Below are 116,459 nucleotides of genomic sequence, written 5' to 3'. Positions count from 1 at the left end.
GCTTACATTACAACATATTTTCAACATAGCGAAATTGCTTTACAAAAATAACAAAACGCTTTGAAGAAAATAATTTTAAAATGCTTGATTTATTATTATAATTAGTTTTAAACTGTAATGTTTGATTGTTTCAATTAAACAACCATTTATAAACTATTTTTTAAACAACTATTGTTAGCTTGTAACATTATACCAAGTTGTCAAAAGAATCCTTAATCAAAGGTTTAGATAAAAAAATAATTTTGTCAAGTCTAATATTTTACTAAAGAATAGTAATTATTCTTTTTGCTTAAAATTTTTTTTTTGTAAGGTTGAAAAAACACCGAATTCTACTATTACCGAAGGGAGTAAAATGTGTGTGTGTGTGTATGTGTGTGTGATTGTGTGTGTGTTTGTGTGTGTGTTTGTGTGTGTGTTTATACCTGTAAAAACCCTTTCGTTAACACCCTGCCCCAATATTATTTTCTCTGTAGGACCTTAGTTTTATTTCATGTCTCGATAGATAAACACCCCAGAATATTTAGTTTAGTTAAAGTATCATTATAAAGCTATTAAATGAAGAAAAAATATTTATTTAAGAAAAAAAAGTTATAATGCATAATTTTTTTTTCAATAAATAATTTATAGATTCTACTTTTAAAAAATAATATCAAGAATGAAAAAATGTTAAAAAAATCAATGGCTTTTCTTCTATTATATATTACGAGCGGCTAAGCCCCTTACATCTAGGGGCTCTATATTTGAAGGAAATTGAAAGGCATAAAAATAGCCTAGAACCATACCCAGACTTATTTATAAAAATATAATTGCCTAAAACTATCTTAGGACCTATATGAAGCTTTACTGCTAAAGAGAACCATATCGGTTCAGCGGTTAGCTAGATCCTTTGCTACAGACAAAAAAAGCTGTCTACTTTATATAATAGGATATTACATTACTCTAAGTATTAAGCTACCAAAGGCAAAAATAGATACTTAAGTACAATAATATAAATCCTTATTTAAAAAACCTATTGATGCTAGACCATTTTATCACAAAATAGTTTAATAGGATGTTTAGGATTAAAAAAATTAAAATCTTAGAAATTTTAAAATTTGGAAAATCTTATAAAGACAGTACTGTAAATCATACTTATCACTAAAGTTTCATAATTTACTCTTCATTCGTTGGCTTAAAAACTTTTTATCAAATCTTGATAAGCTTGTACAATCAAGCAGTGTCCAAACTTTTCCACAAATAATTTTAATCTACAATTTGGGGGTCTCTACATCATAGTCGTATCCTCTGAGATACCTGAAAAATATATAAAAAAGAAAATATTTTCTTTAAAACCTAAAATTTGATTTCCAAAGAAATTGAAACGGATGTCAAATAAAAATTTATTATAGAATATTCGTATTTTTGATTATTAGGTCTCTAATATTGAATTTCCTCTGTAAATTTCAATATTAAAGAAGTGGAATAAAGAACGATAAGATCTCTCTAACCACTCTTAGAGTAGATTCATTGATTATTTTAGATCTTAAGATGGTTTTAAGCTAATAAATTTTTAAATTAAAGTCTAAAGATGGTTTTAGCCTATCTAACCCCCTTAGATCCGCAGTATATATTCTTATATAAAAGTAAAGCTTCAATATTAAAAAGACAAATTATGGATATTGGTACATTAAAAAATGATGAAAAATATGGTATAATGTTATTTGGAATTCGATCGATTTCTCATTAACAAAATTTTATAAGAAAATAGTTTTTAATGTTTGGTGGGTTAAATTAGTTTATTGAGCTTGACTGTTTATAAATTCAAATGCTTTGTTTATATCAAACTGTCTTTAATTGTGACTCCGGTAAATTTTAAAATAATCACTAAATATTAATAATCGTTGTGAGATCATTCTCACATGAAATGAACAGGATGTCTTTTTTTGTGTGTGTGCCTGTATCTCAGTATCTCTTAAAAATTATCTTCCCAACCCCCTCCAAAAAAAAATTTCCTTTTCATTTAAAAACTATAATTGAAAGTGAAGGGTACACTTTAAATCCTCGCCCTTTGATCCCCAAGTGCCCCTAGAGGCCTTAAGAGGCTTATCCGCATAAAGTATAGTATAACATAAAGAATATTTTGTCTAACGTACATAAATACATTGTTTATAGAGTAGCTGTCTTAAATTTTTTTCAAATTTAACAAAAGACGAATTTAATGTTATTGTTAGAATTTTGTATTTATTTAAAGAAAAACTTTTGTGAGCCGCCTGGCAGGGTTAAAAAGGATGAATTACTGCGAGTAAAAGTTAAATCAACAAAAGGATGTTTATAGAAAAATCCGTTAAATCTCACGTAGACCTTCCTTAAATCTTGCTAAACATAAAAAATCAACAAAAATATATTTTTAACAGGGATGACAGCAGGCAACCGTAAAGCGAAGCTTAACCAATCAGACTGCAAATGTGAAAACAGTAAAAGTGTCTGACTATGACGTCAGAAAAAATTCACAATTAACCAATGAGAAGCCAGTATTCACAATGGTAAAATATATAGCGGCCTCTCATTGGTTAATTGTTAATTTTTTCTAACGTCATAGTAAGACACTTTTACTGTTTTTGCAAATGTACGTTGAAACAAAATCTATAAATGCTTAGAAATACAGGCTGCAAAAAAAACGAACATAATTATATTTTGTGACTTAATTAAAGAGATACTTTGCTTATAACATTGCGCTAAATCGTCCTAGGAATCACAAATACCTAAATCGTAATGCCTAAATTAATAATAATGGCTATAGGTCACCTACGTACTGGCCTAAGAAATTATAGAATATCTTCGCCCTAAAGGATATTTTGAAATGACAGGGTGAATACTTTATGTTCTACTTAAAAAATAAAGGTTTCTACCATATACATATTTAGAATGCAGGTCTTAACTAAATGTTTATTTTTCTTTTGATTCTATCCATCTCAGGGATATTAAGGGATAAGACAATGAATGATGATAATATGATATTGGTTTTGACTCTGCTAGCTTAAACCAACCAATATAACTACCCCAATTGAGAGAGCAGTTCAATAAAACAATAGGGTACCTGTATAATTTTTTACTCCTATGTCTTCTCCCTCCTGATCTGTAAAAAAATTAACAAACAATGTCTTTCATATCAAACAATCTTTAATAAGGATCCTTGTTAAATTAGAAGCTTTATTTTGACCAATGTTTTTCATTTACTAAGTATATTTGCGATTACTTTTATTTAATGAAATCTTACAATTTTTAACATGTACAAAACGGCCTGCTTAATTGCTTCAAGATCCATGTCAGATCTATATAGGAAATAAATGTCTATAAACGAGCTCAAGTTTTCCAAGGAATATATGATTAAAACTCATAGTGCTCCAATAATCCATAATAAACTCTCATTGCCCAGAACGATAAGACCCATTATTTTACTTTATTAAAAATAAATTCATTTTTTTCATTTCATGTTGCTATTTACCTTATATTGATGTATTTAATTTCTAATCATAAAAAAGAAAATTAAAATTTATAATATGATAAATTTAAAAAAACTATGTTTTAAAAGAATTCGATTGTGGCGACATTTTGTGTGTTCAAATATTAAACTAAAATTGTAATCATCATCATTAACCCTTTGGTGATGGTAATGTAAAGAAAAAAATATAATTAAAAAAAATCTTTTAAAAATCATTTAAATTATTAAATATTTACTTTCTTTTAGATAGTAATGCCGGGTGAGGAAAATAGATTTATTTAGAAATAGATATGCATATAGAAAACTAGCCAATAGGGAGATAATTATATCGAGCCAACTCTAGTAGTTTATATCGCAAATATGCTATATTAAGGAGGGTTAGAACATTGGGCTTTTTTAGTCTGTCAGTCTGTCCGTAACACTATGGGAGGAATTATATTTACTCAGCTGCTTATAAAACTAGTCCTCTGATTTTTTTTTATCAACTTACCATCATCCAGAAACACATTTACGGAACCTAGTAATAGTGTCTGACTGATTATGACGTAAGAAAAAAAATTAGCCAATGAGAGGTCACTATAAATTTTACCATCGGTCAATAATGACCACTCATTGGCTAATTTTTTTTTCTTACGTCATAATCAGTCAGACACTATTACTAGGTTCCATTTACGTATATAACATCAGAGAGAGAGAGAGAGGGGACAATGGGCTGTTTAATAAACTAGTCCCCAAAGTTTAATAAAGACATTTTCTTATTGGTTGACATAACAACTTTGGGGATAGGTTGCCTCATTAAGTTGAGTTTTCAAACGTTTCAACCACTATTTTAATCTACATAAGGGGTAATTTTGTGTATTATCATTGCAGGAACAAAGATTTTAAGCATGTTTTATCACACGAAATAAAAGAGTTGCATTGGTTCTAATACTTAAAAATCAAGATAACCATAACTAAAATAATGAATATCAGATCAATTGACCCACCCCCATATTCCTGGATTTTCCAAAATCAATAAAGAATATACCTAATTGAATAACATGCAGTTGGAATTAAGCAAAGCTTTTGATATTATAAGATTTTAAAATTTATATGTATCTATCTGCCAACAAAACAAGGATTAATTTAGAATTGTTTATTTCGAAAATAAATTGGATTCGATGCAATACTGGAACGAATATTTTATTTATTTTATTTTTTTCCCTCAATATTTCTTCCAGGTTTTTAAAGCGAAGCTTTTCTATATATAATTTCGGTCTTTTTGTTATTCAATCAGGTTAGATTGTCCTATCAATTTCAAACATATCATGATGATTAACATAACAATTAGGTACGATTTAGAAAGCGTAGCATCTATGTAAATGTTACCAGAAAATGCCTACGTCAATTTAAAATGTTCTGATTTAGCGAGAAATCTCTCAATCAAGTCCTAAAACATTTCTCTGTATTTACTAAGTTTTACAACAAATTTACTTCCAATTTTGTTTAGACCAATGCATTAATATTCTGATCATTCAGTTATGACACTCGACAAGAGTTAATGTTTGTGTGTCCTTCTGTTTCAGAGCTTCACTTTTATGGATGTTTATGACATCCTTGTTTTTGTAATATTAGATCAAAGATTTTTAGATACCTTTCATATTATGTAGGCTACAATATATTACTTTAGATTTTGAACTTTCTTCAATTTCTATGTTTTCAAAAATGTATTTGATTGCTAAACATTTCTACATTTTGGCATCTCTATGTCGGATTATTTGATCTTACTTAACCCTATTCCGGCTTTCTAAGAAATTAATTTTAAGAAATTTTAATGATTTATGTTGTTATTAACAAGACTTTTTGTCCATTTGTTCAATTTCTTTAGGTGGCCCTAAAGAATGCTGTCATACTTGATTAAAATATAATGGCCACGCCTCATTTAAGTTGTATTTTAAACAATTTAGCAAAAAAAACAGTCTCGGTTTAAAAAGTTTAATAATCTAATAAATAGCAGAAATAAGGTATAACCTACAAGAAAAATAAATCTAAATATTTTGGGGGCAGATGTAGAGGTTGTCAATTCTACGGTGTTTTTACCCCCAAAGACATCTGAAATTATATAGCTATAGGTTTGTGATTTTTTCGAATTAATTATATTGTTGGTATGAGCTGAATAAATATGTAAACCTTTCAGAAAAATGTTACTGAATATTTGTTAAAATAAAAAAAATAATAAAAATGGCAGGAATTATACAAAATGTATTTACAAAGGTTAGTAAGATAAGAATCTTTATCACATTTAAAATAATTATTTAAGTTAACTAGGTAGAGGGACAAATTGACTAAAAAATCAGCCATGTGACGCCGTAAAAGAGGGAGATGAGAGGAGAAGTGAGAAAGAAAATCCCTAAAAAAGGGATGGATAATCAATAACTTTTATGACGTCACATGGTTGATTTTTGAGTCATTCTGTCCCTTTATATTAACTATTGTAGATAAAAAGACATTTCCATATAAACAACCCCTTAAATAGTGGATGTAAATATTCATTTATTTCCCTGGTATCTCATTTATATCCCTGGTATGATTTTAGAAGATTTTTAATTTTTTTGGAAGATTTTATGATTTTTATTAATTACTAAAAGAGAGAAAAATTATACCATGGAAATAAATGAAATTTAAAAACCAAAATTAAATTACATTTTACTAGCATAAAAATGAGTTTTTGTTTAAATGAGAATGATATTCCTGTCCAGTTTTTTGTTTAGGAATATTCATTCCTAAACAAAAAACTGGACAGGAATACCCCATTCTTGACATTTTTTAAAATTAAATTAATGTAAATGACAGGAATATTGCACCTTTCGAAAAACTATGATACCTCCAATTACTTGCCATTGTTTTAATTTTCTATATTTCATCATGAAAGACTAAATTTTCATGAAAAAAACCGGCAAACTAGTTTTTCTTTAAATGCCATATTCCTTTACTAATAAAAACATAATACAAATACCAAATTTTTAGGTTTATTTAGTGGTTTATATGTTCGATATTGATTGGGTAAAAATCACATTTTTGTCTAGCTATGAATATAGCTTGGTATTTATAGAAATAAGCTTAACATTTTTATATATTTATATGTAACATATATATAAAAGGAATAAATCAAGTTTATATGCATCCATAGGTGCGTGGTAAGTCACGAAAACTTATAGAATAAAAATCTTCTAAAAATCTTAGATACTTTATCAAACCGTGATTGCTTGGTACAAACTCTTGCAACAATAAATTAATCTACGAAAATGTTAAATTTGAATAAGTTAAAGGGGGGGGGGGGGGGAGAAAACTATTATATTTTAAATCCGTATGTCATTATAAAATGACGAACAGTCAACCGTGAAAAATCAGATTGTAGAGTAGCTTTGCCACATAAAAAGCCTACAGCGTGGTTTGCATTGTCACATTATGCATTTTATCACTCTATTCAATTTTCAAAACCATACCATTAAAGAATTAAGGTCACTTCGTACTATCTCTTAACTAAGAGTCCTTTTAAATTTTGCTGAAAGATTACTGTAACAATGAGGTATAATCTTGAAAGAGAGCAAATCTATAATTATTATCAGATTATCCAAGTTTTATGATCGTGTTTTATTGGTAATTTGTGACGAAGCCCAAAATTCATAACTTTTGCACCACTTCGTCTTCCTGTGACGTCATAAAATGAGGGAGATGAGAAGAGAAGTGAGAAAGAAAATCCCTAAAAATGAGATGGAGAATATGACGTCACAAGAAGACGACGTGGTGCAAAAGTTATGTATTTTGGGCTTTGTCGTAATTTGAATTTTTACTTGTGTACATCTTCAGCCTATCTGGTATCTGTCGCCCTATTTACAAGTACTAACAAGTATGGCGTCGAAACCGATTTATTTCCGCTGTATTAGAACCCATTTTAAGTCATATTGAAAAATCTTGTATCGTATTGTATTATAGACAAATTTTTACCTATAATAAAATAAAAATCGTGATTTTGAAATCAGTTTTGCTAGCCCGAGCCTTCGGCCTCTTGAGACTAACAAAACTAGAATTGATTTTATAATTTTTCATTTTATTATCCGCAGAAAGATGTCTGTAGTACGATGCGATAAATAACTATTCTAATGATATTATGACAAAATATAGCCAGTAATATTATTTTATACACCATTTATATTCTTATAAAGGTATTTATACAGAATACATATGCAATGCAGATGATTTTACATAAAGATGAATTAATAATTCAGTGGAAAAAATACATATCAATACATATATATTTCCATAGGAAAGGGGAAAAGGATTAAAATATTTTTTTTTGTATATTATTTCTCCCACTTTCAAACAGTTTATTATTCCACTATACTAGCGGCTTCGCCCCTAGCCTCTAGGGGCTTTACCCCAAGAGGTAGTAAAAAAAATTATGGCGAAATTCGTTAAAGGACTAAGGAAATCTTCTACAAAACATAAATGACCAAGGAAATATTCAGCAAAAAAAAAAAAAAATTGGGGGGGGGGGATTTTTTTGTTTTTTGGGGGGGTTGGGGGTGTCCCACCCCCCAAGAAAATAGCCCAAAACCACCACAGGACCAATAGGTATATACCCTGAAGAGTAGAATCCGATCAGTTCAGTGGTTACCGAGATCTTAAGCTTCAGACGGACGGACGGACGGACGGACAGACAGACATCAAGCTACTTTGTATTATAGATAATTTTTTTTAATGGGAATTAATACAAAATTTATTCAAGAAACCTTATTTTTAACTGTCAGAAAAGACAAACGCTAAAATATAAGCTGGCTCTACCATTTTTCAGTAAATAGGCAGAATTTGGTTCTTTCCCTCTAAGTGTCTGTAAAGCACTGAACCCTTTCCCCCCTTAATTTGTAAACAAGGGGGATGCCTTCAGTGCACAACAAGGCACTTTGAGGTGAAACACACAGAAATGCAGGTAGACATCCTGTATTTATATTTTGTATTTTGTACCTAATACAAGGCCATATATTATATCAAGTATAGCATGTATTTTATTACACAATGGGTAAACCATTTCATTTTTACTGTCCTTTTTAGAGATACAGGGATAAGTAAATAATAGATAATTCACCCTAATTTAAAAGTTGCATAAGAGAATGAATAAATTCATACTTAATATAGTTTTGATGTTGGTCTGTCTGAAATAAAATGTAGCTAAAGTATTCCTTTTCATGGAATCTTTTCATTTGTCCCGGGCAGGTTTGAATATGATTGGAGTCAACCCAAAAATTGCCGAAGCAATTGGCAATTTCAAAAAAATCATTTAAGCCACGCAAATTCAGAAACATTCGAAATAGATTAAATCCAATTTACCTCTTTCTGTATTTAACTCTTGTATATATTTCTCTCTTTTTTGGAAGGGGGAAGGGGGTTAAAGTATGTAATCCAAAAGATTTTCGTAAGTTAGTAATATTTTATCCAAAAAAAAAACGCTTTTAAAAATAATCAATTGAAATATACCAATTTAAAAAAAAAGTTGGTTTGAACTATCGGGCAAAAACCCTTTAATTTAACTTTTTTCTGAGTGCCCTAACTTATACTACTTATAATCAAATAAAATTTTCGATTGTGCTGAAAGGTTATTTTTAAATGTTAATATTGTCTCTGCAATATTTTAAAAATTGAAATTCGCTAATAAAAAATCTAGATTGAATTGTATGATGCATGAAGTGTTTATGTACATTTCATTATTTGCCAATTTCCCTTTAATCATAATTGGACCAAAAAGAAAATTGCAAAGAAAACAATAAGAAGATATCTTTTTAGGCTAGGATAAGTAATAGTTGATAAATCCCCAAAATATAACCCTGAAATGTTGAAACTTAAACAATCACGTTTTATAAAGAGTTGAAAATATGGAGGGTTAAAAATATATGGTCCAGTAATAGATTCGAGGGATTTGACACATTATTTAATGCACTTTTATGATGCTTTTATAGTTGTGAAATGTATGTAAAAACCTACCTATTCAAGAATAAAATTTATTAAAATATGCAGCTTTTACAAAACTCATATTGTTTGTGTGTTTTATTATTAAGTTCTTTTCTTCTTTTATTTTCATAAAAGTTAGTTTTCTAATATATTTGAACATAAAAAAACATGACTTTTTGACCAGTTTAAATAGTCATTAATGAGATAAAACTTATTGTTAACCATTTCAAGTTAAAAATTAATTTAAAAATTAATTTTAAAAATGATTAAGAGCAATGCACTATAATTAATGATTCAATCAGTATAGTGATCAGCTAGATCATGATTGACTGACAAAGTCTTTCTACTTTATATTAGACCATCAACTAAGCCTCTAGAATTAGATGCCTCTCGCTGCACTTGAGGGAGAAGTAGGAGGACGACCCTCTATATTACATTGTTTTTTTTAATTATGAAAAATAAGTGGGAGGGTTATTTTTTCCAAGGGTTATTTGCCTTTGGAGGGTTGAAGTGCCCTCTCCATTAAATAGTTACAAATATCCATGGACCTATAAGAACCCCCACTGTAAATGAGAACCATAACCAGAGCTGTAAATGAGATTCTTCAATACAGACACATAAACATCTGTTACTTTATAAAAGGTTGTATTTTTGTTTCTCCAAATAAATATCTATTTTCCTAGAATTGTGAAAAGGGGCTCTTTAGAGTCCTTATTATCAGATTCAGGGCTCGGCAGCCGCGACGAAGCCTTAAATTTAAACTTGTTTAAATGCTTCAAGAAACTTTTTATAAAGAGGGATTGTCATATTTGGCTATTTTAGACTTTCAGATGATTTTTAAAATTGTAAAAGGCTTATCTCTCTGAAGCTTACAGGCAGCTGAGGCGCGGCTGCCGAGCCCTGATTATTATCTTTGTTCACTGTCAACATTTTCAAAGATCTTCTGAACATACACATATACACACACACACACACACTAACATACCACTCTCAAATACACATACAGAACAGTCAAATGGACAAATGCCATAAACATCTGAGCAAGTAAATAGGTGAATTGATTTTTATATCTATTTTCAAAATAAACTTTTTAGAGACGATAAAACTTTTTTAAAAAATTCCAGCTTCTTAACAATTTTTTGGAGAAGGAAAAAATAAATTTAGAAGCACAATTCATAAATGTCTTTATAAGAATGAACAATAAGTTTATTAAAACATTAGTAAAACCTTGGCTTCGAGTAAAATTACTTAGTTGTAGCTTATAGCGGTTTCAATTTAAGAACTAAATGCGCAAATTCAATTCATTTAGCAATATGCTGGTTCCTTTATTTATGAATAAGAATACATGATCAAACAAAGTATTGTTTGAACCACTTGGAAGGCCAAGATTCATATGTATGTATGCTTCTTATTTACCTTTCTACTAGCGGCTACGCCCCTAGAGATCTCTAGGGGGGGGGGGGGGGGGAAGGGCGTCGATCCTCCCATTACTTTTTTTAAATAAAAGAAATTAGGGGTTATATCACATTGGAGGGTGGTGATACCCTGTCAAAATAGTAATAAACCTTCCCAAGAACTAGAAGAAGCTAAATTGTTATGGAGAACCATATCGGTTTAGTGGTTAACATTATATCTGGTACATACATACAGACACACACACAGTCAGGCAACCTGTTACTTTTCTATAGAAACACCTTTACCGCCCGCCTTGAACATTTATTTTGAGTACTCAATAGTCACGTCCATAATATAAGTACATACAATGATACATCTCCTAACTAAAGATTCGGGTATATTCCCTTTCGTGGCAACGTTCCTTAATCGCCACGATTCGTCGTATTTTCAAAATTGCTTCTGATAGGTTATTTTAGGTTAGGTTAGGTTATATTGGGTTAAGTGATTGCCCCACCACAGGGTTAGGCATGGGCTAGAAATAGGAGAAAAGCTACTGTGAAAATACGGAGAAACGCCCCTTAAGGGTCGTTGCCACAAAAGGGACTATACCAAAAGATTCTTAACGGAGAGCGTTATGCTCAGTTAATATCTATCCATCCATCTATAAGCTTTGTCCTTTTGTTTGATTAAATCTGCAAATATCTTTGTAAAATTTATAATCCTTGTTTAAAATATAAGAATTCGACTCAAGTACTGTCAAACATTTAAATAGAAAGAAAACAAGGAAGGGATCTTTCATCTGAAGCACTATTGTGCTATTTTTATAGAATAATATATCACTGTAGTAAGGTGAAATTATATTAAATTAATTGCCTAAATACTATGATAGGATTTGGCCTTATCATGAGAATAGCGTTACTCATTATATGTCAGCCATTAATTAAAGGCCATAATTTAGATGATATTATTATTGAATTTGCACAGCGATTCACAAAGGGGTTGTAAAGCAATAAAGGGGTGAAAAAACTTCAAGTTTTAAATTCTTGTCTTGGGAAGGGGGGGGGGATCCTTAGATCGCTTTTCAGCAAGCTAATAATTTTAGCAGTATTTAGGATATTGGGACATATACTTTCGCATATAATTATAAAACTGTAAAACGATATTATTGGTTTTGTACCTTTTCTTTGATTGAACCTTTTTTTCCGCTAAATGTATTTTCAATTTGCTATTTTCCTTGCATTAAAATACCATTAATTCCTTTTTATATTAACACAGTGTTGTCGTAAAACAGCAGTACCTTTACCTTTTACTTTTACTTTTAGAAAGATCCTTTGGGACAGACAGACACAGATCATGTTACTTTCATATAAGAATTCTAGGAAATAGCTAAAATATATGATAACTACATTTTGGTAGATCTTGTAAACGATTAGCCATTAAAAAAACTACACGGAATAAAAAAAGACAAACAAATTTTATCTTTAAATGGCAAATATAAAATGAAGTCTTTAAAAAGAAAAAAATTTAGTAAAAAGGTCTTAAAATGCAAGCATATTGAGAAAAGTGTTTATATATCAGATTTATGCATCTTTTTCATACTCATAAAGATTAAAATTATTTTGCTTCTAGCACTTTATGATTTAAATGAATTACAACATTGCATTTTCCTTACATAATGCAAATTTAATAGTAAGTGAAGAAAGTCGATAAAAAAATCATCATGTGACGTCATAAAAATGAGGTATTATCCATTTTTTAGAGCTTTTCTTTTCCACTCCTCCTCTCCTAAACCCTCCTTTTTGACGTCAAAATTATTTTTTGAGCGACATTTGATATAATTAAAAATATTAACAAATGCGACGTGAAAGTCAATCTGTCTTTAAATTAAGAAAATTCTTGGATATAAAAAAAAAAAATAAAATTCAAAATCGTGTAAAGTATTATTTCAACATACGAATGTGATCATAATTTTATTATTGAATAATATTTATTGGTAAACACTATTAAATAACCATAAGAGCATCGTTTTGGCCACTTTGACAAGAAAATCAATCTTTACTGAATGAATGTATAACTTTTTTTCAAGTCTTTATCAAGATATTTTCAAGCTTCAAATTGATAGATCTACTTCAATATTTCTTATCTAATTTTAGAAAATAAGTTAATATAAATTTCAATTTAAAAATCTCATTGATATAAAAATTTCTTTTGATTTATTTTATCCAAATTACCTTTTTAAAAATGTTTTCCTTTGACAGTAATTTCAATAACTTTTACATAAAAAGTATTAAATTCTAAAACTATTCAAAATATTTTTTAAAGTACATACATAGTTTATTAGTTATATGAAAAAATAAGAGAATTTTATTTGAAAAAAAATGTTTCTTTCAACTTTTGGGTCATTCAAATGAAATTTTCTATCAAATATTTTACTCTTTTTTTTGTTAGTAACCATTAAAGAATCATAAAATTGTTGGTCCAAATGGGTTGTAATGAGGTTTTTAATCCCAACATAAAATTTTACCCCTCACCCGCCCCCCAAAAAAGCTTGAACATCCTTTGGGTGATTTTAGGCAAATGTCCTAACATTCCCACCTTCTCTGTAGGCTAGGGGCGGACCAACTAATAGAGAACAAAGCAACAAGCAGAACAATAATTTTAATTACAGAAATGAAACCTCAGATCCTTGTAAACTTGTTTAATATATTTACAACTTTCCCGCCAAAGTTCAATTTAAATTCATAAAACAATATAAACAATTCCTTTGCATTTGTAAATATATTGCACATTAATTTCAAAGACTTTATTATTAAAATCCTTTGAAGATTTTAAAAATGGATGACTTTAACTACATTCATACTAACAAATGTATTAGTAAATAAAGATATAGAAGTAAAAAATCAAATATCAAGAACCTATTATAGGAGTTTAGGATTGTCTGTCTGAACATCTAAAGATTTAGATCTTGGTAACCACTGAACCGATTGGGCTCTACTCTTGGTCCTTAGGTGGTTTTAGGCTATTTTTTTGGGGGAAAAACAACAAATAAGAGGGTGGCGAAACCTCACCGCAGTACGGGGGGAAAGCCCCCGTTTGAAAACCTAAAATTGTTTAGGAATTCTAAATTACGAGAGTTTGGTTTACCTTAAAGAACGATTATGCATAGGAGGGGACTTCTTATTACCTCTTGAGGCGAAGACGCTAGTTCAACTATAAATGATTAAAATTATAATTGACACATTAGGATATAAAAGGGTTTGTATTCTTTTATGTCTAAATTACAAGATTGTTATATTTTAATTGGTTTATCTGCAGTATTTAATTAGTGTGCATTCCCTTGCGCACATGTATCTCATTGGAAAATCATAAAAACTGCATATTATACATTCGTCAATTTTTTTTTATATTTATTTTGATTCAATTTGATCATTACACACTCCCTCTTACTTATTTAATGCTAGCCGCAACGCCCCTAGAGGCCTCTATGGGCACTAGAGGGTAGTTTTGAAAAGAAAAAGTAAAATTTTTGTATGGGGGGGAGGGGTTAATTTTTCTTTTAGGGCGATTTCTCTTGATAGAGTTGTAGTAACATCCTCAAAAATAGTTAAAAACTTTCCCAGGATCTAAAAGAAGCTAAATTATAAAGGAGATCATAGCCAAACAGACACTTAGACATCCTGTATCTTTGTTATATAAATTGTGTTCTTTTTAAAGTACGGATATGACAATATGTGAAAGTGAATGCACACCTCGTTAATGATGTGTATTCAAGATAATTCTACCATCTTTCTAAATTGTATTTCCAAGTTTTAAATTGTATCTGCATAATTGATACAAGTAGTGCAGCTATTCTTTAACTTAATCATGGTAATACGTTTCTCCAATAGTTTGTTCATTGCTGAAAACTTTTTGTGGTCCATCTTAAAAAAATGTGTAACACTGGAATAAAATTATTTTTGTAATCTTATTTCTGAAATCTAACATAAAACATGCTACTTTAATCATATAAATTGTGAGTAACGTTTCTAAAAAGCATAATGAATCATAATTTATTAAATTTCTTTTATTTTTCAATTTCAATGTCAAAGGTAAAATATATCAAAACTTTATAAATGTTCTTTTTTAATTTTCAACACAGTGAGATTGAAATAAAAAGCTGAAATGTTTTTGAAGCTTTTATAAGCCAAAAAAGCATCTAATGTTTACTTTAATAAGCTAAAAAAGCATCTTATGTTTACTTTAATTGACTGTTCATAAAATATGCTCTAGATGTTATGTGGTATTCGGCAACCGTGAGCCATGCCTATGGCACCCCTGATCTGGGGTTCGGTGGAGGGTCAACGGCCCTCCCCCGAGTCCTGGGGAAGGGGTCTAGTGACCCCCTCCCTACGCTTAGAATTAATGATTGAATCTGTCATGTTTATTATGGTTAACTGTATTCTTAATTCTCCCCCACCCTTTTCAGGGATGGGGGATCATTATTGCCCAAACTGACCATTGTATATGTATTATTTATGCTTTTATGTTATGATTATTTATTCCTATCCATGTTATTATTGTTTGTTGTATATAGCTTTAGTATCTTTCAAACCTTCAATAAAGTGACAACTGAAATAGATGTTGATCATTATCTAGTGAAAGCTAGAGAAGCGTAGCTTCTCTATAGTAAGGTGTCCACGTCTGTCACACTGCCGTAATCTAATTGAACTCCGGTGTCTGCCCTTTATCCTCGGCGGATACCACAACTTTGGTGACAGCTGTGTGAGATTACGGCGAACCACAAGTGTAGAGCAGACGCGCATCTGAGGCTAAGGTACTCCCAGCAGTGAATCTGGCAAAACTGACGCAAGCAACCTGAATTACCCACCCTGGACAGCAAAGTTTAACTCTGCATCCGGCAGTTGTGGAAGCGAGACAGCGAAATTTGACGAATAACCGCGAGCAGCGCTGATATCTAACGGAGAATTGAGCGCCAAAAGGGCTGAAACAGGCCTGCGGACCGGCTGAAACAAGCCAAATAAGTGTAAACGGCTGGAAATAGGCCAACTTTACTGCAAGAAATAGCAGGATCCGAACCAGTGGCGCTAGCAGGACGGGACATTCCCTGCCGCCATCAGCCGGATTTGGATCAGCGGCGCTAGCAGGACGGGACATTCCCTGCCGCCGATAGGCTGAAACATGCCACATAGCTGCAAGCTGCGAGCTAACATACGAGTGTAGTGCACCAGAACAGAGAAAAACTACGTCAACCCCGAGTATCCTGAGAAGCTACAACGCAGCCACCCATCTAGAAAACAGATATTATATCACATTTGCAGGGATTACCACCCTAGTGTGATGGCCAAACAATAGATTTATGAGCAAAGCTTGGCAAACAAATTGTTGTGTTGTGATAAATCTAAGAATAGAACAGGCTTGGATTACTGTGTATTGTGATAACAGCTAAAAATAGAACAGAGTTGGTAAACAAATCTGTTATGCAATTGTGATAAGGACAAAAATAGAAGCTAGATGTAATATAATCAAGACCCTGATATACAATCAAAACAATCTCAAGCCCACAGCACAACAACAATACACCCCTTATTCCAAGGGAAAGGGAGGGGCCCCTCTCCATTGAAGGCAAATACAATCAGGGTGATATAATAGATAAGCCTAAGATTAAGAAGAAAAGGCCCTATTACACCAGCACACAGTTACCCCCCTCCCTCACAGGGGGAACGGACGGAGTTACCCCCGTCCCCTCACGCGCTTCCCCCTTCCTACCCACACTAGACTAAGTCCGTCTGTAGTGTGGAGCTAGCGATCGGATACACAGAGCGCCATTCACGGGTAGCGCAACAGAGTGCGGAAAATATCATAAATCCAACGGACGAAGCGGACCAATGAGAGAGCGAGTTGAGGGGTGAGAGCGCGTTTTCCCCGTGTGCGCGGATTTGACGGCGCGAACGCGCGTTACAAGGACAGGAGATTCCACGCACACACACACACACACTCACACCGGAGCGGAGCTACTCCATAGCATTTAACAGGGGTATTTTTAGCAAATAAAGAATTGCAAGTTTCTTTCCTTCTAGCTCTAGTGTGATAAAGGAAAACCCAATCAGTTCCTGACAGCAGTTCAGACCCTCAACATCTATCTACCTCTACCAGCCTACCCTACAACCTCAACACCTAACTAGTGATAAGTACAGCTAAGTTATATCTTTGTAACTAAACTCCCAACCTAGTGATACAAACAGTGTTGGCTGTTAGGCTAGGAAGCCTCAAGTGACAAACCATTCATTTTTAGTACTGTATAACTTTGTGCCCGCCGTTTCACCGTTGACCCAATGGACCAGCATCAAGCCCCAGGAGGTGACCAAGCCCCAGGATGGCTCCAGGATGACCCTCAGCCGGCCCCAGCCGAGTACCGCAAGCTGATGCTGAGCAATCTGCCGGAGTTTAGAGGGCCGCCCAAGCAATCCTGGTCGGCACATATCCGCAGACTTGAGATGTCATGGGCGGCTTACCGCGTGCCACCTCATGATTCCCTCAACCGCCGCAACGCCCTACTACTGTCACTGGTAGGGCAAGCGGCGGAAATGGCGTCCCATCTGTTTGGCGAGGCAGGCCAAGCCTTGACCTACGAACAGGTCAAGACCGAGTGTGAGTTGCTATTTCGCCCTGCTTTTGAATCCCAAACGCTTAAACAAGCGTTTAGGGATTACAAGCAACACTCGACAGAACCTATACAAGCGTACATATCAACTAAGTGCGCCTTGTATAGGGACGCCTACAACCATGAGGATCTTGAGTTGTTGGTGGACGAATTAAATCGTGGAATTCGTAACGCCAACGTAAAACGCCTCATGATGAACCATGAAATTACGAGTGTACCTGAGTACACTCGTAAGGCCATGTTCACCGTGACCATGGTTACTAAGCAGCTGAAGGAAGGTGTGTGCTTAGTGGACTCGACCGACGGGCTGATTGGATCTGCCTGCATCCAGTTGCCCCAATATGACGAGTCGGAGCCAATGGAGATTGGCTCCTTGGCTCCGGGTCTCCACCAGATGGGGAAGGTCGCTCCAGATGACAAGGTTCCAGGCCGCTGCTACCGCTGCCAGGGGAGAGGCCACCGAGCTCGAGACTGCCCAACGCCTGTGGAAGTTAGCCTAGAGGAGAGACGCACCCAGCCACGCCGTGACCGTTCTGCCAAGTGTGAGCGTTGCCACTATGACGGTCACACGGCCGCCGATTGTAGAGCCGACTGGGCCCAGGTAGCCAGCCGCAGGCGCACCGCCGACAAGGGTGCCCCTCCAGGGAAGCCCAGCAGAGTGGCCCATATGGAAGGGAGCGCGCCCCCAGCACCACCACAGCAAGCAGCCGCCCCCAGAGCTGCGGACCGAGCCGATGGGATGCCGCAGTTTGGGACTGTCCCAGCTAGGATCAACGTACTGGGCGGCGCGGCTGAACCCAACCGGGTTGGCCTAGGCTTCAGTCTTAACCATCTGGGGCCAGAGCTGATACAGCCCAACAACATAGCCGAGCCAGAGGTGCTGAGGCCCCAGCCTTTTAGCCTCAACATGATGGAACCTGCCCGACTGAGCCTACCCAGCAAGAGTGGAGGGGCGCTGCCCAGCGTCCCTGAGACGGTGTATGGGGAGGCCCTGGCAGCCGCTGAACGAGAGAGGCAGGAGGTGCTAGCCAGCACCTCTGCATCGATGTATGGGACGCCACCCGGCGTCGCCACCTGGGATGATGGGGGGGTGCTATCCAGCGCCTCCCACCTGGTGCCTGGGGCGACAACCGTCGCCGCCACCGAGATACCTGGATCCTGGAACGAGCCAGCCTCCAACCTGATGTCTGGGGCGACAACCGTCGCCGCCACCGAGAGACCTGAGTCCTGGAACGAGCCAGCGGTCCCAGAGGAAGGGGTGACACCCGTCACCCCCAGTCAGCCAGCGCCACCAGCCTGCAGGGAGAGCCCAGCTACATGCCAGCCAGCGCCACCAGCCTGCAGGGAGAGTCCAGCTACCTACCATCCAGAGCCCCCTGCCAGCCAAGGGAACCCAGCTGCTCAACATCAGGATAAGTTGAATTTGTTAAATGTGTTGTATCCAAAATATTGTAAACACCCAGCCTTGCCTGTGCCCCCTGCACCTGAGGCTGGGGAGATTGAAATTTGGGAAAATAAGGACTTGCCTGTGCCACATGCACCTGAGTTCCTAGGGCAGGGGAGGGCAGTGAGTAAGGGCGAGCCTGTGCCACATGCACTTCAGCCCCATGCCACTGGGCATGCTTTGGACAAGGGAAGGGAGCACTTAGGGCTAGGGGAGCCGACACCCAGGCAAGTGCCAGTCGCTTGCCAGTCTGTCATTGGGGAGGGTATCGGGGTGCCTCGGCCGCATACAGATAACGCTCAATGGAAACTTGTATCTAGCCAGGAGCAGCCCAGCCGTGTCCAGTCCCAAGAAGCAGCCGTGACCAGAGCTGAAGATCCCCAGCCGCGTGTACGAGGAAGATGGTTACCTGGAAACCTCTCCCATTGGTGGATGGTCCTGTGGGGCCTCCTGCTGGCAGCCGTGTGGCCTACAACCAGCTACGTCCTGGTGGGGTGGGACTGTGCCAACCCCACCCATGTCACGTCTTACAATAAAGAAAAGATGTGTAACACGGAGCCCCTACACCAGGAGGTGCCCCTGGGCCATGAAGTGCACGTCCTGCAGCAAGTCAAGGTGAGGGAAACCACTGGGTACAGCTGTCAGCTCACCGTGTCCCAGTGGACATTCAGGTGTGGGGTATGGGGTCACCTCAAGGTGACCTCGGTCCCCACCCTCATGAGGCCAACCAAGATAGACCCAGAAGCGTGCCGAGACCTGGCCAGGAACCGAGTCTACACGTTGCCAGGCAAGACCCAGCCACTGACGTTCCAGCTGAACCACCCCCAGTTCTTCACCATCGACATGGTGGGCGCCCTCCTCAACAGCCCCGAGGGGGTGGGTTGCGAGGGGGAGGACGTCCACTTTGAGGGCCAGCTATACCGCAACGAATTAGTGCTCCAGGAGCGGCGGCTGCTGGTCAAGGAGGAGACCTATGTGGTGGAGGATGGACGGGTGGAGTCCCAGTCTGACCACCTGACCCTAGAGTGTCCCCATTCTGAGCTGTCCTGCATCACTGGGGAAGCAACCTACGTGTGGGACCACCTGGGAAGAGATTGCCCCTTGAGGCTGATCCGCAGCCTCCAGCCCAGCCTGGTGATGGATGCATATCTGGTTGACCATCAGGCCCAGTTTTTCATCAACATGACCAACCCCACCTCGATTGTGAACTGCGACTTCGAGGCCCATGCCACAAACCATCCAGCGTTGTTCGTGGCAGCTGACCCAGCCGCGGCTGCGCTGCCCAGAGTGTCGGCCAGGGATGTTGACGTTCCCCTTCAAGCACAGATCCATGCAGGTTATATTGGGTTTACCCTGGAAACGCGCATGAAAAGCACCGCAGCAGAAGAAGTAGCGGCCAACTGCTGGAAGCTCCAGCAACTAGACCCGGCCCACCCGGTGCGTGTCCAGGGGAGCACGTTCTCGGTACTGAGGGGAGACATCCTGCTGCAGCTGACCTGCCAACGCCACAAGTATGTTGTCCGCGAACACAAGGAGTGTTGGGACAAAGTGCCAGTAGAGCCCACAGGTTTTGTAGACGCTGTGACACGGGTATACAGTGAACACGCCACCAAGATTCCTTGCTCCTCCACCTACCCCCTGACGGTGCACGCGGAGGAAGGCTGGATAGAGTTAACCCCTGCTCCCAAGAAGAGGCCACCCCCGCTGGATACGCCTAAGCAGTTGTTGACAGAACCCTTAGATGACTTCAGTTCAGGTGGCTTGTATTCGCAGGCTGAGTTGAACGACTGGCAACAACTGCTGGCGTTCCCAGCATACAAGAGTGCCATGCTGACCGGCCTATCCTATGGCTCCTGCGTTCAGCAAGGCAGCTGTTCGGCCACAGGAGACCATGGGATAGTGTCCTACAACATTGACCGACTGGCGGAGGAAGGAGAGGCAGCCCTGGATGTCTGGGCTGGATTTAGACAAGCCATCCACGAGTGGGGAGATGGCGCAGCCATACTGTGTTTGCTGTTGTTGATCCTCAAACTGCTGGGGGATCTAACCATCATTTCCCTAGCAGCAGCACAAGGAGGAGTCCGAGCAGCCCTGAATGCGATATCACAAGTGTTCCTGTACCATCCAGCTTTATATAGGAAAGCGCTGGCTAGAGCCAGGCTCAACCATGCCAAGTCCCGGGACTTTTCAGTGGACTGGAATGCCATTCCCATCGGCAGGGAAGCAGCAGAGGAAATGGTGTCTATGAAATCCACTGACAGCGGGCATGACCGCCCAGGTAGGCCAGGACCGCCCTCTGGCAGACCCCGCGGCCCCTCAGGAGGACAGGCCGCTGCTCAAACGATCAACCTGACAGCCAGTGCCCCAGCCGTTGCCAACAACAACCAGCAGGCCCCACTGCTGACTGTTCCAGCAACAACTGTGCCACCAGCAAACCTGATACCTGCCGGCGCTGACCAACGTGTCCAACCCAAGCCAGCCTCTGCCTTCTATCCCACATTGGGAGCCCATCAACATTAAGAAGATACTCACCACTAGGATTCCATTGAATCATTATCGTTTGTATATATTTTAGCCCTAAGGAGCGGGCCGAAGGCCTCAACCACTGTCGGAAGTCTGGTAGGGAAACCCCCTCCCAGCCTTCCGAGGGGAGAGTTGTGGTATTCGGCAACCGTGAGCCATGCCTATGGCACCCCTGATCTGGGGTTCGGTGGAGGGTCAACGGCCCTCCCCCGAGTCCTGGGGAAGGGGTCTAGTGACCCCCTCCCTACGCTTAGAATTAATGATTGAATCTGTCATGTTTATTATGGTTAACTGTATTCTTAATTCTCCCCCACCCTTTTCAGGGATGGGGGATCATTATTGCCCAAACTGACCATTGTATATGTATTATTTATGCTTTTATGTTATGATTATTTATTCCTATCCATGTTATTATTGTTTGTTGTATATAGCTTTAGTATCTTTCAAACCTTCAATAAAGTGACAACTGAAATAGATGTTGATCATTATCTAGTGAAAGCTAGAGAAGCGTAGCTTCTCTATAGTAAGGTGTCCACGTCTGTCACACTGCCGTAATCTAATTGAACTCCGGTGTCTGCCCTTTATCCTCGGCGGATACCACAGTTATAATATTTTTTCTAAAATAAAGAAAATTAAATATAAAAAAGGAATAAGTTTGATATTGGCTGAACTCGCAGTTTTAGAACGATTCCAATTTTCCATGTTAAATGGTCTAATATTAAGATTATATTGCTTTAATTCAATTTAAACCTTTTTATTGCCAGGATGTAAAATGTTCTTAACCTGCCCTCCAGAATTCTAATTTTTTACTACAAATCTTATTTTAATTTGAATCTGTTTTATTTAAAATGTTGGAAGTGTAGCAACTTTTTGGTTACAAATGTCCGTTTGTCTATCAATCTATATTACTTAGGTAAGATATGTGTAATTCCTATTGGAGAATAATAACCAATAAGCATCAACTAATAATTATTATAGGTTTTAGACTATTTATTTATTTGTAAGTGTAATCTCGGTATAGCCCCTATCGTGACAGCGCCTCTTAAGTTGCGTTTTTTCGTATTTTTACAGCTGCTTTTGATAGGTTATTTTAAATTAGGTTAGGTTAAGTTGGGTTAGGTGATTGCCCCGCAAGTTTAGGCAATTTTCCCCTCAGGGTTAAAGCCCCCCGCAGGAGCTATAAATAGGAGAAAAGCTACTGTAAAAATACGACGTAACGCCCCTTAAGAGGCGTTGTCAGGAAAGGGACTGTAACCTGTAATCTTAATTAATTAAGTTTTTCTCACAAAATGAATAAACCTTAGCTGGATCTTTAAATAGGTTTGTAGGTGATTTAAACCAGGGCGATTCATTTGGCGCACCATCAAATTATTAATATCAATCTTTAAATCGAATTTGCATGGGCGATTTGAATCGGGCAGTGGCGCGGGCCCGGCGCGGCAATGACACTCACCGAGTGGCATTGCCGGTTTAAATCGGGGTGAATCATGCACTGAGCCCCAACGAAAGACCCATTGCATATGTAATAAATGGATATTTTTTTTTAATTACTTTAATATTTTATTGCAAAACTATCGTGAAAACATTTTTATAGTTATTTTTAAAATAAATTATATATTAATGTTTTATATAAAATACCATGCTGACACGGAATTTTACATAAAATGTCTTACTGACACGGCTTATGTAATAAAGTTGTACTGGCGCGGATCGATATTTTATTGAGTGTCGCAAGCAATTTAACAACACCGCGCCGAAAATCTTTTAAATATCAATGTTTTATAGGCGCGCTGTGGCTAACCACCAGCGCACCTACGGTTCACTCTGAATCGCCCCGGTTTAAATCACCATAAAAACGATTTAAAGATCAAGCTCTTGATGACAAGTCCATGTTTGGTAATAGATGCATGGACAGCAAAATGTTCTATTGCACATCTTAACCAAATATCAGCTGTTTATCTTAAATAGCAGACAAAAATAACATACTTTCTCTCAAACGTTTCTGACTAACAGACAAAGTCAGCTATCTAGTAGCTTTACTGCTACAATGAATTCAATGTATCTTATGAAATTGAAGTATTGGTTGAAAATCTTTTCCTGAAACCTGAACTGCACTGACAGCAAATCAATAATCTTTTTTTTCTTCTGTAAAGTTGCATTTTTCTGTTACAAGGAAATTATACTTTTCTGGTCATGTCATGAATTCACAGTTCACTGGAACGAAATTATGTTTGTAATAAGATAGTTATTGGGTAATTTTAGTCAAATACAAAGGCAGATTAACATAAAATTATAGAAGGAATAATATATCCCCAATCCCAGTTTGTTTCAATTCAATTTTGGGGTCATGACAGAGTAGACCTTATAAAAACATTAGATTGATATAAGTCCCCCCCCCCCCCCCAAAAAAAAACATAAGAGATAAAATAATCATTCCATTGCAAAAAACGCGATCTTTGGTTTGCTTAAATAACATTCTATTGCAACAAAAAGGTGATGTTAGCAAATAATTTCTTGAATAAAATCATAAAACGTTTTTTCATTTAATTTTCATTTTTTTCACTGTTGTGTTTTTATTTGACATTAAAAATAAAAATCATAAAAAATCTTCCAAATCAAAGAGAAAAAATCTTTGAATTATTGGTCAATTTAAGTTCAAAGATTTTTTTATTGTAAAAAGTTAATTTTTAAAAAAGATTTTAGAAAAAATATCTTCTAACAAAAAAAATTATCATAATCCAAGATGGCGTCAATACATGTAAAAAAATATTTTCAAAACAAAAAATTAAAACTTGAATATCTTTTTTCATAGATTGAATTTCAAAAATCGGTCTGACAGTTTTTTCAAAGTCAGTATGATCTATCGAATGAAAAAGGTTTGAAACTGATAGAACATTTCTTTATACTAAAACATATTTTTTCTCCCGTTTTTTCCCACACTTCCAAAAAATGAAATTCAATGAAAATTAAATGGTTCTCACGTAAAAAAATTTTCTCACGGGTCCAAAAAATGAATTTAAATGAAAATCATATGTACCATTTAAATCAAAATAAATGGTTCCCACATTCTAAAATTTTTCCCACGCTTGACATTCTTGAAAATGCTAAATAAATGGACATTTAAACAAACCAAAGATCGCGTTTTTTGCAATGGAATGTCTATTTATTTAGCATTTTTCAAGAATGTCAAGCGTGGGAAAATCTATAGAATGTGGGAACCATTTATTTTGATTTAAATGGTACATATGATTTTCATTTAAATTCATTTTGTGGACCCGTGAGAAAATTTTTTTAACGTTAGAACCATTTAATTTTTATTGAATTTCATTTTTTGGAAGTGTGGGAAAAAACGAGAGAAAAAATATGTTTTAGTATAAAGAAATGTTCTATCAGTTTCAAACCTTTTTCATTCAATAGATCATACTGACTTTGGAAAAACTGTCAGACCGATTTTTGAAATTCAATCTGTGAAAAAAGATATTCAAGTTTAAATTTTTTGTTTTGAAAATATTATTTTACATGTAGTGACGCCATCTTGGATTATGATAACTTTATTTTTGTTAGAAGATTTTTTTTCTAAAATATTTTTAAAAAATTAACTTTTTACAATAAAAAAATCTTTGAACTTAAATTGACCAATAATTCAAAGATTTTTTCTCTTTGATTTGGAAGATTTTTTATGATTTTTATTTTTAATGTCAAATAAAAACACAACAGTGAAAAAAATGAAAATTAAATGAAAAAACGTTTTATGATTTTATTCAAGAAATTATTTGCTAACATCACCTTTTTGTTGCAATAGAATGTTATTTAAAATCTATTATTTTATCTTTTGCTCAGTCATTTAATAACTTAATGTAAATATTCTTTTATGCTAAATTTTGTTTGAAAAACCTGGATATTGCTCTGGTTAACTGTGTATTACAAAAAGAAGGAAATGGTAATTTTGTGTGGCACTTAGCAGCACAAAAATGTATAGGGATATCCTTTTCTTATGAAAAGACGCTGGTGATTTTTAATGAATGAACGGTAAAATAATCAAACTCTAGTGTTTCATTAACAAATTAGTTAATGATCAATAACTTTTAAGCTCCAATACAAAAGTCAGATAGTTTTGTTCTTTTCAAAAAATGAAAATTTTTCAAGTATAATTAAATTTTGACAAACATAAAATAAAAATTATTTAAAATAAGAAACTGTATGCATAATTTCCAAGTTTGAGTGTGACTTTACAGTTTTCATCAAAGGTCGGCAGTCACAGGTTCGACTCCAGATCAGCCGCCAAAATGAGATATGTGGTTTTAAAGTACTTAGGAAACTAAGGTTATCAAGCGATTATAATCCTTTAAATGCACCGCTAAATCATTATATTAGAAAAACACACTGAAAAAGAGATTTTGTCAGTTATAAAAATAGTCTCGAACTAGTCAAAATTAAAATTACTTTGTCCGAGGCTACTTTGTCCAAGATCCGAATTTTGAGTATTTTAGTCGCTTGACTATCCCAGTTTTCCACTATACTTCAAGTGCCTAAAGTTTTAATTAATTTATGATCATTTTGTCAGCTGCGAGTTGCTAATAATGTCTTCTTAAAGGTGATACTGCTTGGATTGCAAATTAACTAATATATTTTAAAAAGAAACAGTTAGCTGCGGTCTGTCAAAAAAAACACGCCAAAGTCGGCTGCGGCTGCAGAGACCTAGTTTTGAACCCAATAAATTTTGCATATGAAATGATATGTGTGTGTGAGAATTTGTATTGAAATTCTATATTTTATTTATTAAAGGTCAGCTAGAGAGCATTTATTGAATTTGGTAAATGGCCACTTTACAAAATGCATTGAATAAATGTTTTATCTTATTTTAGTTTAATGGAAACAATTATTAAATTATTTAAAGAGGCGTTATGCATTAAAAAAATAAGAATTCAGATATACATTAGATATTTTAATTTTTTCAGGTTTTTTCACTTTATGATAATTTTTCTTGGGATGAGGTTGGCACTCTCCTCCAAATTAGTAAAATACCTTACCTGGACCTATAAAAATCTACAAGGGTATTTAGCTATCTAGAATACATTGTTAACTTATTTGCAATGCTATTTAGAGATCATTTGTTCTGCCTTTTATTTTAAATTATGTAGTTGTTAAATCTTTAATTTTTGACATTAGTTGATTTACTTGTGAGGATTTGAAAGGCTAGTTATGTATGTTTTTGTGGTTTGCTTTGTGGTAATGTAATTTGTCATTCTTGTTGATTTGTTATAAAACTAGCTACGCAGAAGCTACAATGTTTGTACACTTAAAGATAGCCTAAAACCATTATAAGACTTAGAATATATTACCCTAAAACAATTACAAAACCCATTTGAAGCTTCCCTAAAACTGCTTTCATTGATATCTTAAAATTTAGACAAAATACCTTACTACTTTATACATTAGGATAAGTTAAATTATAATAGAAGGGTGAGGGGGGGGGGGTCTAAACCCAAATGGCTAAAACGGTGATACTGCTTAATAAACACAACATGTAATGTATGAGTATCAGGAAGGAGTGGTAAGGTCTTGTACAATTAATTCATAATCTAGTTTACCTTAAATTTAGGAGCCACAACTGGCATAATTTAGAATCATTGGGTAACTTATTGGAACATCTTTTTAAAAAATTAGCTTGCCTAGTAGTCTTAAAAATTCATTTATTTTTAAGATAAAAACTAATTTCTAGGTGAACCTTGAAAATTTTATAGGATTTGTGTCATTGTCAAATCCCTGAATCCCAAATGAGTTGTGAACAACAATGACATTAACATATTTTGATATGCAGGGGGAATACTCATCTACCCACCCACACACACACACACACACTCACACTCATATACAAACATAAACTGAAATTCAAATGAAATATGCAACTTTATAATCAACCTTTATTATGCTAATATTATGTATATAAAGTCATTTTGAGTAGCGAAGCTACTCTATAGTTCGAAATGTCTATCTTTATATTATTTGCCCATTTTTGGGAAACAATATTTCTTTTGGGTCCTACGATTCGAAATGTTAAGATTCCCTGTACCTATAATCATTTAGTACCTGATTTACATGGTCTGTTAGTCTGTCGGCATTGCTACAAATGACACTAATCTCTTTTTTATGACAATTGAACATCTCTATAACTCTATAACTCACTTTGTCCGTTTGTCCATCCATAATTATTTTGTGCTTCTTTACTTATGTATAAAGTTATCATCCTTGTTATTAAATTATAATTAGCAAGTATGTTGAGTTTGTTTATTGGTAGTTTAAACCTATTTAATATCTTCATATTGCATCTACACAACAGACCAATTTTTATTGTAATTTAAAATTTTCTGCTTATTTTAGGTATGGTTAGGTTTAGTAAGGTTTAAAAAGGCCCCACAGGATTATTACTCCGTAGTTGAGTGTCCAAAAGTTTCAACCAGTAATTGTAATCTACAGAGGGGATAATTTTTTTGGGGATGTACATAATTTTATTTCCCATTGTCTTATCCCTTTAGACCCCTGCAGGAAATGTCAATGCAAATCATAGTTGAATTATAAAATGCACACAAAAGCACAAATATGCAAAGTATTTTATACAAAGTTCATACTTTTCAAACTTTTCTTTTATCAGTCAAATTATTATTAAATATAAGCTATTATGCTTTTGCATTCATAATCAAATAACTTGTGAGGTTTGAAATTAATAGAATGCTTCTGACATGTCTCAACTAACGATCGTAGCTTCACGTTACAGCCTTATGAATATATTCTAATAACAGAAAAGCTTCGAATTAAAAATTGAGCATTTTATTAGATATTCTCTGTACTTCAACTATGCACATTACTTAAATATCAATATACAGGGTGTATTTTTCAATTTGAGCAACCAACCAATTCATTATGAATTATTAGAATCTTTATCAGTCAATAGATATATTCTTACTTGCATCAGATTTTTATGTTTTGTAATAAAGTGAACTTTATATCGGACTAAAATAACGATATCCCCCATCCCCCTCCTTTACCCACTCCTCCCTTCCTTCCTACTGGATAAACGGCCCGACCAATAAAAGCGAGGGCAAATTGCAACCTAAATTGACGACAATTTTTCTCCTGTCATAATATCCACGTATATTCTGCATCCACTGATGTATCATAATTTATGGTATAATTGATGAAAATTAAAAAAAAATTATTTTAATTTAGAATAATTTTTGTTTGAATCACCCTGTATGTAAAAGGAAGGTATTTAGCATAAATATGAAATATCCATCCCCAACATATGCATGTTAAATGCAAGCAAAATCTTTTGTCAAACTTTTAAAATAGGCTTGTAATGGAAAACATTATATTTTTGGGAATGTCTAGATGTCATAATTTCTGTTTGTTACATGTCCTTTCTAACTGATTTCTTTTTGAGATTTACTTTCATGCAAACAACACTTAGATTTTATGATCTTTTTTTCAAAATATTTTTAGCTATTGGGTAGTTAACTTCCAAACAACTAGCATACAACTTTATTCTAAAGTCTCATCATTCAAATTTTTAATTATTTTAAAACAGAATTAAAAGTAAGGATGGAGCAGTTTTCGTTTGTTTAATTGTAGTGGGAGAAAGTAACTCAAAAATCAGCCACGTGACGTCATAAAAATAAGAGATAAAAGAGGAGAAGTGGGAAAGACAACTCCTAAAAAAGAGATGGATAATCCCTCGTTTTCATGACGTCAAGTGGCCGTTTTTTGAGTGACTTTCTCCCCCTACGTTTATTTCTTCAACTTGGCCAAGTTAGGTATGTTTATATTTTTTATAGTAAAGGTCTCGTAGGGTCAGGGCTCCCAGAAGTGGTTAACCATTGGAAAAAAAGATAGCTTTTCTCTTATTTTCAACTTGTTCTATGAACATGGGGGTATCAGTAGTGCTCAATAGGCTTTTTGTGGGAAAGCACTAAATTATTTCAACAAGATTTAAAACCAGAAAAGATTTGTTACTCCAACCCAAGCTGTCAGAGCCAGGAAAGTTAAAAGTTGTTCTGAACTTGTAAAAATATTTACCATTGTCAAATTTTCCAAAAATATTGTAGCAGCTTCGAATTGGATGTAATCTGACGGGCCTTTTCTAAAAAACAAGGTTAACTTTATCTGCTATATGCAAATAACGAAAATATATATAGAACATACAGACATATGGACGGAAGAGTAAATTCAGATAGAAATTAAATCTTTACTAAGTGTTAGGAATTACTAGGCTGACAGACAAACAGACTTACAGAGAGATAGAGTTGAAGGATAGATGCTATTTATATTTGATTCAGACATTTTCCATTGAAGCAAATTTTGAAATTGCTCGCTTAAATTTGAAAACTTTATTGTAGAAAATCAAAATTAATTTTTGCTGTGCTATTTGAAATTTTAATCCTTCTTTTATTAAGTAGTAAGGTTCTATTGTATGCACCTTAAGATTTCTTTAACTACTGAATCAGGTTGGTTTAAGCCAATTTTACTTTTTAATGTAAGTTTTGGGATTGTTTTAAGCTATTTTTCTGCTCTTTACTCCCCATTTCTTCCCATAAAGAGCCCCTTAATGCTAGGGGTGCTTATAAACTAGAATATAAGCTTTGGTACATTTTCTTTGGCTGCAGATTTCGGGTTAAAAAGTTTTTGTTGTAAATATAAATTAATGTTCCATTCTTCTAATCTAGATGCACACTAAATTACTTTGCCTTTGTTAACAAAACTTTTTTACACTTTCAAATTATTTTCTCACAAAGGTTTATAGGTATATTATGTACATGTTGTATACACTAGTAGCAGGTACACCAGCAAAAGCCTCTAGGGGCACAAGTATTAGGGTGGTTGGAGGGGGAGTCAATCCCTCATAAATTTCAATTTCATTTTAAAAAGAAATAATTTTAGGTTGGCATATTTTTTCTTAATCTTTTCTGGCACATGAGATCCTTTCATACAGAGAGAGAGATTAACATTCTGTTACTTTTATATGAGGATTAGGGGACAAAGAATAAAGATATTTGTCATAAAGAAAAAAACTTCGTAAGCTTAGAAAAAAACATGACAATAAAAGTACTCATGCAATTACTACAGATGTTTTTATTAATTATAAATAAGAGTTAATATTTTTGACTCTTCTGTCGAATGATTTGATCTAACCTAGCCTTTAAAAAAGGCAAAAAAAAACATGCCAAGAAAACTATAAAGCTGCTCTTGAACTGACTGTTTAAGCCATTTTTGATTTTGTAATAAACCTAAAGCGTAAATATTACTAAAATCCAAATTTCTGTATCTTTTACAATCTTGCGAAGAAACTTTTATCAAAATAGATCTTTTTTGACCTTTACATGGCTACAATTAGCAGTTTTTTTGGTAAAATGTCCAATGTAGTCCATTCCTGCCTAACTACTGTATTTATGCTATAAAGTTTTAATATTCAATCTAAACTTCTTCCTCATATTTCATATTTAGATACCTTTTTTTATAAAGCGAAGCTTTTCTACTATTAGAAAACCGTTTGGCTATATGTACCTCGTCCTATACATATTACTCTTTTAGATAATTATATTGCGTCAGAAACTTCAAACATTTCATCATGATTTCTGAAACAATATGGAATTATTTACTACAATCAGAAAGTTCAAATATTCATTTCTTAAATGTTGATTCATTTTTGGTATATTGAATCCCAGAAAGATAAGGTATTTGTCTTAATATTTCTTATCTATAATACAAAGTAGAATGATGTCTGTCTGTCCGTCTGTCCGTCCCTTAAGATCTCCGTAACCACTGAAACGATCGGATTCTACTCTTCAGGCAATATAGCTACTGGTCCTCTGGTGGTTTAGGCTATTTTCTTGGGGGGTGGAACACCCCCATCCCCCAAAAAATCAAAATATCCCCCATTTTTTTTTGCTGAAGATTTCCTTGGTCCTTTTTTTATTTTTTTTTGCTAAGATTTCCTTTGTCCTTTTTTTTTTTTTTTTGCTGAAGATTTCCTTGGTCCTTTTTGATTTTGATCATCTCTTGGGGCAAAGTCCCTAGAGGCTAGGGGCGAAGCCGCTAGTAATGTATATTTAAACATAACAAGCATTTTAGGTTGTACGAAATATTAGATATTTTTTTGTTATGTTAAAAAAAAATATTTCAACTCTGAGGATGTTTTCATCCTTGTTTTAACTTGAATATACATCAACTTATATATTGTTTATATTTTGCACTGTAATATACATAGTACATGACTTGGTAGTTTATTCAAATTTGTTTGTTTTTATTTTATGATTATTTTTATTTTTTGTACAATGTATATAAGGTAATAATGTAAATCATATAAAGAATTTGTAGTTTTTAGTTTTTAACAATTACACTACAGGTCTATTTTTTTTTAAATCTCTTGAATAATTAATAAAATAGCAGTTTTGTTCTAAGCGTCTTTTAAGCTACAACTTGACGTACAGACACAAATAAGAAATAGAGAAGCTGCGCTTCTAACAGTTAATAAAACCATAAAAATATTCACTTAACCTAATAAGGTTAGAAACATCATTAACACCAATATAATTATTTTTCCATAAGTAAAAGTTTCAGGTGCTTTCCATCAAAGTGCCTTTCGAGCACTGCCACCCCCTCCCCCTCTGTTTAAAGATTTATTAAAAAGAGGAGGTTTTCTTTTCCAAAGGGGGCCTATTCCTGAAGTGCCTTAACCCTGCGGGGCTACCCAGTAATGTATAAAACCAAACCTTAACTAATCTAAAGTAATAACCGAAGCACCTCCCACCCCCTTTATTTCAACGATGTTTTCAATGGCATTTTGACACATATATTTCAAAATTTTCAGTCATTACTTTAAAATACTCCAAAATTTAAAAACAAATAAAATCAGAGAATTTAATCCAATATTTCTATTTATCAATCCAAAATGTTTGGAGGTGGGATGGCCAAATATTTAAATAAATATTTTGGGGGAGTATTATACAACCCAACTCTCCTAAGGCACCAAATGTAGATGGTATTGGCATGAAACTATAGTGCAAAACTGTCTAATCTTGCAGCAAGAAATTGTTTTAAAAAACATTTAGCTAGTCTTTTCAGTAGCTGTGTTAAGTGCCCTAGGAGAATGGGGATAGATGTCACAGCTTTTGGCCTACCTATTCTAATGACGTCATAGTTCAAGGGAAAAAGAAAGGGAAGGGGGAAAGAAATCCCCTAGAAAATAGATTGGGCATAGAATATTTCCTGACGTCAATAGAATATGTAGGCCAAAATAAGTGACATCTATACCCATTTTGCTAGGACACTGTGGACAGCTACGCTTTTTACATTTTGCACAAAATATCTAGAAGCCAAAAATCATTTTAAGGTTGTTTAATATTAAATTTAGTCCAATAGGTATAACCAATTTAATAATGTTTTTTTTTATTTAGGGAATATATTCCTTACGAGAAACTGAAGCAGTGAGCAAGTTGAAAGTTCTAGCGAATCATGTTGGGCTCTATCTGGGTCTTATCATCTATACAGCCATTGGGGCAAAGGTAAGCTATGGATCACACGTAGCGCAGCTACTTTATAATTAAGATATGTCCGTCATTATTGCTCAAATTAAATCTGTCTGTCTGTTTGTGTGTGAAGCAAAGGTTTTCGATACCGCATGGCCGATATATGGTTATACTTTGCAGTGAAGTTTCTTAAAGGTCCAGGAAAGGTTTTTATTCATTTTGGGGGAGTGTAGGTTCTCTCTTTTAAGAAAGATAACAAAATAACCCTTTCCCCCTCTCACAAAAATATTAAATTTTCCAATCGTGTCGCAGTCGCGCTATGGAGACACTAATATTTTCATTTTGGACTTAACCTATCTTGGTTATGTGTAAGGTCAACTTATTTTATAATTCTTAACCTTGGAAATGTACAATTCATTATTTTCAAGAATATCAATCTTTTTAAATGTTCAGAATTATTTTCAAAAAGTGTTGACTTTGTCTACTAATGTTTTATTATTTACTGTTCTTTTTTTTATTGAATGTAGTTAAAATATCAATTGCAGACATAATTTTCGAAAAAAAGGAGCTTTAATATTGGACATCATTAAAAAGTTTTAAAAAATACAACACAGATTTTGGAAATAAGTGTTTACTACTTATTTTCTCTACATATTGGTGCTTTATTATAGCATGATATATTAATACTAATTATCCTTTATTACTTTGACATTATTAGTGTTTGAGTTGCATTATCCAGTACATTTAATATGGAACTTTATTTTAACCTCCCAACAAAGTGAAATGATATATTTATAGTTATTATTATAGACAGCTTTTCGCGAATATTAAATTGAAAAATTATATAACTTTGTAAAAATCTGCTATGTGACGTAATCTCTTTTTTAGGGGTTTTCTTTCCCGCTTCTCCTCTCATCTCCTAAATTTTTATGACGTCACATGGCTAATTTTTTAGATACTTTGTAAAGTTACAAAAATGATAAAATTTTATGATTTTTATTTTAATATTCGTCTGTAATTGGCTGTTTTACGATGCTATAAATTATTTTTCAGTATTAATGAGAACCGGGTCTAATCCAGCGAATATTAATCAGTTTCGAAGCCATACTGGAAAAGACCTATAAAAATGTACCTTATACCAATTTTATCATGATAAAAAAACCAATATTTTGCCCTCTTAAAATAGAGGGAGAATTTTGGTAAAAAGGAATTCTATTGGACATTGCTTTGTTTATGCATTTCTAACTACAATTATTGTTTGTATTGTTTATTTACATAAAAAGCGAAAGTAACAAAAATATAAATGAAACCACAATACATAAATCAAATCAATTCAAAGAATAACCTTTGACCTTTTGGTCAGTCATAAATTGTCTTCCACTTTAACATTTAAAATTTAAAAAAAAACATAAAATGTATGGGGGAGTGAGGTAAGTTTTTCTTGGGATAGTTGGGGTATGCCCTATCTCCCAAGATAGATATAAACCTTCCCGGGACCGATAGGCAGCTACAACGTAAAATAGAACACTATTGGTTCACCGATTAGTTATACAGCTTTATTCAGACATCATGTTACTTTTATACTAGGATTGATTTGTCACATTAGATTTTTAAATGCGAGCTATCTATAATCAGAGTCGGTCAGTCTGTCCGTAATGGTCAGCTCTTTTTGTTAATTTAGTCATATTAGAATTGTCCTATCGATTTCAAGCTTTGCATGATGATTCCTTTAACAACTAGGTATGATTTAGAAAACGTATAACCGTTACTAAAATGTCCGTACGTTTCAATTTTCAAACTTTTTAATAACAATTTTTTATGTAATACAATTATCTGATCAACTTTTTAAAAATACTAATTCCTATTACAATAAATTACAATATTATGTGCGAAACTTTCTCTATAATTAAGTCTTAAAAATGTAAGTATGTCCTTAACAGTATCTGTATTTTGCAACAAATTTACGTACAATTTTGACGAAACTTATTCATTTTTGACACTCTTCAAGAGTTCGTTTGTTCTACCATTTAAGAGCTTTGCTTTTATGGATATTGTCATCCTTGTTAACATACTTTTTTTAATTTAGATATTTCAAGAAATAGAATATCCATATGAGCATGAACGAGCAGAAACATATCAGGAAATTACAGCCATTATAAAGTTTATTTATACAAGATGTATAGATTTTTTTAAAGAGTTTATAATCAAATATTTGGGATCTAGTGCAGTTCACGGTAAAATGTTCTTGGTAACGATTATCTCCAAAAATTTATGAATTTTAAACGGCTAAACGTACATGTCCTGCCCGCACACCGTGTTAAGAAACGTAATAATCTGAAATAGCCAAGATCCAAAGATGCACAGGGCAAGCTCCACTAAAGAAAAAACGTGTAAAATAAGTCTTTTTCTAGCATTTATGTACACTGCGAGATATCTGTGCACTTTTTTGTTAATAACTACTCATGATTTTTTGTAGGCCTTTTTTTTGTCGGTTTAAATCATGTGCGAGCATAATCTATACGTTCCACCGCTTGGCCGTTAGCAGCATTTAAAGTTTATAAATTTTTGGAAATAATCTTTACCAGGAACACTTTACCGTGAAATGTACTTGACCCAAAATTGTTTTTATTTACTGGAATTTTACCTACAATTTTATTGGCTCAATAAATTTATTCATGGCTAAAGAAACAGCCAAACAGATTGGTACTATTTGACGTGATTATCCTTGTTAAAATATTATGTTGTAAATAATACACTATAATATAAAACAAAAGTATCAGGATGTTTGTCTGTCTCTGTGTCTGTCTGTGTGTACCGAAGGATCTCGCTAACCGCTGAACCGATCGGGTTCTCCTTAACAGGGTAGATTCTCATATGTCCTGGGAGGTTTTTTAACTATTTTGGGGGAGGGTACTACCACCCTCCCAAAAGAAATGACAAAAAATTGAAAATTTTCTTAAAATCTGGGAGACTTCAACGTAACATTAAGAGGTATCCGTAATATAAAGAAATCGTAAACTTTAACAAACAAAAACATTTAAAGTGCCACTAGAGGCCTCTAGCCGCTAGTTCAAATAAAAGTAACAGGATGTGTGTCTGTTTTTGTATTTGTTTATCAAAGTTTATTTCCAGGGAAGGTATTAACCATATAATTCTTTCCAAGACAAATCGCATCTAGAAAAAAAATACGCTCCCACCAAAAGTTTTTTTTTTAAATGGAAGTTCTCCCCTTCCCTAAAGTGCCTGTTAAGGCCTCTAGAGGCAATAGCGCTAGTATTATATAGTTTGACAACAGAAAGTTTTATATATCGCTGAGGATGATTTAAGTCAGGGATCTAAAGGGATAAGACAATGACCGATATACTAATGTACATCGCCAATGATGACACACAATTACTCTTCTGTAGATCAAAATTAGTGGTTGAAACGTTTGAATGCACAACTTAATAAATCAAAATTCACCCAAAGTCCCAAAGTTTTCAAGCCAACGAATAAGAAAACGTTGTTAAAAAAACTTTAGGGACTAGTGTAATAGACAGCCCATTGTCCCATCCCTCTCTGGATCTAAGTATTGTCTGTAATGTTATCTTGACTGGTGCTGTAGGCATTATTGGTGACAAAAAGAATACTCTTCCTCGCCTCAATACACAATGCGTCATCAGACAGGTCTGAAGAGTCATTCCAGGTAAATTATTCCATGCTAAACTAGTGTGTGTGCGAATGGGGCGTTTGTCCATATTTTAGGTATGGAGACCGCTCTTCTATGAGTACTACTAAAACCTAATTTTAATGCAATACACATAGACATTCTCATCGTCGGTTCGTTTGTTTAGAATGCTTAACCCTCTATTCCCACAAGTATAATACGAATTTGGTTGAGCTGGTGGAAGCTCAACAAAAGACCCACGCGAAGTATTATGTTGCTTTAACCTAAGAATAAATGGTTGGTTTTGATATTCGATCAGAATCATATAAGTATATTAAGTATTAAGGAAGGAAAATGTTTTTATAAAGTGTATTTATATCACAAGTGCATAAGTTAAGTATGGAAATATTTACAGGATAAGTGTTAAAATTATAAGTAGAGTAGGACAGAAATGTGCCCTAAGTCCCAAGCAGTGAATTGTGCTAAGTGTTAGAGTTCTAACATAAGGCCTGAGCTCAATTCATGCTAAGTACTAAGGGGCCTAAATTTAAACTACAATGCATGCCAAACAACTAAGTCATTACCTTTTAAAGCCAGAAAGAGAAGTTGATGGTAGGAGAGTTAGTAAATAACTGAATAAATTCAAGAGGTACATGCTATAACATTAGCTCTGGACCAGGATTTTAGTGTTTGTCTGTGCAATTAAATATCTGTGTGTTAATGTGTGACGTAAATCAGGCATGGTTGTAGGCATACATATATGTACTGGTTGTTTATACGAATACATTAACTATAAACATAATATCTTTAATAAACATATACTATTAGCAAATCACATACAGATTACCATGAATAGGCTTTCGTTACCCATATATGGTGTCATATAGGTAGAGACAGGCCTATGAATGCATAAATTGATACAAATAATGCCTTGGGCCTAGCTAAAGTAATTGTGTCTTGCCCCTGAGTGCTACTAGTTAATTGCAGGGCACGTGTCAATCAAAGGTTCATAATATGATCTATATAGTGTTGATTTTATATCAAGCATAGATAGATAGTTGTGGATGCGAAGCATTTCTGTAAAAGTCTCATATGTACGTTCAAAGAATTTGAAAATTGAGGATCGCATCTCCAATGGGGGTAAGTTGTTAAAAAAGAAAAAAGAGAAAAAGAAAAAGTTTAGTAGTCCCAGTATATAGGCATATATAATAAACTATAAATGTATTCCAAGCTAAGTTAAATACGCTTTCCATTAAGAAAGTATGATTTGCGTATTTTCATAGCTGGGTATACAAGATGATAAACCTCCCAAATAGAATACATTCTTTTCTTGAGGGGTTTAGTTTTATCTAACATTGTCACATCAATAAATGTTTTTGCGTTGGTTGTTCTGGATAGTTCAGCTTCTTCTGATGATGAACTAGGTGGTGAAGTGCTCTCGTTCGAAGTGTAGGTTGAGGTTGGGGGTGAGGTAGATATGTAGCCAAGGGCGTCCACTTGTGCTACCTCGTTTCCATTCTCGTCCAAGGTGATTGAGTGATTTTCCAGGTCATAGTAGAGTTGGTTGAGGTCATTGGTAGAGAGGGACAGTGTGCTGCTGGAGCTAGTGTCACTATCGGTCTCTACTCTACTATCTTCTCTGGTAGTCAGGGCTGTATTTAACAAGAAATTCCTGATGGTGATGGACAGGTTCTCTGAGAATCCATCGTACTCTGGTGTGGTGATGATGTTGTTGTTCTCGTCTATAGTGTCAAGGTGTTGACAGGAACACAACCGCAATCCGTCCAAGGTAGGGTGGTGGTAGGGCTCCAATACTCCATGATCATCTAGGTTATCTCCAGGCTGGTCCATGGTAGATCCTAAAAAGAGTTAGTGCGCGTGCTCCAACCGGTTCCTTGGGGTATCCTGGCTATGGTAATCTAAACAAAAGAAGTTTTAATAATCTTTTATTAATCCTTTTATCCCTGGGATATTCTAGAAATTCTTTCGTTACAGATAGACCTATAATGGATTGGTTAGTTATCTCTATTTCTGTTAAATATAACTGTTTCCTGAATATAAACAATATTTTATATAAAAATGTATAAGTACAATTAGTATTTACATATCGTATTATTTTCTTTTGTTACCTTACTCGTATGTATGTAAAAATATAAGATTCTACTAACAATAGTTGGTAACCCTTTGTTTGTATATTTTGTATATGTACATATGGTTTATACCATTGTTGGTATTAGCTGTATTTATGTTATTTTTAACATGAATAAATTTTAATCATTTTAAAGACTAATATCTTACATTACGTCGCTATCAAGTGTACCTTTTAGACTTAATATCTATAAAATATATCGTTCGACGTCCGTAATTAAATTTTACGTAACAATAAGTTGTTAACCCTTTGTTTATGTTTGGGCGGTCAAAAGTGATAGGGGTTGGATTTGAGCGAGGTTATAAAAAGCTGGCGGCCCAGTAATTATGCTCATTTATATAATAATTGTCTTTGCGAGCGGAGCTTGTGTTCGAGTGTTTAATTTTACCGCTAAATTCCAAGAGAATTTATATAAAAGTGATAAAATATAGTAACCCGTTTGTTTTATATGAATGTTTTTATGTTATAGATTGTTGATATGCCCATTATTGCATTCGTTAGCCGCTATTTAAGACTCAAGAATCTTATTTTCTTTGTCGATAAGGCCTTTATCACTGTGTTTTTAAACGAAAGTGGGTTAGAAGCAATATGGGTACATCTTCAATATATGACAATTTTATTCTATATAATATTTGTAGTTTTGATAGGACATATCTGAGTCATCAGGTAAATTGACGTACCTTGTTTTGTTTACGTTTTCCGTCTGCAAAAGTTAAATTCGTTCATCGTAAACAAAACTTATATTGACACAGATATGTTCCATCATTCTATTCGTTTTAACTTTTGATTACAGCGTTCCCTTTTTATAATCAAAACTTATTGAGTCCTGATTCAAATCTTCTAAAACAATTTTACTATAGGTTTTAAAATAAGATTTTCTTTTTACTTAACTCAATTATAATGACGTTAATTGATAGGTTATTTATGTTACGAGTAACTCAACCATATTTTAAAAAAAAATGGTCGCTTACAGAAATTATATTTAGCTAGCTTTATCGAGAGTGTTTTAAACATCATTGAAGATATTCAGATTTAGCTAGTATATAAGTTTTTTTTTTTTTATTGCTTGATACATCATAATGAATATGTTTTTGATAGCTCAGCGCTAGCTATTTTTAAGCGTTGAATCATGTAAAATTAATTACATATTCTTTAACTTAATTGAATCTAATAAAACAAAGTTTTAATGTTTGAATAGCTTAACGATAGCTATTTTTAAGCGTTGAATCATGTAAGATTAATTACATATTCTTTAACTTAAAGAATTTTACTTTTAGATGATAAATCAAAGTTTAATGGTTAGGAGGTTCAACCATAGTTGCTTAAATACAAAAAAAACATTCGTGTGTACAGTCTTTTTCATAAAATCAACTTTACTATATTGCCTTTCAGAATCACTAGTCCTCTATTTTAAATTTACATTCGCTCATAATGTATGTGCCTGACAGCCTGGACGCGCATCAGAATATTAAGGAAAGATTCGAGGAATCAATGAGGGCGGCTGCGGCCACTCTTGCCAATTCCTCGTTTCTTGAAAACTCCTTAGACGACTCGAGTTCAGTGTACAGCGACCAGTCTGGGATGCCAAGCCTTGCTGATGTCGATGACTATGGGGGTACAAGTACTGTAGAGTCCGAAAGGGATCAAGGGGAGATGTTCGGCAACGAGCATCTCTCACTGATGCTTAGTAGAACGATACAAATCATCTGGTCTCTCCTCAATTCGGTGATGCAGAACTCCTGCGGTGACATTGGTGACGATGTTGCCGGAGGTGATTCTGGGTCTGCCGAGTTGGGGAGAGACCAGAAGACGAGTCTGGACACCTTCAACATGGATGGCTTAATTAACATGTTGTTGGGTTTAGGCTTGTTTTCATGTGCTCTTATAGTGGTCTTCTTCGGCGCTGTAGGGCTTGAGACTCTTACACGTATTGACAACACCTCAGACAGGTCGCTGGCTCGCTGGATAAGAGATGTATGTACGCGCCTCCGAAACATAGGCGTCAGGACCATTGAGCTTCTCCACTGCAGTAACAGGACCAACAGGACTAGAGCTGGGGCTATGTCGCCAACTGCGGAGCCGTCGGACACCATGTATGAAGCCGCGTCCTCTGAGATTGATGATATTCTGTCGGATACACAGGTGAGTTTTCTTCTGTTGTATATTTCTTTTTTTTTGTTTTGTATAATTTTTTTTCTAGCCACCCGTTTTGTCTAATAAAGCATCATGTTGGTGCAGGGTTGTTCTGTCCTATTCTCACTTCCTCAACATTGACTTTCGGCTCTTCCATATATATCGCTCACCGTTTGTCGTCGTTTTATGTCGCCAGAGAAATCCGCTCGGTTACCGCAATTAAGTTGAGATACCAGTTAACATTTACTAAAATCTTAAGTAGCAACCTAATATTATTTTCCTCTGGGAAGGTTAAGAGTTTGCTCGTGCCGTACGTTTCTCATTGGGGGTTTAAATGTTAGATCAAGACTTTAATGTTTTCCTTTTGTTTTAGGCTCCCTCTGCTAGTCCATCGACTCCAGCAGAAGTAAGGTCCAGAATTGGCCTGTTTGCCGTACACTGTTTGTCTGCCACTGAGGATCGGGTTACTGGAAGAAATGTGCCTGCGGGCTTGGAAACCTCGACGGGAAGTCCTGGCTTCCGTCCGTTGATTGTTGATCAAGCAGAGCGTTTACATGTAAGTATCCATGCTTTAGTTTTCTATTAATTTTCAGAAAGAGGCTGTATATTTGTACACGTATCTAGAGGTATTTGCAACTAAAATTCTTTTATTGGTAGAATATTAATCTTAAAATGTATGGTTGCATAAGCATTTTTGAACCGATCTAAGATTTTAATTCTAGTATAAAGTGGGTTGAATTGCTACCTAATCATATAGCTTTACAAGATTTTAGGCATTCTCATTTCCTGATTTTCCTAGATTCTTTTGTTGGCATTGCGATTAAACTAATAAGATTTATTATATTTTAGGCGACCAACTCAGTCAATCTGGAGGAACACTATACAAATATGCTAAGGTTTAGCCCACCCAGTTCTGGAGGGTCTGCAGAAGGATCCAGCTATAGTTCATCCCTATGCTTGAGTCGAATTGATTCCCCATCTGCAGCGGACCTTTCAGCGGTAAGTTTGCTACCTTCGTTTAATATTATTAGTCGCCAAAACTACGTGACGTGAGGTAAAGAAGTTGGTGACTTTAGCTATGCGTATATACAATAAGTTATTTTAATCATGGTGCTATTCCCGTTCCATTGGTTAGCATCATGACTTTAGCGGAATTAATAAAAATTTTTCTAAAAGTATCAAGAATGCTCAATTATCTATATGGGTAAGCATTATTATATTTCTCCCTGATTATTTGTTAAGATTTTCTATTTTAACTAATATTTACTTCCCTATTTTAGGAAGCGGAAAATACCCTTCCTCTGGTGAACGTGTTCGAGATCGATATACCATCCAGCCAGTTCGGTTCCATGGGTAGTGAGATTCGGTTCCCATTGCCAGAGAGAATGGTTGGAGGTTTAGAGCGGCTGCGTCTTACAGTCGAGACTCCCACCCCATCTCTTCCACCAGAGACTGCCTCAGAGACTGCTAGCCTGACCTCAGTTGTGCGTTCGTCGGATAACAGCAGAGAGGAGTCCGATGCTGAAGGTGTCCCTCGGCGACGGGGTTCTGCCGGCCCTAAGCGTACGCGTTGAAGTGGCGAGTGTTAGCTTGGTCATAGACATTGTAAATTTTATTAGACAAGGACTGCTCAGACACGTGTGACAGAAATTCTTAATCTATGTAACTAGTCAAAATAGTGATTACTATTCAGTAAAATATTAGACGTTATGACTTTCATACTGTACAAGACCAAATAATTTACACCATTGTTATTTTGTTATATCATTACATGTTAGCTTGTAAGGAACTTAGTATGTAAGGAAATAATGGTATAAGGTTGTATCTTCTTTCCCCTAATTTAAAACTTCGTGTAATCTCAATCACCTTCGTCATAGTTGAACTAACTTTCTTTTTTCAATATTATATTAACAATTTCAATTTTCAGCCTTATATCACAATTTATTCATTCTTGTTAGCTTTTAAGGGTTATGTATATAGATATTTAATCGAGCTTGCGCCTCAGTACCTTTTCTCTAAATTTCATTTATATCCATCCCTGTGCATTTAATCGTGAATTTTAATTGTGCTGTGATATATATAGAGGACCTGTAAATAGCGTATATTTTTGTAACTAATATCTAAGTAGACTGAAGGACTGACGTTAGACAAAGCTATTCAAATATGCTTATTCAAGTACTTATAAGAGAAATATGTAAAGACTGTTTGTAAATTTTAATATTTGAGCAATTAGAGTAGTTTCATTAATCGGGTAATTTCATTAAGGAAGATTATTTAACTTATTAAGGTTTAGAATATATATCATTCCTCTTCAAAACTATAGAACTTTACATCCCTTTAATTCTTACTACAATAGCCGTAAAACTTAAGTTTCGGGGTAGAATTTTCTTAGGCCTGTCATTAAAGTTAAATCTAAATTTTTTATTTCCACCAAATAGAATTTTCCTAATTCAAGTAGAGTCGTTGATAGGCTGTGTGCATATATATATATATAAGTTTTTGCATTTATTGCTCAATTATTTTTAATGATCTCGGAATTTTTCTTATGTGCCAATATACAGCTTAAGTCCAAAAAAAAATATTAACTAAATTTGTTAAAACTTGTCAGAAATCTTTCTTATTATCACAATTTTGTTTTCCAACGATTTTTGTTAAATGAAAGTTTATATTCTGTTTTCGAAATTGTCTTAACTTTATAATTTTCACCAAAGAGAAATATTTGTCAAATTTTTATACCTTTTCTAAAGATTATCTACTTTTGTTAAAAATAAATATAGAGATTTTTAAGTAACATAAATACTTTGTTAATTATTGGTTTAACATATGTTGTGTAAAATTACGTAGCTTACTCTATAAGCGTTACTTGTTTGTTTGTCACGTTAATAGTGATAATAATTAAATTAAATTGTTACCTTTATGAAGCGTTTAGCCTAGTTTTAAAGTTTGCTTATTGTATAACAATTAAAATGAGTAATAATATTACCTACTATGTTCTTTTGGTATCATAGTTACTATATATGTGGTTTATTTTCTTACCGTTTCTATCATTACCCTTTTAGATAACTCATATAATAATAACGTGGAGATTTTTATAAGAAACGTACAAGAATACAAGTACAATATTGTATAGGTAACTACGAGAGTATTATATTTTCCGTTTGGCAAGGTCTTTTATATCATTGGGAATGTCCGTTAGTCTTTCCATCTGGATGCATTAGAAGTTAAGTCATAGGAGTCATGTTAACTTGTATATTTATCTAACTATTCTGTTTGAGTTTCTAGGTCGATAACTAGCGGTAGTCGCGGCGGGGTGACCTCTCCTGCCGTAGATTACCGTTAGGTTATGATGATGTGCATCTGGTCGTTGAGGGACAAGCGTTCTACCGCGTATACGCAAACTCCTCTGAAATACTCTTAATATTCTTTTCAAGAGTCTGACTAGGAATGTAGTGATCCTGTCTAATATTATAACCATGATAATTGTTATTGACACGTATATAGCTATTTCTTCTATATGAGCGAAGATAGTTCTAATGGTCAATGGTTCTTTAGGTTTTGGTGGGCACAGTGCTTCTGACGCAAATGGTAAAGTTCGTGCCGTGGTCTGTCGGTCATATCCTAATGCGAACTGTGCGATCGTATCTCCCAATGTGAGATTATATGATCCTCCTGTTATAATAAAAGGAGTGGATGTAATAGTTATTGATGCATTTTCTAAGCTGCGATTAGTATTCTCGCTCAAGCTAGTAAAGACAATTCCATCTTGCACATGAGCGTAGGGATAAGTCTGTTTTGCCAAAGGGCAGTGCTTGGTTATCAATGTTTCATTAACGCTAAGTAGTCCCTTAAGGCACTGGTCAGCTTCAACCGGTAGATAAGCGTTATAATAAGATTGTCTGTAAACTCTTTTGGTTTTATCCAAGTAATAAATGGAATCGATATAGCACTCATCAAAAGGAATTGGTGCGTATCTGTAGATTTTTATTGGCTCAGAACTTAATTCCATGGATAGGATAGTGGTGAATGATGTGGTACCACCACTTAAACGACTTTGGACTTCCAATCCAAGATTATGAGTATAGTCCAAGTTGAGTTCTTGCCTTACAAAAGTTTTAATAGAGTCTGTGATGTCTGTCTTTGCAAGATCTTGAATTAGAGTAAGTCTGAAGTTCAAGTCTGCTTTAAGATCTTCTAAGTTCGTGATGGCTAAGTTGCTCAAGCTATCAACATAAGAGTATTCTGCTGTTTGCACAAAGTTAGCTGCTTTGGCATGAAGGATTATACCACTTACAATTTGTGGTACTATCTCCGCAAGCAATAACTGTGTAAAGTCAAACTTATCATGATCTAGCTTATAAGAAAGTTTATTTACGTTATTAGTCACTTCAATGCGGTTAGAACTTATTAAAGGAGTTACTGTTTCAATAGCTTCCTTGATTTTGCGGATAAGTTTTATTACTTCATTAAGCAAGTCCTTAATCTTTTTGGTATATAACTTGCCTATAAGTTTAGTTTGTGCTGAAGTGAATGTGCGTCCATCGTAGCTAATGTCTAATTGAGTCTTCAGGCCATCATAGATTGCTATTTCAGGCGCTGTATTGTCTACAGATATATCAACTTGAATGGATCGAATTGCTACAGCCGTGTAGCCTATATATTCTCCACTTTGATAGTGAGTGGGTATCAAGTCTGTCATTGTGTCTGCTGTTGTACTATAGTAGTACGTACTTAGTATTATTAATATTATCTTAGAATACATTGTTAAACAGTTAAGTTTATTTAATAGATGCTTATATCCACAATCAAAAGTTACTTTTCTGACTGGTACACTTACACTAATAGTTAAGGTCTTCACTGCTTGGAGTTCTATGATAAACTAACTTATTTTTCCAAAATCTATTTATTATCCCACTTTCGCTACTGCTAGATCCTGAGTGGGCGTTTCCGGTTTCTAACTATAATTAAAGTTTTTGACATATTTTTTTGTATGTAGATTGGTTATAAGCTTAATAACTAATCAAGTTCATCTCAATTCAAGGCATTTATATATAGGTTGTCTAATAATGTTTTTATGCTTGCGTGATTTACATAGAAGTATTAGATATTTTAACTTTTAACTCAATTTTGTATATATTGGGTTACGCAGTGACATGCGTATATTTGTACAGTTTGTATTACTCGTTTGACTCTGTTTAGATTATACAGATTCAAAACTTATACATATACAATTTTCCTTTTATATATTTTTGTGTATAAATATTTTTGAAGGGATCGACTTATTTAGTCGACATGTATTGTATATGGTTGGTCTCCCCTTGTCAAGAGAGAAGACGTAAATTTTACCACTGGATATATAACCTTGAGTGGGAAAATTCTACATAAATTATGATATCTCTGTTATCAGATTAGAATAACATACTATTATATTGTTCCCGAGTTTACAGGGTAAACGGAAATGCAAGTGATTGTTATTGGATTTGATTTATATCTCTCGAAATTTGATATTATAGTTTATGTTTTAATGTTTATAGATATGAATTCTGTACGTGTGCAGAATTATAGGCTTTGTATTAATTAAATTTGCATTTGTTATAATGATAGTCATTATGTTGCTTATTTGTGCATAAAGGGATGACTGTGCACATATTTTAGTCGCAGATTTTGCTTTGGCCAAACTTATAAGCGGAAGCGTCTCGTTTAGTTAATTATCTTTTAGTCCATGACTTTATTGTAAGACTTTATAATTACTCTTTTGTATTCTCTATGAAAGTGTCAAAATATTAGCCAATTGGTTTGAAACTCTTTGATTTTGAAAGGGTATTTAACTTGTCTGTATTTATATCAGATCTCCTTTCAACCATGTTTATTTTGAACACTTGCAATTTATTAATACTGTGAGAGGGTATGTGTGATATTAGGATTGGTCTCACGTGGAAAGTATTTAGTTAATTCCATGAATTTTCTTGTAAGTTTACCTTTATATATTTTTTTTTTTTATGTGATTTTTAGTTGTAATCTTATCTTTAATTAGCAATTAAAACAGGTTTTGGCATTTTTTTTTTTTAAAATAGATATAGGGGAGTTTTATTATTTAAACTTTTAAATATCCCTGTTTCATCAAAAATTGCGTACAGCATATAATATTGCGTAAGGAAAGAAGAGCAATAGTGTTCCCTTCTTATAGTATGAGCTATAATTAGTTCATATGGTTTATAACTTAAATATTTTATGGCATTATTATTAGTTGTGTTGTTGTTAGAGCAGTTCAAATCTAATTTGGTTAGCATTGTAATATATCTGTTAATCATTTGTTGACAAGATGCATTGGTATTTGGGTTATATTATAGTTCTGAAGTTTAAAGAGTTCTGAAGTTTAAAGTTTTAAAGAAGTCTGAGTACAATATGCAAGAAAGAAAACTTAATTTTGTTTGATTGAAATTTTCTTTGAGGGTAGGCAATGGTTTTTGCTTAATTACTAAATTTTTAAATAAAATCATTGATGGTTGAAATTGTGGCATATCACAATGTATACTGTTGCTGTGTTCTTAAATAAGAGCATTAAAGATATAGTTTTGTTCGTACAGATCCTAATCGATAGTTTTTGTCTGTATCACAATTATATACAAATTAGATGCACTTTTGCCACAGCATGGTTTGGGTACATGTTTCAGGCATTATTAAAGGCTGATGGGTTAAGTATCCGAGATGTGTTTTTTAGACTTAATGTTAACTGCAAGGTTACTTGGGAATTATAATTCATAGGGTTTTCGAGATAATCAAAATTTAAATTCAAGCGATTCAATACTGTTTTCCCTTGCTTGCAAATGCAACGATAAGCTTGGTATCTTATCACCAGGAGTGATATAGTATTGTATGCTTATATAAAGATTAGATCAGGTGGTAAAAGTGGTTTGTGAGTTCTAATAATGCAGTTTATAATAAGACTATTACATAAAAGCTAGAGGTGGTACTAGCTTTATTTGACAGGGTTATTTTACATGTCAATGTGCTAGTTAATTCTACCAAAATTGGTCCAATTGCCAAACTTTCATAGTGTCCTCTAAGTTTCACCGTTGTGCTAGGATTGAGACAAAAGTTCATCCAACCCGAAGGTATAAGTGAGTTCGAATGTGCTATTGGTTCATTTATGCCTATTGTTGTGAATATGCGCATAAAAAGTTTTTTTTTGTAAAATCTGTAAGTCTATATATCTTTTGAAAACTGCTATGTTTGTTTCAATTTATACTGCAATAGACCTGTAAAACTAGAACCAAGGAAAAGTTACAACTTTTCAAGGTAAGTGAAATTTTCTCAAACTAAATTTTCTATCTTTTATGTGCGTATTCTCCACACCTTTCTTCAGAATATTCAAAATATATGTTCAGTAATTCTGACTTCGTTTTTAGATAGTTCAATCAATTTAAGGATACTCCCTAAGTATACTGGGCTCCTGGGGTGGAGTGTACTATCCAGGTCATGTCCTTAATATATATTTTTGTTTTACAATTTTGTCTTGTCTGTCTTAGGGTGAGTTTTAGTGTAAAGTTTGCTTCACAAGTAATGATAGTCTTTAGACAAAGTCCCAGTGGAATTTTGGCACTGTTGATTGTTCAGGACTTTTTTTTTTGTCTACATGTGAATGTATGAAGAGTTTAGAATTATGCCATAAAACATTAGCTATTTTACTATTCAAGTTTCTCTCTCTTTTTTTTTTTGAAATAGTAGTGTGTGAAATTTTCAATCTTGATCATATACCTTAACCTAATTTTTACATCATCATCTATGGGTTCGATGAAGTTACTGTATTCAGGAGTTGATGAGACTGGAGTGTTATTTAGCATTAAGATGATAATCAGATTAAGATCACTCATGATATGTGAGTGCCCTGTTTGATAGCTGTATGAATTAAAGTGTATCTATCAGCTTAATAAGTTAATCAATGTAATAATTGATTTTGTGTTTCAGATTGGTATAAGAGTATTATTGGGTTGGCTACTAGTAACTAGAGTGATCTAATTAATAGCTGGCGTGTTTCGTGCTATGGCAAGTTGATCCAATTCGTCATCAGATTCGTCTACTTCTGGTAGCATAGGTAGTCCATATATGAATGATCCTGAGAAGTCAAAATCAACGACTACCTCTCTGACAATAGATTGGTCACTGGACTCTATGTAACCAGTGATAACTGTGTTGGTGATAGTGTGATCGGAGTTGTTGATTATTAAAGCTCTGCCACTGAGTTGTCCATCATCATTGATAATGAGTTGTGTTTGTCCAGGTAAGATTTTGATTCCTGCATTTTCGTTTGAAATATGATCGTCGCTGAGGATTACTTGTGTTCCAGGTGCTAGGTTGAAAAAGTGGTTGATATTCATTACTATCACTTGGGTTTCTTTAGCTTTGATCTTTTTAACTACTCCTGTACAGAGCTGGAGCTCAAGTTCAGAACAGAAGATACTGCTCAGCGGTCCTTCAGGGTGAAGAATGGAATACAAACACGGTGCTAACCGGTATTTGTCTGTGACAGGCGTCCATGTTAGCTGTAGGCTTCTAATACCATTTAGTCCAATTATCATAGGTGCGACATCCTCATGGTTTTCAGCTACAATTGAGAAGGGAATTGGGTAGTGACGGCTTGAGAATGATGTGGGGCGAATCATGAGAGTTACTTCTCTGGGTTCGGGGATCTTGTGATCTGCACGTGTAACTGGTAGATCATGACTTTCTTCCAGCTGATTTTCATCATCGTTCATTACTATGCCGAACAACTTGCTATAGTACCTGGCTGATATGATGTTTTTATCTGTTGCTGAGTCAAGTAAAGCTGTCATGCGTACATCATAGTCATATTTACAATCTATTTCTTCTGGCATACAACCAGAGCAATGAAGGTACAATTTTCTTTCCTCCTCCTTTGCTGGTGTAGTGTTATCTCTTACTTGATCTTTAGGCTCATTGGGGACTATTTCTGCTGTGGCAGCTGTGATTCCACTGAGGTTACAATCTCTAGATGATTCCTCAGCATTGGCTTTAGCCCAGTCTTCATATGTTTGCCTGAAGACACCACTAGGTTTCACCTTACCACTATGGTATAATTCCATCATGGCTGGCCTTCCAGGACATAAGTGTCGAGAATGGTATAACTCTTTACCATATGTCTTATAACAGTTTGTACAGAAAGCTGATGTCAATACAGTTGGGTATAATCGCCCTGTATCATCACATAATAATCTACATCCATCAGATATGTCGTGAGAATATTGTCCACATGCTACACAGTAGCGTCCAGGTGATAACCTATAAGAAGCCTGATAATCCCGTTTGGTATTCCTCTGAGAATGCCTGTCCCTGTTATCCCTGTGATGAGGTTTGGGATTGGGTGACTTTGTAGCCATTTCTTTAACGGTGGATTTTCTTCTATGATAATTTGAGATGGCCTCTATTTTGGCAATTTGTCTGTCTCTGTAGTTAGCTCTTCTCTCTTTAGATTTCGAAGTGTTGGTGGTGTGGATTCTCTTGTGTTCTATACTCGTTGTACAGTTTGTGCAGAGATGCCTTCCAACTTCAAGTGAACCACTCGTATTAGGTCTACCAAGTTGTATTGTGTTCAGTTTCTGCGAGAGTAGAAGTTCTTCTGCTGGTTCTGCTACTTTTGTCCGCCTGTGGGAAACAGTTTTCCATGAGTCTGATAAGTTAGCTTGTGTTGATAGTGAGGCCAGAGATATCGCATTCACCTCAGGGCTCATATTCCTCTTGTCAATTTGTTCTGATTCTTCTAAATTGGATATTTGTATTTCCTCATAAGCATCGGAGTCTCTAATGTCTGTATTAGCTGAAGGGGTGTTTATACCAGGTGTTGTCGAGCGTCCCCGACAAGGAGTGGTTTCCTTACCAGCTTCATCATCCTGCTGGCCTTGCTTGCGGGCAGATGACATGATAATAGTTGTAAAGTCTTAGAACTAATTGTAAGTTCTTGTAGATGCCAGTGGAATGTTGTACTATTTTTATGATAAAAATAGCGGAAGTTCGAGAGGATTACAAATAATGGGTATAGTTTAAAACAATCAAGAATCTGTTTAAGTTAACAATTCTTTGCTTTAACTTGTGTTTAGCTATAGATGGGTATGATATATGCTTCACCTATAGTTGTTTCTACGTCGTATATACGTACGTGTGAGCTTTTGATTGATATTCTAAAGATGTGCGCTAATGCACCCTTATCCTTAATTAGGCTCAACTGTAGAAACACTCCTACTTAACTTTTATATAGTTTTATTTATGGAGTCAATTTGAGCTAGTTAGCTATTCAAATTGGTTATTAAGTTAAGTAATGTTTGCAGCGGAGTTAATTTGGGTATGCTTATATACTATCGCAAATTAACTTTTAGTTTGCTCAGGAGTCGACTTTCCTAGCAAATTATGGTTGTCGAGAAAAAGAAACAGCAATTTATAATCCTTGTTGAACTCTTACTTCACTCTAAGGATATGTGTTTATAGCCTACGATCTACTTATTCCTGTAAGGCTATTATGAATATAACTTACTAAGGTTCACTCCCAAAGGATCGTCTATATTCTAATAATATTGCAACAATTTTGCCTGAATGTCAAAGATCTCGCCACCTCTTACTTATAGTTGTATTAGGGGTTTCCTTCCAATCCTATAACGTAATTTGCGCAAAATTGGGGCTTCACTTATGACTTCAATTCTTATAACTGTAGTGGGATATACAATTTAGATATACCTATATTTATATATGTAAAGATTGTTTTCAAAATTATCTGACCGGATGTAATCTAATTATAATTAGTAGTAATACAGTATTCAAGTGCAAGTTTACTCTGAGGAAGTGTGAGATCCTACACTAGGTGGCCAACCTATAATGTGGAGGTTGTCAATCAAACTTCAAAGGAGCCTATCAACTTTGAATTAAGCAATACTTATACTTTTTTTTTCTGAAAACTAATCTGACTGATCTTAGTGCACTTTTTTTTAACTTATCTAAAAGTAATTTGTTAGGTTATAAAAATTCTGGGCTATATGTAGACACACTTTTATGTTACTTGGTTATAGTCTATGTGCTAGTAAGCCTAAGTAAACATACGTTTCTCGATATAAAATTTTATGATTCCGGATATTTAAAGACAGTAGGGTACTTTTCCGTAGTACTTCTGCTACTTCTTTTAGAGACGTCCTACTCTCCCAAGGTAGGCTGCTGCAACCTCCTGCTGCGTTTGGTGTATAGAACTTTGTCTCTTAAAGTGTGCTACTCAGTACATATAGGGCCTATATTGTTGACTATACTTTTATATCACTAATGGTCACTATCACTAGTAATTAACTTGTCTTCACTTTCACTGCTGAATCCTGGTGGTACATGAAATAGAAATGTTAGCATTAGCAAAGCAAGTAAAAATTTAGTTTTCATGTCCTACTTATTGTTGAGTGAACTGCTTATTGTATTTATGTATGTGTTTGTAAGGAACATACAAACAAAAAGATTTTCTAAGTTAAGATTGAATTAAAACTTTCTAAGTCAAAATAAAATAGAATCACTCTAAGTCCAAAGTTGGAAAATTTTGACTAAGTCCAAAAAGTTTCTAATGAAATTATTCTAAGTACAAAATCAATAAATTTTGGCTTAGGAAAAAGAAATCTAAAATTATCTTAAGTACAAAAAGTTAGCAAATTTTGACTAAGTCAAAAAAAATTTTTTCTTATTGAAATTATACTAAGTACAAAGTTAGTGAATTTTTGACTAACTCCATAACCTTTCAATGAAATTATGCTAAGTACAAAATTAGTGAATTTTGACTAAGTCCATAACCTTTCAATGAAATTATGCTAAGTACAAAATTGGTGAATTTTTCTTGAGACAAAAGAAATAGAATTACTCTAAGTCCAGACGTGGAATATTTTGTCCGCGATGAAATTTCCTAACAGTTCATTCACAACGCTACTTTAGAGATTGCCTATAAGTCAAAAGAAATAGAATCACTCTAAGTCCACTGTTGGAATATTTTGACTAAATGCAAATCTCGCTAAGTTAAGGATTTTAAAATTATAAAGTATTAGAGTGTTAGAATTATCCTTCACCAAAAGAAATAGAATCTCTCTAAGTCCATAATTGGAATATTTTGGCTAAGACAAAAATACTCTAAGACAAAATTTTCTTTTAAGTGTGGAAAGTGAAATTTATTAATCTAGTTGGAAAAATCGTAATTATTACAAGTCCGAATTTTGGTAAATCTCCAACCAAGTTCACAATTTCATAGAAATTATTATAAGTCCAGAAATTCGAGATTCTCTGTAACAAGAGAAATAGAAACGGTGCTAAGTCCAAAAGTGGAATATTTTGCTCAGAGTCTCAGGAAGTCTCTGGAGTTATTTCTCTGATTGCATACAGCAATTTGTCTACACTTATATCATTCCAACCGATCGATGTTGAGAATATCTTTGAGACTTTGAAATATTTTGTTTAACTCAAAATTTTAGAGGCGATAGTTATTTTGATACATCCGCATATAAATCAGAATTGCATTAAGAATATAAGTCCTAGGCATGTATAAGTAAGTGCAAATCTCAGAAAATCGGTTCTAACGGCACCAAAGTATTAGTACAGTTTAACTTGAGTAAAAATGCTACAAGTTTGTAATAATCTTTTGGCCCTTTACTACGACTCAAGAGTACTAACTGCTTTCGGCATATTGTTTCAGAAACATGGCTCCAAAGACAATATGTATCCCAACTAACAGCGTTTCCCGTGTTCTATAGGATTTGCTCCTAAGTTTTCATTTAGTAAGGCAGTTCAAAATGGTCCTTTACAAATAGTATTTTGATAGCTTATAAATGAAAAGTTACTCCATGCTTGATTCTTAATAAGTTCTGGTTTAAGTATCAAAGATTCAAGTATTTCAACACTTAGAGAATTTCCGAATAAGTAAAAATCATACTAAGTCCGAAGATTTATATATATACTCCGCCACCTAGCACAACTCCTAAGTTTCAAAATTCTGACTAAGTCCAAAAATCAAAATTTTGCACATAGCTCAATCATAGATTATTCCAAATCAAGTGTTTTACTAAAGAGAGGCGGACATGGAGGTGCCGGTGTGCTGGTATTCTCTAGGGCCTCTAGAGTGTCAACCAGTGCGAGTGTCCTTATAGGGCGGCGACCAATGGCCACAAATATGCTAGCATTCTCTAGGGCCTCTAGAGTGTCAGCTAGTGCAACTGCTCGTACACGAGGCTCTCAATTGCATTTGTGTCGTGCCTTTCAGTCCCTATCTCTTCAAACGCCTCATAGTCCTAACCTTGCTCTCAAATAGTATCACAGGTTTTGGTAAATCCGATTTTGCCATAGCTACAATTATTCGATTTTGGTAAAAATACCTGCCTTAGGCGGTTCGGGTACGGTAAGGAAGAAAAAGAAAAAAAATTTAGAAGTAAAATTTTTCCAAGATACAACCGGTAAGTTGCACCATTGTGTGTGCGAATGGGGCGTTTGTCCATATTTTAGGTATGGAGACCGCTCTTCTATGAGTACTACTAAAACCTAATTTTAATGCAATACACATAGACATTCTCATCGTCGGTTCGTTTGTTTAGAATGCTTAACCCTCTATTCCCACAAGTATAATACGAATTTGGTTGAGCTGGTGGAAGCTCAACAAAAGACCCACGCGAAGTATTATGTTGCTTTAACCTAAGAATAAATGGTTGGTTTTGATATTCGATCAGAATCATATAAGTATATTAAGTATTAAGGAAGGAAAATGTTTTTATAAAGTGTATTTATATCACAAGTGCATAAGTTAAGTATGGAAATATTTACAGGATAAGTGTTAAAATTATAAGTAGAGTAGGACAGAAATGTGCCCTAAGTCCCAAGCAGTGAATTGTGCTAAGTGTTAGAGTTCTAACATAAGGCCTGAGCTCAATTCATGCTAAGTACTAAGGGGCCTAAATTTAAACTACAATGCATGCCAAACAACTAAGTCATTACCTTTTAAAGCCAGAAAGAGAAGTTGATGGTAGGAGAGTTAGTAAATAACTGAATAAATTCAAGAGGTACATGCTATAACATTAGCTCTGGACCAGGATTTTAGTGTTTGTCTGTGCAATTAAATATCTGTGTGTTAATGTGTGACGTAAATCAGGCATGGTTGTAGGCATACATATATGTACTGGTTGTTTATACGAATACATTAACTATAAACATAATATCTTTAATAAACATATACTATTAGCAAATCACATACAGATTACCATGAATAGGCTTTCGTTACCCATATATGGTGTCATATAGGTAGAGACAGGCCTATGAATGCATAAATTGATACAAATAATGCCTTGGGCCTAGCTAAAGTAATTGTGTCTTGCCCCTGAGTGCTACTAGTTAATTGCAGGGCACGTGTCAATCAAAGGTTCATAATATGATCTATATAGTGTTGATTTTATATCAAGCATAGATAGATAGTTGTGGATGCGAAGCATTTCTGTAAAAGTCTCATATGTACGTTCAAAGAATTTGAAAATTGAGGATCGCATCTCCACTAGGGTCTCAAAGTTATATCGATACCAGAAGTATAATCATATATTTTTTCATATTTAGTTCACATTATTGATTTTAGAAGTTTGATGTTATACCATCAGTCAATTATGTAAAAACCGTGGAAATAAAAATAAAATAATGGTTATTTCTTTCATCGTATTATAAACGGCTTTCCGCGGATATAGAATGTACAATTATAAGATTAAAACTATTTTTTTTTAGCCCGAAGTCTGGATATAATACGATGCTAGACATAGTTTTTTCGTATGGATGAGAACCGGTTTCTATCCACCGGATTCGAATGAATACGAGAAACAAAGTATTTTATAACAATGTCTCTAGGCTTAGCAGGGTAAATAGACGCAGAAAGGAAGATTGATAAAAAAGAGTAAAAAATTAGAAAGAGTGGAAAGAGAGAGAGTCTTTCAGAGGAAAAATTACGAAAGCACAAACATTTCCAAAAAAATATGCATTTTCTGACACTTTTATTTCATAATATCCAGTTTGAAAAAAAATCAAATCAATCCATATATAAAAGTAACAGGATCTCTGTCTGTCTGTAACGAAGGATCTCATTAACCGATATTGTTCTCCTTTACAGTGTAGGTCCTGGGATGGTTAATAGCTGTTTTTGGAGACGGTGCCACCACTCCTCAAAAAATATAAACTAGCGCTGCTTAGCGGAAGTTTTGATATGATGGTTAAACAGCTGATCTTAACATTTTTAAATATGTTACGTGGACCTAGAGGCCCTAGGGACATAGCCGCATTTTCATTAAATATTTTGTTATAATTTATATATCTTTTTAGTATTTAGAGGATGCTTTAGTAGAATATGAAGAGGCGTGTAGTCAGGCTGCTGATGCAGGTTCTTAGATTGTTAGATAGATAGATAGATAGATAGATAGATAGATAGATAGATAGATAAATAGATAGATAGATAGATAGATAGATAAATAGATAGATAGATAGATAGATAGATAGATAGATATATAGATAGATAGATAGATAGATAGATAGATAGATAGATAGATAGATAGATAGATAGATAGATAGATAGATAGATATATAGATAGATAAATAGGTAGATAGATAGATAGATAGATAGATAGACAGACAGTCAGACAGACAGACAGACAGACAGACAGACAGACAGACAGATAGATAGATAGATAGATAGATAAATAGATAGATAGATAGATAGATAGATAGATAGATATATAGATAGATAGATATATAGATAGATAAATAGGTAGATAGATAAATAGATAGATAGATAGATAGATAGATAGATAGTTATATAGATAGATAGATAGATAGATAGATAGATAGATAGATAGATAGATAGATAGATAGATAGATAGATAGATAGATAGATAGATATATAGATAGATAGATAGATAGATAGATAGATAGATAGATAGATAGATATATAGATAGATAAATAGGTAGATAGATAGATAGATAGATAGATAGACAGACAGTCAGACAGACAGACAGACAGACAGACAGACAGACAGACAGACAGATAGATAGATAGATAGATAGATTAATATTCTTATTATATTTAGGAATAGATATAGTAAGCAAAGAGTATACATACAACTGGGATTATATTCAAGCAGTTTTCTTCTCTTTAACAATTTTAACAACAATAGGTAAAATTTATAAAAATTAATCTGTTTCAAAATCTTTAAATCTTTTAGTTGCAAAGCTTATTGATGATTTACTTTAGTTGTCTACAGTCTGTTCATAATTCTATGGCGGAAATAAGATTTACTTAGCTGCTATTTAAGTATACAGCAGAGGGGAATTCTTATAAAAGTTTTGCCTCACTAAAATCAGTGAGGCTCGCTAAAAATTTAGAGAGGATAATTTTGCCTCACTATAATTTTAGTGAGGCAAAGGTATTTTTAGGAATTCACCTCAGGTTATTTTTTGTAAAGAGTTAGATTCATGGAAGAAAACGAAGTAGCGGGTTTCGTAGTATTTTCACCTAAGATTTTTTCCTAGTCTACACTGTTAAAAATATTTTTTTTTTTTAGCATCAGATAATACTATGTATTCTTCACATTAATGTATAGTATCAATCCGTACGTTATAGGAAAAAAACCTTATTACGATACAAGGAAGATTCCAATACTGTATTTAATAATACTTAGTGTTTCTATGGAGTAACATGTAGTACTAAATAATGTATTTGCCTGTATAGTATTATCCAATACGCTCTTTGGAATAATATTCAATACGGTAGAAGTAAGTTTTTAATACTCTCCTTCGCAATTTTTGATACCCTCTATCATAATTTTTGATACTCTGTAGAGTATGAAACTGTTTTACTTTGGATGAAAGATCAGTTTATAATATATGATTATTATATGTACATATAGCAGAGCAATAGAACATTAATTTAAATGTAAATTTAGTAAAAAAATGACTTTAAAGATGTTTAGGACTAAACATGATCCTTAAAAATAAAAACTATGGTCAGTCATAATTACAAAAATCAAAACTATAAATCTGAGCATAAATAGTAACAATTCATCTTTGTCTAAAACGACCAAGCAGAAACACTTCCATGAGAGGTGTGCACGAATGGTGTCTGTTTCAATTATTCTTTACAGTACAGATTCGTACCCTAGAAGGTATGAATAGTTACTATATTAATAAACCATTCTCTTGCATATTGTCTGATACTCTACAGCGTATGAAATAGTACTAAATTAAAAAACAATTCTACAGCGTATTTTCCAGTACACTAGAGTGTATCAAATAGTAATATTTTGATAAACATTTCTGTAGCGTATTTTCCAGTATTCTAGAGCGTATCAATCGATGTATGGGTTCTGTATAGTAATAATTATTGTGTTATATAGTATTACATAGTGTTATATATTAATCATATAGTTGTAGCGTACTTACAGTTCCAATACTCTCCAGAGTATCAATTGATACTAAATAAAAAAATTATTTTTAACAGTGTACGTCTAACCCTGCTGGGTTAATTTCCTAACCCTGTGGCGCAATCATTAACATATAACTAACCTACCTAACCTATCATGATAACCTAACCTACCTACCTATCAAAAGCAACTGTGAAACTACAACAAAACCCGCTAATGCGTTTTCTTTCCATGATCCAGATTTTATTAAAGAGCATTTAATTTGGTGTTTAAAGCAAAAAAAAACAGTGGAAAATAATCTCTAGCTAATTAAGAAAGAAGACTTAATTTCTTAAAGATTCCTCTGATAAATTGTCATTTCAGTTCAAGAATTGTATTGTCCGGCTTTATTGGTATAATTGGGTGGGATTATTTATTCTGTGTGAAAATGTGATCATTCGGTTGCCATTGAAGATAGATGTCTAATATATTTTCTCGTATTCATTCGAATCCGGTGGATAGAAACCGGTTCTCATCCATACGAAAAAACCATGTCTAGCATCGTATTATATCCAGCTTTCTACGAATATAGAAATGTACAATCATAAGATTAAAACCAGTTTTTTTGCCGGTGCCTCCGGCACCTCGGGGCTAAAAAAACTAGTTTTAATCTTATAATTGTACACTCTATATCCGCGGAAAGCCTCTTATAATACGATACGAGAAATAACTATTACTGAATTATAATAAACAAGCAACTTCTTTTTAATCTATTGCTATTTTGTTATTGTCATTTTTTGTAATGTAAAGATTGGTATTTATTATGTAACAAAATAGACAATGATAAAAACAGAAAGTCATGTTATATATTGGTAATACAAATAAGATTTTTTCTTTCATGAAATTTTTTTATGACACTACCTTTATTATTTATTTGTAACTATAGCGGATACGCCCCTATAAAACTTTTAAAAATATTTGAGGGTTATTTTATCCAGGAGCAATTTTCTTTAGGAGAGGGATGATGAACCCTTATTTAAAATAGTTATAAACCTTCTTTGGACCTAAAAGTAGCATCACTGTAAAAGAGAACCATACAAGTAGAGTGGTTATCGAGAGCTTGAGCTATAGATACACAAATGGACAAATATATTTATCTTTATAACCATTAAATTAGGGCTTTCTTAGAAATAATTGTTGTATTGTGATGTGTAATCATCTAAAGTAAAAATAGAATCTAGAACACAGTAATAGTGTCTGACTGATTATGACGTAACAAAAAAAAATCAGCCAATGAGAGGCCACTATAAATTTTACCATTGGTCAATAACGGCCTCTCATTGGCTAATTTTTTTTTGTTACGTCATAATCAGTCAGACACTATTACTGTGTTCTAGAATCTATATAACTTAAAAGTTACTTATAACAATAAAACTAATAATTCCACCTTTTTGAAGACCGAATTTCATTTTTATTCACAAATTAAGTGTTTTACATAGTATTAAAATCCAAAAAATCAAGAAGTAGCTGTAGTTTTATAATAACGTTTTCTTATTCTTAGGCTAAACAATTTTCGGTATGAATTTTGATTGGTTAGTTCTTTAGTTGAGATTCCAAACATTTAAACCACTAATTGTAAAACACAAAAGGGGTAATTTTGTGTATAATCATAGGGGATGTACATCAATTTATCGACCATTGTCTTATCCCTGTGAATTACAGACTAGCCTCTCTACTACAGATATTTATCAAAATAAAATAGGGTTGTACTGACAAGTACATGTAAAGAAGTTTGATGGATTTTTGTGTAAAATTGTTGGAAGATTTTCTAAACATACTTGACAGTCCAAACAAGTTTTTACTTATAATTCTTTTTGATTGTATTTTGCACCTCTCAGTAACACAGATACAAATAATATTAAATGATTTCTAAATCAAAGAAAAGTTCGAAGTTCTTTATTATATCTAAATAAAATTAGTAATGGTGAGTTTTTGAAGTCAGAAAATGGCAAACTCACTATAACAATTGATAGCAAGTAACAGGATGTAAATCTATCTGTCTATCTCTACTTTAAAGTCTTGGAAAGGTTATTATTCTATTTTGGGGGAAGGTAACTTCACCTTCTCAAAGAATTCGCCCTTAGATAAAAATATCCCCAACAGTTTATTTATCTTTTTTCTTTTTAAAATGTAGGGTGGTGGGTCAAACTTTCCCCCGTTTAAAGATTCCCTATTCAGGCTTATGAAAAACTATCTCTCCCCATTTTCAATTTATTTAAGAGTGGTTTCTGTGTTCGATAGGCACTTTGAGGCAAATATGCCTAAAACTTACTTAAAACTATCCCGTATGGAAAACATTATCGGTTCACTGGTTTGAGATATCTTAATGTTCAGACAAAAAAGAGATGGGTAGGTTTCTGGTAGAATCCGTAAAGGTGTGTGTTTTAAGGCTTAAAAATAGTAGTAGAACGATAATATTCACTAAATATGTGTATTTCTTATTGAAAAAAAACTATAGACAAAATTTTTTTTTTAAGTTAACATTTTTTATCGTTCTACACTGTTTTTAACTTATAACACATAACCTTTACGGATTCTACCAGAAACATACCCCTCTCTTTATCATTTTATATAACAGAATTCCAATCCGTTTCTCTATATACTATTGTGAAGAAAAATCCAAATATTTTGCAGAAGAAAATAAAATAATAGATGTAAAATGATTATGTAACAGATCATTTTCTTTTTTTCATTCTCTTAATATGCTCAACCTGGCGGTAACAGGATACCAGCAAACTTTGAAGGTCATCAAAGTAAAAAACAAATATTTATTTCTAAGACTTTAACAAAGCATTAAACATTGATGAAGTACTTTAATATCCCATAAAGAAGTTGTATCAACTTTTTCACTTTTTATTTAAGATAGCTAGCCGGCTCTTTTAATAAGTAGTAGATGTAAAATTTTTCATAGAATTCAGATATGCAATCGGTTTTTTGTAGACCTCTTATTTTTTAAGTAATTTAAGTTTTTAAAAAAAATAATTAAGTCGGTTTTAAGGTACTAAAACTCAACAAAATAAAAGAAGAAAATGGCCAGCATGAACAAAAATAGTAAGATCTTTAATTTGACACCTTACTTTTAAAATTCTGTTAAGTAATTATTGAAAAAATCTATTTTGTTAACCTCGGATTAATCAAAACTTTGAAATTAAAAATATCCTCTCACAGGCATAAAAAGTATGTGTTCATATATACTTTTAGAATGAGAAAAATAATACGAATCCAGTCTAAGCAAAATTGAAAAACTTTTATAAAACTAAAATAAAAAATATAAGTTTATTTTAAGAATCATAATTTTCGGCTTTAAAGGGTTAGCTTGAATAAAACCTGACGAAAACCTAAACAAAAGACAATGCAATGTAGCAGATATTTTTTAAACACAAGAAACAATAATGTATTTTTAACTGCATTTGTTCATAATTTTTCATTCTTTACATGTTCTGTAATATCACTATATTTATTGTAGTATCTATTTTATATATTGTATGAACGTTCTCCTTTTTTTTTGGCAATTCTATTGGTTAACTTTATAGGTTAAGCTTCGCGATTTGTCAATTTTCGCGATTTGTGATTGGCTAGTTTAGTAGTTACAATTCTTAAAATAAACTTTTTATTTTTTTTTTTTTTATTACAATTTTTTAAAACTTTTTCAATTTCGCTTAGAATGGATATTTTTCTGATTCTATAGGTATATATGAACCCATATTTTTTATGTCTGTTTGATAAAATATTTAGGTTTAAAGTTTTTATTAAACCGAGATCAAAAAAATTGATTTTTTCAATAATTACTCAACAGAATTTTAAAAGTAAGGTGTCAAATTAAAGATCTTACTATTTTTGTTCATACTGGCCATTTTCTTCTTTTATTTTGTTGAGTTTTAGTACCTTAAAACCGACTTAATTATTTTTTTAAAAAACTTAAATTACTTAGAAAATAAGAGGTCTACAAAAAAACCGATTGCATATCTGAATTCTATGAAAAATTTTACATCTACTACTTACTAAAAGAGCCGGCTAGCTATCTTAAATAAAAAGTGAAAAAGTTGATACACCTTCTTTAAAAATAATGTAAAATATAATGTATGGTCCTTCAGGTCTCGACAAATCTTTGAAAGGCTCCTGCAATTTTTATTTTATTGACTTCATATTTTAAACTTAAGCTTATCTCATATGTCTATAAGATAAGATCCACTGCCGTTTTTCGCCAAAACTTTTTTCTTACGGTACCCTATCCTTATTCCTGAGTATTTACGAATATTGATTTGAATCTATGAATTTCTGTTATATTTTTACCAACTGCATTTATAATTGAATTATGAACAACAAAAATTATAAGTAGATAAAAATTAAATGCGATAATAAAGTCTAAGTGACACAAATTAGCACATTTCATAATTTGAGTTTGAATTTATTCACATTTTTTATAATTAAAAAAAAAACTATGCATGGTATCTAAACTAATAAAATACGATCTCTGCCGTTCACTATAAGATTAAGCAAAATAGGAATTACCTCTCGTTTTTATACTCTTTTATACGGATAAACAATACTATGGTAGAATTTTATTTATAGTATAAGTATAATTAATCTGCAATACCTCTTATATGTAATTTTAAATACTTTCAAGTTGTGAAAATTATTTATCTATCTATTACAATCCATTATATTGCACTTTGAACTGGGTTTTATCACTGCAAAACATTTTGAGCCAACTTTTTTTTATATTTTTCCATATATTTTTTTTTATCCTAAAAAGCAAGTTACTATATTTTGTATAGTCCTTCAAAAATAAATCAAAATGTGGCCTGTTTAAATTTCGTGTAATTTAAATTCTATAAGGATGACATAAATAATAGCCAATGATGACATTGAAAAAACGACCGCTTTTTCTTGAAGCCATGTAAACATTTTTACACCGTTATTTGATATAACAAAGTCAAAAAACAATATTAATTAAATATTGACATTTGACATACATAATTCTACAATATTTTAGAACGTGAAATTAATTTCAAAATTTACATAAGCTAAATCTTTTTTTTGCAGTGATAATCCCTACACGCCTTTGGTTTTTAAAAATCCGGTAATTTATTAACACATTACATACAAAATGTTAGCTTCAACCTTCCCTTTAAAAAATAATTGAGGGGGAGTTTATATTCTGAAACAGTGCCCCCCCCCCCCCTAAAGACGTCATTAGAATTATCAAAATTTTTACATTTGCTAAAAATTAGTTTGCAGTAATATTCCCCATTTACCCTTGCATCAATCAGAACACTGCAATTTACCAATAAAATAATTCCGAGACTTTGCCAAAATGGATGAAAGATTAACAAGGATTACAACATACACAACGTAGGACAGTCAAGATAAACATTGATACACAAATTGGAATTTATCTATCTATCTAATTTCTTATATATATCTATCTACCATATATATTGTTATCTACCTATCTATTTCTTTCCACTTTCCTATCTTTTAAGCCTTGTTTTTCTCATCACATTACATTTTTTGGGTATAGTCCTTTTCGTGACAACACCTCTTTAGGGACGTTTCTTCGTATTTCACAATGGCGTTTGATAGGTTATTTTAGGTCAGGTTTAGTGATTGTCCCGCAAGGTTAGTTGATTTGACCCGCGGGGTTAAAGCCCCCCGCATTGGCTATAAATATGAGAATAGAAACGCCCCTTAAGAGGCGTTGCCACGAAAGGGACTTTATCCCATTTTTCTACTTTCTCTTATTTTGTAATAATTTTCCCGTATCGGTTCGAAACCAATTAATATCCTGTGGATTAGAACTGGTTCAGCCATACTGAAAAAATATGTATTATATACAGTTTTTTACAAATATAAAAATGCATCTCGGGGCTAAAAAAACTAGTTTTAATCATATAATTGTATATTTTATATTCGCGAAAAGCTGTTTATAATACGAGGCGAGAAATAACTACTACCAGCTTTTCTTTCTTTTTTTCTAACCATTTATCCATTTTCTTTGTATTGTTATCTTGTAAGTTAATTTCCTTCTCAAATAGAATTCTATCTTTCATTTTCTTACAGGACTTACACATAATACTATTATACCAACTCTTTACAAGTAAACAAGACTGCAAATGCATAAAGATGAAATTTAAAGCAGAAACAGTATTCAGTAGTGGGACAAAGTGACTCAAAAATGAGCCATGTGACGTCTTTTTCAGGGGTTTTCTTTCCCACTTCTCTTCTCGTCTTCCTCATATTTATGACGTCACATGGCTAATGTTTGAGACACTTTATCCTTCTACCAGTATTCATATAATTAGTCATGATTCTATTATCCTCTTACATGAAGTAGTAAGGTTTTATGTTTGTCCCCAAGACTGGACCGATTAAATTCTCAATTTTAGGGAAGTTTTAAATTGGTCCGGGGATGGTTTTAGGCTATTTTTTATTTGATAGTCTAAAACTAGGAAGGGAAAGGACATTGGAATGTAAGACTGTAACCTAAAATTATTTGATAACGTTATCTTATTCGTTGGCCCAAAAAATTATGAAGTTTTTTATTTTTGATTGATTGATCAAAGTAGGTAGTAATGTCCAAACTTTATAAAAGTTGATTTTTTCTTTAATCATTGTGGATGCTCTCTATGAAATTATCTCTTAAAGTGGTCAACATGACAAAAAGTTTAATTCAAATTGAAAGGCTAAAACAAAAAGTACACAAGAATGACAAGCGCTCTTTAATTTTCTCTTAGAATAAAACAATTTAATTCATAACATGGACAATGAAATTTAACTCTGTCATACGGACGGAGAGACATAATCTAATTATAGAGTAGCTACCAGTGTAACAGTGCAGTGTGTTGTCTCTGAGCTACGATGCCCCCATAATGAATGTGCTGTAGTCATTTCATTTTAAGTGAGCTACTCTCTATGTATGCGATCATATTTGTTTGTGTTGGTTTGTTGAATTTATTCAGGGATAAGGGATGGGAAACGTAGGAAAATATTATTTCAGGCCTATTTCAAGCCTAGGCCTAATAAACCAGTTTTGGGATGGCGCAGTGGTTCGTCCTAAACGCTAATGAAAAAGCTGTGTGTGTGTGTGTAGATAAAGTATAGAATCAAATTCAGGTAGCTAGTTTAAAGTAAAAAACATAACTTTTTAAAAACCTATACAGCATGACCCTCGAAAAAGTATTTTTAAGCATCTGCAGCCCTTCTTTCTCAATGAATTATAAAAAATGCATATGTCCTTGTTCTCCATAGTATTCCACATAAGTAGATATAAAAATATTTTTTTTACCTCCATTAACACCGGAGATTTTTAGAGCTAAAGTTTTGAAAAAGTGACTGAGAAAAAGAATTTTTTTTGTTTCTCTTATTTTTTGGATGGTTATATTATGTTTTTCTGGCAACTGAATAATGAGACACAATGAAAAACAAGTTAACTAAATATTTTTTTTTTATTCCATCAATAAATATAAATTTTTAATGGCAAAAAATACTCCTGAATGAATTGATTATTTGCAAATTTTAGGTTATTTATTAACCCTTATTTGAGAAAAGGATTAATTATGACAGTTGCTCCGCCTACTTTTCTGACATCTCAATAATTTAATAGGGGGTAATTAAGCTTTTTAGACAAAAAAAATCATTATGTTTTAATTTTATTTTCTTCATAACTTTTTTGTTATTAAAGTTAGGATTGTGAAACAAAAACAATTTTCCTGCTATATTCATAAAGATTTATTTGGTTTTTTAATCTTAAAAAATTTTGCCTAATAAGTAAGTTTTTCAAAATATCATTAAACTAAAAAGACTCAAAAAATATGTGTAAAAAAATGCTTTTTACTCAAAAACTAAATTTTTTATTTCATTTTTGTATAAAGTTTCTGCTAGTAACAAAAATAAAAGGATTTCTACCTTAATTTTGCTAAAAAAGTCGTTTCATGTTAAAAGTTACTTTTTCCTCAGTCACTTTTTCAAAACTTTAGCTCTAAAAATCTCCGGTGTTAATGGAGGTAAAAAAAATATTTTTATATCTACTTATGTGGAATACTATGGAGAACAAGGACATATGCATTTTTTTTATAATTCATTGAGAAATAAGGGCTGCAGATGCTTAAAAATACTTTTTCGTGGGTCATGCTGTATATTAATGGCTTTTATTAAAATGAAGTTTTTTCTCTCCCAAAATTTTTTTTATCTTTTATTTTGGTAATTTGAACTGTCAGAAAGCTATCGTTGGGTTTCCCTCAGACAGATTTTAGTTTGTATTATTTGCATTTTTATTAATGAGTAAAAATTTTATTTAAAAATTTCATTGCTAATTAAAATTAAAAATAAATAAATAAATATGCACTTGGGTAACATTCTATCAAGTTCTTTGGATACTATAATGTAATGATATATCTGTACTGTGTTGTATTGTACAAAAATTAGGGTTAAGGTGTTGTATCAATTCCGTATTAAATTTTTAAAATTCAAAATACAACATCTAATTTATAAACTACCAAATGAAAATTCGTAGCTACCTTCTTTCCAAAAAAATAATCCCGTTATTTTTGTTTTTTCTATATGGCCCTTTTTTAATGTTTAACTCTAAGCAGATTTAATAATTAAACTAACACCATTAATATTTTTTTTTTTTGTAGCAGACAAATCATTATTTTTTCTAGAATTGTCTGCTTCTAAAATTTCCGCCAATTGGTGATTGGTTGATACAAAACAAGCCCAAATCACAGAACACTATTGGTTTAGAGCGGTAGCCAATATGAGCCGTCCGCCAGTAAGGTCATTAAATTAGGCAAATGGTAAAAGTTGCATGATCCCTTTCAAAACCAGGCCGAGACCTAATTTATGGCCAGGTTTCCTATCCCTTATCCCTGAATTTATTAAAGTTTTAACATCATGAACACCAAGTACTAATAAGAATCAAGGATAAACAAACAAGAACAAGTGCCTTACATCAGTAACTTCTAAGATATAAAAATAAAAAAAGCATAAAACCATCCCGGGACCTAAATGGAGAATTCTATCGATTCATTATATATCAAAATTTAAAGATACTGACAAAAAAATCTTACTACTTTATGTAATATCCATAGACACAGTGTTTCGCCCTTTAAGGGCTCATCAGTATGGCTCAATTCATCAGAGTTAATTTTGCACGTGGCAGAGCTTGAACCGGGAACCGTAAGATTACCAAGCCAACACCCTACCCGGGTATCAGAGCTTTTTACGTTTTGAAAGTGTAGCTAATCTAGAGTCGTTATATTTATTTTATATTCCTTTTTCTGGTAACATTGAATTGCAATTGAAATAATAGTTTCCTCAATAATAATATCGAATTTAAAAGATCTAATTTTGTATGGTACCCATCCCTGTATCCCTGATTTTAAAGACTATGCTTGATTGTGATCTTAACTAAACTCAGGTCACACACCTCAGTATTTCAAGTAAACGGAGCTTTTCTTGAATAAACCTTTGTGAAATATGATCATGATAGGGTTCAGAATATAAGATTTATAAAATAAATATATTTATAAACTAGGACATGCATTTTTTTATAAAATTGAGGTTGGGGATAAAAAATTTATTCCGAGAGGGGGGGGAGAATTTCTTAAGAAATAAAAAAATATATTCCACCCAAAAAATTTTACTTAGGGGTAAACTATTCTGAAAAAAATATTTATAAGTAATATTAAAATTAACCTTTTTTAGTGGACTTTTTAAAGTTTATAAATATAAAAATCTCAAGGAACAAACAAGTGAATTAGGAAAGGATAGAATAACATATAAATATACTGTTTGTATACAGAAAATAGATAAGCAAAGTCAATCACTTTTAACTTGTCAACTTTTTTAGGCCGCAGCCATTTTACGTAACAAATAATGATGGACAAAAAGATGTTTGCATGTTAAAGACCATACTATTGTAACAAAATTGATTCACTTATTATATTAATAGATATATATCTATGGAATATTAATGTTCTTGTTGGTGAAGATATCCTTATACTAAAGTAACAGGATGTCTGTGTGTTTGTACCGTATGTAGATATGTACATACAGACAGATTAACAGATTGACACAAAACATTTCTTTTTATAGATAAAACAAATATTACTGATTTGCTCCTTGTGAATACCTAATCAAGGAACTAGTTTGCTTCTAGCACAAGTTTGGTTAAAGCCGCTTTGTTTGACAACTTGATTAAACTTTTATAAACTTTTACACATAAACTTTAAACCTTTAAATCATTTACTTTTGTCACCATCCTTTCTCTATTTCTCTTTGTTTTAGTTATCAAACTATCAGAATTGAATATTTTACAGCCTTTAAATTTTAAGTTTGTTGTTATATCGCTTGTGTTGCAATAAAAAAATGGGGAATAGTCCCTTTCATAACATCGCCCCATAAGGGGCGATTCATCATATTTTTAAAATGGCTTTTTATAGGTTATTTTAGGTTAGGTTAGGTTAGGTTATATTTGGTTATGTGATTGCCCCACAAGGTTAGGTAATTGGCCCTGCGGGGTTAGAGCCCCCCGCAGGGGCTAGAAATAGGAGAAAAGCTACTGTGAAAAATATGAAGAATTGCCCCATAAGGTGTGATGTTACAAAAGGGACCATACCCTAAAGATGATATATTGAAAGGAGGAGAAAATTATTTGTCTATTTATTCTCTTTGGATGGTGTGAAAATAAATGCTGTAAAGGAGAACCATATCAGTTCTGCAGTAACCAAGATCCTTTGTTACAGACAAATAAAGCTTACTACTTTATCAAGCTTCTATTATCAAGGACATCCATTTTTTGGGTAGTGGGGGGGGGGGGAGTAATCTATTAAACTTCCAAATGTTTTAAACACCAATTAAGATTATTACACCCCCTCTCCTCTTGTTCTATTATAATAAAGTGATATTGAAAAATGTACATTAATATAATGTGTAACACACAATAATCCTAGCTTGGTTTGAGAAAAGATAAAAGAAAGATGTAATTAAGTCTTTATCTAAATCTCAGATATTAACTTTCTCTTTAGCACCTCTTTAGTGAAACAAAACATTGAAGTAGTAAAACCACAAGGATTTTAATTATATTAAACAAAGGAGAAGGAAAAACTGTTATCTCTTGAAAAAAGTTTAAACTTCAACTTATTCTAATTTTCAGGCCTAAAACTTTGTTAATCTCAACAATTTAGAAATAGTGAAATAACTTGATAAAGAATTTTGTTTTGCACCAAAGGATTTTTGTGTGTGTTGTTTTCAATGATTAAAAAAATAAAATAAAATAATATTTAAATATATTATAATCAAAATGTCAATAATATGTAAAATTTCATGAAAATAAGAAGGATTGATGTAAAAAGTAACTAAGTTTGTTTATCTTATCATTTTTCAGCAAAGTATTTTCTTTGATACTTTCCTTGTGTCCGACATCTATCAAAGCATCAATCTTAGATGTTTATAGAAAAGTTAAACACAAGAACACAATTGTCCATTTAATTAAAATAAACTCAAAATTTTCAATGTTAAACAAACAAATAAATTAAGCATAATAAATTTAACTAAAATTCTAAATAGATATTGTGTTATATTGCTAAATATTTCACTGAAAAAACAAAAATAAATCCAACCAATATATCTTTTACAAGCAAGAAAAAAATATATTTCTGTGCAAAAAAATATGCGAGGTTAACTCCTGGGTAGATTGTTATGCAAAAAGAAGCTCAAAACTTTGTGAAGTATTCTGCAGTTAAATAAATCAATATTATTGCTCTGTTCTTGAAAACATATTTACTTTTTCTTGTGTTTTGCCCTTTCTCTGTTTATACAAACTCAAACAAACACTCACATAAATACAGATATCTTATTTTCCTTTTTTTTTTCGTAAAAAAACTAAAATTATAAACTAAAAGGAAAATTGGCTTTTTGTTTTTTTGCAATAGCATTTTTGTGAAATAAAAATAATAACAAAAAGATTTGCATTTTTTTTGTAAATCTGATATAATAATCTGTTGCTAATCCTTTCAATGGATTAGAGGTTTCAAAAGAATTTCTTTTGGAGAAAAAATTTACATTTCTTATAATTGTTATTTGAATCTGTTAAAGGTTGAATGTGAATTTTTTAAAGAAAATACTTGGATTTTTTAAAATTTGCAATCTTATATTATTAAAAATTGTCAATTTTAAGGGTCTTTAAGTCTCTTTTAAAAGGTAAATATAGAAAAAATCTAACTTCATTTTGATTTTAATTGCAAAAAATATATTTGTTATTTTTTAGGTTATGGAAATTTTGCAGCAGAAACTCGAGCTGGCAGAATTTTCTGTTTGTTATTTGGAATTGTTGGTATTCCATTCATGCTCTCAGGTAATTAAAGATGATTAAAAATGTGACCTTAATTTGAAACAATGTAAGTTTTCCATATGTTATGATTGTCCTGATTAGATTTATAGATTTAACTTACCCACCATGTAATACATAACTTGTAAATATATCTTTTCCAGTAAGGCTTCGCCAATAATTAATATCCTCTGGATTAGAACCGGTCTCAACTAATACTGAATAATCATATATAGTATTACAGATAATTTTTCAGTTTTATATATGCGACAAGCTGTCTCTAATACAATGCAATAAATAACTATTTCATTATAGAACTTATGTCTAAACTAACTTTTATTTTTGATTGGAAGATAAAAAAGTTTCCTTTGATTATTTGGTAGGTAAAAAAAAAACGATTTAAAAAATGAGTATACTTTATTCTCAGTATTAACACAAAGGCTACCTGTCAATTCATCTTATGTCATCTTTGAAGAAATGTTTTCTAAATAGGAGAAAAATTCAATTTTGAAAAGCTTTAGTATTTGATTGTGCACCTTATGCCCTCTTAGCTCTTTCCAACCCATTATTTCTCCTTCTTCACGGAAGGCCAAGGTTTTAACTTTTAATCACTATGGGAAAAAAGATGACATTTTTCATTTATATGAATAAAAAGATCTTTTTAATTGTAAGTCTGTACCAAAGGAAAAATATTCTGCCTTTTAACTTTTTACGATATCAAAACTTGTAATGGCAATTATTTAAAATTCTATAAGTATATCCACTGTGTCTTTACCAATATATTAGAATACAATTTAGCAAAGAGCAAATGTTTCTCTCTCCAATTTAACAAGGATACAAACATTCAAAGATTTAGACAATTGATAAGTCCTTTTAAGTTTATAAGCATTCTAGATGGCATTCAATAAAACAGATTTATGGCGAATGAGAAACAATTAAGAGGACCTAAACTATCTAAATTTTTTTGCTTCTTTTAAAATAAAATGAAAAAACAAAGAATAGCTAAATTTTATTGATAAAATTGTGTTTGTTGCATGAAATTTACAGGTAAATTGATAGCTTTAAGACGCTAAAGGATGTTGATGCCGTTTACGAAATCTTAGAAAACATATACAGGATTAAAGACATTAGAACATATGATTTAGCAACTTTTATCGATTTGAATCATGTTATTGTCTTCCACCTAATACACCTGAGAATCCTTGTAAAACTATTGGGGGGGGGGGGGGGATGGAAAGAACTAAAGTCACTTTTACACAAATTCCCCAAGAGTTTGAGCTAAATTTTTTCTTGCATAAAATGCAATTTAGAATTTGATCCTGTAATTGTAACTTTAAATACCTACAATCCCCCCAAAAAATAGCAGTTCTACATTAAGTGAATGTCTGTTTAGCGTTAAGTAATGTGTAGAACTAATATTTGAATTAAAAATCTAGAAACTCTATCAACTCTTTAACTTTAAGTAAAGTAAATGTGGGTGATTTCCCTTGAGCACATTCACCCCAACCCCCTTATTTCAAAATAAATTTAAAATAAGGAAAGTTTATTTTTGTTAACTACTTTGGTCAGGTTAGGTAAGGTTGTATTGGTTTTAGCACCCCCGCATTTTTAAGAATGTATTTCTAGACTGTTTCAATCAAGGATCTAAAGTGATAAGACAATGGCCTATAAGTTGCTGAACATCCCATTGATGATACACAAAATTAACCCTTCTGTAATAAGTGGTTGAACCGATTGGACACTTAATAAATAAACCAATCAAAATTCAATAAAATTCCACAAAGTTGTTGAGCTAGCGAATGAGAGACAGTTATTATAAAACATTGGGGAATAGTATAATAAACATTCCAATATCAACTCCCTTTCAGCTAGGTTTCAATATTTTTCAAGTACTTAGATTTTTCTGCAATTTAGACGACAAGAATGGATGAGCTTTCCCTAACTAGAAGTTTTATAGAAGCTATAATATATATATATATACATATTTGTATATAAATAACTCGATAATAAGTACCTAGCTTGGTTTTCTTTCCTTAGATTTATTTCCATAAGTTATAAATATAACATAAGACAAATGTTGGATTGAAAGTTTACCAAAATGCAAGAAATTTGGTGGCATCCATTTAAACATATTTTTAAGTGAACTGAATTTGATACTTATTTTAGTTTTGCTTAACGGTTAAGTAAGAGTTTTACGAGCTACGTAAAAATATTACACTGAGCCTTGCTTAGTTAGAGCCTATAGCAAGGGCATGAAATATGTTTTTACTTTAAAAAAAAAGTTAAGTGAATAAGGTGGTTCGGTTGCTCAATTATAGTTTTGAGTGAGACAATAATAATAAGACAATGATATTCCAATGTTTTTCCCAAAGCCTCATGACTTATGTAAAACTTTAGTTTTCATACAATATTTCCAGAAAATTATGAAAGTATAACTTCACTTTTGAGGGATGGGGTGGATGGGTGTAAATGAGTAGAAATTTTTTTATACAATTTACAAAAAAAAGTTTTCTATTTTCTAAAGTTTAAATGTTATTATTTTGAATAATTAAACAGAGCTGAATCTTTGAATCATTTAGTGCTGCTTACTGCCGCTGCCAGTGCTGCCAATGAAACATTCGTTTTTAACTAAAAATGAAAGTGGTGAGCTGGGAAACACTTTGTAAACACTCACCAGCTCAGTGGCAGTAGTAGTTTTGCGATGCCAGTGCCTTTTTGATGTAAAGATCGCTATTAGGTTAGCGGCTTTCCCAATCGGCTCACTAGAGGCATCGGCATCAGCAGTGGCATTATTGTGATTTAAAGATCCAGCCCAGGAGTGCCTCTCTGAAATATATGGTTGTTTTACAGGGTAGTACAATAACTTGTTGATTGCATGACAATTGTAATGTTGTCCTACTTGTTTACAACCTTGGCATACATGGATACAACCATGGACTAGAAATTGTAATGTTGTCCTACTTGTTTACAACCTTGGCATTCATGGATACAACCATGGACTAGAAATTGTAATGTTGTCCTACTTGTTTACAACCTTGGCATACATGGATACAACCATGGCAATTGTAATGTTGTCCTACTTGTTTACAATCTTGGCATACATGGATTGGATACAACCATGGACTAGAAATAGTTTAAAAATATGATTCTTATCACTTTAAATTTGACTTTGTAGCTACTGTTTTATATTGGAATAGATTGTATCTTTCTAAAGAAAAGATTCTCATGCATAGATGAAAAAAGAACAAATTTTTGGAAGTTCTTATTCTCTATATCACATTTGGTTCTTTGATCAGCATGACTCTAAATAAGAAATTACACTAAGAATGAAATGAATTGTATCCTATTAAAAACTCAAACTGCAAAAATATGATTTAAAAGGCAAAATGTCTGCCAAACATGGATTATGTTTACTTTATAGAACAGTTATATGAGAAAAAAAAGATATTCTCTACAATATTTGGTATTTCAAAATGTACTGAAAATGTAATTTTCCAATTTTTTATCAACCTTTCTTTATGTAAACTTTTCTAGTTTGTCTAAGATATTGTATTTCATTTTCTGAATAATGTATTCATATATTTTGAATATAATAAAATAAGTGTAGCATATTCAGGAATACAGTCAAAAGTTTTATACACGTATATGGTTCAGTCCTGATCTATCCCCTCCCTTTCTTCCTAAAAAAAAACAAGGATGACAACACCCATAAGTAGCGAAGCTAAAAAATTATGAATGGATATCGGGAAAAAATTTACTATAGAGCAGCGTCATACAATAAACATAAAACTTAATATAATATATAGAAATCACGAAAACTTAAAAATCTAGCAATTGATTTAGCACCACAATTAATAGACAAATCTTAATGAAAATTGATAGAAATATGTAGATTATGAGCTTAATCCCTGATAATTTCAGCCGTCAATCCTGAATAGGAATAGAGAAAATTACAAAAGCCTGAAACTCTAGGAATCGATCTAGCACCCAATTAATAGACAAATCTTAATAAAACTAGGTGAAAATATGTAGAATGTAAAATTGATTATTCCCTGAAAATTCTCTATTATTAAAAGGAGATGAGAAAATCTAGGAATCGATCTACAATTAATTTCATGTTATTATTTAATTGGTTAGTACATTAAACAAAAAGTTTTAAGAAGAGTATTTTGCTGTTTGCTGTGATCACTTTTTAAGTCTCATGTAACCTTATCCTAATGTTTGCATACATGACAATAGACCCATTATTATTGATGGCTGAACTTAAGCAAACTATGGCTAGTTCATTAGAATATAGTCTATACTTCTATTAGGTATATTAGAATTTAAAGTAAATTAAAGAAGTAAATGATAGTAAATGATAAATCCCCCCCCCCCTCCCCCCCCCCCAATTATTGATGACTGAACTAGGCAAGGCAAAGCTAGTTCATTAGAAAACGATATGTTTTTCTTGTGTTATAACATGAATTAATAAGATTAAATAGTAATTATTAATAGTTTATTATCATGAATTGATAATCTTTCCTAACCAAACTAAAATTTTGAGACATCATCATTACTCATGGGATAAGACAATGACATTTAAATTGATACAAATCTCCTACGATCATACACAAAATCACCCCTTCTCTAGAAAGTATATGTATGTATGACTATATAATGAATTTATGACTGTAACTTTGGGAGAAAGAATGGCTCTGAGGGCTAAAGTATACGGGTCCAGCTTGGAAGCGCCTTTAGATTGAAAGGACTGATCGAGAGAGTATGACAGAGGAAGAACTTTCATTAAGGTTGCTAACATGGAACTCATTTATGCTTTCACAGAAAGTGCGCATTGAGCACTAATAACTCCCCCTCCCCTCTCATTATCTTTGAAATCTGTCTACAAAGCTGTATAATAAAATTATATTTTACTACAGCTTAATAAACCCAGGCGCTAATTATATATAAGTTTGTTTTGTCGTCTCAACACAGAACAAAAGTGAGAACGCTTTCAAGAATAAAAGGTTAGGTAAAAACTTCTAAAATAGAAAATGTACCACTTTTCTATTTCTCTATTTTTTCTTTTTCATACTTTACTGTTCTTCTTTAATCAAAATTATAGTTGATTATATAATTATGCCTTTTTCCCTGGATATCGTAGACTAGTTTTTGTTACAATATAAGTAGTTAAGAATTATCAATAGATTAGCTATGAATAGCAGAACTAATATTCATATCATTAACAAGGATGACAACAACCTTGTGTTGGGTCCTACAATAGCTTTGCTTTTTGACTCAATAAGCAAAGCTTTAATTGCTAGTTATGACTTTAAAAGTCCTTGAAAAAACACCGTGTTATGCTGGGGCACAAATAAGATTAGTAGCGGGACAAATTGTCTCAAAAATCAGCCATGTGACGTCATAAAAATGAGTGATTATCAATCTCCTTTCTAGGTGTTTTCTTTCTCCCTTCTTCTCTTATCTCCGTCATTTTTATGACGTCACGTGGCTTTTTTTGAGACACTTTGTCCCTCTACATAAAATTATCATATTTTACAGCAGGAAAAAATAGAAAACAGTATATTATGACAAATACAAATATTTTTCAAGGTTTATGATCATATTGGCTGATTTATAACAACCACAATATTTACCTTAATGTACAAAAATACATTGTTTTCCACGCGTTATATCAAATAATTCAAGTTATCATAAAAATATTTGTTAAAAAATGATAGAACCAACGAACGATGAGAGGAATACAAAAAATTATCCAGTTCCTTATTTTCAACTTTGAAAAAGTTTTACAGTATGGCTTCGAAACCGATTAATATTCACTGGATTAGAATCAATTCTCAGTTATTTCGAAAAATTATGTATAGCACCGTATTTCAGAAATTTTTATACAATTATTAAAATAAAAGTCGTCAGATTAATACTAAATAGCTAACTAGTTTTAATCTCATAATTTTCCATTTTATTAAAGAATACGATAAATAATTATTCTAGTTTTTTTTTCAGAAAATGCAAGGGGAGTCTATCTAAATAGGATTTTTGTTTCCAATTATATTGACTTCGCAAATTTTAAAATAAAATTGCCCTAATCACAAAAATCATCAAAAAAAACATCAAATGCTTTTTAAAAGTCAAGCTGTATATAATTGCGCTGATAAATAAGAAGCTTTAAAGTGTCTCAAAAGATTATGTGACGTCATTAAAATGAGGGATGAAAGGAGAATTGGGGAAAGAAAAGAGAAAACTCTTTGGTACTCTATTTCTTGACCACCAAACCCCCTTGCAATGTTAGGATAACCGTAATTTGTTTACTTAAACTTTATTAGCTATCAAAGGCACAATGTAAAAAATATATAGATGAAGGTTATTCAAATGCTTAATAACACTATAAACGCGAGTTTTCAAATGATCATCTACTTTATTTTTTTTACTTATATGCTTCACTACTTATGGATATTGTTATAAATATTTTTAAGCAAACTTTTGTCGTAAGGATTTTCTGTTTTTTTCTAATTATGTAAAAGATGGAATCATGTTTATAATTTCTAATTGTATTTTGCATTGCTAACCAAATGTTTTATTTTCGTGATCCGTTTATGGAGTCTCACATAAACTAATATTAATGGACAAATAAGTTACAATTTGTCGTCGGGAGGGTGTTCTAAAACAAAATGAATAAACTTAAATATTTATTTATCTTTCTCATAACGAAATAAGTAAATAAAATCTCATTTTCGAACAGGATGTTTCACAATTTAGAATTCAAGAATTAATATTGGCTGACACTACCTAAATCCTCATATTTTGGGGAGAAGGCTCTAAATCAACTAGATATTATTTTTGTGCATAATTAGATATTTGCTTGACATACTGCATACATACTGTGTAAACTAAACTCAATAACAAGGAATTATTACCATTATATTATGTTCATATAATACAAAAATATGATAAAATTCCTTATTTTGCCAAACGAAACTCATTCCCCCCAATATATCTATTTTTAAACGCAATGCGTCTTTTAGACAGCTTAATATCCCTCACTGAATACAAATTGGAGAATTTCTTTTATTTTTGATCTTATAATTACTCTTTACTCTTACCCATTTTTAATAAGCGGAGCGTTATTATAATTTAGCTTGGTCCTTCCGTACAATCATGCATTCTTAATGGTAGCTTTTAACGTTAAATTTGTTATGATGATTCCTAGACAGATTAGGTATTTTACTATAAAGCAAAGCATCTCTATTATCAACATGTTAGTATGTCCTTCTATGCTTCTTGCATTCAACCATTTTTTTTACTTACTTTTAACAAAATGATTTTTCTACAGGGGCAAAAAAGCTAAGAGTTTTAATATTATTTGTTTCGACTGTCTGACTTTTTAGCCTCGATTTCATTAACGATGTCATAAATGTACCCTTACTTTATCTATTCTGTATAATAACTAGAGGTAGATTCTTAAAAATTGTTTTCGTGAAAAATCCTCTAAAATCTACAAAAAAAAATCTGATGTTAATAACTCTTCATCATTTTTGTTGATTTTTTATGTGGTGTTGGAGGATTTTTACAAAAACAATTTTGGTGAGGCAGCGACCCTATTTTTTTTAAAGAATCCATCTTAGTCTTGTTTTGGAAAAGGCTTGTAAACGCTTGGTCGGAGGTGGTGAATAAGTCCACTTGAAAAATATGTAAATCTATAAAAATATGACCTGCGCCAATATTATTACAAATATTATGTGACTATAAATTAGATTTGGAGTGCAGCTACTCTATCATAACTAATTTCTATCCTCTATTCTATATGCGTCTGAAAATGAAAGAGCTACATTTCATCTTGTTAAAACATGTAAATAAAAACTACTATATTATATAAACGTATAATGTTGTATTGCAATCCCTCTTATTTTTTACTTTCTTTCGCGGAATGTTACATGATGTGGGTGTAGTGGGGCAGAACAACTTCTCAATTAAACATAGGGAGTTTATGAATTCCGAGGCCAAAATTTGTATAACAGTATTTATAACCCGCCCATCGCAAAAGTTTAATTCAAAGTTTTTGCACCTGCATCTAAACATAAAATTGATAAGCATATATCTATTTCAGTTTTGGCGGATGTTGGTTCCCTATTTGCTGGAGGTCTGGAGCTTGCCTGGAAAAATAACAAGGACAGAATCAAAAGATGGGGAGAAAAACTTAGAATTATTAAACCAAAGTAAGTTTTACATTTGAACTTTAATGTGTTTAGAATTCTCAGTAACATGTTGCTAAAAATGAACATTTAAAAAAATTAAATGCTGCTAAACTTCCAAACAGTTGAGCTTTAATATTACATTGGCACATCGTTATAATTAACTTAAAAATTCTAGCAAATAATCTTAGATAACCAAGTAATTCACTATCATCTCGTGGCGTTTTTTACTCGCATTTATTCCAGCTGTTCGCTACCTGTAAATTTATTGTTCTTGACTTTTTCAAACTCTTTGTATGCCTCTTTTACTGATAGTATCCTTTTTAATTTCTTAATATTTAAGATATGTTGGATTCCATCTATATTTTGTTATACTAGTTGCAATAATAAAAATTCCCTTTTTTCCTCACACATAATAAATAAAATACCAATTATATGCTGGCAGAAAATTAGGTTATTGTTGTTTATAATTAAACCTCACTTTGACTTCAACAAATCATTTAATGTTTTGATTTATTAATATAATACAGAGGATAGGTGTGTACTGTGTACATAGACGTCCAAGGGGTGGGGGGGTAAAGGGGTGATCACCCCCCCCCGTAGGCACTCTCAAAATATTGGATATTCAAATTTTATCCCCCCCCCCAAATAAAAAAATGCCTCTATGAAATAAATATTACAATATTAAAATATTTAGTGTACAGAAAATATTAATTTTGAAATCACTTATGATATAAAATCTTTTTGGTAATTGATAATGAAAAATATCAATTACCATCCTATACTTTTATTCTTGAATTTAAGTAAACATATTTGAAGTATGTCAAATATTCTATCTCATCCATATAAACTATTCACTGCAAAATTCAGTCTCAACAAAAAAAACACAAGGATGACAACATCTCAAAAAGCAAGGCTCACTAAATCATACAGACATTGATTAATATAAAGAATAAAAGCAGTCAATATTCAGAAGTTTGAACAAAAATTACTTAAATACGGTCAGACTTACAATTTAAGACTTGATTATAGAGATCCTTATCTTTTAACATATTGCCATATCGAGCTAGAAATCATTACTCAGAGTATGTGTTAAGCCTTCAGAGGGTAAGGCCTATAGGGGCACCTGATTGGGAAGGAGAGGGGGGGTGATTTCGACTATACATTTTTTATTTTATATTTAAAAAGAGGGGCACTTATTCTTTGGGGGGAGGGGGGATTCAATCAGCCCCATCTTTAATTTTAGTTTTAAAAAGATAAATTTAGAAGAAAAAAAATGGGGGTCGGGAGGATTTTTTTCTTATGGCTTTTCAAAAACTCTTGGGAGGGTGGTGGTACCCTCCCTGAAAATAATTATAAGCCTTCCCAGGACCTATGAGAAGCTACCCTCTAGCGAGATCCTTCAGTACAAACAAAGAGACATCCTGTTACTATATAATCAGGATTCAATTGAAAATTATTTTTTCTCATTTAATTTTTTAGAGTTTTAAAACTAGTGATATGTTAAGATACATTGAAAGTATAGAGGACTTGAGAAGAACCAATATTTACTTACAATATTATATTTATGTCATGTAAACTATCACAAAGGTCATCATAAAAGCTAGGGACAGGGATAGGGTAACAGAACAAAAACTATTATGTGCCAATAATATTAATTTGTTTTGGTCAATATCATATTACCCACGTGAAAAATTAAAAAATCAGTGGTAACAAGGATGATAACATCAATAAAAGCAAAGCTCTAAAATAAAAAGGAAGGAGAAATGAACGTTAACAATTGTAGAGTGTCAGAACTGAATTAGCAGAATATAAAAGTATAAATAAAATTGTATGTAAATTTGTTGGAAATTGCTAAAATACATGATACTGTTTAAGAACATACTAACAATTATAGAACTTGATTATAACACTGTACTTTGTTCTTCTAGAAATCAGTATTCCAAAAATCAAATGAATAGGATAATTACATCACATGAAATATTATTGTCAAAAAGGTTAAAAATCAACGACAATAGAATTGCTACGCATTCTAAATCGTACCCATTTGTTAAATGAATGATCATGCAAAGTTTGAAAATTATAGGAGAATTCTAACTTGTCTAAATTAATAAAAAGAGGTAACCGTTACCGACGAACGGACGGACGGACCCTAATTATATAAAAGCTACGCTTTAAAAATAGTCAATTTACATGTGTAAAATTTGTGAAGATATTTCTGACCAATGAACATCTACTTAATAACTCTCCATGTCAGTCTGACTGTCAAATTATGCTTGAAAGCTTGAATTTAAGCAAAATGTCTAATATTAATTTGCTTTTTTTCTTATGGATATCATCATCCTTGTTTTTAACATCAACCTGTACGAAAATGATTTTATTTAAAATGATGCAAAAGTTAATTAAAACTAATTGTTTGAGTAAATTATCCATTATATTACATCTCATTAAGTCTGCAAAGAAAATATTAATTATATTCATTAAAAGCAGCTTACAGTGCCAAATAAAAAATGACGTCATATAATACCAATGACCAATGTTAGGCCAGTTTGCGTTGTAATTGACCAATGGTAAAATATATACTGGCCTATCATTAGTCATTTATCATTAGGTGAAGTAACGTCCAACAGACAACAAACTCTTTGGTTAAAAAAATCCGCTTATAATTAAAGTTTAAATTGATTGGAACCTTTCTTTCGAAACAATAATTAAAAGTATTATTCTATTTTCAGAGTGGAAGGAGCAGAAGATGAAGATGATTTTGCGTAAGTATTATTTTAGTTACATAGCTTCTCAATGATTTATTATGTCTGTCCAGTCCATCCGTCTGTAACGCTATGACAGTTAAAAATTGGGAGGACGGGAACATTGCACTGTAAAGTCGCAAAGTTATATAAGTACGTTTTCTCATTTGTCGGCTTAAAACTTTTGTTATATTTATTAAGTCTTGATTGGTTGGTTACAACAAGAAGTGCACAAACTTTTCAACCAATAATTTTAATCAACACAAGGGGTGATTTTTAAAATGTTCATCCTCATATGTAAAATTAGCGTCCATTGCATTATTTTATCAACAGATATATAGTATAGATGTATACACAATATACATACAACTACCTCCCTTCATCATCATCAAAGGCTTTCAGCTCCGTCAGAGCTCCGCCTCCCTTGCTTGGATACATTTGGTTTGGTGTCTAGCCATATTTGTTGCTGAGAGAATTTTTCCACATATGCTGCACGGCTTATTTCTGGACTTATATACTCTTGCCGTGCCTTCTACTCTAACAGGTTGTGGTTCCTGATTATTCCTGGCCCTACATGTTCTTTGATGTCGTGCAAAATTGGCAGTAGTTATTGTCTTAAGACACAAAGAACATTTCCTGAGGTTGCGTGATTCTGTCGTAGTTCCTTGGCAGTTCTTTTTGTGATTCATTATGCTTGACTCATACTGGAAGACTTGGTTGCATATATCACAGGTGAAAGTTACTTTTTGGTTTGAAATTTCATGTGTGCGCTTGATATGTGTGATCAGACCTCCTCTACTCTTACATATCTTGCCGCATTCATCACATTTGTTGACTAGTTCTACTCTAAGCTCTTGGTTTCTGTTTGTGGTTGGTCCTTGACTTTTCTTTCCTTTCTTCTTGTCCCAATCATAAAGGTGTTTAATCCTTTTCTTGACACATTTTTTCCACTCTTTTCTGTCTCTTGTCATAGCTCCAATCTTGGTGTAATCTAAGCCTGCTTCTCTGACCAATTTCTTATAAAATAAGACCGTCTTTCTCTTTTTTCCTGGCACTTTCGGCTCGTTCTCTAGATCTTCTAACCATCCTAGTGTTACACATTTGACAAGTCTGTTGTCGTCCATCCGCATCAGGTGACCTAATCTTTCCAGACATCTCTTTTCTATCTTGACCCTGATAGAACCAATGCCTAGCTCTGTTCTGATATCCTGCATGTTAACCCCCATCTCGTGCATCTGGATTAAGGGGGGCTTGACCTTGCTGCTCCAGATGTACCTGTACATCTTGTCGACGCAGCTCTGGAGCTTCTTAATTTCTCCATCTTCGTCTGCTTCTAAATTATTTTCTGCTACTTGGCTGTGTTAATATAAGCGATACTATTGGTTGATTTTCAATGACCCAATAGAAAGGTTGCACAAGGTGGTTGCGATAGGGCAATGCAGTTATTTAACCCTTTCTCCCTCTAGTGTTTTACTCTAATATTTTATATTTTATAAAATCCCTATATAAAACCATTAATTTTATGTTAATTTAAATTAAAGGTTTTAGAATTTTCTTGGATATTATAACAGGGGAAAATTATCGTTAATTTAACTTGCTAACATGGAACTGTTTATTAGTTTATTGTTTTTAGCCTGCTGCAAGTTTCACTCTTTTAGAGAACATGAAAACCTGGTGTAAGATCCAAGTAATAATAAATCTTTTTTTAAATTGAATTCTGCAACAAAAATGTGAAACTGGTAAAATTGTTATAAAGTTAGTATAATGAGTTTATATAAAAGAATGATTATATGTATTGTTTACTACACAAATGCGTGTTATAAAACATTTTTATCAGCATGGTTCAATTTACAACAATTAGTTCTTAAAAAATTTTTTTTACATCTTTTAGCAACAGAATCCCAAATGGTTTAGATTTAGATAGAATAGTGGCAATAATTGTTGGGAGTAAAATTTCGCGCAGTAATTATCTGTAGTTGAAATATGCATGGAGGGGGGAGGGCCAGGGGGGAAGGGGTAGATAAACTCCCTGGAATTATTTGAGAGTTTCAGAAATATTGGGGTTTAATACTCCAACCAAAACATTTCAGGGCGAAATAACCCTACTTAAATTTTTGGAGGTATTTTGTAATGGCAATGATAAAGTCTAACCAAAAAATATGGGGGGCGGGGTTAATCAGGGTAAACCCTAAATTTAAGAACATGACCAAAAACATAAATAAGAACCAGTCTAGCCTACTACTACAAACTTATTACTGAATGAAAATACCTAAATTTAAACGAGTCTAATCCTTTAAAACCTATAGTCAAGAAAATAAGGAGAAAAAACTAAATTTTAACCTTTCCAATCTGTTAAACCCTAAATTCAAGAAAAAATCAAAACCTGAATTTGAACCAGTCTAACAGGTTACAACCTACATTCCAGAGCATAAACAAAGACATAAAGCAAAACTTTACTGCCGAGCTAATTCATACTTATTTGTCTGGGTTCTATGAATAGGTAAATTGGTGAGGAGAGTAAAATTATCTAAAGTTATCGTTTAAAGTAATATACACGATTTTAAGGCCTTTCAAATAAGGTTTTTAGCTATGATAGAAAGGGATAAGAAAACGATAAAGTAACGTATGATCTTAATACTAAATGAATTACCACTTTTGTAGAAAAAAACTATTAGTTGAAACTTTTGGACACTAAACTTAGTGCTCCAGCCAATTAAAATTTTATAAAAGTACACAAATTTTTAACCAACGAGTAAACAAAGGATTATAAAACTTTTGGTCCTATTATGATAATCAGTCCTTCTCTGAATTTTAGGCAGTCTAGATCTTAATATAAGAGTTTTACCTTAAAATCAATACCCCTAACCCCAAACCAGACAAGAAAAAAATAATTGATATTTATTTTAACTTTTAAAATATTGTGTATAAAACTATCTCTCATTGCATGTCATTTTAGTAATTTAATTATGCTAATTTATACAAAAAGATAATTTTTATTTGATCAAATGTGGAATAAAGTCTTCTTAATTACAAAGGGAGGCTTCATATTGGGCCCAGGCAGGTTTCAAGTAAAGGAGTAGCGGAAAATTCACACCTAAATAAAACAATGATAAAAGGAGAGGGGAGTTTTAATACTTTTTAAATTTGAAATATAAATAGTCTTTGCTTTTTGGCGCTTAGTTTTTAATCATTTAAGTAGTGAGATAAGTTTTATTATTTTACCTTAGACTAGGTTGGGTTAGGTTATATTGGGTGCAATGTAGCCCCTTAGGGTTAGAGCACCCCGCAGGATTAGGGCTAGCTGCAGTAGAAAGACATAAAGTAAAAAAGTTACCCTCTTTTTCTTATTTGAATTTATTAGAAAAATGATGAATTTGGGTTTCTTTACATTTTGAGGAAAAGCACCTTTTTTTCTTGCTATTAAATGAATCATAGAAAAAAATAAACATGTTAATAAGTTGTTCTAACTAGAATATTGCATGCTATCGGTCTTGTTTATATTATAAAGTTCTTAATGACAAGAACAAGGATCTCAACATTCATTAATTAACATACTTAATATTATGGACATAATTATCTTTTTGTCTAAATAAAGTAGATTTTTATGAATCTGCAGAAACTCTAAACGTAGTTTTTATTTTGTAGAATGTTAATGTGAAAATTGTTTATAAACCCTCGAAGTTATGATCTAATACTCAGGGGCAAGGGACATAGTTTCAAATTTTTATGTAGTTAATTATATTTATTCAATGCTTATATCAGATAGGGAGGGAGGGTAAATTGGACTTTTAATCCCTCTTGTCCCCGAAGTTTAAATTCGTTGGCTTAAAAACTTTAAGGACCTTCAGTGAAATTTTATTGGGTTGTACATAATAAACTAGCAATGTACTGTACATATTTTAGCATATCTCTTTTTAAAAACGCATACAGATAAAAAGCTGTTCTTTTAGATAGAAAGTTTATTAAACGATTTTGTTCTATACTTCCTATGTATGCCAAAGAAGAACATATGGACAACAAGGATTACAACATCCATAAAAGCGAAGCTCTGAAACAGAATGACAGACGAATATTAACTCTTGTAAAGTGTCAGAACTGAATATACAAAATGTAAATAAAGAAGTGTTGACAATATTATACGTAAATTTGTTTAAACTTTTTAAATACAGAACACTGTTTAAGGACATACTGACATTTTTAGCACTTGATTATAGAGATAATTCGCTCGTGGATATATATTAAGAGATATAAGTTTTCCGGAATTTTAATGTAGGGAGTAGATTTGAAATCTGCATCAAATTTTAAGGATTTTTTAAAAAATTTGTTTTTTGTAAAATTCTTTATCTAAAAGCGGAAATACATAAGAAGTTAATTAATTTTGACCAATAGGATAGGTGGATTTTAAACTACCTGCGCTCTAATTGGTTGAATGATGTACGACATCCAATCAGAGCGCAGATTTTTTAAATCCACCAATCACGGATGCCAAAATTAATTAACTTAATTTGTATTTCCGCTTTTAGATAAAGAATTATACAAAAAACAAATTTTATAAAAAATCCTTAAAATTGGATGCAGATTTCAAATCTACTCCCTACATTACAATTCCGGAAAACTTATATCTCTTAATATATATACCTTATTGTAATAAGAATCAGTACTACAAAAATCAGATAGCTTTAAAAAAATATAAATTTACATTTTAAAATGGACGTACGGACATTGTGGTAACGATGATAGAGTTGCTACGCTTTCTAAATTGTACCTAACTATTACAGAAATCATCATGTAAAGTTTGAAATCGATAGAACAATTCTAACATGCCTAAATTAACGAAAAAAGCTATCTGTTACGGACGTACGACCCTAATTATAGAAAAAAAACATCAAGCTGTTTGCGCTATGGCTACAAGATTATTAATCTTTTATTTAGAAAAAAATCTTTTTAGAACATCCAAAAATCTGTGAAATTGACTGAACACTTTTTTTGTATATATGCATCTTGTGAAAGATAAACAGACAAATTATAAATGTTTGACAGAAAAGTGCTATAAAAATAACACTAGTAGAAATAACATACTTTTAGAAGCGCAGCTATAATTTTCTATGGGTTGTACTTGTATGTACGTCATGTATGACGATTTATTATTCCAGTGTCGCTTCGAATCTGGTGGATTAGAACCAGTTCCAGCCATACTGAAAAATTATGTATAGCGTCGTACTATATCATAAATATGCACAGTCATAAGATTCAAACCAGTTTATTAGCCCGTGCTTTTGGCATATCGGGGCTTTTAATCTTACTAGCGGCTACGCCTCTAGAGTCCTCTAGGGGCACTTGAGAAGGGGGTAGTTGAATTTGATTTTTAAAAAAAAAATTTTATATATTGCAAAAGAAAAAGAAAAAAAATTTGAGCGGGGATTTTTTTTATCTTGGGGCGATTCCTATTGGGAGGGTGGTTATACCCTCTTCCAAAATAGTTATAAACCTTCCCAGGACCTTTAGGAAGCTACCCTGTAAAGGAGAACCCTATCGGTTCAGTAGTTAGCGAGATCCTTCGGTACAAACCTACACACAAACACACAGACAAGCAGACATCCTGTTTCTTTATTATAAGGATAATTGTACATTTTTATATCCGCAGAAAGCTGTTTATAAAACGATGAGATAAATATCTATTATTATTCTTGTTATTAATTTATTTAACAACATGAGATATTTTAGCTCACATTTCATATCAGCTAAATGCATATTTCATCAAATGTACGCAAAATATCATGATATGTTTTTAAAAATGATTATATTTAAGTAAACGATAAAAAAATTGGCATGTACTATAAAAAATCGGATATTTTAATTATACATTATACGTTTATAAGCTATGTTTTATTATCAACAAAAAATATATTGTCATTGATACAATGTTTCGATAATGGTTACAGGTTATAGTGTAGCTTAGCTAATAAGATAAACATTTTATTTTCATAAAGCAAAGTTCATTTTAAACTGTTTAAAATTTACATAATTATGATAAACTAAGTAGGAGATTTCTCAATGATTAAATAAGAATAATGAATTCTCTGCACAGACATTTCATTAATATTTTTAGTTACTAGCGGCTACTAGTTACTACGCACTAGTGGCACTTTAAATGTTTTTTTTTTAAATAATACGATACCTTGCAATGTTACGTGAGTCTCTATCAATATTCTACAATACCGTGCCATGTTACGTAGGAGTCTTTTTTCGAGAGAAAAAAATTTCGATTTATTGTGATTTCTCTTGGGAGGGTGGTGGTACCCTCCCCCAAAATAGTTATAAACTTTTCCGGGACCTATGAGAAGATACCCTGTTAAGGAGAACCCGATCAGTTCAGCGGATAGCGAGATCCTTCGGTACAAACACACAAACATCCTGTTACTTTAGTATAAGGATTACAGTCGCGAAAAAAAGTCAAGTTTTAAATCTATTTCTAATATTTTTTTTTGTTTCTATTTTAGGGATGCTGGTTTAGAAGCTTCCATTATGAAGGGGTTGGGTGTAGTTGGAGTTCTATGTATCTTTCTTTCTATGGGAGCCCTTCTATTTACTATTTGGGAGGTAAGTTACCATTATATGTACTTGGTTTGTGTTCTATGCTTCTTTTTTTCTATGGAAGCATTTCTGTTTACTATTTGGGAGATAAGTTACCTTTATATGTACTTGGTTTGTGTTCTATGTTACTTTCTTTCTATGGGGGCCCTTCTATTTACTATTTGGGAGGTAAGTTACCTTATATGTACTTGGTTTGTGTTCTATGCTTCTTTTTTTCTTTGGGAGCCCTTCTATTTACTAATTGGGAGGTAAGTTACCTTTATATGTACTTGGTTTGTGTTCTATGCTTCTTTTTTTCTATGGAAGCATTTCTGTATACTATTTGGGAGATAAGTTACCTTTATATGTACTTGGTTTGTGTTCTATGTTTCTATCTTTCTATGGGAGCCCTTTTATTTAATATTGAGGAGGTAAGTTACCTATTATAATTAATTGGTATGTGTTCTATGAATCTTTCTTTCTATGGGAGCCCTTCTATTTACTATTTGGGAGGTAAGTTACCTTTTAGATGTACTTGGTTTGTGTTCTATGTATCTTTCTTTCCATGGGTGCCCTTCTATTTACTATTTGGGAGATAAGCTACCTATTATAAGTACTTGGTATGTGTTCTATGTATCTTTATTTTTATGGGAGCCCTTCTATTTTCTATTTGGGAGATAAGTACCTTTAGATTTACTTGGTTTGTGTTCTATGTATCTTTCTTTTTATGGAAGCCCTTCTAAGTATTTACCAAAGTATCTATGTATATATTTTCTATGTGAGCTTTCTCTCTACTGTTCGATAAGTAAGTTACCTTTTGATATACTTGCTATGTGTTCTATGTATCTTTCTTTTTATGGAAGCCCTTCTAAGTATTTACCAATTGGGAGTTAACTTTATATGTACTTGGTTTGTGTTCTATGTTTCTATCTTTCTATGGGAGCTCTTCTATTAACTATTTGGGAGGTAAGTCACCTTTATATGCACTTGGTTTGTGTTTTATGTTTCTATCTTTCTATGGAAGCCCTTTTATTTAATATTCAGGAGGTAAGTTACCTTTTATATGTACTTTGTATGTGTTCTATGAATCTTTCTTTCTATGGAAGCTCTTCTATTTACTATTTGGGAGGTAAGTTACCATTATATGTATTTGGTATGTGTTCTATGTAACTTTTTTTCCATGGGAGCCCTTCTATTTACTATTTGGGAGGTATGTTACCATTATATGTATTTGGTATGTGTTCTATGCTTCTTTCTTTCTATGGAAACCCTTTTATTTACTTTTTAGGAGGTAAGTTACCTTTTAGTACTTGTTATGTGTTCTATGTACCTTTCTTTCTATAGGAGCCCTACAATGTATTCTATGGAATTAATACTATATCATTTAAATCAATTGTTTGTACATGAATGAAATTCTAGAATATTTATCTATGGGAGCTTAATCTAATTAAGATTTAAAGTAATATTTTGATAGTAATATATTGTTGTGCATCCATACTATTTGATAATAGTATGGTTTCCCTTATTTGGCATCTGGACCACGAAATAAACATTCTATTTTGTTGCATATTTTTGGTTAGGTTACTTGTTAAAGTAAATGTCAGAAGATCTCCGCAGGGTTAGTAATCCATATGAAAAAGGTGTAGCGCCCTCCAGAGTCCACAAGGGCTTGAAATTAGTTTTTTTTATTATAAGTAAGGTAGTGAGAAGTTCGGTTTGGGTGGAGACACAAACATTTTATTAAAGTTCAAAAGAAAATAAAAAATATTATTTTTTTTTTAAAATTATATTGATAGAATGTAATAATAAAGTTTATTTAGGTTGCGTGTGTAAAAATATTATGATATCGTAAATTTGCAAACTTTTGGCCTACATCACAGAACAATTTTAATAGAATCATGAAATAAAAAATATTAGAATATTTTGTAATAAGGTAACATTCTTTATATAATTAAGTTTTATTTTTTTCTGTATAAAATTGAAAATGAAATCTATTCTATCATAAAAGTATATTTAGTTTTAAATGACATAAATTTATATCTTCTTCGCAAGCAATATTTTTCTATAGTTTAATATAAATTTCTGCTACTACTGTATTCTATACTTCAAGATTCTATGGTAAATTTTTTTTAAGCTATATTACTTAAATTCTCTTCTTAATATTATGTGATTTATGCTAAAAATTGCTTAACTACGGCTCTTATATTCTATTCTTAAATGTTCTAAGTTTTAAAGTCAACTTTTACACTACTACTTTAGTTTACTATTGCAAATATTTATTTCAATTCTACTTAAGAGCTAGGTGTATATAATGTATATTTATGCAGGGAGGTGGGGGACATTGGGCTGTTTATTACACTAGTCCCCAAAGTCTTATTATAAAGTTTTCTTTTTTGTTAGCTTAACAACTTTGGGAACTTTTAATGAATTTTGATTAGGTTGGGTGTCCAAACGTTTCAACCACTAAGTGTAATCTCAGAAAAGGGTAATTTTATATAACATCATCGAGGATGCATATAAATTTATTGGCTTATCCCTTTAGATTGCTGATATTTATGTGTGTGTTTGTTTTTAGGTGTGTTTAAAGGACACTATTTATATATTTTTTGCGAAACGTCATTTAAAAACTATTATTAAACCATATCATTTTATTTCCTTAGTTTTTTACTTCAATTATGTTAGAGACACTTATAGATCTCAAGGGATAAGACAATGAAATATAAATAGTTGTACATTATCAATGATGATAAACAAATTTACCCCTTCTGTAGTTCAAAATGAATGCTTGAAAAGTTTGCACAATACTAGCTTCGTAACGAAGTAATCACAATTCAATAATAGAGCCCAATATTTTTGACCCAACAATAAGATAAGTATGTCCAAAAATGACTCGACAAAACTTTAATAACCAGAAACATAAAAACAAAAAGAAAGAGTAGGTTTTGATTTATTTGTGTATGTTTGTGTACAAGTCTTTACAGTGTGTGCAAGACAAAAATATCAATATACATTTATTAAAAATTAAATAAACTTGATTTTATTTAGTAACTGTTGATAAATTAGGCATATATATAAGCCTGCTCCAGTATTTAAGAGTAGTCCAAGTTAGAAATACTTTCAATCCTTTTTAATCACTTTAAGCCTATGTTCGAGACTATCCCTTTAGATATAGTTCTAAAGTTTTTATGGAGTAAACTTATCCAGGGAGGTAAAAACTTAAAAACTTCAAACTTGTGGAAAACAGAAATAAAATATATTGACGTCTTAAAATTTTAATTTTGAAATTGCTTTTAAAGAAACATTTAAGCTAAATTATTCAGTATTTTAGCTAAATTATAATTATATGGATGTTAGCAAATAGTCTCTTGGATATTATAGATATTTTTTCTCATCGCTAACTATTTTCTTCTTTTTGGGGGAGGGGGGGGGGAGGAGCAAGACTTAAAACAAAGCTTTCTAAAAACTTAAATACATCTTTTAGCCGTTTTAGAGATATTAAAGAAAATCGCATGTTGTATATACCTTGGAAAGTTAAAGAACAAAAAAAAAATTTTAGATGGCAGTTAAATGATCTTTTTGTATTTTTAAAAGTCATCCAATCAAAATCAGGGTGATACAGCCGCAGCAACAATTAGCTGCCTTTTCACGTAAGCCAGAGCTGCAACTAGATCATGCAAAATTTAAAGAAAATTTGCAGCTGCGGTCGAAAATCTGTAAATGGCTTTTATCTGCCAAAAATCAACCGCAGTCGCCTTTTTGTTCAGCTACAGCCTAACCCCCGGATTAATACCTTTTAAGATTATTATATTTTTAATGGCATCATCTCTTCTTTACCAGGATGAAATGCAAATTTTTAGAATGCTTCAACAAGTATACTTTCCTCCATTTATGGCAAATCCTTATATAAAAGTAACAGGACGTCTGGCTGTCAATCTATGTGTCTATCTGTAGTACCTGGTAGTACCTGTAGAGTTCCATCTAGACAATCGATGAACCGATTTGGTTCTCTTTAACAATGGAGCCTTGTATAGGTTCAGTAAAATATAAAATAAAATACCCCTAAAGGCTTTTATTACTAAAATTGAAAAAGGGCACCCAAGGTATTTTAAAGGCCTATTTGCAGACAAATTACTATATGAAAATAATGTTTTTAATCAGAATATGTAAATGGAGACAATTTTTTTCAAAACGTTAAAAAATATGTAATAAAAAAATCTGCATCTGATATCAAAACTCGCTCCACTTTTTGGCAATGATTGATATTTTTTTATGATTTTCTTTTTCAGGACTGGACCTTTTTTGATGCCTTCTATTTCTGTTTTGTGACAATGACCACCATTGGATTTGGAGATATGACGCCAAGTAAGAAATTCTACAAAAAAATTCTTATACATGCTACTATTGCTAAAGCTTAAAACATCTTTGTATTAAGACTGGTCGGAACAATTTATTTTAAGGCCCTTTGACGAAAATTTCACTTTTCGATTTTCGTATTTAACAAGGATGACAACATCCATAAAAGCGAAGCACTGAAACGGTAGGACAAACGGACATTAACACTTTTATATAGTGTCAGAACAGAATAATCAGAATATAAATGTATAAGAGTCGATGCAAAATTGTAAGTAAATTTGTTGAAAAACTGCTTAATACAGGATAATTATGGACATAGTTACATTTTAGGACTTGATTATAGAGCTGATTCGCTTATAACATTATACTTTGTTCTCCCAGGAATCAATATACCAAAAATCAGATCAATCTGATGATTAGATCACACAAAAAATTATTTTAAAAAAGTAAAAAAATCAACATGTTTAAAACGGACGTACGGACATTTTGGTAATGATTATAGAGTTGCTACGCTTTCTAAATTGTACCTAACTATTAAAGGAATCACCATGCAAAATTTAAAATCGATAGGACAATTCTAACAAGCCTAAATTAACTAAAAAGCTATCCGTTACGGAAGGACGGACGTACGGACGGACAGACCCTAATTATAGAAAAGCTTCGCTTTTAAAAACGACAGAAAAAAACTCTAAAAAAACGTTGTAACATTCTAAAAAATTTATAGAAAAGATTAACAATGCTGTACTATTTTTAATATATATAAGTAGATACAAAAAATTATTTTGATTTTAGTTGAAATGATAGATTTTTTTACTGTAAATTTCCGCATTAGCATAAAATTTGGGTTTCCAATTAACTTTTGTTTCTTTTTAGTTTCGTGATATAAAACATTATTCTTGCAGAAATAATTAAGCAATTAGTGGAATACATTATTTTATTAATTGGAATATAAGACTAGAAGCATATTCTGAACCCTCGTCAAATCTAAGAAGGAACATTTCTAGCAGACAAAAGTATTGTTTACTTTCGGCTCAAGTTGATTTATTCTTATTCCGCAAAGCTTTCTACTAAGAAAATATACTGTTTACAGCTGACTTTTATCTATGTATGAAATGAAAAAAAAACATGCGTTAGTAACAAAATGTGTTCACAATTTCAACCAATGAAATTAAATGTATGTACCGATGCGATTCTTCTATTGGCTCAATCAGACATTACCTCTCTTTATTAGTACCTTTATTATTTTATTTTACTACAGAAAAGAGGGAAATTGAAAAAAAAGCGTGCTTTCACATAAAGTGGCTGTTGAGCACTGTTGGTACACCCCCACCCCCCTTACTGAACATTAGAATAACATAAAGGGCCTAGCCCTATATTTTTTATTTTTTATTTTATGACTATGTCATAAGATTTCTTACCTTACCTATTGTTTGTAGTTTAGAGTAAAACACTAAAGAAAGAAAGGATTAAATAACTGTATCTCCTCATCGCAACCGCCTTGTGCAACCTTTTCTATTGGGTCATTGAAAATCAACCAATGGTGTCGCTTATATTAACACAGCCAACTAGCAAAAATATTTTAGAAGCAGACAAAAGAGGTCTTTGAAAAAAGGAAGGGAGGTAGTTGTCTGTATATACATATATACTATAGATCCTCTCCGGATTAATGTCAAAATTGTCCTTTTTGCCAATTATTAGTCGGACAGGTTTTTTCCTATCTATTGATAATAATAATGATAAAAACCAGGATGACAACATCCATAAGTAGCGAAGAATATACCCATGTGGACAAACAGACAAAGTCAGTTATAGACCAGTGTCATAAAGATAAATTTACATATCACGAAATCTTTTCACTTAAAACGTTCATTGTTTTTATTGTAGCATTACCGACAAACCGACGGACCAAGTAAATTATATACAAGATGCTTCTTGTTACAGAAAGTCTACACAAAAAATAGCCGTCTTGTAAAGAATCCGATAAATGTATGTTCCTCCCATTTCGTTTCTAACAGACGGACAGACAGTTCCAATTATAGACAACCTTCGATAATGCTAATAAAAGGTCGTATAATCGAAAAACTGATTGGTTCGTGTCAAAAATATTATTGAAAGTCGTAGAATTATACGAGTTAGAATTTTACTTTATTTTAACTTAAAATTACTTTATTTTCAATTTATTACAGCATGCTATTATGTATTATTTATAGTTATATAAAATTAATTTTCAGCAGAAGGTAAAATCAAAATTGTATTGTTTGGCCGAGCGTTTAGACTCTCAGGGCCAATACAAATGAAATTAATCCTGAAACTTTTCACTTAATTTGCGTGGAAAATTTTTTATAATCGGTTGCGATTTATTATTTTTCTGTATAGCTCAGACAGAACAGGTTCTAATCCAGCAAAAATTAATCGGATTCGGAGCCATTCTGAAATGTGTATTAATAGTGGTCAATTAAGGGGGGAAAATACTTTTGTATAAATCCTTTGACCAATATTTAGTCTGCAAAAGTAAGTCAATTATCCGACAATATCTTTCTTTTTTCTTCCGTCTGCGAAAATCAATTCTGCATTCACTTGGACAATCAACTTTACCAAATAAGGGATAACCTTAAAACCACCCCATCCCTTAAACCCAAAAAAAAACATAAAAAGCCTAAAACCATCCCAAGACCTCTGTGAAGCTTTACTAAAATCGATTTAGTAGTTATCGGAAACTTAAGTAAAAAAAACCTACTGCTTCACATTGATCAATATACATAAATGGTCGTAGAAAGTTTCTCCTATCAATTGTGTATAGTATTTAGGAGAAATTTTTTTAAAATCAACATGATTATGACAGAAATTGTTTTTTAAGATCTATAGCCTCTGTACTTTTAAATCTATTTTTATTAATATATTCTTCCCAAATTTAAATTGTAGAATAATAATTATTTCTTGCATCGTATTATAAACGGCTTTCCGCGGATATAGAATGTACAATTATAAGATTAGAACTAGTTTTTTTAGCCCCGAGGTGCCGAAGGCACCGGCTAAAAAACTGGTTTTAATCTTATGATTGTACATTTTTATATTCGTAGAAAGATGGATATAATTCGATGCTAGACATAGTTTTTTCGTATGGATGAGAACAGGTTCCTATCCACCGGATTCGAATGAATACGAGAAAAACTATTATTTGATTAGAGGGAGAAGTAATATATTTGATTGATTTTATTTTTCTTGTCTTTTATCTAAATTACAAATTTGTCTGGGAAAATCAATTTAATACTTTTTGTCCAAGGTTAGATGATCAAACCTTTAATTCTATTCGTTTTGGTCCGATAATTTCTTTAAATTTAATTTGTTTTGGTATTTGCGCAGCTGCTTTATTATAAGGTTTAGAATGTTGATTGCTAGGACGATTAGGTATTAAGCTTACTAATTTTAGCAACATTAAGGTTGTATAAAGTGCATTTTAGTTCAGACTTTTAAGTATTGTTGAATATTGAATTCGTTGCTGCTCCATAATTGTTTATGTTCGTGTGTCCGTCTTATTTGTATTGCTTTCATTGATGGTTGAACCGTTGTGATATATCTACAATAAATGATGACTGATTTTGCGCTAATAAAAGAAAGAAGTTTCTTTGTTATTTCTTTAACATATAGATTCCCATGGAAAAATATCTTTTGCTGTTAAATTTAATTTTAATTTACTATTTGAATTAATCATTAATGGGTCAAAGCAACTCTATAACACAAAATAATGTGCTGTTTAATAATCAATAATATTTTTATTTCAGGTATTTCTGGAGAAGGTATCTATCTTTCAACTTTTTCATCCTGAAATAAATTAGAAAAACAGGTTTTTGCACCCCGGCCCCGTGAAGTAAAAAAATCGGGGGAGTTATATTATTATTGTCAAACGAGGTCTAAAATCTCTAAATGATACCAGGGGTACTAATGCTATACCCATCCCACACGTCCGTAATTAAAAAAAAAATTATATCTTGTGTAGATGTAGCTGTGTTTGGTGCCCTAGGAAAATGGGGATAGATGTCACAGATTTTGACCTACCTATTCCATTAACGTCATAGTAGAGGGAAAGAGTAAGGGAAGGGGAAAAGAAACTACCTACAAAAGAGATTGGCTAATGGTATAGTGTATTTAATGTCGTCAATAGAACAGGTAGGCCAAAATCAGTGAAATTTATCCCCATTTTGCAAGGGCACTATAGACAGCTACTGTGTAGATCTAAGCTACTCTATAACTATCTTTGTCCGTAAATACTTTTTAAAGTTCCTTTAATTTAAAGTTGTCTCAAACATTTTCTAAAAATTGGAGTAACTATCTTCCGTTTTAAGAACTTTAAAAATTGTATACAGTCATAAAAATCAAATTTCAAATTAAGTTGCCAAAAAATAGATTAGATCTTACAACTAAAAGTTTTGTGTGTGTTTGTCAAACGTTATTCTAAAGTCAAAAAGACACATATTAAAACACTTTATTTCTATCTTACTTTTGAACAAAGACGGTAAGGACTTGTTTATATCATATTATATATATATATACTGCCTATAATACGTATTTTATTGGTATAAAGATAACTTAAACTAGTTACATAAACCCAGATTTAAAGGGATAACACAATGAATGATAAATAATGCTTCCCTCCCCCCAAATTTAATTTTGACTTTTTTTATTATTTTTAGCTATTTTAGGTTATCGATAAACTGTCTGAACATAATATCATTTTGGAAAGAGATCAGATATTACATTTGAGATAAAAACTATTTGCTTCAAATATTTTGGTTATTTTAAAAAATCTAAGGCAAAAAAGTTTTTTATATTAAATGTAATATCAATCCTCCCTAAAACCTGAATATAAAGCATTTTGTGATATACCTATGTATACTGTGAACATAAAGCATTAGCCCCCTTAATACACTTTAAAAGATCTCAGCATGGCTCCGAAACTGGTTAATATCCGCTGGATTAAAACTGGTTTTGTGCAAAACTGATTTAATCATGTATCGTCTCGTATTATAGACAATTTTTCCCGAATTGTCAGCCCTTGGTTTTTGCTTCCCAGGAATAACTTAACTGGAATAAATCTTATAATTTTTCATATTACTATTCGTGAAAACCTGTCTATAATACGATAAATTCAAAGGATATTTGTGTCAATAAATAGAACAGCAATAACAAGCTAACACCACTTGCATTGAAAATACACAGAAAGTATTATACAGTGAGAATAGAGAAAATTCTTAAGAAACTTGTGCTTTTTATTAATTCAAGCATACAATCAAAAAAATTTTTAAGCAGGTAATGTCATTAAAATCGTAATGGCAGTGACTTTTAAAAATATTTTTATTACGTTTTTAGAGTCCAAACGTACCATAGGACATCCCACATTTATATAGTGGCTACGCTACTAAAAAAGATTTTTTAAAGTGTATGAAGCAACTCCTTGTATCGTGTACAAAAAAATATTAAAAATGTAATGTACATAAATTATAAATTTTTGTCTGAACAAATAAAATTACAGATCTAGAAATTAATATAAGATTTTTAAACAAAATACATACATAAGTATATTATATATATGTACATATCTATAGCTATAAACTTTATTTTTCTAAGAAGCAAATCTTCTCTTTTAGTTTAGTTCTCGTGTCTATCTTTCTTTGACTTTATATCTTTTCTTTTTTTCTTCTTCCTCTCTTTTTCTTCTTTCCTCTTTCTTCTTTTATCTGTATCACTCTTTCAAGTTTCTCTCTATATACATCTCTCTCTTTCTCTCCCTTCACTCTCTCTCTCATTCTCTCTCTTTCTTTCTTTCTATATGTCTCTCTCTCTCGCTTTTTCTCTTTCTTTCTTTCTTTCTCTCTTTCTCTCTCTGTCTCTCTCTCTCTCACTCTCTCTCTGTCTCTCTCTCTCTCACTCTCTCTCTGTCTCTCTCTCTCTCTCTCTCTCTGTCTCTCTATCTCTCTCTCAGTCTCTCTGTTTCTCTCTCTCTCTTCTCTTTTTTCCTCTATTCTGTTTTCTCCCACTCTCTCTTATTTTCTTTTATAAACGTTTCGCCACTAATATTGGAATTAATCGTCTTTAAAAAAAATATGATCAATATTCATTAAAAAGATGCATGATATGCATCAGTTTTGTCTTGTCGTTCAGAATCTACAAACAAATTTTGGTAATTTTTAAAGAAAATATTTTTGCATTTTGGCATTGGTCTTGTGTCCCAGCATTTATAAAGATATATTTCATGTGTAAAACAAACTATTTTGCTTTTAACATTTATCCTTATAATAAAGTAACAGGATGTGTATTTGTCTCTGTGTCTGTACCGAAGGATCTCGCTAACCGCTGAACCGATCGGGTTTTCCTTAACAGGGTAGCTTCTAATAGGTTCCGGGAAGATTTATAAATTGGGAGAGGGTACTACAAAAAAAATCACAAAAAAATTTAAATTTCTTTTCTACGTAGAGACTTGAACGCAACATGGAAATGTTCCATATATTTCTTTTTAAATTTAAATTGCCACTAGAGGCCTCTAGGGGCGTAGCCGTAGTAGTATAAAAAGAAACAATAATTCTTCAGGAATTACAGCCTTTAGTACATTCATAAATACAGTACTCTTTCTTTTAATAATGATTTTTCTAAGTAGAATTATAGAGTGCAAACTAACTGTTTATCACATTAAAATATCTCTTTCTTTTAAAATAAATAATATCTATTATTATTACATTCAAAAAATACTATCCAATAAGATTGAACTTAATTTATGTACCCCCAATATAAGATGTATATTGTATAATAATGCTTACATTGTAAAATGAACATAAAAATTAATTTATGTCTAAAGAAATCAATTTTCATATGTATATACTAAAAGTACATAGTATTGGTGTCTTTGTATACTATATAATTTTTTTGTATCATTTGCTACATATAAATCTGCATGTATGTATACGTAATACAAAATTTATAAAGAAGTATGATGTATACTAGTATAAAAAAACTAGTTCACCTCTTTTATTTGTTTTCGTTTAGGCCAAAGCACCTAAAATAAAAATAAAAAATGTCGTCATACAATACAAATGATCAATAATAGGCCAATATACATTGTAATTAACCAATATTAATTTGTATACTGGCTTTTTATTGGTCATACAATACAAATGACCAAGGATAGGCCAGTATTGTAATTGTATTGTATTGTAATTGACCAATGGTAAAATGTATACTGGCTTTTCATTGGTCATTTGTATGGTTTTACGCCATTTTTTAAAAGTTACTATAAGCTGCTTCGGGGAGGCCCCTAAATAAATCACCAAATTTTTATTTGTATTATTTAAAAAAAAATTAAATTGTTCAACCCACCTTGAGGCTAGGGATGGAGTCACTAGCTGTATATTGTACATAAAAAAATATCCATAAAAATGATACATATGATACATAGTAAAATACTGATATTATTACTCTTACCCCTTTTCCAACAAACCCTGGTCTTGAAATGTACATATATAACCATCTTTGCCTATGAGCATGCAAGGGAGGTAGAAACTTGAATTTTAAATAAACCAATAATTATTTTGATCTCTCCATCAGGAATTTGGGGATTGGACAATAACCCTTCCCACTTCCCAACCTCTTCCAATGCTTTCTTATGCTAAAAGGTTGTCCAATAAATGCTACATAAATTTGGAGTCAGCGGAAAGTGTCAGGTTTGACGTCATACAAATACGTCTAAAAATGAAGGATGAGAGTAGAAGTGGGAAAGTAAACCTCTAAAAAAGAGATGTATAATAGACGTATTTGGGTTTATGACGTCACACATGACACTTTCCGCTGTTCCAGAAATTTTAATTTCCAAGTTTAAGCTCCCTTGTATCATAATTTCTATAAATAAAATAATGAAGAAAAAAATGGTAATGAAATTACTAAAGGGTAGAAAAGTACCAATAAATACATGAAAAATATTTTTTATATACTTTTTTTTTGAAAGATAAAAAATATCTTTAAAAGCAAGAATTGTAAGTTGTTTGCAAGTAAATAATTGCCCAAATTGTTACTAAGTTTACTAATTAAATTTAAGATTTACATTGCAAACAATTAATACAAAGCCCTAAGTTACTCAAAAATCAGTCAAATGACGTCATAAAAATGAGGGATTATCCATCTCTTTTTAGGGGTTTTCTTTCCCACTTCTCCTCTCATCTCCCTCATTTTCATGACGTCATATGGCTGATATTGAGTCACTTTGTTCTTTGTCACAATTAATAATATAAACATCATAAAAGTGCAACCTAAAGATTGTATAAGACTATGTATTTAAATAAAAAAATCTAATTATTATTTTGTTTAACATGTCAAATGGTAGAGAAGTCCATCTACATGATGATATCCACAGCTTACATCCTGTTTGGTCTCGCCTTCACCTCCACCAGCATAGAGCTAGTCAGGTAAACCTCCACCAGCATAGAGCTATCAGGTAAACCTCCACCAGCATAGAGCTAGTCAGGTAAACCTCCACCAGCATAGAGCTAGTCAGGTAAACCTCCACCAGCATAGAGCTAGTCAGGTAAACCTCCACCAGCATAGAGCTAGTCAGGTAAACCTCCACCAGCATAGAGCTAGTCAGGTAAACCTCCACCAGCATAGAGCTAGTCAGGTAAACCTCCACCAGCATAGAGCTAGTCAGGTAAACCTCAAACAGCATAGAGTTAGTCAGGTAAAACCAGGGAAAAGGGAATGTAATTCTGACAAACAATTCGACAAAGACCAAACTGCAGCAAAATTGTGTCAAAAATAATCCATATGACGTCATAAAATGAGGTAGATGAGAGAAGTGTGAAGCTGAGCCCTGTATATTTGTCAATGTTCATTTGTCGGTCTGACTTGTTGAGCTTCGCTTTTATGAAAGTTGTCATCCTGGTTAACTTACAGGTATTTAAAGGCATTAAAAGTAAAAAACCTTCATTCTTACACATAACACAATTGCTTTTATTTATATTTACTCAGACTTCATGGTAAATTAAAATTTATTGTTGTTTTTACAGCAAAGCTGTTCTATTATATACCCTCTCAACGTTAGATCAAATTTTTTTACTGTTTAATTTAACTTTCCTACTTTAACTTGGGCCCGATCTGTAAGGGTTAATGAGGATTCGCCTAAAAATTGTTGATTTTTTATTTTTTTTTCAGTTTGTAGTTGTGTTTTTGTGTTTCATCTTAGGTTAGGTTGGGTTTATTAAGAAAATAAATCCCCCCCCCCCCCAGCCTTTTTTCAAAATGCAATATTAAGAGGTGGAGTTCTGTGTTCGTAAGTCACTTTAAGATAAATCACCTCTTCTGCGTATAAGGCTTCGACATCCAAATATTGTTATAAATTGTAAAGACATATCTTACAAATGTCAATTACTAGAAGCAACATGCAGTTTTATTATTACAAATATTAACAGAGAGTTATGCTACACATGATTGTATTAATTCTTGTATTTTTTTTGCAGGCGTCAGTATGCTGAAAGTTGGAGAAAAATGCAGGAACTCAGAGCTAATATTCAGGTAGACTTTTATAAAAACAAGGATGATAACATCAATAAAAGCGAAGCACTGAAACAGTAGGACAAACGGACATTAACACTTGTATAGTGTCAGAACTGAATAATCAGAATATAAAAGTATAAGAGTTAAAGCAAAATTGTAAGTAAATTTGTTGAAAAACTGCTTGATACAGGATAATGTTTATGGACATACTTACATTTTTTGGACTTGATTATAGAGTTGCTTCGTTTATAATATTTTTCTTTGTTGTCCCAAGAATCAATATACCAAAAATTAGATCAATCGGACGATTAGATCACATAAAATTTTTTTGTTAAAAAAGTAAAAAAAAATCAACATGTTTAGATTGGACGTACGGACATTTTAGTAATGATTTTAGAGTTGCTACGCTTTCTAAATCGTACCTAATTATTAAAGGAATCACCATGCAAAATTTTAAATAGATAGGACAATTCTAACATGCCTAAATTAACGAAAAAAGCTATCCGTTACGGACGGACGGACGGACTGAACCTAATTATATAAAAGCGTCGCTTTTAAAAATTATACGGGTATTCCATTAAAGTTCCCCTCTTATTTTTAAGAAAAGTTAAAATCATGGGGGGGGATAGTTTTTGGAGGGTTTGTTGTTTATTACTTTAAGGCAATTTAGGTTAGGTCATATTGGAGTAGAGAACTTAAGTTGGCTTAAGTTAAGGTTTTGCTTTCTGGCACTAAACCTACACAGAATAAATTAAGGCTTACCCTGAAAGTATACACTTATGATTTAATCCATTTACAGATTTTAAGTAACAAACAAACATTCAACAAGATAAAGATAAATCTTTTAATTCGATAAAAATTCAATTGTAATGCGACTTAAAGTCATAACTTCTAAATTCTTGTGTGAAATATGCATTATCTAAGAAGCAGCTTATTGTGTATACAAAAAATGACGTCATACAATACAAATGACCAATGATAGGCCACTATTACTTATTTTTAAAATCATTTCATTTTACAGAGTAGCTTCAATGTCTTGAGGGCCTTTCTAAAATATTGAAGTTTCCCAGGCATTACAATACATTTCTTAATATTTTAATACAACAAAATTAAAATTGTATGATAGAAAAAAGACAAAAATAGATATTATCTATTATACTATGAATCTTTTGGAGACTTGAAAGTCTTTATAAAAGTTTAACAGTTTCTATAAACATCAAAAATCGAATTCATTTTAATTTAATGTATTTTTATCAAAAGTAGAATTATTATTTATGATTATCTCTAATTTTGACTTAATCAATATTAGTTAGACATGCTTTTCTTTACTATTTCATACCAATTTGTCTTCAGAAAGATTTCAGGCTATTGTCTTTTTACCTATCCTGTTTCTCCATAAATAATGTGATTTAGATATTTCTTTTTCTATATTTTCTTTTGTACCAATGCACTGTGAGTAAATGTTTTATATTCTGGGAGGGAGGAGACATTGGGCTAATTATTTCACTAGTTTCCAAAGTTTTAAAATAACGTTTTCATATTTGTTTGCTTAACAACTTTGTAGACTTCTTAATGAATTTTGATTGGTTGGTTAATTTAGTTGAGTGTCCAAACGTTTCAACCACTAATAGTAATTTACAGAAGTAGAAATTGTCTAATCATCATTGGGGATGCATATTAATTTATCAGCCATTGTCTTATCCCTTTAGATCCCTGGTATATATTTGAATTTGAAGATTATCACGAAAATGATATATGTAATACCCGAAAGAAAAACTATTTTTCCGCCATCTTTTATGCCAGTTGAAAATACAATTTCTTTGAAAATTATAGCTATTTTTGTGTAAAGGAAAAGCTTTCTGAAACTTGGGACTATTTTCTTCCTTTACTTTTAGAAAAAAGTTATAGCTACTATCAAGGACGTCCAAGGGGGGAGGGGTAAAGTGGGGATTTCCCCCCCCCCCAAACGAATTTTTCAAGTTTTTCATTTAACCCCCCCCCCCCCAATTTAACAAAAAAAATTCACTTTACCCCCCCCCCTCAATTTAAACAATTTTAGGGGGGAAAATACCCCCCCCCCCAATAAAAAATAAATAATTCCTAAAAATTATAAATGGTTCTCAAATAATTGTAGTCTAAAGAAGGAGTATCTTTGTTTATATAAATTAATCCTCTATTGTCTTATCCCTTATTATACCTGTGTGAATATGCAGAAAATTTGAAATTTCAAGGCATTACAATACTCACATGCACTTCAACAAGAAACTTTTATATTCAAAGTTCTAAAACAGCGCAGCCTTCATTTGCTGATCTAAGTTTAGACAATGGTTTATATCACTATTTCAAGGGAGTAAGATAATAGCACAACATTTCAAACATAAATTAGCCTAAAACGATCCGTGAAGCTATTAGAACCTAGAATAGAGCACTCAGTGCTAAGTGAGATATCATTGAACAAGCAAAACCCTTTCTATAGTAGGAAAAAATAGTTAAACTAACGATTCAAATTGTAATATAATAAACTAATGAGATAAGTTTATCGTTAAAAACTATATAAGGACGACTACAAATCTTTATTTAACCCTTTACAGTCGGGCCCCTTGCCGCACCTTAATCGGTCGGGGGGGGGGGCGTTCAACGCCCCCCCTAATTATCTCAGTTCCTATTAGAGCTAGAGGGCTAAATTTTTTTGTGCAAGTCCCCTGTTTGATAATGAATTTCCGACCTTTTATAAGTCTAAGTCAATTTTCGCTTCCTTCACCCTTTTATTTAACAACCTTTGTTTTTAGGTCTTTTTTTACTTAAAAATTTCAAACGGCTGTAATTTTCTTACTTTTGAAGCTAGAAGAAATTTTTTTTTCCAGAAAATGTTTATCTTTATGTAAATTTTACATAAGAAATATCAAAATATCAATTTCAGCGGCCGCAGCTGTACTTGGCAGCTGCCAGCCGCCGCAGTCGGCGGTCGGCGGGAAAACGGCGGCGGATCTTCATGAAATTTTAATACGTTATGTAGACATGTAAGAAAAGCTTAAGTTTAAAATTTGAAGTCTCTAAGTCAAAAATTGCGGCCACAGGAGCCTTTTAAAGATTTCTGGAAACCTGGAGGATCAGGATCTGCAGGATCATACCTGGAACCTGAAAGTGACTTGGACACCTGTATTTAATACAAGGATGTACTACTAGAGGATTTTTTAGAATTTTGCTATGATAAAATGCTTAGTTTTAGTCAAAAAAATATTTTTGCTCTTTACCTGGATGACCCTGCCAGGTTTGCTGGCATCCTGTGCCCGCCAGGATGGAGATATTCAAAAAATTTCAACTCTCAGTTATGTGTCATACCCATACTTAAAAAGTCAAGCAGTTTGGGCTCTTTATCTTTCACACACAGAAAATGAGATAGAAAAAACTGGATGGGGGGGGGGGGGCGTTCAACGCCCCCCCCCCCCCCCCCGACCGTTAAGGGTTAAAGATTAGTCAAAGTAAGACAAAATGATAAGTAAAAGTTTTATTTTTAACAATCCTGACAGACGAACCTCGTAAAAGTGTCGAACTATGACGTCAGAAAAAAATAACAATTAACCAATGAGAAGCCAGTATTCACTGTAATTGACCAATGGTAAAATATATAGCGGTCTATCTTTGGTTAATTGTTAATTTTTTCTGATGTTATAGTCAGACACTTTTACTGGGTTCTTGACAGACTTTTAATACATAGGAAAAGTGAGGTATATTAAGGGATAAGACAATATGGTAAATAAATGTAGGTTTTCGAATGATGAAAGACAAATTACCCCTTCTCTAGATGAAAGCTTAGTTGAAAAGCTTAGACACTATTATTTTGATACAAACCTTTCAAAATTCAATAATAGTACCCAAAGTTTGAGCCAACAAATGAGATGGTTACAATACTTTGGGTACCAGTAAAGTTTAAAAATGTTCTTTCCCTCCCTAAACGTGTTACTTGGCTAGACAAACAGTACAACAGTGATTCTTGAAGAGTTGCATTGCTAATACAAAAGTTACAAAGAATAAAAATAATATTTGTTTATATTTAGGCACAATTGAAACTGGCTGACACCCTTAAGAAACTCAGTGAAACAGCAGGTTACATTTTTAATAAACAAAACATTTTAACATGAAAAAAAAATAAGGAAGAATATGTATCTCTAAAAACAAATCTTTTTATAATTTAATTTATTAATTCTAAACCCTAGGAGCGATCATATAGTTGAAAAAATATTTTTGATATTACCATGAATATAGGGATAGGTCAATGGGTCTATTATAATTTTGTGGCTATCTTTAACTTAGGGCACTAGAACCAATGCAACCGTTCTTATTTTGGCTTATTTTAGGACTTTATGCACTAGTTCAAAAATCATTCTAGATTAATCTAATTTTCAAGATTAACGAGAGAGAACTCTGGAATTTAATTAATATTTCATCCCTGAATATTAGAAAGGAAAATAATTTTCATATAATTATTAATGTTAATAATATTTATTCTCATATTCATTCGAATCCGGTGGATAGGAACCGGTTCTCATGAATACGAAAAAACTATGTCTAGCATCGTATTATATCCAGTTTTCTACGAATATAGAAATGTACAATTATAAGATTAAAACTAGTTTTAATCTTATAATTGTCCGCGGAAAGCCGTTTATAATACGAGAAATAACTATTATATTACAGAGAAGAACAACGTTGATATTGGAATTGATATTGCCGACGACCTTCAGGCCCTGCAGAATAATCTTAATAAGTTTAAAAATTCAAAGGTGAAACATTTTTTTTATAGAATTGGTTCTCAGTCATACTTAAAAATCATGTATTAGTATCATCGTATTGCAGCCAATTTTCCACCAATAAAAATCATAAAATTAATACTATTTCGACTAACAAAACTGGATTTAATCTTAAATTTTTTTTATTTTCAAACCCGCCGAAAGCTGTCTATCATACGATGAGATAAATAACTAATCTTCAATTTTTGTTAGATTGATAATTCTAGCAAGATTTTTATTTAAGTTTTGGGATTTTTAGACGTATGGATACTATATATAAGCCCCAATTAAAGAGTAGCTGCGCTATTAATAATCAACATTTTTAAATAATAAAATAGTAAGGCCGAATGACCAAGTCCTTAATTTGAACAGTGTACATTGTATGAATGAAGCGCAGTTATTTTTTCATTTATTAATAAAATAAGTCACCTTAAACTTTTTAAAATAAATCTTTAGAAATTAGAACATTTTTGTGAATAAATTCTGCTAAAATTCCTGATAAAAGTCTATTATTTGATATTTTTAGATGGGTGGAGAGTTTGCTGATGTAGATATTCAACAATTAAACTGGGTAGAAAACAACAAGAAAGTCAAAGCATTTTTCATTTATGAATCTTCCGTCTAAAATAAAATTTGTTTGTTCTATTTTCTTCATGTGATCAGAAAAAATATATGTATTTTAAAACGTTTTTTTTTTAATTGTAAAAATGGAATTACTTTACAAGTCTTATGCAAGGATATTGAAGCGTTTTTTTTGTTATTCACTTTGTTTTGAGCGGGAGGTTTGAAATGATGCAATATAAAATGTTACCTCCCTTCCAAAAATATTTTTTTACTCTTCATAAAATTGGTAGTGCTTGATTCAAATATATACATAAGTTTTGCTTCTACCAATAGATGTACTGAAATAGTATAGAAAGTTTATTTGGAAATGAAAACATATTGTTTTAATTGTATAGACAGATATATATAGTCAGGGATAAAGGAATATGTAATTTTTCGTTACATAAATACAGCCATAAAGACAGAGCGAGTTATGGTCTTAAAATATAAAAGCTTTAATGTTTAAAAGAATTATTTTCGTCCATTGTCTTATTTTATTCCTGGCAGTGCGTTATCTGGTACATATGGTTTTCTAGAATTGGCACATTGTCTTTGGAAGAATGTCGACAAATTTCATAATTTAAAAGTTAGTTGTCATATTTTTAGATCATTTAATTATCTTTATTTTCTATACTAGCGAAGCCATGATAAGAGAGAAACTTTTTTTATTTTACCAGAATAAACTTTTAAGTAGCGGATCCACTCCAGAGATAATTCATTACGTTAATAAAAGTTTTAGGAACAAGTGCTTTCATTCGTTGGCTCAAATCTTTATGTATTATTAATGAATTACGATTGCTTGATTCACAACTATTTATTTATTCTTTCTTATTCAATTTTTTACAATATCACGTTATAATAGGTAAAAATATAATTTCAGATTGTCTCAGAAAAATTTACTATTGCACACCCAAACTTTAACCATTATATTTTTGCCAAATGTCATGTGTGACGTCATAAAAATACGTATAAAATGGAAGGATGAGATTAGAAGTGGGAAAGGAAACCCCTTAAAAAAGAGATGGGTAATACACGTACTTTTATGACGTCACTGTCCCTTCTGTATGTTATCGTGTACGGAAGTTCTATTTTCCTCTTACTTTCTGTATGACCTTATGAATAGATTGTGGTACTTTTGGACAGGGATCGGAAGCCTCACGTAAGCCGCGTGTAAGCCTCAGTGAAATCGTGATTTTATCACTATAAAATTCAGCTGGATGTATAAAAGGGCTCTTTAGCAGACAATCCTTCTTTCTTAAATTTTTTTTTCTGCTCACAAGCAGGTTTAAAACTGAGGCTTATGCGCGGCTTACGTGAGGCTTCTGATCCCTGCTTTTGGACCTACTTGTTCTTGTTGCAATACGCCAGCTTTGAAGAAGCTTATTCTTGTTTTATCATCTGCCAGCCAGAAAAGCGCTTTCTTGTGTAGAATAAATTATACTTTTCAATTAAGGATGTCACACAACAAAGTTGTAAAACAAAACTACCTCAAATTAAACAAAGTAGAATGGTATCTGTCCATCTGTCTGTATGGGTAAAAATCTAGACAACCGGCGCGGTGGACTGATTAGGTTTTGCTCTCTATGAAATATACCAAGAAAATATCGACATTTCTCTACAATAATTATTTCCAATGATATTAAAGATGAGAATACAAAAGAAAAAAGAAAAAAAGTATCCTTTGCTCACATAAAAAATATTAGATGTGCAGGTTCGACTCTCTCTGAAAGTAATTGTATCTTATAAAGTTATTAAATGTTTGTCTCTGTGTCCAGTAAAATGTTTTAAATATAAAGTTTTGGTTCTTTGACTTTGGACTATTGATGATTTTTTTTTTAAATCCAAAGATGATAAACAAAATTACCCCTTCTGCATATCAAATTATTGTTTTAAAACTTTATAAACTTATAAAATAAAATAAAGTAGCTAAAAATTTTGGGTAACAGAATAATTTTTCATCCCTTCAGTTTTTATATTAGATATGGTTTTTTTCTTCTTCAAATTTTGAATCATTATTTGTTCACCTTTAAGTATAAAATCTCAATTTGGTATCCACGGTTAGTTTTGGATTAGTTTAGAGCCAATAAATTCTAATTTAATTCCTAACTCTCACTATAACAGGGAATACAGGAATAGTACAATGATTATAATAGTTTAGATTAGTTTAGAAATAATAAATTCTAATTTAATTTCTAACTCTCACTATAACAGGGAATACAGGAATAGTACAATGATTATAATAGTTTAGATTAGTTTAGAAATAATAAATTCTAATTTAATTCCTAACTCTCACTATAACAGGGAATACAGGAATATTACAATGATTATAATAGTTTAGATTAGTTTAGAAATAATAAATTCTAATTTAATTCCTAACTCTCACTATAACAGGGAATACAGGGATATTACAATGATTATAATAGTTTAGATTAGTTTAGAAATAATAAATTCTAATTTAATTTCTAACTCTCACTATAACAGGGAATACAGGAATAGTACAATGATTATAATAGTTTAGATTAGTTTAGAAATAATAAATTCTAATTTAATTCCTAACTCTCACTATAACAGGGAATACAGGGATAGAACTATGATTATAATAGTTTAGATTAGTTTAGAAATAATAAATTCTAATTTAATTCTTAACTCTCACTATAACAGGGAATACAGGGATATTACAATGATTATAATAGTTTAGATTAGTTTAGAAATAATAAATTCTAATTTAATTCCTAACTCTCACTATAACAGGGAATACAGGGATATTACAATGATTATAATAGTTTAGATTAGTTTAGAAATAATAAATTCTAATTTAATTCCTAACTCTCACTATAACAGGGAATACAGGAATAGTACAATGATTATAATAGTTTAGATTAGTTTAGAAATAATAAATTCTAATTTAATTCCTAACTCTCACTATAACAGGGAATACAGGGATAGAACTATGATTATAATAGTTTAGATTAGTTTAGAAATAATAAATTCTAATTTAATTCTTAACTCTCACTATAACAGGGAATACAGGGATATTACAATGATTATAATAGTTTAGATTAGTTTAGAAATAATAAATTCTAATTTAATTCCTAACTCTCACTATAACAGGGAATACAGGGATATTACAATGATTATAATAGTTTAGATTAGTTTAGAAATAATAAATTCTAATTTAATTCCTAACTCTCACTATAACAGGGAATACAGGGATATTACAATGATTATAATAGTTTAGATTAGTTTAGAAATAATAAATTCTAATTTAATTCCTAACTCTCACTATAACAGGGAATACAGGGATAGAACTATGATTATAATAGTTTAGATTAGTTTAGAAATAATAAATTCTAATTTAATTCTTAACTCTCACTATAACAGGGAATACAGGGATATTACAATGATTATAATAGTTTAGATTAGTTTAGAAATAATAAATTCTAATTTAATTCCTAACTCTCACTATAACAGGGAATACAGGGATATTACAATGATTATAATAGTTTAGATTAGTTTAGAAATAATAAATTCTAATTTAATTCCTAACTCTCACTATAACAGGGAATACAGGGATATTACAATGATTATAATAGTTTAGATTAGTTTAGAAATAATAAATTCTAATTTAATTCCTAACTCTCACTATAACAGGGAATACAGGGATATTACAATGATTATAATAGTTTAGATTAGTTTAGAAATAATAAATTCTAATTTAATTCCTAACTCTCACTATAACAGGGAATACAGGAATAGTACAATGATTATAATAGTTTAGATTAGTTTAGAAATAATAAATTCTAATTTAATTCCTAACTCTCACTATAACAGGGAATACAGGGATAGAACTATGATTATAATAGTTTAGATTAGTTTAGAAATAATAAATTCTAATTTAATTCTTAACTCTCACTATAACAGGGAATACAGGGATATTACAATGATTATAATAGTTTAGATTAGTTTAGAAATAATAAATTCTAATTTAATTCCTAACTCTCACTATAACAGGGAATACAGGGATATTACAATGATTATAATAGTTTAGATTAGTTTAGAAATAATAAATTCTAATTTAATTCCTAACTCTCACTATAACAGGGAATACAGGGATATTACAATGATTATAATAGTTTAGATTAGTTTAGAAATAATAAATTCTAATTTAATTCCTAACTCTCACTATAACAGGGCATACAGGGAAAGGAACTATGATTATAATAGTTTAGATTAGTTTAGAAATAATAAATTCTAATTTAATTCCTAACTCTCACTATAACAGGGAATACAGGGATATTACAATGATTATAATAGTTTAGATTAGTTTAGAAATAATAAATTCTAATTTAATTCCTAACTCTCACTATAACAGGGCATACAGGGAAAGGAACTATGATTATAATAGTTTAGATTAGTTTAGAAATAATAAATTCTAATTTAATTCCTAACTCTCACTATAACAGGGCATACAGGGAAAGGAACTATGATTATAATAGTTTAGATTAGTTTAGAAATAATAAATTCTAATTTAATTCCTAACTCTCACTATAACAGGGCATACAGGGAAAGGAACTATGATTATAATAGTTTAGATTAGTTTAGAAATAATAAATTCTAATTTAATTCCTAACTCTCACTATAACAGGGAATACAGGAATAGTACAATGATTATAATAGTTTAGATTAGTTTAGAAATAATAAATTCTAATTTAATTTCTAACTCTCACTATAACAGGGAATACAGGAATAGTACAATGATTATAATAGTTTAGATTAGTTTAGAAATAATAAATTCTAATTTAATTCCTAACTCTCACTATAACAGGGAATACAGGGATAGAACTATGATTATAATAGTTTAGATTAGTTTAGAAATAATAAATTCTAATTTAATTCTTAACTCTCACTATAACAGGGAATACAGGGATATTACAATGATTATAATAGTTTAGATTAGTTTAGAAATAATAAATTCTAATTTAATTCCTAACTCTCACTATAACAGGGAATACAGGGATATTACAATGATTATAATAGTTTAGATTAGTTTAGAAATAATAAATTCTAATTTAATTCCTAACTCTCACTATAACAGGGAATACAGGAATAGTACAATGATTATAATAGTTTAGATTAGTTTAGAAATAATAAATTCTAATTTAATTCCTAACTCTCACTATAACAGGGAATACAGGGATAGAACTATGATTATAATAGTTTAGATTAGTTTAGAAATAATAAATTCTAATTTAATTCTTAACTCTCACTATAACAGGGAATACAGGGATATTACAATGATTATAATAGTTTAGATTAGTTTAGAAATAATAAATTCTAATTTAATTCCTAACTCTCACTATAACAGGGAATACAGGGATATTACAATGATTATAATAGTTTAGATTAGTTTAGAAATAATAAATTCTAATTTAATTCCTAACTCTCACTATAACAGGGAATACAGGGATATTACAATGATTATAATAGTTTAGATTAGTTTAGAAATAATAAATTCTAATTTAATTCCTAACTCTCACTATAACAGGGCATACAGGGAAAGGAACTATGATTATAATAGTTTAGATTAGTTTAGAAATAATAAATTCTAATTTAATTCCTAACTCTCACTATAACAGGGAATACAGGGATATTACAATGATTATAATAGTTTAGATTAGTTTAGAAATAATAAATTCTAATTTAATTCCTAACTCTCACTATAACAGGGCATACAGGGAAAGGAACTATGATTATAATAGTTTAGATTAGTTTAGAAATAATAAATTCTAATTTAATTCCTAACTCTCACTATAACAGGGAATACAGGGAAAGTACAATGATTATAATAGTTTAGATTAGTTTAGAAATAATAAATTCTAATTTAATTCCTAACTCTCACTATAACAGGGAATACAGGGAAAGTACAATGATTATAATAGTTTAGATTAGTTTAGAAATAATAAATTCTAATTTAATTCCTAACTCTCACTATAACAGGGAATACAGGGATATTACAATGATTATAATAGTTTAGATTAGTTTAGAAATAATAAATTCTAATTTAATTCCTAACTCTCACTATAACATGGAATACAGGGATAGTACAATGATTATAATAGTTTAGATTAGTTTAGAAATAATAAATTCTAATTTAATTCCTAACTCTCACTATAACAGGGAATACAGGGAAAGTACAATGATTATAATAGTTTAGATTAGTTTAGAAATAATAAATTCTAATTTAATTCCTAACTCTCACTATAACAGGGAATACAGGGAAAGTACAATGATTATAATAGTTTAGATTAGTTTAGAAATAATAAATTCTAATTTAATTCCTAACTCTCACTATAACAGGGAATACAGGGATATTACAATGATTATAATAGTTTAGATTAGTTTAGAAATAATAAATTCTAATTTAATTCCTAACTCTCACTATAACATGGAATACAGGGATATTACAATGATTATAATAGTTTAGATTAGTTTAGAAATAATAAATTCTAATTTAATTCCTAACTCTCACTATAACAGGGAATACAGGGATATTACAATGATTATAATAGTTTAGATTAGTTTAGAAATAATAAATTCTAATTTAATTCCTAACTCTCACTATAACAGGGAATACAGGGATAGTACAATGATTATAATAGTTTAGATTAGTTTAGAAATAATAAATTCTAATTTAATTCCTAACTCTCACTATAACAGGGCATACAGGGAAAGGAACTATGATTATAATAGTTTAGATTAGTTTAGAAATAATAAATTCTAATTTAATTCCTAACTCTCACTATAACAGGGAATACAGGGATAGTACAATGATTATAATAGTTTAGATTAGTTTAGAAATAATAAATTCTAATTTAATTCCTAACTCTCACTATAACAGGGCATACAGGGAAAGGAACTATGATTATAATAGTTTAGATTAGTTTAGAAATAATAAATTCTAATTTAATTCCTAACTCTCACTATAACAGGGAATACAGGGAAAGTACAATGATTATAATAGTTTAGATTAGTTTAGAAATAATAAATTCTAATTTAATTCCTAACTCTCACTATAACAGGGAATACAGGGATATTACAATGATTATAATAGTTTAGATTAGTTTAGAAATAATAAATTCTAATTTAATTCCTAACTCTCACTATAACAGGGAATACAGGGATAGTACAATGATTATAATAGTTTAGATTAGTTTAGAAATAATAAATTCTAATTTAATTCCTAACTCTCACTATAACAGGGCATACAGGGAAAGGAACTATGATTATAATAGTTTAGATTAGTTTAGAAATAATAAATTCTAATTTAATTCCTAACTCTCACTATAACAGGGCATACAGGGAAAGGAACTATGATTATAATAGTTTAGATTAGTTTAGAAATAATAAATTCTAATTTAATTCCTAACTCTCACTATAACAGGGAATACAGGGAAAGTACAATGATTATAATAGTTTAGATTAGTTTAGAAATAATAAATTCTAATTTAATTCCTAACTCTCACTATAACAGGGAATACAGGGAAAGTAAAATGATTATAATAGTTTAGATTAGTTTAGAAATAATAAATTCTAATTTAATTCCTAACTCTCACTATAACAGGGAATACAGGGATATTACAATGATTATAATAGTTTAGATTAGTTTAGAAATAATAAATTCTAATTTAATTCTTAACTCTCACTATAACAGGGAATACAGGGATATTACAATGATTATAATAGTTTAGATTAGTTTAGAAATAATAAATTCTAATTTAATTCCTAACTCTCACTATAACAGGGAATACAGGGATATTACAATGATTATAATAGTTTAGATTAGTTTAGAAATAATAAATTCTAATTTAATTCCTAACTCTCACTATAACAGGGAATACAGGGATAGTACAATGATTATAATAGTTTAGATTAGTTTAGAAATAATAAATTCTAATTTAATTCCTAACTCTCACTATAACAGGGCATACAGGGAAAGGAACTATGATTATAATAGTTTAGATTAGTTTAGAAATAATAAATTCTAATTTAATTCCTAACTCTCACTATAACAGGGAATACAGGGAAAGTACAATGATTATAATAGTTTAGATTAGTTTAGAAATAATAAATTCTAATTTAATTCCTAACTCTCACTATAACAGGGAATACAGGGAAAGTAAAATGATTATAATAGTTTAGATTAGTTTAGAAATAATAAATTCTAATTTAATTCCTAACTCTCACTATAACAGGGAATACAGAGATAGGAACTATGATTATAATAGTTTAGATTAGTTTAGAAATAATAAATTCTAATTTAATTCCTAACTCTCACTATAACAGGGAATACAGGGAAAGGAACTATGATTATAATAGTTTAGATTAGTTTAGAAATAATAAATTCTAATTTAATTCCTAACTCTCACTATAACAGGGAATACAGAGATAGGAACTATGATTATAATAGTTTAGATTAGTTTAGAAATAATAAATTCTAATTTAATTCCTAACTCTCACTATAACAGGGAATACAGGGATAGAATTATGATTATAATAATCTTAGATTAGTTTTTAGAGACTAATGTTATTCAATGTTTTCAGAAACTTTTAGAGTTCTTCAAACTGAAAAACATTGAGAAAAATCTTACATCCAATAATGTTAATCAGAGATATAAAGTGATAAAACAATGGCCAATTAATTGATGTACATCCCCAATGATAATACACAAAATTACCATTCTGTAGATTAAAATTAATGGGTTGAAACGTTTGTACACTAAACTTAATGAATAAATTAATCAAAACTCACTAAAATTTCCAAAGTTGTTAAGCCAACAAATAAGAAAACGTCATTTTAAAACTTTGGGGACTAGTGTAATAAACAGCCCATTGTCCCCCCCTCTCTCTC

At 31.9% G+C, this 116,459-nt stretch overlaps 1 protein-coding gene and 1 long non-coding RNA gene across 2 annotated transcripts; both read left to right on the top strand.

Moving 5' to 3' along the window:
- The first annotated feature begins 5,655 nt into the window (after positions 1-5,655).
- Positions 5,656-107,635, top strand: LOC145304262 (TWiK family of potassium channels protein 7-like). The gene is made up of 17 exons (XM_080146111.1): positions 5,656-5,734; positions 32,940-33,047; positions 35,098-35,152; positions 36,617-36,696; positions 56,303-56,360; positions 57,064-57,150; positions 70,706-70,792; positions 78,870-78,978; positions 81,687-81,719; positions 88,199-88,298; positions 92,558-92,633; positions 96,407-96,423; positions 100,983-101,074; positions 102,122-102,176; positions 106,217-106,265; positions 106,857-106,942; positions 107,475-107,635. The coding sequence occupies exons 1-17, from the start codon at positions 5,702-5,704 to the stop codon at positions 107,571-107,573; spliced, it is 1,224 nt and encodes a 407-aa protein (XP_080002237.1). The 5' UTR covers positions 5,656-5,701; the 3' UTR covers positions 107,574-107,635.
- Positions 40,787-42,068, top strand: LOC145303680 (uncharacterized). The gene is made up of 2 exons (XR_013873781.1): positions 40,787-40,948; positions 41,313-42,068. It is a non-coding gene; the product is annotated as an uncharacterized LOC145303680 (long non-coding RNA).
- Positions 107,636-116,459: the final 8,824 nt, after the last annotated feature.

Source organism: Acartia tonsa, chromosome 13 (assembly GCF_053477335.1).
Source record: "Acartia tonsa isolate MP-2025a chromosome 13, ASM5347733v1, whole genome shotgun sequence".
NCBI lineage: Eukaryota > Metazoa > Arthropoda > Copepoda > Calanoida > Acartiidae > Acartia > Acartia tonsa.
The sequence above is the reverse complement of the archived record's forward strand: the minus strand, read 5'-3'. Positions and strand labels throughout refer to the sequence as shown.

What these genes read in the sequence shown, in the direction of transcription:
- LOC145304262 (XM_080146111.1), top strand. Translation starts at nt 5,702, where the DNA reads ATGGCAGGAATTATACAAAATGTATTTACAAAG. An exon ending in GGTCTGAAGAGTCATTCCAG is followed by an intron (nt 36,697 to 56,302) that starts GTAAATTATTCC and finishes ATATCTTTTTAG; the next exon opens with TATTTAGAGGATGCTTTAGT. An exon ending in ACCAGCATAGAGCTAGTCAG is followed by an intron (nt 101,075 to 102,121) that starts GTAAACCTCCAC and finishes TTTTTTTTGCAG; the next exon opens with GCGTCAGTATGCTGAAAGTT.